The sequence below is a fragment of the Hyla sarda genome, chromosome 10, assembly GCF_029499605.1.
Source record: "Hyla sarda isolate aHylSar1 chromosome 10, aHylSar1.hap1, whole genome shotgun sequence".
NCBI lineage: Eukaryota > Metazoa > Chordata > Amphibia > Anura > Hylidae > Hyla > Hyla sarda.
In genome coordinates this window covers 103359774-103503952 of record NC_079198.1, presented here as the reverse complement: position 1 = coordinate 103503952, position 144179 = coordinate 103359774, and the positions used below count along the sequence as shown (strand labels likewise).

General features: G+C 44.3%; 1 protein-coding gene and 2 long non-coding RNA genes across 3 annotated transcripts; 2 read left to right on the top strand and 1 right to left on the bottom strand.

Annotated features, from left to right (window-relative positions):
• The first annotated feature begins 41330 nt into the window (after positions 1–41330).
• On the top strand, positions 41331–77599 carry LOC130294167 (uncharacterized). Its single transcript, XR_008848410.1, has 4 exons — positions 41331–41436; positions 56023–56179; positions 63635–63718; positions 77100–77599. It is a non-coding gene; the product is annotated as an uncharacterized LOC130294167 (long non-coding RNA).
• Positions 77600–80489: 2890 nt separating this feature from the next.
• Positions 80490–95509, bottom strand: TMEM52 (transmembrane protein 52). The gene is made up of 5 exons (XM_056543665.1): positions 94864–95509; positions 92490–92545; positions 92339–92386; positions 85073–85242; positions 80490–82108 (listed from the first exon to the last, which is right to left on the bottom strand). Exons 1-5 carry the CDS (start codon positions 94918–94920, stop codon positions 81801–81803), a joined length of 639 nt encoding a protein of 212 aa, XP_056399640.1. The 5' UTR covers positions 94921–95509; the 3' UTR covers positions 80490–81800.
• A 234-nt stretch (positions 95510–95743) lies between these two features.
• Positions 95744–138789, top strand: LOC130294165 (uncharacterized). The gene is made up of 4 exons (XR_008848409.1): positions 95744–95987; positions 113260–113358; positions 135942–136055; positions 138510–138789. It is a non-coding gene; the product is annotated as an uncharacterized LOC130294165 (long non-coding RNA).
• The last annotated feature ends 5390 nt before the right edge of the window (positions 138790–144179 follow it).

The following is a 144179-nucleotide window of genomic DNA, read 5'->3' as shown; positions in this document are numbered from 1 at the left end:
CACAAGGGGATAAAGATGGAGGGGGGATAATAACACAAGGGGATAAAGATGGAGGAGGAATAATAACACAAGGGGATAAAGATGGAGGAGGAATAAGAACACAAAGGGATAAAGATGGAGGAGGAATAATAACACAAGGGGATAAAGATGGAGGAGGAATAATAACACAAGGGGATAAAGATGGAGGGGGAATAATAACACAAGGGGATAAAGATGGAGGAGGAATAATAGCACAAGAGGATAAAGATGGAGGAGGAATAATAACACAAGGGGATAAAGATGGAGGGGGAATAATAGCACAAGGGGATTAAGATGGAGGAGGAATAATAACACAAGGGGATAAAGATGGAGGGGGAATAATAATACAAGGGGATAAAGATGGAGGGGGAATAATAACACAAGGGGATAAAGATGGAGGGGGAATAATAACACAAGGGGATAAAGATGGAGGGGGAATAATAACACAAGGAGATAAAGATGGAGGAGGAATAATAACACAAGGGGATAAAGATGGAGGGGGAATAATAACACAAGGAGATAAAGATGGAGGAGGAATAATAACACAAGGGGATAAAGATGGAGGGGGAATAATAACACAAGGGGATAAAGATGGAGGGGGAATAATAGCACAAGGGGATTAAGATGGAGGAGGAATAATAACACAAGGGGATAAAGATGGAGGGGGAATAATAACACAAGGGGATAAAGATGGAGGGGGGGGGATAATCAACCCTCCCCCCTCCATATTAATCCCCTTGTGCCATTATTCCCCCTCCATCTTTATCCCCTTGTGTTATTACAGTATTCCCCCTCCATCTTTATCCCCTTGCGCCATTATTCCCCCCTCCTCTGATCCCCTTTTGCTATATCAGGGGATTTATATGGGGGGGGGGTTGATTATCCCTCTCTCCATCTTAATCCCCTTGTGTCATTATTCCCCCCTCCCTCTGATCCCGTTTGCCATTTCCCCCCTCCATATTAATCCCCTTTTGCCATTATTATCCGATATGGCAAAAGGGGATCATAGGAAGGGGGAATGGCGCAAGGGGATTAAGATGGAAGGGGAGAGGGATAATGGCAGAGGGGGGATGGGAAGAAAAAGCACAAGGCATTACATTTTAATGCCTTGTGCTTTATTACTCCCCCCCCCCGCCATTATCCCTCTCCCCCTCCATCTTAATGCCTTGTGCTCCATCCCATACATCCCCCCTCCGTCCCATACATCCCCCCTCCGTCTCATACAGTCCCCCTCCATCCCATAGAGTTATTTTAAACTTTTTGTTTTTATCCTTTACCTGGCGTCCTGCAGTCCCCTGCGGCCTGTCCTTGGATGCAGCGCGCCCCGTTCGACAGGGCCGCACTGACGTGTGACGTCCTCCTGCGCTGTGCAGCAAGTCCGCACAACATCAGGGGAGGTCACACGTCTCCCCGGCAGCCACGCAGCTCACTCACAGTAGCCGCTGCCGCAGCTCGGGCCGCGACTACTGAACAGTGAGCTGCCGCGGCCGTTCTCCGCTATGCGCTGTCAAATACTGGCCAATGCATGGCCGGTATTTGACAGCGCTTTCGCGTACCCCCTGACAGCCCCTGGCGTACCCCTAGGGGTACACGTACCCCAGGTTGAGAACCCAGGGTATAGGGGACAGGGTCCGCCTTCTACAGGGTCGTCATCACTGGATGACGATGAGGGCAAGCAACATCATTGGTGGCCTCGGTGTTGCAGGCAAGTGCATGGCGTATGCCTCCTCCACCAAAAAGAGCCTTAAGGGCATTTACATTTTATAGTGGGGAAGGGAAGGGTTGTAAATGTGTAAATATGTAGTGTTTTACTTTATTTCACTGTGCATTGTAGTGGTTTTTTACGTTACGGTAAGCTTTTTTTGAGGTGCATGTTTTCCTTCTTTTTTTTGCACCTTTTTTTTTTGCGATCCGTGCCACCATCGACTGTTCTGCACTTTGTGACTGGACTGTACCGCAATATGCAGATTGCCCTGACTGCTGATCGGTAAATAATTACTGATCAGCACATTTTGGTGCTGTTTAGCGCAGTGTAACCGGACTACAAATTTCCCTAAAAAAGAGCAAAAAATAAAAATAAAGGGGTTCTAGGTAGCTTTTTTGACATATTTTTTCCAGTCTGGTCACACAAATATGATGTCCAACTATCAGATCCGTCAACAGCATTTCACAGTTGACTTGAAGGGTCCGCACCCCGAGTTTAGAACGCTGGCTTCGGCTGGCCGTGGACATGACATCACACCATGCCCCCTCTGTTAACGTCTATGGGAGGGAGTGTGACGGCTCATGCCACCTTCAATAGACATGAGTGGAGGGAGCATGACGTCACGACCACAGCCGCCCCAGGTTGGCGTTCTTAACATAAATTTTCAGAATGCCAGGGTGCCAGCCCAGAGATAACGGGGGTCCCCGCGATCAGACATCTTATCCCTATCCTTTGGATAGGAGATGAGATGTCTTGGGGCGGGGTAGCCCTTTAAGCATAGAAACATTTACATTGAAAGAAGGTTTTTAATAAGGCACAGTTGTTCTGAGGAATTCTAATGAAAATAAAAAATGCCACTGACTCTTTGTTTCTTGAAGTTACTTAAGGATAGAAATTCTTTATTTTGTACTTAAAAAACATTGTACTTGAGTAGGTGTGTTAGATAAGAAAACAGTCTGTTGGTGTATGTCACAAAAATCCTGCCAAAAATGCAGAGAAACCAGAACCAGTTGTTGAAATATGGAATTTAGTATTGCCATTATTTCAGTGTTGTATTGTCACTTGTTTAGGCTCTGTTTATATCTATGTTTCAATTTAGTGTTTTTCCATCCATTAAATATAGAAATAGAAATGGAAATGGTCACCTGTTCACACCTGGGTGGGTTTGGTGTGTTAAGTAGTGAGGGCTCACAGACTCACTCATAGATCCATGTACAAAAGAATGAAACGCCACACAACCATTTCAATTGATCCTTAGAAGCTTTAGTATGAATTTCTTGCATATATACAAAAGTTACAAACGTTTCATGAAAAAGTAACGCAAAGAAATCAAAAACAATTCACCTAGGTGCACTTGTTGCGGACACGCTAGACAATCTTCACGCTGACGGAATTTTCAGCCCATGCCAGGGCCACCTTCAGCTGAACAACCTTCCTCTCACGAAGGGGATCAGAGTGGAGTTTGCGTCGATACTACGACGTTTCGGAGGGCACGTCTCCTTTTTCAAGTTCACTGGAAAAAGGAGGCGTGTCCTCCGCAACGTCGTAGTATCGACGCAAGCTCCACTCTGATCCCCTTCGTGAGAGGAAGGTTGTTCAGCTGAAGGTGGCCCTGGCATGGGCTGAAAATTCCGGCAGCGTGAAGATTGTCTAGCGTGAAGATTCCGGCAGCGTGAAGTACAGTGCGGTTTCCATTACAGAGACGATGACACAAGTGTGTACAGAGCCATATCCTTTACATGTTTTGCTGGTTATGCAGTTATTTGTTCTACATTCTTTGTTGGTTTATAAATTACATCACTCATAAAAGTCAAACAAATTTAAAGTAGTGGAAAGAGATAGCTTCAAGGGAGACGCTGGCTCAACATGGCGCTGGACACAGACAGCAAAGGTAGGTAAAAGCAAGGATATTTTATTTTCCCAGAATGCCACACGTTTCACTGCATCAGCAGCTTCATCAGGCATTGATGCCTGATGAAGCTGCTGATGCAGTGAAACACGTTGCATTCTGTGAAAATAAAATATCCTTGCTTTTACCTACCTTTGCTGTCTGTGTCCAGCGCCATGTTGAGCCGGCGTCTCCCTTGAAGCTATCTCTTTCCACTACTGCTATATGCTGGAGGGCTGCCGACACCCAAATACTATACGCTCCCCATTGTTGTGTATGTGGCTACACCACCACACCAGGTGAGCAGCTTATACAGCTTTTAACTATTCAATATTGTCCTCTTTTATTACACCACGGAGCGCTGTCAATTCCTTTTTCAGAAACAAATTTAAACAGCACTTTATAAGCAGTTGGGGGTATTACACACTGTGCACTCTATAAAATGTCTTTCTTCAATGGGTACAGATTAGATGTACCATCTCTTGTCTTCTTTATTTTATTGACATGCTTTGGATTGTACCAGGCTGAAGGTATCTTAGTGACTTTGTTACCTGACCTGCTTTTACAACTGTTTGCTTTTGGTGTTAGATAATGATGTACTTGATGAAAGGTAGAGTGAATGACTTTAATAGGAGAAGACGTCACTTGTGAGTCACTGGATGTTACTGCACCGTAATCACTTACATACACGTAGACTGTATTCACACATTGCAGATAACTGGCAGAACAACAACAATGTACTGTACTGTTCTATACTTGTTCTGCATGTACTTTACCTGTACTACATCTACTCTACCTGTACTACATGTACTATACTGTTATTTACCTGTACTACATGTACTGTGTATCTACCTGTAATACATGTACTATACTGCTCTCTGCCTCTGCTACATAAACTGTACTACTGTTTACCTGCATTACATGTACTGTCTCTACCTGTACTACATGTACTATGCTGCTATCTACCTGTACTACATGTATTGTGCTATCTAACTGTACTACATGTATTGTGCTGTCTACCTGTACTACATGTACTATGCTGCTATCTACCTGTACTACATGTATTGTGCTATCTACCTGTACTATGTGTACTTTACTATTATTATCTGTACTATGTGTATTTTACTGCTGTCTACATGTACTACATTAACTCTACTGTCTCTACCTATACTACTTGTACTGTATTTCTCTCTACCTGTACTGCATAATAAAGTATAATAATAAATGTATTATACTGCTATCCACCTGTACTAAATGTATTATACTGCTATCCACCTGTACTAAATGTATTATACTGCTATCCACCAATACTAAATGTATTATACTGCTATCCACCTGTACTAAATGTATTATACTGCTATCCACCAATACTAAATATATTATACTGCTATCCACCTGTACTAAATGTATTATACTGCTATCCACCTGTACTAAATGTATTATACTGCTATCCACCTGCACTAAATGTATTATACTGCTATCCTCCTGTACTAAATGTATTATACTGCTATCCACCTGTACTAAATGTATTATACTGCTATCCACCTGTACTAAATGTATTATACTGCTATCCACCTGTACTAAATGTATTATACTGCTATCCACCTGTACTAAATGTATTATACTGCTATCCACCTGTACTAAATGTATTATACTGCTATCCACCTGCACTAAATGTATTATACTGCTATCCTCCTGTACTAAATGTATTATACTGCTATCCACCTGTACTAAATGTATTATACTGCTATCCACCTGTACTAAATGTATTATACTGCTATCCACCTGTACTAAATGTATTATACTGCTATCCACCTGTACTAAATGTATTATACTGCTATCCACCTGTACTAAATGTATTATACTGCTATCCACCTGTACTAAATGTATTATACTGCTATCCACCTGTACTAAATGTATTATACTGCTATCCACCTGTACTAAATGTATTATACTGCTATCCACCTGTACTAAATGTATTATACTGCTATCCACCTGTACTAAATGTTCTACTGCTCTCTGCCTCTACTACATACACCGATCTGCTCTCTACCGGTTGTATTCATTGCAGAATATTATTTATAGTGTAAGAAAACATTGGTCGACAACAACTAACTATGAGGAACAGATATTGCTGTGTTTTGTAACTTCCTTCTGAGAAGTTTTCACTTTCATTTTGGTTATTATTGAAGAAGAAATGCCATGACTATGTATGTATTCCAGCACACTGTATATACAGTCTTATATTATTGGTTTACATTAACATCGAGCATACAATGAGTGAGATTAACTATGACAATTCTAATAGCTTTCTGTTTCAGTCCAAGGGTTCTTGTTGCCCACAACAACCAATAAGAGAAAATCTTTCATTTTTTTTAAATTGTATGGGAAAAGTGAGGGTCGTATTTATTTACTACATCTAACATTTCTTTTCTTTTGTCTAGACAGTTCTGATCTCATCAAGATATAGCCCTGGACTTGTTATCTGCAAACAACGTAAGCCGCCAATTTGTTACGTTTAGAGCTACTTTATTTGGGAACTAAAAGTCACAAAACATACACATATCGTATTTTTCGCCGTATAAGACGCACTTTTTCTTCCCCAAAACTGGGGGGGGGGGGGGGGGGGGAAAGTTGGTGCGTCTTATACGGCGAATACACACCTATCGCGGCAGTCCCTGCGGCCATCAACGGCCGGGACCCGCGGCTAATACAGGACATCACCAATCGCGGTGATGCCCTGTATTAACCCTTCAGACGCGGCGATCAAAGCTGACCGCCGCGTCTGAAGGGAAAGTGACACTAACCCGGCTGCTCAGTCAGGCTGTTCGGGACCGCCGCGGTGGGACACCGGTAGGGACCTTACCTGCCTCCTCGGTGTCTGCTCCGTGCCGGGATCCCCTGCATGGCGGCGCTCTCCTTCGACGTCATCGCGTCGTTGCGCACGCCGTCCCGTCATCCAATAGGAGCAGCATGCGTAGCGACGTGATGACGGCGACAGAGAGCGTGGATCCCGGGGAAGAAGACGTCCGGAGCGTCGGGGACAACACGGGGATGCGGCGACAGCGATGGAGCGACATCCAGGGCAGCGGTGACGGGTCCGGAGCGGCGGGGACACGTGAGTATTACCTCCTATACCAGTGGTCTTCAACCTGCGGACCTCCAGATGTTGCAAAACTACAACTCCCAGCATGCCCGGACAGCCGTTGGCTGTCCGGGCATGCTGGGAGTTGTAGTTTTGCTACATCTGGAGGTCCGCAGGTTGAAGATCACTGTTGGGTTCAGAATCTTTTTCTTCTAGATTTTGCACCTTTAAAATTGGGTGCGTCTTATATGCCGGTGCGTCCTATAGGGTGAAAAATATGGTACTTAAAATCCCTGTAGCCATAGCTACCCGCATAATTAATAAACAATTACCAGCTAGGTCCTTTTAATTATGACAACAACACACACCTCACTGTCACTCTCCTATTCTCACAAATGTGGTGCTCCCCCCCCCCTTTTTTTCTAGATTTTTTTTTTTTTAAGTGCTAGGCAATAATTGAGTTAATTTAATGGAAAATCTACTTTTCAAAGCTGTCTATTACTTACAACTGCTAAGGGGGTGTACACATCTGCGCTAGAGCTCCGGTCCCTGAATCTGTTCCAGAGGAAAAGTTGCTGAGTTGCCCCTAGCAACCAATCAGATCGCTTCTTTCATTTCTCAGAGGCCTTTTCAAAAATGAAAGAAGCGATCTGATTGGTTGCTATGGGCAACTCAGCAACATTTCCTCTGGACAGGTTCTGATAAATCCCCCCCAAAGACTTTTAGTAAAGCTGAATACAACCCCAAGGCACGCTGAGCAGTAATGAAGGGGCACAGCCCTCAGCCGAGCATTTCTGCTACCTTGGTGGGGGTCTCATCACCAGGACTTCAGACCAATCAAAATTGCCAGAAGTTGGTCCAAATAATATGCATACTTTAAAGGAAACCTGTCATCACTTTTACGCAGCTTTAATCACGACTTATTAAGAGTCTTAAAACACAATTTATTAAGGTGGTCTCCAAAGGCTTCCCTCCCACCCCCATCAGCCTTGATTGATAGATCTCTCCCTGTTTGGGTACAGGAAGAAATCAGTCAAGTCAGGTGGGGGTGGGCAACATGGTGGGTTCAGGACTGAGCTCATGACATGTCAAAGGTTTTTTTTTATAATGTTGGTCTCTTTAAAGAGAGGGTCAGTGTGGTGAGATGGGCCTATCTGATGCGGTTGTGTTGCACTGCTGCTGACCCTCTTTGGGACATTCCGACATGGGAATATAGCCTTAGGAGTGGAACATCAGCTATACACCTGCTGCACCTTAAAGGGAGTAAGTACTCCGGTGGAAAAAAAAATTGTCAAATCAACTGGTGCCAGATTTGTAAATGACTTCTATAAAAAAAAAAAATCTTAATCCTTCCAGTACTTTTTAGAGGCTGTATACTAAAGAGAAATCCAAAAAAAGAATTGCATTTCCCTGTGATATCATGAACACAGTGCTCTCTGCTGACCTCTGCTGTCCATTTTAGGAACTGTCCAGAGCAGGAGAAAATCCCCATAGCAAACATATGCTGCTCTGGACAGTTCCTAAAATGGACAGCAGAGGTCAGCAGAGAGCACTGTGTTCATGATATCACAGGGAAATGCATTTCTTTTTTGGATTTCTCTTTAGTACACAGTGCTTAAAAAGTACTGGAAGAATTTAAAAAAAAGTAATAGAACTGATTTACAAATCTGTTTAACTTTCTGGCAGCAGTTGATTAAAACAAAAAACCTTTAATACAGCTGCTGTATGCTACAGAGGAAGTTGTGTAGTTCCTTTCAGTCTGACCCCAGTGCTCTCTGCTGATACCTTTGTCTCTCTAGGAACTGTCCAGAGTAGGAGCAAATCCCCATAGCAAATCTATCCTGCTCCGGACAGTTCCTGACATGGACAGAGGTGTCAACAGAGAGCACTGTGGTCAGACAGAAAATAACTTTTTAACTTCCTCTGTAGTATACAGCAGCTGATAACTACTGGAAGGGTTAAGATTTTTTTATGGAAGTGATTTGCAAATCTGTTTTACTTTATGTCACCAGTTGATTTGAAAAAAGTTGTTCTCCACTGGAGTACCCCTTTAAGTATGAATTTGCTGTAAGTCATTCTATGGCTTGGAAAATGATATGCAGACAATTCTAGAGGAGATCCCTGATAGTAGGAGAGCCTCAGACTGACGGGGATCTTCTTGAGAAGTTACACCTGCTTGTCCTTTCCAAAGAGCCAATCAAAAAAAGAGGGTACGCGCCCTGGTGAAGTACGTTAAATAATGGAAAATCTTTGGAAAGTGAAATTGCACTTACCAAGTAGGGTTATACTCAGAGCACAACACCTCAGAAGATATCTAAGGCTGGCTTCACATCACGTTTTATGCAATACGGGACCGCATACAGCTGGGGGGAACTAAAACCGGGCGCTCCCGTATCCCTGCCGTATGCGGCCCATATGTAATGTATTTCAATGAGCCGACCGGAGTGAAGCGCTGACTCTGGTCGGCTCATTTTTGTCCCGTTTGCGGTTTTCCCACCGGACCTAAAACCGTGACCTCGGCCAATCTAATGTTTATATTAATCTAATACAGTGTTTTCCAACCAAGTTGCCTCACTATTGCAAAACTGCAACTCCCAGCATGCCCGGACAGCCTTTGGCTAGGAATGGTAGTTTTGCAACAGTGAGAGGAACCCTGGTTGGGAAACATTGGTCAAATAAATACATATCTATAGTGTCTCGTGACTTTAAATCCATGTAAAATACACTGCTCAAAAAATATAAAGGGAACACTTAAACAACACAATGTAACTCCAAGTCAATCACACTTCTGTGAAATCACCCTGTCCACTCAGGAAGCAACACTGATTGACAATCAATTCACATGCTGATGTGCAAATGGAACAGACAACAGGTGGAAATTATAGGCAATTAGCAAGACACCCCCAATAAAGGAGTGGTTCTGCAGGTGGTGATCACAGACCACTTCTCGGTTCCTATGCTTCCTGGCTGATGTTTTGGTCACTTTTGAATGCTGGCGGTGCTTTCACTCTAGTGGTAGCATGAGACGGAGTCTACAACCCACACAAGTGGTTCAGGTAGGGCAGCTCATCCAGGATGGCACATCAATGCGAGCTGTGGCAAGAAGGTTTGCTGTGTCTGTCAGTGTAGTGTCCAGAGCATGGAGGCGCTACCAGGAGACAGGCCAGTACATCAGGAAATGTGGAGGAGGCCGTAGGAGGGCAACAACCCAGCAGCAGGACTGCTACCTCTGCCAGAGGAGCACTGCCAGAGCCCTGCAAAATGACCTCCAGCAGGCCACAAATATGCATGTGTCCACTCAAACAGTCAGAAACAGACTCAATGAAGGTGATATGAGGGCCCGATGTCCACAGGTGGGGGTTGTGCTTACAGATGAAAGCAGGTTCACTCTGAGCACATGTGACAGACATGACAGAGTCTGGAGATGCTGTGGAGAATGTTCTGCTGCCTGCAACATCCTCCAGCATGACCGGTTTGGCAGTGGGTCAGTAATGGTGTGGGTTGGCATTTCTTTGGGGACCGCACAGCCGTGCATGTGCTTGCCAGAGGTAGCCTGACTGCCAATAGGTACCGAGATGAGATCTTCCGACCCTCTGTAAGACCATATGCTGGTGCGGTTGGCCCTGGGTTCCTCCTAATGCAAGACAATGCTAGACCTCATGTGGCTGGAGTGTGTCAGCAGTTCCTGCAAGAGGAAGGCATTTGTGGTGAGCCACGGGGTGTGATGTGAAGTGTAAGGGCAGATGTTGTTGCCCAGGGATAGATGGTATTAAGGAAGTAGAGCAGGTATCTTTTGACAAAGAGCACATGCACTCGAAACGCGTCAAGATCCCTCAGATGATGTGAAGTGTAACCGCTCCATGCTATTTTAAAGAGAATTTGAAAATAAAGCTGCTGGTTTTCCCAAGTGCTGGATCATTTCTTCTTCTTTCATTGTAGATGGTATTAAACCCTTCCTGTTCGTGACACCAGGGCTTGATTTAACCTTAATCACCCGAAGGTAGCACCGCTAGTCCTAGGTTAGGCAGGAGCAAATAATAGTCCAAGGCCAGGTTAAGGTTAACGGTAGCTTTTACTGAGGTAGACAGATGGTACAGTGACCAGTAACAGGGGGGACCTCGCAGCTTGCTGACTATAGGTGACATACTATAGGTGCAGGCCACAATGACTACAATTGACTTGACTAAAGATGAGGACAGATGATAAAGACGACTTGACTTACTGACTTGTGGCTTCAATTTAGGTTGAGGCCTCCAGATGTGCTGGACACTGACCCTGAGACGTCTGGACTGGACTGAACCTCAGCAGGAAAGAATTACAAGATTGCAGCTCCTCCCTATCTTATAAAGGGGGGCTGTGCGAGGAGCCCATAGGCTACTTGTGGGTTACCTGGTGCTCTCTGGGTAACAAACATATGACTTATCCATGTGACAAACATTATCATGTGACCAACGTCAAAGTTCCTTTACACTTAATATACAACCTATTCATGTTATTGGGGAACACTGCAGGAGAGCCCTGAGGACATACAGGAACTCAATCTGACAGGATTGTAGGAGCATATGCCGTACTGGGACACCACACATTGATGCTATGGATTGGCCCGCCCATTCCCCAGACCTGAATCCGATTGAGCACATCTGGGACATCATGTCTCGCTCCATCCACCACCACGTTGCACCACAGACTGTCCAGGAGTTGGCGGATGCTTTAGTCGAGGTCTGGGAGGACATCCCTCAGGAGACCATCCGCCTCCTCATCAGGAGCATGCCCAGGTGTTGTAGGGAGGTCATATGGGCACGTGGAGGCCACACAGACTACTGAGCCTCATTGTGACTTGTTTTAAGGACATTACATAAAGATGGATCAGCCTGTAGTGTGGTTTTCCATTTTGATTTTGAGTGTGACTCCATATCCAGACCTCCATGGGTTGATATGATTAGTTCATTCATTCAGATCTAGGATGTGTTATCTTAGTGTTCCCTTTATTTTTTTGGGCAAAGTATATATTGAATATTGTCAAAGGTGTACGGAACCTTTCACGTGGCCTCTAATGTCAGTGCGCATAAATGCCATAGCCCCTTTAAAGAGCTAGTCAGCATGGGCGCCGAGTCAGACTTCAGCCAATCTAATGTTTATGTTGATCTAAGGATACATTCACACTGGCGCATTTGCTGCGGAATATCCGCAACGCATTTGCTGGTGAAAATCTGCTGCAGATTTTGCTTACATTGACTTCAATGGGTCCGAAGGAAAATCTGCTAATCTGCATCTATTGCGGATTTTCTGTTGACCCATTGAAGTCATTGGTTGCAAAATTTGTGGATTTTCCGCAGCAAATACAATGTGGAAATTCTGCAGGTAATCCGCCCATGTGAACGTACCCTAAGGGTGTGTTCACACGCTATTACTAGCAGCGGGTTGCCCACTGCAGGAAACCTGCTGCGAGTTACACTACCATTGATTTCAATGGGTCCACAAAATCTGCAATAGTGTCAGATTTGCGGACTAAAAAAAAAAAAAATGAAAATTACAATTTTAGGGACACATCCCCAAGGACTGCCCTAAACTAGAGACTGCTTAACTAAATTATTAAAACTTAACTTTTATTACAACCACTTAATTATAAATTGTGCTTTTGGTACCATAGTGAAAAAATGTTAAAAAGTCCGGTCATCCACTGTGTGACTACAACATAGGTCAAAATTGCCCATATGTCTTGTGATCAGTGTCACAGTGGGAAGGTCTAGTTAAGCCAGACAGTGTCGCCACCGCTGACTAGAGAAACCCCCACCCTGTTCAAATCTTGCTATTGTGTCACTAGGATGCCGATTTATAAAAACATTATAGCCCCTCCTGCTGACGTTTCGCCAGTGTACCCTGGCTTTTTCAAAGAAGTGAGGACTTTTTAACATTTTTTCACTATGGTACCAAAAGCACAATTTATAATTAAGTGGTTGTAATAAAAGTTAAGTTTTAATAATTTAGTTAAGCAGTCTCTAGTTTAGGGCAGTCCTTGGGGACGTGTCCCTAAAATTGTAATTTTTATTGTTTTGCCCTGAGACACTTAGGAGTATTTGCTTGGTTTAGATTTGCGGACTGTCCACGGACCCATTTAAATCAATGGTAGCGTAACTCGCAGCGGGTTTCTCGCAGCGGGAAACTCGCTGCTAGCTACTAGCGTGTGAACGCACCCTTAGGGCACGTTCAGACGAGTGGATCCACCGCGCATTTTATTTCTGCCGCCGAAGGACCGCTACAGGGTGCCTTTAGATGTGCCTGCTCGGAGTGGCAATTCGCCGCTATGAGCAGACACACTGCGATGTGCGAATCACCGCACGCATGCGCAGTAATCCTCGCACATCGCGACTGCTCTCGGCCTAGTTCAGGGAACAGGGGGAGCGGCCGCTATATGTGTGAGTACACCACGCATGCGTGGCAACTCGCACATCGCAGCAGTGTGCGATGTGCACTATGCCGATACAAGCAGGCACATGTAAAGGCACCCTGTAGGGGTCATTATTCGGCGGCGGATACGCCTCGTAAAATACGTTGTGGGTCCGCTCGTCTGAACGTACCCTCATACAGTGTTTTCCAACCAAGGTGCTTCACTATTGCAAAATTGCAATGCCAAAGGCTGTCCGGGCATGCTGGGAGTTGTAGTTTTGCAACAGTGAGAGGAACCTTGGTTGGGAAACACTGGTCAAATAAATACATATCTATAGCGGTGGTCTCCAACCTGCAGACCTCCAGATGTTGCAAAACTACAACTCCCAGCATGCCCGGACAGCCAACGGCTGTCCGGGCATGCTGGGAGTTGTAGTTTTGCAACATCTGGAGGTCCGCAGGTTGGAGACCACTGATCTATAGTGTCTCATGACTTTAAAGTGGTACAATTTTTTGAAAATCAACTGGTGCCTGAAAGTTAAACAAATTAGTAAATGACTTCTATTTTAAAAATCTTAACCCTTCTAGTACTGGAAGGATAAAGATTTAAAAGAAATAATAAAAAATTATTTTAAATAATTAAAAATTATTTTAAATAATTAAAAATAAAAACAAATCTGTTTCACTTTCTGGCACCAGTTATTAAAAAAAAAAAAAAAAAAAAAATTCCACCAGAGTACCCCTTTAAATCCATGTAAAATGCGTATTGAATATTGTCAAAGGCGTATGAAACCTTTGACGTGGCCTCTAATGTCAGTGCGCATAAATGAATTTCCGTTTATACAATGCGTTTAGAGAAGAGCAGGCATCGTAATGTATATAACAACCATTCCATTACTACGGGCTCCTAGACAGAGAACACTGCAATTTCGCATCGTTGTGGTTCTCAAATTGCTCAACATAGATAAAGCTTTGCACAGAATATTCCAGGACATGAAGGTAACCTGCCCGAGTTTACAGCTGCTGAGAGATTAACCCTATTAAGTGTAATGCTCCCTGACGCCAAGCTTCATCAGCAGATTCCAGCCTGAAATGCAGGCCTAAAGGTATTAATGGATTGTCATATATTACCACACAAATCCTAGGATGATATTGAAAATAGACTCTCCTTCCCACAGCTCCTTGCATTTGTTCTACTGGCCCCAAACTTTCCTTGGGGGATCTTATACGGTATATTCCTCATTAGTTAATGGGTTGCCAGTGGTGATAAGTTTGTTTGAGAACTGGTTAGAATAATATTATAGGCCTATCTTAAAGGGGTTCTCCACCAAAAGGTGATTTTTAGAGATGAGCGAACTTACAATAAATTCGATTCGTCACGAACTTCTCGGCTCGGCGGTTGCTGACTTTTCCTGCATAAATTAGTTCAGCTTTCAGGTGCTCCGGTGGGCTGGAAAAGGTGGATACAGTCCTAGGAAAGAGTCTCCTAGGACTGTATCCACCTTTTCCAGCCCACCGGAGCACCTGAAAGCTGAACTCATTTATGCAGGAAAAGCCATCAACTGCCGAGCCGAGAAGTTTGTGACGAATCGAATTTACTGTAAGTTCGCTCATCTCTAGTGATTTTAGTACGTACCTGGCAGGCAGTAATGGACATGCTTAGGAAGGATCTGCGCTTGTCTTGGGGCTAAATGGCTATGTCATGAGATTACCATAACATTGTGGCTAGCTTTTTGTGAACTTGTATTTCCTATTTGACTTTTCTTTTTTTTGACTACAAATCCCACAATTCCATTTTCCTCCCTCCCACACATCAGCCACTACACCCATTGAAACAAAAGACCTGTGGTTTTCAATCAGGGTGCCTACAGCTGTTGCATTAGTTGCAGATTGATCCCTCCACCCATTGAAGAAGACAAGCTCCCTGTCATCAGCTGACTAGTGAGTTAGGTCTCGGCCGCATTGCAAGCTGGGAAAATCTGAGACAGCAGTCATTTTGTATGCTGTTAAAAATAAATATTGGAGTGAAAATCACAGAAGAATTGTGAGAAAACCGTCACACACAGGTACAGACACTATATTATGAACTACACTAACTTTACAGCCCCTGTAGCATAGTCAAATAAAAAAAAATCCTGGAATACCCCTTTAAGTGGACTTGGCTAAATCTAGATCAGATCGGTCTCTGCTTCAGCCAGAATTTTCTGCAATTTTGCAGATTCCATGTGGAATGTGTTAAGAATTTATACTGAATTTCTTGAATTTAAAGGGGTACTCCGGTGGAAATAAAAAAATAAAAATCAACTGGTACCAGAAAGTTAAACAGATTTGTAAAATACTTCAATTGATTAAAAAAAAAATTGTTCCACTGGAGTACCCCTTTAAGGAAAATTCAGCACATCTGCTGTGTGAATTGGTCAGCATAAATTCCATTCACCAAAATGTTAACATGTGTAGCAAACTTTCGGAGCTAAAATGTGTTCCACTGGAGTACCCCTTTAAGAATATTTATGTTAGAAATATTATTGTTTTTGCTCTGTCTCTCCACGTATGTCATCCATTATATTTCCTGATTACCACACAACCCTATCAGCATGAGGCTATGTTCCCATGGCAGAATGTCGGCAAAAAAATTCAGCATGGACATTCCACTGCAGTGCCATTGATTACATCAGCAGATGTTTTTGATGCAGAAATCCTGATTCCGGCCTCCGAAGAATAGTCATGTCTATTCTTTCTGTGGATTCCGCTCGGAAATGCATTCCATCCGTGCTAGGACTGCTCATTAATGTGCTGTGTCCATGAAACGCGTGGATTCCACCGAAAGAATTGACATGTCAGTTCTTTCTGCATAGGCTGGAATTAGAATTTTGGTGTGGAAATTCTGTCCTGTGCACGGTGCAGCAGAATCCCGTTGAAATCAATGGGACTCTGCTGCAACGGAATTTCCAAGCAGAATTTTTCTGCTAGATGCCAGTTGGAAATTCCGCTGTGTGAACGAAAGCCATTTTAGTTGCATGCTGCACGGAAATTTTCACTCCACAGACAGAAGAGCCCCGACATAACATGCCGGCACTAACACAGCTCGGCAATGGGCCATCTCATAGATGGCAATGCATTTCCTTGCAGAATCTGCAGAAAGAATAGACTTTACTATTTTTGTTGCGGATGCCGGAATAAGAATTTCCACGGCAGAAACATTGTCATGTGAACATGGCCTTACTCTTTTGGAACATAATTGGATTTGCAGTGTTTTTTTTTTTTAGCTAATATAGAGCTATTCCTTTGATATTTTTATTAAATTAAGCTGAATTTGGGTTTGTATAATAAAAGGATATTTACTTGCATGTTTGCTTTTTTTTCTAATCATTCCTTGTTGGGCTAAACATGAGGCATCAAAAGCTGCACTGTGTAAACTTGGCCTTAAGGTATTTTCTAGGAAAACATAAATATGGCTAATAATCTAACACAGTACAAAATGTGCCAAATGTCACTGGATGAGACTTATGTAAACATAGATCTTTATGAATGTCTTCATTTATATTCGAAGGAAGATGGTGTTTGTATTTTATTTATCACGAACAAGGTTTATCTCATGGATGTGCATGTTTGATTAGTGTGTAAGACTCGTTTCATACCGAGGAGTCTCCGGCAGGCAATTCCGAGGGCGATCGACGCCAACTGAATCAGTCAGCAATAGGGCAGTGCAGACATTTCCCTCCCCATAGATGGCAATGCATTTCGTGTGGATTCCACCAAAAGAATGAGCAAGATCCTTCTTTCGGCAGAGGAATTTCAGTGGCGAAAGCTCTGCCACTGAAATTCTGTAGTGTGCACAATGCAGCAGAATCCCATTGACAGCAATAGGACTCTGCTGCACTGAAATGTCCTAGTGTAATTCAAACACTGTCCTAAGTGGAATTATGCTTTGAAATTCCTCAGTCTGAACCTAGCCTCAGCTTTAAAGGGGTACTCCGCCCCAAAGGATAGGGGATAAAATGTCTGATCGTGGGGGTCCTTCCGCCGGAACCCCACGTGATCTCCCTGCAGCTGCGGCGCTGGAGGCTCGTGATGTCACGCCCCTGCCCACATCGTGATGTCACTCCATGCCTCCTCAATGCAAGTCTATGGGAGGGGGCGTGGCGGCCTTCACGCCCCCTCCCATAGACTTGCATTGAGAAGGGGCGTGACGTCATGAGCCCAAGGCACCGCATCGCCAGTCATCCGGCATGGAGCAAAGTTCGCTCAGTGCACCGGATTACTGGGGTGCTGCAGCTGAGATTGCGGGGGTCCCAGCCTAACATGGATAGGGGGTAAGATGTCTAGGGGCGGAGTACCCCAGTAAGTCCTATATATGCATATTTTATGTTAGGCTATCTTCTCATGTAAAAGTGGTGAGACAGTGCAAACACAGTTTAAAAAAGCTTCAGTAATTCTCACATTCGAATTACTGAAGCTTTTTTAAAGTGTACCTGTCATATCTTGGACAAAAAAATTAATTGCTTTTATATGTTACTCACTAGATCATGCAGATTCTTTACATGTTATTTACATTTTTTTTATGTGTCTAGCTTCTGTATTAAGCGCACAATTCCCTCTCTTCTGCTGCTCACTCATATTGACATCCACTGCTCAGGAAAGGGCGTGTCCGAGGCAAGCACTGAGCCCGCCCTCATTCACCATGCATTCACTTCCTCCCAGAGTCTGTTGTGCTGTGCCGAGTCTCTTCATCCAATCATTGCAGGCTGTTCTGTAATCCCTTCCTCTCTGTTTTTAGACAGGAGTCTGATAGACAGGACAGGAGTGAGCACAGATGAGTGCTAGTCCTGCCCTCACTTCCAGGACTTTCTTCCTGCTTGTGCTTCAGCTTGTACAAAGATAATGCTGCAGCTGGACTGCATTATGTTCTGGGTGGTATGGGGACCCCTACCTAGTGTTTTTTTTTTTGTTTTTGTTTTATAAGCCATAATTTCTATGGAAAGGAGATAAAAAAACTTATGAAGTATATTTGAATGTTAATGTTTTTCCTAAATGTACAACATATACAGTGATCCCTCAAGTTACAATATTAATTGGTTCCAGGACGACCATTGTATGTTGAAACCATCGTATGTTGAGACCATAACTCTATGGAGACATGGTAATTGGTTCTGAAGCCCCAAAATGTCATCCAAAAATAGGAAAAAGTGAGGATTAAAGAAAACTAAGTAGATAACTAATACAGATAAAGCAAATCCTTACATATAAAAGTAAGAAAGATCTGCTGGGAGCTGTAATCACTGTCTATTTCAGTGTTTCCCAAAGAGGGTGCCTCCAGCTGTTGCAAAACTACAACTCCCAGCATGCCCGGACAGCCTAAGGCTGTCCGGGCATGCTGGGAGTTGTAGTTTTGCAACAGCTGGAGGAGCCCTCTTTGGGAAACACTGCTCTATGTAGAGGACAGAAGCTTCTTCAGGATCCTGTACAGAACACGCAATGTCCTAAAAAAATGGAGCCGCCCCCACCTGGTGTCCAAAGGAGCAGCTAACTCTGACCCAGGTAAAGAGTACAGAACATGTAATACCTCCCTGTACTGTAGGGGGCGCTACAAGACACCAGTCAGTGCATCCACTTAAGGAATACAGGGGTTTTACCAGTGAAATATCCATTCTGAAATATCGGTTCTTCCAGCCATTGACACGTTTTGCAGATTCCATAGCATTGTATGTTGAGTCTGGTTTCAAGTTACAATGGTCCAGAACAGACCATTGTATGTTGAAACTATTGTATGTTGAGGCCATTGTAAGTTGAGGGATCACTGTACAAAGATTTTGCGTGCACTGACGGCCCATTTTTCATAGAATTTTTTTGTGTGCACATTATTAGATTAAAAATACAGCCATATTTTATTTTATTGATGTATTTTTCTATTCATTTTACATTCATTGTGTGAATCTACATTTCACAGATGATGAGTCTCATTTATGAAAACGAATGCAAACAAGAATTATAGGTGAAAACAATCTTATCATTGCTTTCAATATCAGACATGTTTTAAATAAATACATTAGAGCTGAGATCTGTTACAGCCTTTATTTATCATCTTTATTTATTTTCTATTTCTAACTATAAGGCAGCTATATTCAATTTAGATTGTTAGAACAAAGAACCATCCAACTACTGCTCGACTTAATATAATAAAAAATGTATAAGGATCTGTTTACCCCGGCATAAGTAGAGGTCCATTGTGGCCATTAGGTTCCGCACCTCCCTGCAAACACCCCGGGTACTCCTGCTTTGGCAGGGTACCTACCTTTATCGGCTAACGCCAAGGGGGATGCCGGGAGCATTTGTGGTCCCTTATTAGCTTCGGCGAAAAGGGACATCGAACCTGGAACCTCGCAGGTACCTTTTGGTCCGGAGGCGAAGGGTAAGGTTTGTTGGGGGGTCTTTCTCCTTTTGGAGAAGGGCTTGTGATAGACCTCATCCTGTGTGCACGTTTTTATAGTGTAACACGTTTGCACTTTTTCTTGCACTTCGGGTAATTTCGAGATCACGTTCCTCGGCTCTTAGAAAATAAGAAAAAGAAAAAAAAAAGTAGAGGTCCATTGGGGGTTTCATTAAGCTTTCCGGTATTTTTTTTTTTTACAATAAAACAGCATTGTTCTTGCTGTAAAAAAAATAATGGAACTTCGTCCATTGAGGTTTATCAGGAACCGTCAGTTTCCACTTGAAAATGCATCAATCGTACTTGGTATTGGTCTATACAGAAGACAGTGTTAACAGAGTCTTAAATAATATACTTCTATAACTAAACTGCATTGCTTACTAGCTGTAAAATTGTCATTTTATATGAAAAATCTTCAAAGAAGAGAAATGAGATGCACTCACCCAAGCCTATATCTTGCGGCAATCTTTATTTCGTTTTCGTAAAAGTAGCACAGCGGGTAGACGCAGAGGAGCAGCCTCGCAGCGACAGAACTGTTTCTTGCGCTCTAAGTGCACTTCCTCGGGCTGCCAGCAGCCCGAGGAAGTGCACTTATAGCGCAAGAAACAGTTCTGTCGCTGCGATGCTGCTCCTCTGCGTCTACCCGCTGTGCTACTTTTATGAAAACAAAATAAAGATTGCCGCAAGATATAGGCTTGGGTGAGTGCATCTCATTTCTCTTCTTTGAAGATTTTTCGCTGTGGTGTTTCTTGCTGGATTGCACCCCCATCTAGCCACCCAGGTGTTTCCACCAGCACCACTCTCCTATAGACCCTGACATTGGATTGCAGTGCCGGACCCCCTGTGTCTCTCTCTTTTTTGCAGATTTGCCTGTCATTTTATATGAGTTGTCCATTACCCCCCCCCCTCCCCCCCGTATGCTTACCACATTAGGACACTATCAGGGGGAGGACTGTCTCAGACCCCTTTCACTTATAAGGTTTAATGCACACTGACACATAGATGGACAGCTGGGGTAGACATGCACAACTCTGGGCCCCTGTGCATGCGAAACTCCTTCTGCCAACATAACAAATGATAATTATTTCTGCTAAGCAGGAGTATAGTTATATCCCTGGTGGTCCAGGGCAGTGAAGGTGGTTTATGGCTATAGCTCTGGTGGTCTAGGGTGGTAAAGGGGTTAATGACTATATCTTTGGTGGTCTATAGCAGTAAAGGGGTTTTAAAGGGGTTATCCATAAATCGAAAAACAGAGCTTATTTCTTTCAAAAACCACTCCCTGTCTGTCTCCAGGTTTGGTGGGGTATTACAATTTGGCTCCATTCATTTTAATGGAACTGAGTTGCAGAACCACACCTAACCTGGAGACTGACAGGGAGCGTTTTGAAAGAAATAAGCTCAGTTTTTCGATTCCTGGATAATCCCAGGGGTATTCCAGAAATATTTTTTTTTATATCAACTGGCTCCAGAAAGTTAAAAAAAATTGTAAATTACTTCTATTAAAAAATCTTAATCCTTCCAATAATTATCAGCTGCTGAAGTTGAGTTGTTCTTTTCTGTCTGGCAACAGTGCTCTCTGCTGACATCTCTGCTTGGCTCGGGAACTGCACAGAGTAGAAGATGTTTGCTGTGGGGACAGTTCCAGAGACAGGTGTCACCAGAGAGCACTTAGACAGAAAAGAATAACTCAACTTCAACTCATAAGTACTGAAAGGATTAAGATTTTTTAATAGAAGTAATTTAAAAATCTGTTTAAAGGAAAACTGTCACATGTTTTCTCCCGTACTATCCACAGGTACTGATGGATAGTGCAGGAGACGCTGATTCCAATGAGCCCTACCTTGTCCGGATCCGCCTGGCCGTTCGCCCGCAATTGTAGTTTTATTCTATGTGTATATCTTGCTGTAACTGGCATGGGCGGGGCTTCTGCAGCTAACTGGCACTGACGTCAGCGCCGCTTAGGAATATTCATCCCCCCTCCCTCCAGTTAGGAGCGGCGAAGAGAGGGAGAACTGGAGGGAGGGGGGATGAATATTCCTAAGCGGCGCTGATGTCAGTGCAGAAGCCCCGCCCATGCCACTTACAGCAAGATATACACATTGAATAAAACTACGATTGCAGGCAAACGGCTGGGCGGATCCGGGCAAGGTAGGGCTCCTTGGAATCAGCGTCTCCCGCACTATCCATCAGTACCTGTGGACAGTGCAGGAGAAAACATGTGACAGTTTTCCTTTAACTTTCTGGAGCCAGTTGATATATATAAATCATTTTTTTCCTGGAATACCCCTTTAAGGTTACAATTGTGGGGGGTCTATTGCAGTGAGGAGTGAAGGACTTAAAGGCTAAATTCCTAATGGTTTAGGACAAGGAAGGGGTTTATGGATACATTTCTGATGTTCTAAGGCAGTATGGGTACATCCCTAAAGGGCTAGGGGAGTTAATGGGCTTATGTGTACATCTTTGGTAGTTTAGGGCATTGAAGGACTTTAGATGTACATTTTTCATGGTCCAGGACAGTAAAGAGTGTTTTAACAACCTGGTGGACTAGGGGAGTGAAGGGGGTTTATGGGTACATTCCTGGTGGTCTAAAGCAGTGATGGGATTATGGGAACATTCCTGGTAGTTTAGGGTAGTGAAGGGGATTATGGTTACATACCTGGTGGTCTATTGCAGTAAAGGGCTACATCCCTGGTGGTTTAGGTCAATGAAGGGCTTTATGGGTTGTCCAAGGCAGCGAAGCAATGTACGGGTACCTCAACTAAAGGGCCAGGGGAGTAAAAGGTTTTATGGGTACATTCCTAGTGATCTAGGACAGTAAATAGTTTTATGGTCCAGGACAGTAAAGAGTTTTATGGATACATTCCTAGTGGCCTAGGGCAGTTAAGGGTTTTATGGGTATATCCCTGGTGATTTAGGTCAGTAAAGGGGTTTTGGGTTATCTATGGTGTTCCAAGGCAGTGAAGCGACATATGGGCATATCCTTGGTTGTTTAGGGCAGTTAAGGGGTTTATGGGTACATCCCTGGTGATTTAGATCAGTTAATGGTTTTTTTGTTATCTATGGTGTTCCAAGGCAGTGAAGCGACATATGGATACATTCCTAGTGGTCTAGGGCAGTTAAGGAGTTTATGGGTACATCCCTGGTGATTTAGGTCAGTTAAGGGGTTTTTGGTTATCTATGGTGTTCCAAGGCAGTGAAGCAACATATGGGTATATCCTTGGTGGTCTAGGGCAGTTAAGGAGTTTATGGGTACATCCCTGGTGATTTAGGTCAGTTAAGGGTTTTTTGGTTATCTATGGTGTTCCAATGCAGTGAAGCCACATATGGGTATATCCTTGGTGGTCTAGGGCAGTTAAGGGGTTAATGGGTACATCCCTGGTGATTTAGGTCAGTTAAGGGGTTTTTGGTTATCTATGGTGTTCCAAGGCAGTGAAGCAACATATGGGTATATCCTTGGTGGTCTAGGGCAGTTAAGGGGTTTATGGGTACATCCCTGGTGATTTAGGTCAGTTAAGGGTTTTTTGGTTATCTATGGTGTTCCAAGGCAGTGAAGCAACATATGGGTATATCCTTGGTGGTCTAGGGCAGTAAAGGGGTTGATGATAGCTGTTTCAAGCTACAAGTCACATTATGACATCATATCCCACCTCGCTCCTTTCACATTTATTTCTTACCCATAGCTGATAAACTACATCTCCCATGATGCCATAGGAGGTGTGGTGTCAATGCCAGCCTAAGAAGAAAAAGAACAACAACTGTAAAAGGAAGGTAAATTGTATGGGAAAGAAGGACATTGAATGGAGGGAGGAAGGGCAATCTCATCCTGTCATTTTAGCAGATGGTCAGGCAAAGCTGTCGACCTCCCTGGTAACGCACAAGTATTAGAGCAAATGACTCAGCATGCAAGGAGCAATACGCACTACGCTCTCTTCTGTCCTTAGGGATATGTTGTATTATTTCTTATAAGCTGCTAAGCCAGTCTTTTACTATGCACTGCCAAGATGACAACCAATTCATGTTTTATAAGACATCCACTGTTTTATTCACTTTCTTAAAAATGACTGTAGTGCAGCACTTTTTTAATAAGACTTTAAATGCAGGAGAAAGGGAGTTTATGTATGTCCGGCACGGCTGATGTGGGAAGTAGAGATGAGCGAACTTACAGTAAATTCGATTCGGCACGAACTTCTCGGCTCGGCAGTTGATGACTTATCCTGCATAAATTAGTTCAGCTTTCCGGTGCTCCGGTGGGCTGGAAAAGGTGGATACAGTCCTAGGAGACTCTTTCCTAGGACTGTATCCACCTTTTCCAGCCCACCGGAGCACCTGAAGGCTGAACTAATTTATGCAGGATAAGTCATCAACTGCCGAGCCGAGAAGTTCGTGACGAATCAAATTTACTGTAAGTTCGCTCATCTCTAGTGGGAAGCAACAAAGTAGGGTGCTGGGTAGAGGCAATCAATGAATGTACCTGTGGTCTCGCTACAATGTTCCCCAGGTGGTGGTGCGATAGTCCAAAATAGGCAGAAAACCAAATGCAAACTGTATAGAGAGACGAGATGGAAAACACACTCACCAGGAATCTTGCTGGGATGAACAATTTCTTGTTTAATAGTAGCGTGCTGTGCAGGAATTCAACAGGTACACAGGGAGCTGTAGATGGAAACAGGCAGGGGGCGTGCAGGGGGCGGCAACTAGTTTCACGCACATAGGCGCTTCCTTTGGCTCGCACTGACTCCGTCAGTGCGAGCCAGAGGAAGCGCCTATGTGCGTGAAACTAGTTGCCGCCCCCTGCACACCCCTGCCTGTTTCCATCTACAGCTCCCTGTGTACCTGTTGAATTCCTGCACAGCTCGCTACTATAAAAGTACGTTCTGCGGATCCGCTGCTGAAGGACCTCCTATATGCTGCCTTTATATGTGCCCGCTCGGCGCAGCAATACGCCGCTACGAGCAGACACACTGCGATGTGCGAGTCGCCGCGCGCATGCGCAGTATACCCACACATCACGGCAGCTCTCGGCCTAGCTCATGCGTGCGCGCATGCGCTGCAACTCAGACATCGCACATTTAAGGACACCATCCAGAGGTCCTTCAGCGGCGGATCTGCAGCGTAAAATACTCTGAAAATCCCCACGTGTGAACGTACCCTTAAACAAGAAATTGTTCATCCCAGTAAGATTCCTGGTGAGTTTGCGTTTTCCATCTCGTCTCTATACAGTTTAATTAGACTTTGCTATTGAAGTTGGTGCCGGAATAGCTTTAGAGCATTGTAGGGTAGTAGTCCATGATGTATTTCGCTTAGCTGAGAGGTGTTAACCCAACGATCCTCTGTAAACCCCACAATATCCTTTTTTTGCAATGTAAAGCTGTTCCCGCACACAAAGCCCAGGAATGAGATCTCTGAAGCCAGGGTTTAGTGAAACCACTTAAAACTTTACTTAAAGGGGTACTCCGCTGCCTTATTGTTCGATTCATTTTGCTCTGAACGCTTGGAGCGGGCCACGACCACGCCCCCTCAATGCAAGTCTATAGGAGAGGGCGTGCCCGTCACCGCGCCCCCTCCCATAGACTTGCATTGAGGGGGCATGGTGTGACGTCGCGAGGGGGCGTGGTCACAATCCCCGCCAGCATTCTAAATGAACGCTGGGTGCTGCACAGAGATTGCAGGGGTTCCAGCTGCGGGACCCCCACAATCAGACATCATATCCCTATCTTGGATAGGGGATAAAATGTCTAGGGTCGGAGTACCCCTTTAACTCCTAATGCAATCCAGTACAATGGGGGAAATTGATCAAAACCTGTCCAGAGGAAAAGTTGCTGAGTTGCCCATAGCAACCAATCAGATCGCTTCTTTCACTTTCGAGAAGGCCTCTGCAAAATGAAAGAAGCGATCTGATTGGTTGCTATGGGCAGCTCAGCAACTTTTCCTCTGGACAGGTTTTGATAAATCTCCCCCATTATGTACAATATGTGTATACTTGAATGTAGCTTTAAATACCTGCTTGTTGACTGTCTCCAGGTATTTTACATTTGTTAATTACGGTCTGTAGCCAGTTTGAATGAAAAGTTTTACTGTAAGGGTAGGGTCACATGTAACGTATACGCAGAGTATCCCTCGCTGTGCAACATCCACTACGCAGCTGAAAATGCGCTGCATATTCTCCTATAATATAAACCTACAGTACACCAAAGAAAGCGTAACCCTTATGCCCCAATAAAAAATAAATAAAATACAAGTAATCTGTATATAAAAATATATATATAATTTTATTGAATCCAATAAAATTATATATATATATATTTATATACAGATTATTTGTATTTTATTTATTTTCTTATTGGGGCATAAGGGTTACGCTTTCTTTGGCGTACTGTAGGTTTTTATTTGGTCTTTTTTCTTATTAGACCCCCTTTTATCTCTTCTAAGAGCCATTTCATTGGACTCTCTTTTAGGTTGTTATATTCTCCTATAAGCAGACACACAGGGCTACCCGGCGTTATTTTTGCTGTGCAGCAGATTTTGCTCAGCGTGAAATACGCTGCGTATACGCTATGTGTGATGCTACTCTAAAGTTGGGGTATTTAATTGCTATCGCTGAAATTAAAGCCTGGAACAGATAATAAATGGAGGACGCAAATACAATTAATTTAATAACTGCAATTAAAAACCTGAACACTGCCTAAAGTCTACGGGAAAGCCTAGTATAATGGCCAACAGGACCCTAAAGAGTAGTTTATTAGAAATGCCCACAGCTCCTTTATTTTAAAAAGGAACTCCGGAAGAAAAAAAAAACGCTTTCAAATCAACTGGTGCCAGAAAATTATCCAGATTAGTAAAATACTTTCAATCCCACCTCTGCCACCTGTCTGTGTTAGGAACTGTCCAGAGTAGGAGAAAATGCCCTTAGCGAACTTTTCCTGCTCTGGACAGTTCCTGACACGGACAGAGGTGGCAGCAGAGAGCACTGTGGCCAGACTGGAAAGAACTACACAACTTCCTCTGGAGCATACAGCAGCTGATAAGTACTGGACGAATTAATATTTTTAAGTAGAAGTAATTTACAGATCTGTATAATTTTCTGGCACCAGTTTATTTGAAAACATTTTATTTCCTTCAGAGTATCCCTTTAATGATTGTAGGCATTCAGGACATGGACTCCCACCGACAAAACATTTATGATCAATATCAATATGCCGGTGGTGAGAAGCCCCCTTATGCCTTATAATCTATCAGTAATAATTATAAATACTGTACATACTTTGATTACAATAATAACATGATTGTTTATGCTGGTCTGGAAAATGGCTTTTTAATTCCTATCCTGATGGCACATCAGGTTCAGGGGGGTTAAATACCAGTATGAAATTATCCACAGTAATGATCCCTTTAATGTCCATGGCTTTTGGATAGGTCACAGCCAACCTGCTCGTAATGGATGAAAATGACGGTCACATTGTGCTGGTTCAGATGCAGGGCTCAATAGTGATTCATTCTGCGATTATGCAAAATTGTTCTGAACTTGTTTTGTCGCTAATAACAAACATTGAGTTAATGAGGTAAATGAGACCTACATTAGCCCTGTCATATTTCCTTATAGGGTAGCTACATTTTTGACATGTCACAGGGAGACGTCAGAAATGTTGAATATTGGGGGTCAGGGTGATGAGATAATTTAAATCACTAAAACAAGGGGGCAAAGGGGATCTAATGAGCCCTTTCCATGTAGTTTATTTTTCTTTATATTAGTTACCACTACAATAAGTCTATAATATATATATATTTATAGTACAGGGTGGGCCATTGATATGGATACACCTTAATAAAATGGGAATGGTTGGTGATATTAACTTCCTGTTTGTGGCACATTAGTATATGTGAGGGGGGAAACTTTTCAAGATGAGTGGTGACCATAACCGCCATTTTGAATCCAACTTTTGTTTTTTCAATAGGAAGAGGGTCATGTGACACATCAAACTTATTGGGAATTTCACAAGAAAAAACAATGATGTGCTTGGTTTTAACGTAACGTAAGTTTCTGACCACTTATAAAATGTGTTCAATGTGCTGCCCATTGTGTTGGATTGTCAATGTAACCCTCTTCTCCCACTCTTCACACACTGATAGCAACACCGCAGGAGAAATGCTAGCACAGGCTTCCAGTATCCGTATACACTGCTATATACTACTATATACACCGCAGGAGAAATGCTAGCACAGGCTTCCAGTATCCGTATACACTGCTATATACTACTATATACACCGCAGGAGGAATGCTAGCACAGGCTTCCAGTATCCATATACACTGCTATATACTACTATATACACCGCAGGAGAAATGCTAGCACAGGCTTCCAGTATCTGTATACACTGCTATATACTACTATATACACCGCAGGAGAAATGCTAGCACAGGCTTCCAGTATCTGTATACACTGCTATATACTACTATATACACCGCAGGAGAAATGCTAGCACAGGCTTCCAGTATCCGTATACACTGCTATATACTACTATATACACCGCAGGAGAAATGCTAGCACAGGCTTCCAGTATCTGTATACACTGCTATATACTACTATATACACCGCAGGAGAAACGCTAGCACAGGCTTCCAGTATCTGTATACACTGCTATATACTACTATATACACTGCAGGAGAAATGCTAGCACAGGCTTCCAGTATCCGTATACACTACTATATACTACTATATACACCGCAGGAGAAATGCTAGCACAGGCTTCCAGTATCCGTATACACTGCTATATACTACTATATACACCGCAGGAGAAATGCTAGCACAGGCTTCCAGTATCTGTAGTTTCAGGTGCTGCACATCTCGTATCTTCACAGCATAGACAATTACCTTCAGATGACCCCAAAGATAAAAGCCCAAGGGGGTCAGATCGGGAGACCTTGGGGGCCATTCAACTGGCCCATGACGACCAATTCTCTTTCCAGGAAACTGTTCATCTAGGAATGTTCGGACCTGACACCCATAATGTGGTGGTGCATCATCTTGTCAGGCGTCAGGTCCGAGCATTCCTAGATGAACAGTTTCCTGGAAAGAGAATTGGTCGTCATGGGCCAGTTGAATGGCCCCCAAGGTCTCCCGATCTGACCCCCTTAGACTTTTATCTTTGGGGTCATCTGAAGGTAATTGTATATGCTGTGAAGATAGGAGATGTGCAGCACCTGAAACTACGGATACTGGAAGCCTGTGCTAGCATTTCTCCTGCGGTGTTGCTATCAGTGTGTGAAGTTGGATTCAAAATGGCCGACTTCAAAATGGCCGTCATGGTCCCCACCCATCTTGAAAAGTTTCCCCCCTCACATATACTAATGTGCCACAAACAGGAAGTTAATATCACCAACCATAACCATTTTATTAAGGTGTATCCATATAAATGGCCCACCCTGTATATACATGTTGTGGGGCAGTGTTTTCCAAACAGTGTGTCTCCAGCTGTTGCAATGCTGCAACTCTCAGTTTGTAAAACATTGTTATAGGGGTTATGTTAGTGTTTATGTGTTTTGTTTTTCACCTTGTATTCACCTTTTCAAAATTAGTATTATTACTATTTTTTTTATTATCTTGCGTTATTTGTTTATATAGGGACTTTAATTTAACATTATTTATTATTATTTTTATCTTAATTTATTTATATTGGAACTTTTATTTAATATAATTTTGTTGTACTTTATTATTATTGTTATTTTGTTATCTTTATACAGGAACTTTTATTTAATATCATTTTTGTTGTTTATTATTATATTGTTATCTTACTTTATTTGTTTATATAGGAACTTTTATTTAACATCATTTTTTAGTTGACAATTACGACTTCTACCTTGCCCCCTTGTGCAGTGTTGGAATGAGGCTATGTTCCCACAAAGCTGTTTTTTTTTTTGTCATTTTTGAGTCACAGCTGATAAAAAATAGACAGAAATGTTGTTTGTTTTTTTCAGCCCTTTTTTCATTTTGGTCTGTTTTTTTTTTTTTAACTGTAAACAACCGTGTTAGGACTCAAAAAAATAGCCCCAAATACTATGTGTGACTATAGCCTGAGTGCGCGCTGTAAACAAGTGCCAATATCATAGATTTTTATAGGCCTGTTTTTAAAAAATGAATGTAAAATGTCTGAAAACAAAACACCATAAAAGGCTCAAAAAAACTAAACAAAACAAATGTAGGCATAAGCATTTACCTAAAAAACAACAAGGCTCATTTTGCCCAGATTTACTATTGCAAATGCAGCCTTCTTTTTCCATTTGAGTTCAACGGAAAATATCTACTGGTTATGCACATAATTTATTATTTAAAGGGGTAATCTACCCACAGACATCTTATCCTCTATCCAAAAGATATCGTATTTTTCGCCGTATAAGGGTACGTTCCCACACGGTGTATTTTGCTGCGAATTTGCTGCGTATTTGGTGCTGCGTATTTTCCTACTCATTGACTTCAACAGAGAAAATAAAATACGCAGCAGCAAATACGCCGTGTGGGAATGTACCCTTAGACGCACTTTTTCTTCCCCAAAACTGGGGGGAAAAAGTCGGTGCGTCTTATACGGCGAATAAATCCCTATCGCGGCGGTCCCTGCAGCCATCAACGGCCGGGACCAACGACCCCTGTATTAACCCTTCAGACACGGCGATCAAAGCTGACCACAGCGTCTGAAGGGAAAGTGACACTAACCCGGCTGTTCAGTCGGGCTGTTCGGGACGCCGCGATCTCAGCGCGGCGGTCCCGAACCGCCCGACTGAATAGCCGGGTTAGTGCTTACAGGACACCGGGGGGGACCTTACCTGCCTCCTCGGTGTCTTCTCCGTTCAGGGATCCCCTGTTTGGCCGGCGCTCTCCTTCCTCGTCATCACGTCGTCGCGTACGTGCGTCGGCGTGCGTAACGACGTGATGGCGGCGACGGAGAGCGAGGATACCCGGCCGGCAGCAAAGACGTTCCAGAGCGACGGGAACACGGCGACAGCGATGGAGCGACATCCAGGGCAGCGGTGACGGGTCCGGAGCGGCGGGGACACGTGAGTATTACCGCCTATGCAGTGGTCTTCAATCTGCGGACCTCCAGATGTTGCAAAACTACAACTCCCAGCATGCCCGGACAGCCAACGGCTGTCCGGGCATGCTGGGAGTTGTAGTTTTGCAACATCTGGAGGTCCGCAGGTTGAAGACCACTATTGGGTTCAAAATCTTAATTTTTTTAGATTTTGCCCCTAAAAATTGGGTGCGTCTTATACGCCGGTGCGTCCTATAGGACGAAAAATACGGTAGGTGATAGGATGTCTGATCGCAGGGGTCCCGCTGCTGAGACCCCTTCACGATCTCTGTGCAGCACCTGTGCATCACCCGTGCCGCACCCGGCATTCTAAACAGTACATCTAGAACGCTGGGTTTCCGTGGTTGGAGATGTAATGTCATGCCACGCCCCCTCTTGACGTCACACCACGCCCCCTCCATTCATGTCTATGGGAGGGGGTGTGATGGCAATTTTTTTGCGGGACAATTTTATCAAATGGGATATCGGCTGCCATGGAGACCCATACACACTACGGATTATCTTCTTGGAATTATTCCAAGCAGAACCTGCTTGAAGCAGAATCCCATTGATTCTTCTGCTCAGTGCAAACTATGGAAGATCCATAGCAGAACTTTCTATGCGGATCCAGATTCCTTCAAAAGAATTATCATGTTAATTCTTTCAGCGTAATCCACCCGGAAAAGCCATCAGTCTATGGGACATTGATAGGGGTTAATTAACACTATAAATTCTGCATTTAATGAACCATTATTCCCGGTGGGACGGACCCGCTGACGTAATCCAGCAAGGAAATCCCTGGGTACTTATAGGTTGGCATGGAGCTGTAGACAGAAAATAGACTGTATCAGGCACTCTTTGTCATAATGCTATAACGCAGCCAAGTTTTTCTTACCACTGTAAATGGGGAACTCCGGTACATAAGTTCTTATCCCCTATCCACAGGATAGGGGATAATGTCTGGTAGAGGGGAGTCTGACCGCTGGGACCCTGACCGATGGGACCCCCGCGATCTCCTGCCTGGCACCAGGCTCTCCTCATGCACGGAGTGACCTCTGTGTATCTGTGGTGAGAGTGTGATGGAGGGCAGATGTTATTACCCTAGGGGAAGAGGGCATTAACCCCTTGTGTTTGTGACGCCAGGGCGTGGTTTTACCTCTACACCACTGAAGGTATGGCCGCTGGATCCTGGGCTAGGCATGGGGCAAATAATGACTCCAACGCCAAGTTACGGAACAATGGCAGCTTTACTGAGGCAGACAGATGGAATAGTCTATACAGCTCATTTAGGCCCAAGAAGGTGACCAGTGACTTCAGAGACTTTAGGGCTCCCTGGGACTTGTAGTGGATTTTGGAAAATTTTCTGCAGGCCCACGCTGACTTTATGCAGACTGATCTTGACTGACTTGACTAGGACTGACTAGACAGACTTCACCCTATATGTAGCTTACCAGGTTTTGACTTTCACCTGTGGGGCACTTGGTTGGTAGAAGTGTGGCTGCGTGGACGCTCTCTCCAGGTCTTGACTGTTCCTCAGCATGCTCTAAACTGAAACTAGAACTGAACTGACTAGCTAGCTCCTTCCAGGGTTTATATGGGGGAGACTGTGAAGGGATCCTATAGGTTACCCACAATTCACCTGATCACTGGTACCTTCCTTGGTTACAAAACTTGGTAACAACATTTAAAGGTACATAACATCATATATACATTACATTAGATAATATAGGCACTTGTTAACCATTTAAAGGGGCACTACCGTGCTGACAACTTATGCCCTATCTAAAGGATTGGGGATAAGTTGCCTGATTGTGCGGGGTCCTGCCACTGGGGACCCCCGCGATCTCGCACGCAGCACCCCGCTCTCATCAGGCCCCGGAGCGAACATCACGGGGCCTCCTATCCCGACCTCCTATCTTGTCCTCCTATCTCGTCCTCCTATCTCATCCTCCTATCTAGACCTCCTATCACGACCTCCTAAGATGTCCTCCTTTCTCGACCTCCTATCCCGTCCACCTATCCCGACCTCCTATCCCGTCCACCTATCCCGACCTCCTATGCCGTCCTCCTAGCTCGACTTCCTATCCTGACTTCCTATCACGACCTCATATCCCGACCTCCTATCTTGTCCTCCTATCTCGTCCTTCTATCTCGTCCTCCTATCTCGACCTCCTATCACGACCTCCTATGATGGCCTCCTATCTCGAACTCCTTTCTCGTCCTCCTATCCCGACCTCCAATCCCGACCTCCAATCCTGTCCTCCTTTCTCGACCTCCTATCCCGTCCACCTATCCCGTCCACCTATCCCGTCCACCTATCCCGTCCTCCTATCCTGTCCTCCTATCTCGACCTCCTATCCCGTCCTCCTATCCCGACCTCCTCTCCCGACTTCCTATCTTGTCCTCCTATCCCGTCCTCCTATCCCGACCTCCTATCCCGTCCTCCTATCCCGTCCTCCTATTTCGACCTCCTATCCCGTCCTCCTATTTCGACCTCCTATTCTGACCTCCTATCCCGACCTCCTATCCCGTCCTCCTATCCCGACCTCCTATCTCAACCTCCTATCTCGATCTGCTATCCCGAACTCCTATCCCGACCTCCTATCTCGACCTCCTATCCCGTCCTCCTATCTTGACCTTCTATCCCGACCTCCTATCCCGACCTCATATCCCGACCCGTAATATATGTACCAGGTATTGAAATATCTCCAGCCGTTTGGAAGTTATGTGGGAAAAATACATTTCCCATAGATTTGCATGGGACTTTAAACAAAAACCCTGACCCTCACAAATGGGGGTAGTTAAGGGTTAAATTTACCCTCCTATATTTTAAGTGGACATATAAGTAACATGTGACCAAGTATTATCGAAATATCTCCAGCCGTTTGGAAGTTATGCAGTAACATATATTTCCCATAGACTTGTATGGGACTTTAAACATAAACCCCGCCCCTGGCAAATTGGGGTAAGTAAGGGTTAAATTACCTATCCTATGTTTGTTGTTGATATATAAGTAACATGTGTGCCAAATTTCATGTTAATATCTTTAGCCGTTTGGACGTGATGCTGGAACATACACACATATACATACACACACATACATACACACATTGGGGGACATTTATTATTGTTGCTTTGGTAAGTGCGTTCTGTAGGCATTTTTTTCTTGCTTTTGGCTTTGCTTATGTGTGACACATTTATTATACTATCATGGTGGGTTGATAAATTTGGCTTAAATAAGCAAAAACCAATAAATCACTTTTGAATACCATTTTTTTAGCACACATAAGCAAAAAACAATAAATGACTTCAGAACACAAATTTGAAGCTTTGAAAAAAATGTGTGATATATATGTTTTTTTACATTTCTTACCGCTTTTTTCCCCCTAAATGTACTAACTAATTTTTTTTCTTCTCATTTCAGATCTGTGTATCTTGTGGATTACTTTAAATTCAGGGGAGTACAGTGATCAGCATTTTTTTGGTTTAATGTTAATAAAATTGTTAATGAGGACTTTTGGGGAAATGTTTTTTTGGAATAACATTTTTTTTAAACGTGTTTTTTTTATTTACTTGACAGGCTTAGTATTGGAAGCTGTATTATAGACAGAATCCATTACTAAGCCAGGGCTTAGCATTAGCCCCCAAGACAGCTAGCGCTAACCCCCAATTATTACCCCAGTACCCACCACCACAAGGGGGCCGGGAGGAGCCGGTACCAACAGGCGCTCCTGGGCCTAGGCGGTATCAGGCTGGCGTTATTTAGGCTGGGGAGGGCAAGTAACAATGGTCCTCGCCCACCCTGGTAACATCAGGCTGTTGCTGCTTGGTTGGTATTTGGCTAAAAATAGGGGGAATCTTTATTTTAATTTTTTTGCATTAATAATTAATTATTAAAAAAAAACTTATAGGGTCCCCCCTATTTTTATTTTCAGCCAAATACCAACCAAGCAGCAACAGCCTGAAGTTACCAGGGTGGGCGAGGACCATTGTAACTGGCCCTCCCGAGCCAAAATAACGCCAACCTGTTACCGCCTAGGCCCAGGAGTGCCATATTTGATGCTCCGGGCCTGTTGGTACTGGCTCTTCCCGGCACCCCTGTGGCGGTGGGTAACGGGGTAATAATTGGGGGTTAGCGCTAGCTGTTTTTGTGGCTAACGCTAAGCCCTAGCTTACTAATGGACTCCGTCTATAAGACAGCTTCCCCTGCTAAGCCTGTCAAGTAAATAAAAAAAAAAACGCAACACGTTGCAAAAAACATTATTATTCCAAAAAACACTCCCCCACAAGCCCTCGTTAACCATTTTATTAACATTAAACAGATTAAAAAAACGCTGGTCATCAAAGCAGTCCACCGAATCCGAAGTAGTCTACAGGATACACGGATCTGAAATGAGAAATAAAAAAATAGATTAATACATTTATTGTCACCTGCCCATGACTACAACTCCCAGCATGCCCTTACAGTAAGGATATGCTGGGAGTTGTAGTGTGGGGGGAAACAATCTCCCGCACCACATGACTACAACTCCCAGCATATCCCCACTGTAAGGGCATGCTGGGAGTTGTAGGGGGGCGGGTGACAAGCCTGTCACCTGCCCCCTGCTGCACAACTACAACTCCCAGCATGTCCTTACAGTAAGGACATGCTGGGAGTTGTAGGGGGGCGGGTGACAACTACAACTCCCAGCATGCCCTTACAGTAAGGACATGCTGGGAGTTGTGTGTGTGTGTGGGGGGGGGTGACAATCTCCTGCACCATATGACTATAACTCCCAGCATATCCTTACTGTAAGGGCGCCTGCTGGGAGCTGTAGTTGTGCGGCAGGGGGCAGGTGACAAGCACCCGCCCCCACCCCCCCTACAACTCTCCCAGCATGCCCTTACTGTAAGGACATGCTGGGAGTTGTATTCGTGCCAGCCAGGGAAGCGGGTGGTAATGCGCCCCACTCCCTGGCGGCTGCTGAGTTATGTCAGCCCTGGCTCCTTACCAGGCGCTGCTGAGATAATAGTTGATGGAGCCCGGGCAGCTGAAGTGTGGCTAGCCCGGGCTCCTTACCACGGCGCCGCAGGATTTATGAGGAGCCCAGGCGACTGAAGTGTGGCTAGCCCAGGCTCCTTTTAACATCTGGTGGAGCCTCGGTATCCGCGGCTCTGAGGTATGTTAAGAGGAGCTCGGGCTGGCATCACTCTACAGCCGCCCGGACTCCTCTAATTTTATCCCCGCTACCCTAAGATAATGATGGGGATGGGGACACTGCTGTACATACCCCCACCCCCCTTTTCTTCCACCCGCCCGCTACCCGGGTAGTAGCTTTTTCTGCTCCATGTTTGAGCTGGAGTAAATTTAGTCAATTTTTAACCTTGTCTTTGCGCAGTTGCGACTGTCGCAGTTAATAAATACCTGACTACCCGTAGTCCATTTTAAAATTATTACTACGTAGTTAAGTTTTGGAAAACTTGCTTTTCTCGCTTTCCAGTCAAAATGTCGCACGAAAAATCGCGTAGTTGCAGGTGCGACATTTGTGCCTCATTGAGTTTTATATATAAATAAATTATATGCAGTCAGAGCAACTCTATTAATAAGCAATATAAAGATTATAATAAAATAAATAATATAACTTAAAGGGGTAGTCCAGTGGTGAAAAACTGGGGCCCGCTGTGATCTCTCTGTACGGGGGCCAGGCTCTCGGCCAGATAGCGGGTGTCAACCTCCGCACGAAGCGGCGGCTGACACGCCCCCTCAATATATCTCTATGGCAGAGCCGGAGATTGACGAAGGCATCGCTTCGGCTCTGCCATAGAGTTGTATTGAGGGGGCGTGTCGGCCGCCGCTTCGCGCGGAGGTCGACACGCCCCCTACCCGCGGGCTATCGGGGCTCTGTACAGGAGATCGCAGGGGGCCCCAGCGGTCAGACCCCCCGCGATCTCAAACTTATCCCCTATCCTTAGGATAGGGGATAAGTTGTTCACCACTGGGTTCACCACTGGACTACTCCTTTAATATAATCAACAATTCATTTGTTACATTTTTGTATCAACAATATGTAAAGTGTTTCTCAAATCCAAACAGCCTTGTATCTTTGATTTTGTGCAGAGGTGGGCACAATGCCTGTGTGTGTGGGGGGGGGGGCAGTCTACTACCATTCGGGTTCTTGCCAGTAGGGCAGATCTACTATACTGAAGCACACCTTAGAAACAAGAAAATAAGTGGGGGGCGAGGTGTACTTAAAATGAAAAACCTTTGCAATGGTCATAGAGCCATTGGCTAGTGTTATTAGAGATGACCCCTTGATAACCGGATTTGGAGCGGGGAAGAGAGGGGACAAAATGACATTGTATGCAGATGATATTCTGATGTTCTTGGAGGACCCCAAAAGATCTTTATCAAGAGTGATGGAAATAATAAGTAGATATGGTAGTTTCTCTGGTCTAGTGATTAATTGGTCAAAGTCAGTCATTCTACTGCAAGGAGAAGAAGATATAGGACAGACATTTGGAATAAAAGTGTTAAGAAAAGGAGAAAAGTTTAAATATTTGGGGATATACCTGTCAAAAGAGAGAGGGGATTATCATCAGATAAATACCATGAAAATGATCAAGGAAATGGAAAAGAAAGTAAATATATGGAATGTTTTAAATCTATCTAAAGCAGACAGAATAACTCTGATTAAATCAGTAATGTTGCCAAAGATCTTGAATGTATTTGGATCAGCCCCATCTTGGTGTGAGACTAAACTGTTTAGGAAAATTATCTCAATATTTAACTCATTAATTTGGGGCAGGAAAAGAGTAAGAATCAATTTGGAGTACCTATGTCAGATTAAAGGGGTATTCCAGGATTTTTTTTTATTTGACTATGCTACAGGGGCTGTAAAGTTAGTGTAGTTCATAATATAGTGTCTGCACCTGTGTGTGACGTTTTCTCACAATTCTTCTGTGATTTTCACCCCACTATTTATTTTTATCAGCATACAAAATGACTGTTGTCTCGGATTTTTCCCAGCTTGCAATGCGGCCGAGACTTGACTCACTAGTCAGCTGATGACAGGGAGCCTGTCTGCTTCAATGGGTGGAGCGATCGCTTGGTGGGAGAGATCAATCTGCAACTAATGCAACAGCTGTAGGCACCCTGATTGAAAACCACAGGTCTTTTGTTTCAATGGGTGGGGTGACAGATGTGTGAGAGGGAGGAAAATGGCATTGTGGGATTTGTAGTCAAAAAAACATAAGTCAAATAGGAAATACAAGTTCACAAAAAGCTAGCCACAGTATTATGGTAATCTCACAACATAGCCATTTAAACCCAAGACAAGCGCAGATCCTTCCTAAGCATTTCCATTACTATCTGGCAGGTACGTACTAAAATCACCTTAGGGTGGATAACCCCTTTAAGGGTAAGGTTGGAATAGCGCTCTCGGATATATTTAGGTACTTTCTGGTGGGGCAGATTTAATTTTTAATTGAGTGGAAGAAATGGGCCTTTTTTGAATTGTTGATGTCTAATTTTGATGGGGAATTTTGGGATATTTTCCAATTGTTGGAGTCTGGGAAGTTGGAGGAGGAGAAATGGAGGAAAATTATGATGGTTAAAAATCTGGTTAAAACATGGAGGATGTTTAGGAAAGAGATGAATGTAAAAGGGGTATTGGATGTGGCACCGGTGTTGGGTAATAGAAATAATCAGAGATGAATAAATTGGGGAAAAGTAAATTGTTTCAAAATAAAGGTTGTATAAGAATAAAAGATGCAAGAACACAGAACAAGCAGAGGCTGCACTCACCATCCAGGTCTTTATTGCAGTCCGGTGATGCTAGCGGTGGTTACAGGCGGGGGAGCAGGGTGGAGGGCGGGGACCCGGAACAAGCTGTTTCGTGAATAAAAGATGTTTGGGGAAAAAGGTAAATTCAAGGAATGGATAATATTGAAAGAAGAATTCAACTTAAAGGAGGGAAGTTGGTTGCAATATAATAGTATAAGAAGCACCTTCATGGAGTTTATTAGTAAATTTTGAATAAAATTATGAGTAATAATATAACAAAAAAACATATTTCATATGTTTATACAGCCATAGCTAAGTTACATAAGAACAAATTAGTACATAGAAGTACCCAACAAATCCATTCAGGCCTTTTGCAAATGGTTTACAAACGGTTGTGAATGGATCCCATTGATGTCAATGGGATTGTTTTACAATCCTTTGTCATCCTTTTGCATCCAGTTGGTTTCTATTCTGTTTTTTTTTTTTACAGGCAGTATTTTTTTACATGCAGTATTTTTTTCCCCATCAAAAAAACAGGAAGAGAAACGGATATAATAAATGTAACACTGAAGTCTATGGAAAATGGATGAGCTTTTAATGTCATCCTGTAGGGAGGTCAGCCCCTTGAATGACTAAACTCCATTACACTGTACTTCTATTGAGAAAGTCCCACAGACTGTCATGCATCTTTCAGCCACAAGATGTCACTGTTGTTGTAAGTGAGAATAAGACACAGTTGTTGCTTTAAGAGAAGAGATCTTTCTGGAGAGAAGGAGGAGCAGAAAGTCCCTGGGACTGTGTGGTGTTCGGCTCTCTATGGCTGTGCAGAGCTGAGGAAAGGGACTGGATAAAGTGGCCTTGAAATGGCATATAGACTGTGTGATCCAGGGACAGAGCAACAGGATCCTGCCAGAGGAGACAGAGCAGAACTGTGATGCTACAGGCTGCAGCTGAGAACCAGAGAAAGAGAGGAGAACATCCCAGAACATCTCAAGCAAGTTACAGAGCAAGGGACCAGGCTGCAGTGACCTCCAAGTGACAGAACAAGATAAGCAACCTGCAAATAAACCCAGACCAGTGCATAAGAGACTGCAGCTGTAGACAGCAAGGGAGAGATCCAGAGACCTGACTGCAACCACCATCACAGAGACTGAGATAAAGAACCTGTGGCCTACAGAACTATGAGTGTGCACCGGTGCTAACCTGTGATAGGGCATAGAGCAGATTCTCTTAGACAGAACGTTGCAGCAACGTGTCCCGGTTAGCGGGAATCAGATAGGATTATATAACAGAGTAGCCTGTATTTCTCTGTGTGTGCGTTGGCGGGAGCGCCATTTTATGTATCAAGTTACAGTTAACTTTGCTGTAAACCTATGTAAACTGTTATTTCTGTTAACTTCATTATCCGGCCATTATACTCTGTTTGGTTAATAAAACCGGTTTTTGCTTCAGCCTCATTGTCTGCTGTACCGTACTTGAATCCTGCACTGCGGTCCCCTACTCCTCTGACCGCTACAATCCATTTGCATCAGTTTTTTTCCAATCCTGTTTTGATCAGTTATTATTTCTGAGCATGCTCAGAAGAAATGTGAGCAAAAAAAAAAAACTGACACAAACGGGCAATAAAGGATATAAACGGATGCAAAAGGATGCCACATGTCCTTTTTTTAATTTGTTTTAAATAGTCCGTTAAAATAACAGATAAATGGCATCCTGTTACATCAGTTTGCGTCCTTTTACATCCGTTTGTTAGTATGGTCCGTTTAGCAGCAATAACATGAGAATATCAGGACGGGAGACAACGGCCATGTGAACCAAGCCTAAGTTCAGCCCATCTTCTCTCTATCTAGTGGCTGTCAGTCAAGCAGAGTGGACAGATGCTACCAGGCCATGGATCAGTGAGAAAGAGGACATGGGCTGGAGTTACCTTGGGCTTTTACCGTTCTAGGGAACACCCTCTGTGCACTTGAGGTTAATTTGCAAAATAACAAAAAGTATTTCTCGGCACTGAAGAGGGCTATCGTGATTGAAAAAAAAAAAAAAAAAAAGATATTTCCGGAATAATGACGATTAGTCCAATCTAGCCATATGCTTATTTACACACATGTTTTATACTCACTTAACTTTTTTCCCCAGCATATTTTCTGTTTTTACCATGATTTTTCTGAAATTGAACAAACCACTGAAGGCTTCAAATCTCCATAAAAAATCTCAATTGTCATTATTTGTCATATCACTTTTTCCTCATGGCATGCATGCCACATTTGCTAAACCAGGTAAGCACACACACACGAACTTCTACATTATGCCCTGTGTGCTGCACTACAGTAGCAAAAAAACTTTAAAAAATAAACTTGGAGTGCTTGGAATAAGCATATAACAGTACATTCAGTGACTTATAACTTTTCTCTCCAGAACGATGATGAAGAGTGCTGAGTGTGAAATGTTGCAAATACCCCGTGATCCGCTGCTATCTGCTACTTGTCAGCACTAGCTATTATTTTAAGCCCCTGGTTGGTGACAGAAACCTTGTCCTCTGTGTGATCTGTCAGTTCGGTGAGAGACGTATTTCTAGGTTAAATATGTGTTTTCAGTGCTCACATATGAAAAAAGTTGTTGTGGCAGTGAAAGGGTTTCCATACCATTTTATTAAAGCTTTTATTTCCCAGCATTGGTGTGACGTCGCTTCAGACACTTAAGCTGCGTGGGGAATTGGGAAGGAAGTGTTGCAAGAAGACCATCAGGCAAAAACAAACAGGACAGCAGCTTCAGGCAGCCTGACATACAACAGCTTCTCTGCACTGTCCAAGCTTCTTTTAGCACTTGTAAAAAAAACAAAAAAAAAACTTTATTTTACCTTGTGTTTTTTATATGGGTTTTAGTGATGTGAGATGCATTTTTAATAAAGAAGCCTTTGCAAAAAATTGAAAAAAGGCCATACCCCACATGGGGGGAATTGATCACTTCTTCTCTGCTTCCTTTTTAGTGGATGCAAAGAATGGACAGCTTCAAAGAAGACAGAGGGGGTGACAGGCGCTAAAGGGTTCAGGCCAGGATAAGATGAACAAGGAGATCTTTATTGGACCAGTATGCAACACGTTTCCCGGTTCGTAGGCCGCTTCATCAAGGCAGTTTGTATGTACTGCAATACTTTCTAACAGCTTAATATCGCCACCTGTAGGTCAAACTTGATCATGCATATACAGTACAGACCAAAAGTTTGGACACACCTTCTCATTCAAAGAGTTTTCTTTATTTTCATGACTATGAAAATTGTAGATTCACACTGAAGGCATCAAAACTATGAATTAACACATGTGGAATTATAGACATAACAAAAAAGTGTAAAACAACTGAAAATATGTCATATTCTAGGTTCTTCAAAGTAACAATTAAAATATAAAAAATTGAGCTCTCCTGGGCGCTGGTCTACGGTAAGGCAGTAGGACATGTTTCCAGGTCCAAAATGTATTTTATTGCACTAAAAACATGTTTCTGGTCCGAAAAGGACCCTTCCTCAGGTAAGGCACCTTACCAGAGGAAGGGTCCTTTTCGGACCAGAAACATGTTGTTTTTAGTGCAATAAAATACATTTTGGACCTGGAAACGTTTCCTACTGCCTTACCGGAGACCAGCACCCAGGAGAGCTCAATTTTTTATATTTTAATTGTTCCTTTACCGGATCAGCGAAGCTATATCCGGACGAGCTTAGGCTGCAGGCTCCAATTACTATATTGATGTCATCTCAGGTGTTGTGCTCTTAGAGCAACATCTTCTGGTAACTGAGTTTTCACCTACCTTTTGCCAGCCATTTCATACATACTTCTCCAGGGGCGCATATAGCTCTTTTTTCTTAGGTTCTTCAAAGTAGCCACCTTTTGCTTTGATTACTGCTTTGCACACTCTTGGCATTCTCTTGATGAGCTTCAAGATGTAGTCACCTGAAATGGTCTTCCAACAGTCTTGAAGGAGTTCCCAGAGATGCTTAGCACTTGTTGGCCCTTTTGCCTTCATTGGGTTCAGGTCTGGTGACTGTGGAGGCCAGGTCATCTGGCGCAGCACCCCATCACTCTCCTTCTTGGTCAAATAGCCCTTACACAGCCTGGAGGTGTTTGGGGTCATTGTCCGGTTGAAAAATAAATGATGGTCCAACTAAACGAAAACCGGATGGAATAGCATGCCGCTGCAAGATGCTGTGGTAGCCATGCTGGTTCAGTATGCCTTCAATTTTGAATAAATCCCCAACAGTGTCACCAGCAAAGCACCCCCACACCATCACACCTCCTTCTCCATGCTTCACGGTGGGAACCAGGCATGTAGAGTCCATCCGTTCACCGTTTCTGCATCACACAAAGACACGGTGGTTGGAACCATAGATCTCAAATTTGGACTCATCAGACCAAAGCAGAGATTTCCACTGGTCTAATGTCCATTCTTTGTGTTCTTTAGCCCAAACAAGTCTCTTCTGCTTGTTGCCTGTCCTTAGCAGTGGTTTCCTAGCAGATATTCTACCATGAAGGCCTCACACAATCTCCTCTTAACAGTTGTTCTAGAGATGTGTCTGCTGCTAGAACTCTGTGTGGCATTGACCTGGTCTGTAATCTGAGCTGCTGTTAACCTGCGATTTCTGAGGCTGGTGACTCGGATGAACTTATCCTCCGCAGCAGAGGTGACTCTTGGTCTTCCTTTCCTGGGGCGGTCCGCATGTCAGCCAGTTTCTTTGTAGCTCTTGATGGTTTTTGTGACTGCACTTGGGGGACACTTTCCACCTAGAATATGACCTATTTTCAGTTGTTTCACACTTTTTTCCACATGTGTTAATTAATAGTTTTGATGCCTTCAGTGTGAATCTACAATATTCATAGTCATGAAAATAAAGAAAACTCTTTGAATGAGAAGGTGTGTCCAAACTTTTGGTCTGTACTGTACATAAATATTTCAAGGTGGCTCCAGTTGGCTTAGGAAACATAAAAATAGGATAAAAAGACTCCTGCTCCATTTAGTCTGTCCTTACTTTTTACAGTGAAACCTCCAAGATCATCCAAAATTGCTGAAAAAAGTGGACTCAAATTAGTAACAGGAATTCTCTCTGGATAAGCGGGTGGTCTTCTTTAAAAGGTGGTCTTTTGAAGAGGTTTCACTGTACTTTCTTTTATTTTTATGTGAGGATAGAAATGTCTTTATCCCAGGCAGGTTCACATTAACTAACTTAAAGGGGTACTCCGCCCCTAGACATCTTATCCCCTATCCAATGAGGGCAGTGCTGGAGGCTCGTGACGTCATGGTCACGCCCTGCTCGTGACATCATGGCCACACCCCTCAATGCTAGTCTATGGGAGGGGCGTGACGGGTGTCACACCCCGTCCCATAAACTTGCATTGAGGGTGTGTGGCCGTGACATCATGAGCGGGGTGCCTCCGGCACTGCACCCGACGCTCTAAACGAACACAGAGTGCAGCAAGGAGAAAGGCCGCAGGGGACCCCCACGATCAGACTTCTTATCCCCTATCCTTTGGGTAGGGGATAAGATGTCTAGGGGCGGAGTACCCCTTTAAGGTCTCTCAATCATATCCCCCCCCCCCTTTCCCTTCTTTTTTCCAGGATATACAGATTGATGCTGAAGGTCATATCTTTATCTACCTTTAAAATCATCACCATTAGATTTATGATATTGTGGCAAATCAAAACTGACATTTGCTAACCTGCTTGGACATTGCAGCATGCGATACAGAATGCTCACACTTTATGATTATTGTACGACAAAGTTCATTGTGAGATTAGAAGTCGTAGGTAGAACTGCGGACAAGCGGAATTTCACATGAGTTATGCATTCCAACACTTGATAAGGGTATCAATATGTGCACTGTTCCTTCAAAGACATTAAATGTCTGCACTATGGGGGAGATTTATCAAAACCTCTCCAGAGGAAAGTTGCCCAGTTGTCCATAGCAACCAATCAGATCGCTTCTTTCATTTTTAACAAGACTTCTGCAAAATGAAAGAAGCGATCTGATTGGTTGCTATGGGCAACTGGACAACTTTTCCTTTGCACAGGTTTTGATAAATCTCCCCCTATATCTCTCACACTACACTATATAATTCAGCGCACACAAATCCATATGATCTTTATACCAGTACCCTAAAGCCCCATTCACACGGCAGAATTCAATAATTTGCTCATGTGAGGATGACATGATCACCTCCCAGATCTGTATACTGCTGCTATTTCTATGAGATCAGGCTAAATAGTAGCTATACACCTCCCCTGAGGGTGTGCTCACACACTGCATTTTTTACTGGATTTATTTTCAGTTTTTTTGCCGTGATTTTCCAAACATTGTGGCAAAAATGGTGATATTTTACTGCAGTTATGCAAATTACGGTAAAAATTTGTCATGAATTTACCATGAATTTGGAAAATTGCAGCAAAAGCATGCAGCAACAATGTGTAAAAAAATGCAGTAAGAATTCAATGAGTGAACAGAGCCTAAAGACTTCAAATCTTGATAAAAGAGCTTAAAGGGGTTCTCCAGTGGAACACTTTTTTTTTTTTTTTTTAAATCCACTGATGCCAGAAAGTTAAACAGATTTGTAAATTACTTCTATTAAAACATCTTAATCCTTCCAGTACTTATTGGCTGCTGAATACTACAGAGGAAATTATTTTCTTTTTGGAACACAGAGCTCTCTGCTGACATCATGAGCACAGTGCTCTCTGCTGAAATTTTAAGGAACTGCACAGAGCAGCATATGTTTGCTATGGGGATTTTCTCCTACTCTGGACAATTCTTAAAATGGACAGAGATGTCAGAGCTCTGTGTTCCAAAAAGATAAGAATTTCCTCTGTAGTATTTAGCAGCTAATAAGTACTGGAAGGATTAAGATTTTTTAATAGAAGTAATTTACAGATCTGTTTAACTTTCTGGCACCAGTTGATAAAAAAAAAAATGTTTTACACCGGAGTACCCCTTTAATTGTGATTATAGGTCAAATCCCTTTCTCTTTCATTGCAGCCAAGGGCCTGCCTAGGGCCCATACTTAGATGTAAGCCTATTAGGCCTTGCCAAAAGCATGACCTAATAGATCAGTGTTTTCTAAACAGTGTGTCTCCAGCTGTAATTGTGAGCTGCAGATGGGTTGCTGGGGAAGAACAGGGACTTACCTGTCCTTCTTAATACTCCATGGATTAGCGATTGCTTAAGGCTGGGTCCACACTACGTTTTGTCCCATACGGGAGCGCATACGGCAGGAGGGAGCTAAAACCTCGCGCTCCCGTATGTGACCGTATGCGCTCCCGTATGCCATTCACTTCAATGAGCCGACCGGAGTGAAACGTTCGGTCCGGTCGGCTCATTTTTGCGCCGTATGCGCTTTTACAACCGGACCTAAAACTGTGGTCAACCACGGTTTTAGGTCCGGTTGTAAAAGCGCATACGGCGCAAAAATGAGCCGACCGGACCGAACGTTTCACTCCGGTCGGCTCATTGAAGCGAATGGCATACGGGAGCGCATACGGTCACATACGGGAGCGCGAGGTTTTAGCTCCCTCCTGCCGTATGCGCTCCCGTATGGGACAAAACGTAGTGTGGACCCAGCCTAAGGCTGCCTTATAACTTGTACATGGTATTTTCTAGCAGATTTATGCTTTGCACCTTTCAGCTCTAATTTTCAGTTCTCCCAGAGCTGCCAGGCTGAGCTTCCTCCTCTCTCCTCCATAGACTTTTATTGCTTATCTTGCAGACACAGGACAAAGCTGAGCTCGTTTTCAGAGTGGAAGACAGTGTCACGGGATAGGTGGGGGAAGGAAAACGTTAGATAACAGAAAAAAGAAGCATTTTTGTCTAGTTTCTTATATTCGCTTGTAATGTTCACCTGACACAGTGTCTATTTAATCACTGCTCCTAACACCTCCTTACAGCTTACTGTGCAGTCACCAACAGTCTATGCCCCGCGGCCACCACGTCTATGCCCTGGGACCACTGTTTGACTGACACACTGGTCCCACTACTCCCCTTATCATTTTTACATGTGCACCGACGTGAATTCTTGCTCGCTCGTCCTCCTGGCACCTCCGTGTGCCACCTCAATGAGCCTGCTAGAGGCGCCAACGTGAATTCTGGTTTGCTCTCCCGGCACCTCCGTGCGCCCATGCAAGTGGCAGACATTGGGAGCGATCGCTTGCTCTGAAAACTCACATCGGCGCCTCTAGCAGTGCATGGGCGCACAGAAGTTCCAGGACAGCGAGCCAGGATTCACGTCAGCGCCTCTAGCAGGTGCACAGAGGTACCAGGAGAGCAAGTGAGAATTCACATCGGTGCTCACCTAAAGATGATAAGTGGAGTATGCGCAGGGACCGGTGTGTCAATCACACAGCGGTCCCAGCACTGACATGCAGGGGATAGGCGTGGCGGCCGCAGGGCATAGCGAACCCCTGGCCACGCCTATACGACTCTTGGTGACTGTACAGTAAAGCGTTTTTTGGGGGTAATAAAAGCTGCAATAAAAAAAAGATAAAAGTAATGGTGAATACATAGTAAACAAACAATACACACGGTGTTGTTAGGTTATATGCCCCGAAGTTCGTGATAGTTGCGCTTTAACATGTTACTGAAATGGCAGCATGAACGTCATAAGACAATTGCAGAATTGCATTTATTTCCATTTACCCACACACAAAAATATTAACAAAAGCTAATAAACAAATAATATGAACTCCAAAAAAAAACTACAACTCATCCTTCAAAAACAAAAAAATACAATCCAAGCCAACAACTTGAAGCTCCTGGTGGTGTAGAGCATAACCATGCCCTGGCATCACGAATACCAAGGGTTAATAACGTCTGCCCTAAGGGTTACAACATCTGCCCTTCCATCACCCCCCTCACCACACAGCAATGATGTGGGGATTTAAGTAGTCGGTACCGACACAATGGCAGCAAATGTCTAACTTGTAGCTTATGGGTCCCAATAACAGGGTCCTCCCCTATTATGCACCATTTATGTTTCTGGTGTCCCTAAATGAAGGCGATTTATTTGCAAGGAGCAGGAGAGGATCCAGAGTCGAGTCTCGGGAGGGGCACTATTAGAGTATTTTGTGTTGGCGGACAGAAAATAAGGTGTTGCTTAAGGAACTTACAATATTATTAAATGTATCATACAGTCCTAACCTTGTTTAAGACTCCTAGGCCATGTTCACACAACAGAATTTCCAATGCGGAATTCGTCACGGAAATTCCGCTGAAGCAGAGTCCCGTTGAATTCAGCAGGGTTCTGCTGCTCTACAGAATATCCATGCCTGATGTTTCCAGCAGGGAAATTCTGTTTTCTTTATCCGCAGAAAGAATGAACACGTTCATTCTTTCTGCAGACACTGTGCAGACATTCCGTAGTGTGAACATGGCCTTACATTACAACATGATAGGATATGTTTAAACAAATATTTGACAGATTTTGTCCAAGGCAAAGGAAAGGGTTTTTTACACCAAGAACAATAAGGATGTGGAATCCTCTGCCTGCAGATGCGGTTTTATGAGAGTCTGTACAGACGTTTAAACAGCAACTGGATGAATACTTGTAAAAACATAACATTAAGGGATATACTGTAGGCCCTGATTTTTTAGCATGTGATGCCCGTGCTGTAGCATGTTGTGATGCCTGCGCTGTAGCATGTTGTGATGCCTGCGCTGTAGCATGTTGTGATGCCCGTGCTGTAGCATGTTGTGATGCCCGTGCTGTAGCATGTTGTGATGCCCGTGCTGTAGCATGTTGTGATGCCCGTGCTGTAGCATGTTGTGATGCCTGCGCTGTAGCATGTTGTGATGCCTGCGCTGTAGCATGTTGTGATGCCTGGGCTGTAGCATGTTGTGATGCCTGCGCTGTAGCATGTTGTGATGCCCGTGCTGTAGCATGTTGTGATGCCTGCGCTGTAGCATGTTGTGATGCCTGCGCTGTAGCATGTTGTGATGCCTGCGCTGTAGCATGTTGTGATGCCCGTGCTGTAGCATGTTGTGATGCCCGTGCTGTAGCATGTTGTGATGCCTGCGCTGTAGCATGTTGTGATGCCTGCGCTGTAGCATGTTGTGATGCCCGTGCTGTAGCATGTTGTGATGCCCGTGCTGTAGCATGTTGTGATGCCTGCGCTGTAGCATGTTGTGATGCCTGCGCTGTAGCATGTTGTGATGCCCGTGCTGTAGCATGTTGTGATGCCCGTGCTGTAGCATGTTGTGATGCCTGCGTTGTAGCATGTTGTGATGCCCGTGCTGTAGCATGTTGTGATGCCTGCGCTGTAGCATGTTGTGATGCCCGTGCTGTAGCATGTTGTGATGCCTGCGCTGTAGCATGTTGTGATGCCTGCGCTGTAGCATGTTGTGATGCCTGCGCTGTAGCATGTTGTGATGCCTGCGCTGTAGCATGTTGTGATGCCCGTGCTGTAGCATGTTGTGATGCCTGCGCTGTAGCATGTTGTGATGCCTGGGCTGTAGCATGTTGTGATGCCTGCGCTGTAGCATGTTGTGATGCCCGTGCTGTAGCATGTTGTGATGCCTGCGCTGTAGCATGTTGTGATGCCTGCGCTGTAGCATGTTGTGATGCCCGCGCTGTAGCATGTTGTGATGCCTGCACTGTAGCATGTTGTGATGCCCGTGCTGTAGCATGTTGTGATGCCCGTGCTGTAGCATGTTGTGATGCCTGCGTTGTAGCATGTTGTGATGCCCGCGTTGTAGCATGTTGTGATGCCCGTGCTGTAGCATGTTGTGATGCCTGCGTTGTAGCATGTTGTGATGCCCGTGCTGTAGCATGTTGTGATGCCTGCGCTGTAGCATGTTGTGATGCCTGGGCTGTAGCATGTTGTGATGCCTGCGCTGTAGCATGTTGTGATGCCTGCGCTGTAGCATGTTGTGATGCCTGCGCTGTAGCATGTTGTGATGCCCGTGCTGTAGCATGTTGTGATGCCTGCGCTGTAGCATGTTGCAGAAAATTATTTCCAGTATAATAATCAAAAATACCAATTGCCACAGAATGGGAAAGTGCTAAACAAGTTTTAACCTTTTAAAACTACAGCTCCCAGTGTGACCTTAAAGGGGTACTCCGCCCCTAGACATCTTATCCCCTATCCAAAGGATAGGGGATAAGATGTCAGATCGCCGCGGTCCCGCTGCTGGGTAGCCCAGGGATCCCTGCTGCGGCACCGCGCTATCATTACAGCACAGAGCGAGTTCGCTCTGTGCGTAATGATGGGCAATACAGGGGCCGGAGCATCGTTACGTCACAGCTCCGCCCCTCGTGACGTCACGGCCTGCCCCTTTCAATACAAGTCTATGGGAGGGGGCGTGGCGGTCGTCACGCCCCCTCCCATAGACTTGCATTAACCCCTTCCCGCTATTGGACGTATGCATACGTCCAGGCGAATTACACGTTCGCGCAAATGGACGTATGCATACGTCCAAGCGATCTCCTGCTCTGCCGCGGGCAGCGCAGGAGATCGCGGGTGGGACTCAGCTGTCAATCACAGCCGGAGTCCCACCGCAGCTGCCGGGGCCGCGATCGCGCCGGTCCCGGCAGCATTAACCCCATAGATGCCGTGATCAGTTCTGATCACGGCATCTACGGTGTTTGCAGGGGGAGCGCTCTCCCCCTGCCCATCAATCGCGGCGCCGCGATAAAATAAGAGGGGATCGAGGGTGTCCAAGACACCCTCGATCCCCCTTGAAGAGATAGGAGTGAGGTGGCAGGGTTGCCCACCCTCCTATCCCTGCTATTGATCGGCGGAGCGGCCGACCAATAGCAGACTGGGGGCGGGGGGGTTAAAGTTCGGTTCCCCCCCGCTATGCCCACCCATCGGTGTCCGGGCACAGCGGGGGGAACCGTGTAATAGCGGCGGCAGCGGCGGTCACTTACCCAGCGGCGGCGGCTGTGATTACGGCGGCGGTGGAGGTAAGTATGACGCCGCGTGTCCAGAGTCTGTTGCCTAGCAACATCTGCAGGGCGACAGTTTAGAGAGTGGTCTCTAAACTGTCGCCCTCCAGATGTTGCAAAACTACAACTCCCACCATGCCTTGACAGCTGTTTGCTGTGTTGGCATGCTGGGAGTTGTAGTTTTGCAAGATTTAGAGGGGTTCAGGCTGGAGATCACTGACAGTGGTCTCTAAACTGTAGCCCTCCAGATATTACAAAACTACAACTCCCAGCATGCCCAGACAGCAGTTTGCTGTCTTAGCATGCTGAGATTTGTAGTTTTGCAACATCTGGAGGGCCACAGTTTAGAGATCACTGTCAGTGATCTCCAGCCTGAACACCTCTAAATCTTGCAAAACTACAACTCCCAGCATTCAGGAACAGCAAATGGCTGTCTCGGCATGCTGGGAGTTGTACTTGCGTGCCTCCAGCTGTTGCATAACTACATCTCCCAGCATTCCCTTTGGCAATCAGTACATGCTGAGAGTTGTAGTTCTGCAACAGCTGGAGGCACACTGGTTGGGAAATACCGAGTTAGGTAATAGGTTCTATTACCTAACTCAGTATTTTCCAACCAGTGTGCCTCCAGCTGTTGCAAAACTACAACTCCCAGCATGCACGTTCTGTCAGTGCATGCTGGGAGTTGTAGTTCTGCCCCCCCCTCCCATGTGAATGTACAGGTTACATTCACACTGGCGACGGATTACAGTGAGTTCCCTGCTTCAAGTTTGAGCTGCAGCCGCAGCTCAAACTCCTAGCGGGAGACTCAGTGTAATCCGCCGTCAGTGTGAATGTAACCTAAAAACACTACACTACACTAACATAAAATAAAGAGTAAAACACTACATATACACACGTACACTGCCCCCCCACCACCACCCCTTCCCCCCCCAATAAAAATGAAAAACGTATCCTACAGCAGTGTTTCCAAAATGGAGCCTCCAGCTGTTGCAAAACAAAAACTCCCAGCATTTCCGGACAGCCATTGACTGTCCAAGCATGCTGGGAGTTTAGCAACAGCTGGAGGCACCCTGTTTGAGAATCACTGGTGTAGAATACCCCTATGTCCACCCCTATGCAAATCCCTAATTTAGGCCTCAAATGCACATGGCGCTCTCTCACTTCGGAGCCCTGGCGTATTTCAAGGCAACAGTTTAGGGCCACATATGGGGTATTTCCGTACTCGGGAGAAATTGCCTAACAAATTTTGGGGGGCTTTTTCTCCTTTTACCCCTTATGAAAAGGTAAAGTTGGGGTCTACACCAGCATGTTAGTGTAAAAAAAAAACATTTTTGTACACTAACATACTGGTGTTGCCCCATACTTTAAAATTTCACAAGCGGTAAAAGTAAAAAAGCCTCCAAAATTTGTAACGCAATTTCTCCTGAGGACGGAGATACCCCATATGTGGGCGCAAAGTGTTCTGGGGGCGCACAACAAGGCTCAGAAGGGAGAGTGCACCATGTAAATTTGAGGTCTAAATTGGTGATTTGCACAGGGGTGGCTGATTTTACAGCGGTTCTGACATAAGTGCAAAACAATAAATACCCACATGTGACCCCATTTTGGAAACTACACCCCTCACGGAATGTAACAAGGGGTACAGTGAGCATTTACACCCCACAGGTGTCTGACAGATCTTTGAAACAGGGGTCTGTGAAAATGAAAAATAAAATTTTTAATTTGCACAGCCCACTGTTCCAAAGATCCGTCAAATGCCAGTGGGGTGTAAATTCTCCCTGCACCCCTTATTACCTTCCGTGAGGGGTGTAGTTTTAAAAATGGGGTCACATGTGGGGGGGTCCACTGTTCTGGCACCACGGGGGGCTTTGGAAATGCACATGGCCAAATTCTCTCTCCAAAAGCTCAATGATGCTCCTTCTCTTCTGAGCATTGTAGTTCGCCCCCAGTGCACTTCACGTCCACTTATTCGGTATTTCCATACTCAGAAGAGATGGGGTTACAAATTTTGGGGGGTATTTTCTGCTATTATCCCTTGTAAAAATGTAAAATTTGGGGGAAAACAAGCATTTTAGTGTAAAAAAAATTTTTTTTTTTACATATGCAAAAGTCGTGAAACACCTGTGGGGTATTAAGGTTCACTTTACCCCTTGTTACGTTCCCCAAGGGGTCTAGTTTCCAAAATGGTATGCCATGTGGTTTTTTTTTTTCTGTCCTGGCACCATAGGTGCTTCCTAAATGCGGCATGCCCCCAGAGCAAAATTTGCTACCAAAAAGCCAAATGTGACTCCTTCTCTTCTGAGACCTGTAGTGCGCCAGCAGAGCACTTTTCATCCCCATATTGGGTGTTTTCTGAATCGGGAGAAATTGGGCTTCAAATTTTGGGGGGTATTCTCTGCTATTACCTTTTTTAAAAATGTAAAATTTTTGCTAAACCAAGCATTTTTGGTAAAAAAAAAATTTTTTTTTTTACATATGCAAAAGTCGTGAAACACCTGTGGGGTATTAAGGTTCACTTTATCCCTTGTTACGTTCCTCAAGGAGTCTAGTTTCCAAAATGGTATGCCATGTCATTTTTTTTTTGCTGTCCTGGCACCATAGGGGCTTCCTAAATGCGACATGCCCCCCGAGCAAAATTTGCTCTCAAAAAGCCAAATATGACTCCTCTTCTGAGCATTGTAGTTCGCCCGTAATGCACTTCAGGTCAACTTATGGGGTACCTCCATACTCAGAAAAGATGGGGTTACAAATTTTGGGGGGTATTTTCTGCTATTAACCCTTGCAAAAATTTGAAATTTGGGGGGAAACACACATTTTAGTGAAAATTTTTTATTTATTTTTTTTACATATGCAAAAGTCATGAAACACCTGTGGGGTATTAAGGCTCACTTAATTCCTTGTTACGTTCCTCAAGGGGTCTAGTTTCCAAAATGGTATGCCATGTTTTTTTTTTTGCTGTTTTGGCACCTAAATGCAACATGCCCCCAAAAAACCATTTCAGAAAAACGTACTCTCCAAAATCCCCTTGTCGCTCCTTCGCTTCTGAGCCCTCTACTGCGCCCGCCGAACAATTTACATAGACATATGAGGTATGTGCTTACTCGAGAGAAATTGCGCTACAAATTCAAGTATAAATTTTATCCTTTTACCCCTTGTAAAAATTCAAAAATTGGGTCTACAAGAACATGCAAGTGTAAAAAATGAAGATTTTGAATTTTCTCCTTCACTTTGCTGCTTTTCCTGTGAAACACCTAAAGGGTTAAAACGCTTACTGAATGTCATTTTGAATACTTTGGGGGGTGTAGTTTTTATAATGGGGTCTTTTATGGGGTATTTCTATTATGAAGACCCTTCAAATCCACTTCAAACCTGAACTGGTCCATGAAAAATAGCGAGTTTGAAAATTTTGTGAAAAATTGTAAAATTGCTGCTGAACTTTGAAGCCCTCTGGTGTCTTCCAAAAGTAAAAACTCATAAATTTTATGATGAAAATATAAAGTAGACATATTGTATATGTGAATCCAAAAAAAAAAATATTTGGAATATCCATTTTCCTTACAAACAGAAAGCTTCAAAGTTAGAAAAATGCAAAATTTTCAATTTTTTCATCAAATTTTGGGATTTTTCACCAAGAAAGGATGCCAAAAATTTACCACTATGTTAAAGTAGAATATGTCACGAAAAAACAATCTCGGAATCAGATTGATAAGTAAAAGCATTCCAGAGTTATTAATGTTTAAAGTGACAGTGGTCAGATGTGCAAAAAAGGGCTGCGTCCTAGAGGTGAAAATGGGCTGTGTCCTTAAGGGGTTAAGGGGACGGGCAATGATGTCACAAAGGGTGGAGCCATGATGTCACGCTGCTCCGTCCCCTGTATCGCCCGTCATTACGCACAGAGCGAACTCGCTCTGTGCTGTAATGATAGCGCGGTGCCGCAGCAGGGATCCCGGGGATGCCCAGCAGCGGGACCGCAGCGATCTGACTTCTTATCCCCTATCCTTTCGATAGGGGATAAGATGTCTAGGGGCGAAGTACCCCTTTAAGTATGTGGTTGTTGTTGTTGGGAGTTGTTGTTTCACACATCATTAATATAATGAATATCATTCTGACACACTGTACACACTCTGAAAATACTACAACACACTGTAGCCTCTGAATATAAAACCAACACACACCGTACCCTCTGAATATAATACTACTACACACTGAACCCTCTGAATATATCCTTATAATATACACTATACCTCTGGAATGCAAAACACTCTGTGCCCCTCATATATAATAATAATTCCCCCTCCTGTGCCCCCCACTTATAATAATTATGTCCCATTATGTCCCCCCACATAATAATAATGCCCTCTGTCCTGTGCCCCTAGCATATAATGCCCCAGTCATGTTCCCCTCCCATATAATGCCCCCTGTCCTGCCCCCTCAGGGGGCATTATATGTGAGGGGCACACGACATGGGGCATTTTATGTGAGGGGCACAGGACATGGGGCATTTTATGTGAGGGGCACAGCACAGGGGGCATTATATGTAAGGGGTACAGGACATGGGCATTATATGTGAGGGGCACAGGACAGGGTGCATTATATGTGAGGGGCACAGGACATGGGGCATTTTATGTGAGGGGCACAGGACATGGGGCATTTTATGTGAGGGGCACAGCACAGGGGGCATTATATGTAGGGGGTACAGGACATGGGGCATTATATGTGAGGGGCACAGGACATATAATGCCCTGTTATTGGACAAATAATGCCTGTTATTATGTTATATGTGAGGGGAACATGATAGGGGGGCATTATAAGTGAGGGGCAAATGTCAGGGGGCATTACATGTGTGGGGCACATGGCAGGGGACTTATAATGTGCCCTTTTCTGTGCATCGCCTGACCCCCCCCCCCCCCCCCCACACCGAGTTTTATTTTTAATTTTAGTTTTAACAATTACCCTGTACCATCCAGTGCCCGAGCAGCTCTCTCTAGCTGTCACCCTTCTCACACACGGCTCCATTCTTGCAGAGTGGGAACCACAGGAACGTGATCTCTGGGCGCCGGCGTGATGATGTGACATCATCGCGCCGGCCTGCAGTGGATGGCGGCCCCGCATCTCACATGCTACAAAAATGGAGCAGCGTGTGAGAAAGGTGAGGGGATGGTGGAGCTCCCGTGCTATAGAACGGGAGGGGCAGCAATCTTGGGGGGGGGGGGGGGGCAATTGCCGCGTTGTTCCCCCCACCTAGATCCGCCACTGCCCAGGAGGTATTCATGGTCACCTCACGGTCAGTCTACAAAGGAACTCTGAGAAATGGAGTCTAATTAGTTGCTAGCAGCGTCTTTTCCACTTTTGGTTAGCACTATGACGCACATATTGGGGGAGAAGAAAAGTTTACCAGTTACCCATAGCAACCAATCAGATTGCTTCATTTATTTTAAAAATGAAAGAAGCGATCTGATCCTCTGCACAAGCACTCTGATCCTCGACTTTTCCTCTGCACAAGTTTTGATGAATCTCCCTCATTGGGTCCATAGAAACTATGTACAAAGAAAACAAAAAAGCTAAACTCTGATTGGTTGCTAAGGGCAACAAGGACAGTTGCCACGGAGTAGTTTTTTTTCTTTTTAAAGTTGGTTGCTGGTTTTGGGAGTTGTAGTTTTGCAACAGCTGGAGGCACGCTGGTTGGAATCACAGCTATAGACAGATGCTTTATGAGTGTTTTTTTGTATTTAGTTCCAAGTCACTTTTATCTATTGGTAAAAAAAAATTATTCCTATAGGACATTTTTGGAGCGATTGGCAATTCATCTATTATATCAAGCTATATATTCCATTTTACTTCCTGCCTGCATCAATGCTGTATTCCTGAGAGCACATTTATGTAACAGTACCATACGTTTTCAGCAGATGGCGCTGGAAATACAATAATTTATCCAGGTTTGTTGTCCTTGAAGAGAGATTTAACCAATTATATATATAGTTTGTATACTGCATATTATATGTATATACACATGTGTAAATAGATTTTTTTTTTAATATGGCAATTATTCTGCACTCAGTTTTTACTTTTATTTTAAAAATGCATAAAGATATTTATGTCATAGTAAATGAAAATCTTAAAGAATACCACTAGAAATGAGCGAATTTTTTAAAAATTTCATTCGCCTGATTAGCCGAATTTTCACCAAAAATTTGGATCAATCCGAATTTATTCGTGGTGAATCGCTATTAAAAACAACTATTTTCGGGCTACAGAGAGCCTTAATAGGGGTGTAAAACACTTTGCATTGCCGTAACACACATAGGGGGTGTGCTGGGTTAGGGAAATAATACTGTTGTTCAGTATGACATGCAGATTACAGGCATCGCTATTAGAATTACTGCCACAGAGAGTCTGGATGTGGCAGCAGCAGTGCCGCCATCAGGGGGGTACAAGCCATACATATGGGGCCCAGAGCTTCAGGGGGGCCCAGACGTCCCTGGACCACTGTCACTCACTGACCACTGGGTACCCCCAGGACTATGACCGGGCCTCATAGTCCGGGGGGCCCGCACATTTCAATAAAATTACCTTTTTTTGGGGGTGCAGGCCCCTTAAGAAACAAAGCAGGGCTGGACAGGTCAGGGGCTGATGGGAGTAGAGATGTCACGTGCCCCGTGCAGGCACGCACGTCTACTCCAATCACCTGACCTGTCCCTGCTTACATCCCCACGCGAACCTCCAACATCCTCCCCAGTGCAGTGACAGGGCTCGGCAGGGTAAGTAAACTGGCGCGGGGGCCCGGGGGGGGGGGGGGGTTACAGGGGGACTACAATGGTGATGAGAGGGGTGTGTGTGTGGGGGGGGGGGGGTGATGAGAGGTGCAGGGGTGTTATGGGGGTGATAAAAGGTGCAGGGGGGTGTTATGGGGGTGATAAGAGGTGCAGGGGGGTGTTATGGGGGTGATAAGAGGTGCAGGGGGGTGTTATGGGGGTGATAAGAGGTGCAGGGGGGTGTTATGGGGGTGATAAGTGGTACAGGGGGGTGTTATGGGGTGATAAGAGGTACAGGGGGTGTTATGGGGGTGATAAGAGGTGCAGGGGGGTTTTATGGGGGTGATAAGAGGTACAGGGGGGTGTTATGGGGGTGATAAGAGGTGCAGGGGGGTGTTATGGGGGTGATAAGAGGTGCAGGGGGGTGTTATGGGGGTGATGAGAGGTGCAGGGGGGTTACGGGGGTGATGAGAGGTGCAGTGGGGTTACGGGGGTGATGAGGAGAGGTGCAGGGGGGTGGGGTGATGAGAGGTGCAGGTGGTTATGGGGGTGATGAGAGGTGCAGGTGGGGTGATGAGAGGTGCAGGGGGGTTATGGGGATGATGAGAGGTGCAGGGGGGTTATGGGGGTCATAAAAGGTGCAGGGGGGTGTTATGGGGGTGATGAGAGGTGCTGTGAGTGGGGGTGATGAGAGGTGCCGTGGGGTGGTGGTGATGAGAGGTGCAGGGGGGGTTATGGGGTGATGAGAGGTGCAGGGGGTTATGGGGGTGATGAGAGGTGCAGGGGGGTTATGGGGGTGATGAGAGGTGCAGGGGGGGGTTATGGGGGTGATGAGAGAGGCAGGGGGGTTATGGGGGTGATGAGAGGGGCAGGGGGTAATGGGGGTGATGAGAGGGGCAGGGGGTTATGGGGGTGATGAGAGGGGCAGGGGGGTAATGGGGGTGATGAGAGGGGCAGGGGTTATGGGGGTGATGAGAGGTGCAGGGGGGTTATGGGGGTGATGAAAGGTGCAGGGGGTTATGGGGGTGATGAGAGGTGCAGGGGGTTATGGGGGTGATGAGAGGTGCAGGGGGGGTGATGAGGAGAGGTGCCCTCCCACACCTCTCCTCATCACCCCCCCCCCCCATAACCCCCCCTGGTTATAGTAGTGATGAGGAGAGGTGCGGGGGGGGGGGAGTTATAGTAATGATGAGGAGAGGTTTGGCGGGGGGTTATGGGGGTGATGAGGACACAGAGGATAAGAGGGGGTGTATATGTATATATGATGTGTATGCATGTGTGGCAGTATTATTTTCAGTGGATACAGTGTGGAGCAGCATTATATTCAGGGTACAGTGTGTGGCAGGATTATATTTAGTGGGTACAGTGTATGGCAGTATTATATTCAGTGGATACAGTGTGGGGCAGTATTCAGGGTACAGTGTATGGCAGTATTATATTTAGTGGGTACAGTGTATGGCAGTATTATATTTAGTGGGTACAGTGTGTGGCAGTATTATATTTAGTGGGTACAGTGTGTGGTAGTATTATATTCAGGTTACAGTATGTGGCAGGATTATATTCAGGGTACAATGTGTGGCAGGATTATATTTAGTGGGTACAGTGTGTGGCAGTATTATATTTAGTGGGTACAGTGTGTGGCAGTATTATATTCAGTGGATACAGTGCGGGGCAGTATTCAGGGTGCAGTGTATGGCAGTATTATATTTAGTGGGTACAGTGTGTGACAGTATTATATTTAGTGGGTACAGTGTGTGGTAGTATTATTTTCAGGTTACAGTGTGTGGCAGGATTATATTTAGTGGGTACAGTGTATAGCAGTATTATATTCAGGGTACAGTGTATGGCAGTATTATATTTAGTGGGTACAGTGTGTGGCAGTATTATATTCAGGTTACAGTGTGTGGCAGGATTATATTTAGTGGGTACAGTGTGTGGCAGTATTATATTCAGGTTACAGTATGTGGCAGGATTATATTCAGGGTACAGTGTGTGGCAGGATTATATTTAGTGGGTACAGTGTGTGGCAGTATTCTATTTAGTGGGTACAGTGTGTGGCAGTATTATATTCAGGGTACAGTGTGTGGCAGTATTGTATTCAAGGTACAGTGTGGGGCAGTATTTTATTTTGGGTACACTTTCTGGCAAGGTTATAATGATTACTGTCTTCATGCAGAGGATGAGGATCTGCTGACAAAGTGAGGAGCGAATTATGTCTGGATGTCAGACTCTGCAGAGAAGATGGAGCTGGAGGAAGACCTGGTCTCTGGACCCGATGAAGAAGAAAAGATAACAGAGAAGATATCACTCAAGTCAGAAGACTTCACTCAGGTCACTGATATAATTGTGTATTCTCCTGACTGTCCCATCAGAGCTGTAGTCACTTGTAAGTTCTGCAGTAATGATGGGTAAAACTGTGTCCAATCTGTGTCTCTCCAGCTGTTACAAAACTACAACTCCCATAATGCCTGAGGCTCTCCAGACATGATGGGAGTTTTAGCTTTCCAACAGCTGGAGAACCACTTCAACCGAGGTGATTGGTGGGGGTCTCAGCAGTCAGACCCCCACCAAAAAAATGGCCCTGGGGGGGGCCTGGACAGAGGGTATGGGTAGGGAGCCCCGAGGAAATTTTTTGCATCAGGCCCTGTGGTTTCTAGCTACACCTATGGGGGAAACTATTAACAGAGGGGCCTACCACAACTATGGGGGCAACTATTAACAGAGGGGCCTACCCAAACTATATGGAGCCCCTATATAGTTTGGGTAGGCCCCTCTGTTAATAGTTGCTTCCATATAGTTTGGGTAGGCCCCTCTGTTAAAGTTGTAGTCTGGTGAAAAATAACTTATCCCCTATCCAAGGATATGGGATAAGTTATCGATCGCAGGGGGGTGCAAGTGCTGAGACCCCCCCTTGCGGGGCCCTGGCAGTCTTCTGGAAGCTGACGTCTGTACCCCGCAGGAAGCCGCGGCCAGCACACCCCCTCCATGTATCTCTATGGGGTACATGGAGGGGCGTGTCGACCGGCGCTCCGTGCGGGGTACAGCATGCCCCCCTTCCAGCTGTGCAGGAGATAGCGGGGGCCCAATGCTCGGACCCCCGCTATCTATAACTTATCCCCTATTCAAGGTAAAAAAAAGTAATTTTTTACCAGACAACTCCTTTAATAGCACAGTATTATTCAACACCGCACTCTGCTCTAATCTAATTAGAAATATATACTAAGAAAAGAAAATAATATTGGGGGCAGGCCAGGGGGGGGCAGGCATTTAGCTGTGTGAGGGGCCCCGAAATTTCTGATGGCAGCCTTGGGCAGACCGCATGACCACATGGCGTCACAATTGAAGAGATTAAAGAGATTTTTGAGATGTCAATTGAAGAGTTTAAAGAGATTAGCAAGTTAAAATGCCACCAGCAGCATGAGATCATATGGCGGCACAATGACACAGTCTGAAGGTGGCGGCAGTTTATGTAGGCTGCAGAGCAGCATAATGACAAAGCCTGGAGGTGGCATCAGCATGAGGAGACCATAAAGCAGCAGAATGACAGAGCCTGGAGGTGGCGGCAGAATGAGGAGACCAAATGGCGGCTGAATGACACAGCCTGGAGGTTGCGGCAGCATGAGGAGACCAAATGGCGGTCCAATGACACAGCTTGGGGGTGGCGACTGCATGAGGACACCAAATGGCAGCAGAATGACACAGCCTGGAGGTGGCGGCAGCCTATGTAGACCGCAGAACGGCAGAATAAAAGAGGCTGGGGGTGGCATCAGTATGAGGAAACCATATGGCGGTAGAATGACACAGCCTGGAGGTGGCGGCAGCAAGAGGAGAACATATGGTGGCAGAATGACACAACCTTGAGTTGGCAGCAGCATGAGGAGACCATATAGTGGCAGAATGATATAGCCTGAAGGTGGCATCAGCATGAGAAGACCATATAGTGGCAGAATGACACAGCTTAGAGGTGGCATCAGCATAAGGAGACCATATAGTGGGAGAATGACACAGCCTGGAGGTGGCATCAGCATGAGGAGACCATATAGTGGTAGAATGATACAGCCTGGAGGTGGCATCGGCATGAGGAAATCATATAGTGGCGGAATGACAGCCTGAAAGGTGGCATCAGCATGAGGAGACCATATAGTGGTAGATTGACACAGCCTGGAGGTGGCAGCAGCATGAGGAGACCATATAGTGGCAAAATGACACAGCCTGGAGGTGGCATCAGCATGAGGAGACCATATAGTGGCAGAATGACATAGCCTGAAGGTGGCGGCAGCATGAGGAGAACATATAGTGGCAGAATGACACAGCCTGGAGGTGACATCAGCATGAGGAGAACATATGGTGGCAGCATGACAAAGCCTGGAGGTGGCATCAGCAGTATCAGGAGTCCTGAAAGTGAGTGGGGCGGTGGATGGCAATACCAGTAACCACTGATGAAGGTGGGTGAAAGAAGGAGCACTTGGCATCAGATGTGTGGCATCAGGCGGGTGGCAGGATCAGAATAGTAGCTGAGGCAGGTAGGCAGAAGAAAACAGTCTCTTTTGTCAAAGTTTTAGTGAGCACAAGTAAGTAATGAGGATATGCATTACATAAAACGTAACTTTGAATATTATTCTTAGGATAAAATATATGGACCCAAACCTTTTTTGAAATCAAGCAAAAGAAAAGGTGTGCAATAAACACCATTGGCCACTTACACCAACAAGTATTAATGTGATGCAAAAACCTCTAAAAGGTGGAAGAGAACAGCGTATGGTCCATTGAAACAGGTGGGGGTAAATACTTCCCCTGCAAGGCCCTACTCTCGCACTATTAATTCCCTTCTTGGCAAGTGTTACTTGCCCTAAAAAGGGCAGCCCCACACAGGAAGCTCTCCCTATTTCCACCTAAAAACCCTGCCATTTCCCAGGGATTTTAGGTTGAAATAGGGAGAGCTTCCTGTGTGGGGCTGCCCTTTTTAGGGCGAGTAACACTTGCCAAGATAGGGTGAGAGTAGGGCCTTACAGGGGAAGTTTTTTTCCCCCATCTATTACAATGGACCATACATTGTGTCCTTCCACCTTTTAGAGGTCTTATCACATCAATACTTGGTGGTGTAGGTGGCACATGATGTTTTTTGCACACCTTTGCTTTTGTTAGTGTGATAGCCTGGGGGAGTAGGGTATATGGGAGTGTAGCTGTGTGGTTACGAAGGGTTCTTGCTTAACCCTTTCTATTCATGATGACAGGGTGAGGGCTATTCTCTGTATGCTTGTCCTACCGCTACCCTTCCCAAAAGCGATAGGGAGATAGGAAATAATTGATTGTCCACAACCGGAGATTTGCAGAAACTTGTCGGAACTTTTACTGAAAATTTTAGGCAATAATGAACAGGAACAGTCCATATAACAGAGTCTATTAGAGATTGACAAGTGGTTGGGACCTCGTGAGTCTACTGAGCTTAGGAAGATAATTGTTGCCGTGATCCACTGGATTTAGGGGTTTAGATTCGGTCCAGTAATCACGCTAGCTTTAGCGGGGATTGAGATTTTAACTCACGGTGTAGGTTATGCTGAGGCCGGCAGGCTTCTGGCCTAGCTTGTCTTTGAAAGTTGCGCAGATCCGTCCTGCTAGTCCGGCATCCACGAGAGCAGCAACCCAAGAGAGAGATAATTGGCTACAGCTCCCTTATATGGGCAGGGGCTGGACTTAAGCTCACTGGTCCATACAACTGTCAATCTTCTGTACAGAGAGTTATGGGTAACATGTGACCCAAGGACCTCCAAAGGTCCTCCAACATACCATAGAGGAATTAACATGGTCACATGACCGAAGGTCCTGCGATGCTAACAAGGTAAGTAGACTAATATACGTTATATTAAATATACACATTATTAAATATATACATAATAGCATTATGAAATTAGAGAAGGAGGAGGCGACTAGGGGCTGTCCCACCTGGGGGACCCTACCTGAACGTAGTAACTCTGCGTTTTATTGTGGATTTGTTTGCAGATTTGATTTAGATTTGCTACAATTTTTTGGTGGATTTTGACATCCCTAGTAGAGTTAATTGGGAGAATCTGCAACAAATCTGTAGAATACTGTAAGGGCTTGTCCACACTGCAGATATTCCCCTTGCAGTAAAGTCCAGGGGTCAAAATAAAGCGTGGGAACTCACGCATGATTTTCACTCAAGGGCTGGTCCCGCAGGACTCCTGCTAATGGGAATGGTGTTCCTGTTGTGGAAGATGTGCAGGAACTCAGTTTCCACGTGACTTGACCCCTGGTAGAGTCCCATTGTTTTCAATTGGATTTTGCGGCTTTGTTTAGACTGCCGAATGGTCGCAGCGGAATGTTCATTCTTTGGGCGGAATTCTGCCAGGACTGCATTGCCATCTATGAAGGCAGCAATGTCCGCACAGTCCTACCGTTGAAGCACCTGGCGGTGTCTGCAGAAATCTGTTGGCTGAATGTCCATACATGGTCTGGACTCTAAAGGTAGGGTCACACAGAACGGACGAGCAGGCACAGCTGGGGTTCATCATCGGCGGATCCGCAGCGTAAAATACGCTGCTGATTCATTCTGGGTGGCCCTACCCTAAGACTAGGTTCACACAGGCATGTTAACACATTTTTGCATCCATCTTACAGACCCAAGCACCGGCCTGACTGCAGATTTAATGACTCGGACTGACACCTGCGAGTTTGTTCAAATCAACATGCCTGCAATCAAAGGTAAAAATAAGCAATTTTGTATGTTTTCCTATTTCCATTACATTATGTTTATTTATGCTGTATGCAAAAGAAAGTATAAGTTCCGTTTTATTATAATATAAGTCAATAGGTAATGCATTGTTATCAGCCATGAATAAGACCAGGTGTTGTGGTTGAAACGCGTTGGTTCACCTGTGCACAAGATTATCATATAACCTTTCTTTCAATATCATTCCAATAAAGATTCTTACTCTACACTGAAACCTGGTTGGACTACATTCTTCTTTCCTGCATAGCATGCAGCAGCATCCGTTAACTTATACATTAAACAGACAACAATAAGGCAATGTGAACACATCCTCATGTGTAAAAAAATAAAATAAAGTGCATGTAATATGCTAATATGAAACCAGTCTGAGGGTGCATGCACACCACGTTTTGTGCATCTTGCAGCCAGATATAGCAGGAGAATTTCAAAACTGCCTGCTACCGTATCCCAGCCGGATATGTACTGTACCCTATTCATTTCAATGAGCTGAACGGAGTCAGCTAGTGACTCTGGTCAGCTTATTTTCCGACTGTATTTGGCTTTTGACCCAGATTGAAAACTGCAGCAGACCACGGTTTTCAGTCCAGGTAAAAAAATCGCATGCAGTCAAAAGATTAGCCGACCGGAATCACTAGCTGACTCCATTCGGCTCATTGAAATGAATAGGGTATGGCACACATGCGGCTGCAGGATGCACAAAATATGGTGTGCATGCACCCTAATGCGTATTTTATATTTTTGTTTAATTCATCCCCTTAATAACTTGGATACTTTCTGCATGTTGCTGCAGGGGTCCCCTGATCACCGTTTTTGGGTATTTTTTCTTATTTCTAGCCTCTCTTGTTGGGCTTGATTCTTATGCTGTTACCATTGTGGTGGCCCAGTACGGGATGGTGTGTCCCTGTACGTTTCTCCTGCCCTGTCAGGCAGAATCCCTCCATGTCCCCAGGGCACTAGTAATACAAACATATATACAATAGGAACAACTAAACAAAGCTGAAGATGGCACTTATGTGGTCTAGGACCTAGAATAACATGTTAGGTAACTGCTCATGGGGCGCTGATCACTGTCATCTGTCACTGCGGGAAACCAGGGTCCTTGTGTCTGCGAGTCCGGGGGTGCTGGGAACCAGAAAGCCCACAGACATATTCAAAGTATACACACACTGCCGACAAAGTTTCGTGCTGATTGCGCTTCTTCCGGCCTCATGTGAGGCCGGAAGAAGCGCAATCAGTGCGAAACTTTGCCGGCAGTCGCCTCTGAGTGCTCTGCAAAAAGCCACACACCGGATCGTCCGTCGAAGCCGTAGGAGTCGAGTCACAGCAACCTTGCGGTGAGTGCGAGTACCTGTTTTCTTCTGTGTGTATACTTTGAATAATTACAACAGGGGTTACTATTGTATATATATAGGAAGAGATCACTTGAAAAAATCCATAGTGGAAAAACTCCAGCACTTACAGAGTGGATAAAAAAGTACAGAATTTATTCAATCTCCGTGGAGGTAAAAAACATGCATAGAAGGCAGGAAAATACGATAAAAACTGACGCGTTTCGTTTGCCTTTGTCAAGGTATGAACTCTTTAGCCTTAAGACACGAATAAATAGTAAATCTTACAAAGATCTGCCCCCTTCATTAGGTAGACACCTGTGGAGCTGCAAGTGAAACAATTTAACCCCAAAGTTTCCAGTAAGAAAAAAACATAGTCATTATATCTAGCTTGTTATGTAGTATACATTTCTTAAAATCGACACATAACATTGTATGTAAAATCAATTTGTGCCGCAAACGTATAACAAGTATCCAACACCAAAAAATATATATATGTGAATATACACTTATTTTAGTGAGATAAGCATAGTGAGAAGCAGTGAAAGATCGTATTATGCTTGTATAAAAAAAATACAAGTATAATACAATTGTGCACCGCTTCTCACCATGCAGACTCATTTGGTGTAGACTTGTATCATTTTCATTATCAAGTTATTTCACATTGAGACATGTTCACACTGTGTGGTCCCCCCCCCCTTTTTTTTTTATACAAGCATAATACTATCTTTCACTGCTTCTCACTCTGCTTTTATTCATAAGAAGCGGATTGTATGTGATTTTCCCCTTACAAATTACATGAATACTATCTAGTAAAAATAAGTGTATATTCACACACACACACACACATATATATATATATATATATATATATATATATATATATATATATTTATTTTTTTTGGTGTTGGATACATGTTATACATTTGCGGCTCAAATTGATTTTACATACAATGTTATGTGTCGATTTTAAGAAATGTATACTACATAACAAGCTAGATATAATGACTGTTTTTTTCTTACTGGAAACTTTGGGGTTAAATTGTTTCACTTGCAGCTCCACAGGTATCTACCTAATGAAGGGGGCAGATCTTTGTAAGATTTACTATTCATTCGTGTCTTAAGGCTAAAGATTTCATACCTTGACAAAGGCTAACGAAACGCGTTGGTTTTTATCGTATTTTCCTGCCTTCTATGCATGTTTTTTACCTCCACGGAGATTGAATAAATTCTATACTTTTTTATCCACTCTGGAAGTGCTGGAGTTTTTCACTATGGATTTTTTCAAGTGATCTCTTCCTGTATTGTTGCCTCGTGGAGCGGCCACGTTTCCCGTGCATCCAGACTGGATGATCAGCAGAGACCGAATTTTTCAGTTTCTCTATTGTATGTATGTATATATATATATTTGTATTACTAGTGTACTGTTGCTTTAAATATTATACCATGTGCTTGTTACCCAGGAGGCACTGGTGACCAGGTGACCCCCCCCCCCCCAAGTGACCTATGGGATCCTTGCTAAGCTCACTTATAAAAACCAGAGGAGGGCCTGCAATCTCTCTCTCTTGGAGCTCTTAGATCTTGTTCCTGAGGTCCAGTTCAGTCAAGTCGTCTCGGTGTGTGTGTCCGGAGCATTGGAGGCCTCAAGCCTAAAGTCTGCAGCCACAACGTCAGCTCAAGTAAGCTCAAAGTCATCTTCATGTCAATTGTCAAGTCTTCTATGTAGTCACCGTGGCCTGTAAGTCCCAGCAAGCCTGTGAGGTCCCCCTGTGTCACTAGTCACCTCCTTGGGATATTGGCTGTACTGCATAGACTGTATCATCTGTCTACCCTCAGGAAAGCTACCGTTGTCCATAACTTGGCGTTGGTGTCTTCATTGCCCCCGTGCCTAGCCCAGGACCAGCGGTATTACCTTTGGGTAGTTAAGGTTAAACCACGCCCTGGCATCCCGACAAGAAGGAGTTAATAACATCTGCCCCCAGGGTAACAACATCTGCCCTGCATTGCACCCCGCTATACCACAGCATAATATTCAGACAGGACCCACGGTATGCAAGCTCCTCCTCCTGGTTTTTCCTATAGACTATCACCGGATCATTGACTACTGAGAAAGAACCAAATACTGATGCAAAGACCATCAGCCTGTAAACATGTTGGGGGAGATTTATCACAACCTGTGGAGAGGCAAAGTTGCCCATAGTAACCAATCAGAACACTTATTTCATTTTCATGGCCTTGTTAAGAATGAAAGAAGCTATCTAATTGGTTGCTATGGGCAACTTTGCCTCTCCACAGGTTTTGATAAATCTCCTCAGTTGGCTTCACCAAGGAGAGATGATGTCAGGACATAGACCAAAATGGCCCAGTGTGTCTCAAAAGGTTACCTGTGTAAGGTCTGTAAGGAGCCAAAGGGCCACAGGACTAAATTAGCATGAAGGTAAATATCGTAAATGCCTTCAAACTCCATGTCACAGTTTAGCCCGCAACAATCCTTACATGGCATTGAGAGAAAAACACACACATCGACAGCACTAATATTAATACATTCAGGTGGTTGGACTTTATTCCTCATATTATAGAGTAAATTTTTTTTTTTTTATAACAATACTTTTATAGAGTAAATTGATAACACAAGAACTAACAGTAGATACTGTAAACATACACTATCAACATAAAAATAACGTCTGATAAAAATGACAGTATTAGGGTACTCCACAAGATGGCGCTAAAGAACACATAGAAAGCTTTATCTTTCTACGATGCAAAAAGCAAAATCATCTGTAGTTGCAGTATCTTGTAATACCTTTTTTATGATTTAGCTTTTTGCATCACTGGACTAATACAGCGGCTACTCCTAACTACTCTTTCTACGATGTAAACTTATAGCAAGAAATCTGTGCAGATAAATAAAAGAGTTTCATATTATACACTGTGACTTAAATCACCATTAATACAGGGTAGACTGTGATAAACAAACTTAACATACGTAAGACAAAAACAAGAATGGTAAACAAAAATGAAACAAATAACAAAATCGTGCAGAGGCAGAGAAGACCCTGCCTAAACTGCTTAGAGAGTACCTTATAATTCACTGCCTCCATCATGATAAACCACCCCTGCCTTTATTTTTACTATTTTTTAGTTTTCCACCTTGATATTGCTCTGTATTTTCTGCTCATTAAAGGGGTAGTCCAGTGGTGAAAAACTTATCCTCTATCCTAAGGATAGGGGATAAGTTTGAGATCGCGGGGGGTCCGACCGCTGGGGCCCCCTGCGATCTCTCTGTACGGGGCCCCCCTCTCCGCCCAGATAGCGGGTGTCGACCCCCGCACGAGGCGGTGGCCGACACGCCCCCTCAATACATCTCTATGGCAGAGCCGGAGATTGCCGAAGGCAGCGCTTCGGCTCTGCCATAGAGTTGTATTGAGGGGGCGTGCGGAGGTCGACACGCCCCCTTCCCGCGGGCTGTCGGGGCTCCGTACAGGAGATCGCAGGGGGCCCCAGTGGTCGGACCCCCCGCGATCTGCAACTTATCCCCTATCCTTAGGATAGGGGATAAGTTGCTCACCACTGAGTCACCACTGGACTACTCCTTTAAGATTCACAGACTGGGAAGGAGTGTTCCTCAGCAGGTGTGACATCATCTGAAGCCATACAGGGGAGAACTTCCTCACTCACTCTGCTACACGAACAGCGCAGAGCAGTTCAGTGTGAGATGAGCTATGATTAGCTAAGGCTGCACCCCCCCCCCCCCCCCTCAGCACTCCAGACTGCATTTCCTGATTTTGGTCTTCCGCCAGGTCAGCAGGAGTCCAAAGTCTGTGCAAGAGATGGGGGGAAATGTGCTCTGGACAAGTAGGGAGACACCTAGTGGCAGCTTTTTTAAAAGCAAACAAAACATAGAAAACGTTATTTTATTAAACAAATTACATTAGAAAGATGTACTTTCTAATAGCAAAAATTTGTTATCATGACAGTGCCCATTTATAAGGGAACAACTTCTATAGGATAGAAGATAAGTGTCAAATCGCGGAGGTTCCTACCACTGGGACCCCCCACGATCTCCCATATGGCACCCCGGCTCTTCATGAATGGGGCGTGTCGACCACTGCATGAACCTGCGGCAGTCACGTAGCTCTATGGGAGTGCTAGAGCGCTGCACTCGGCTATGTCCGGCTCTACCATAGAGCTGCATGAAGGTAGCTTGTCGGCTGCAGCTTCATGCTGTGGTCGAAACGGCTGCTTTCATGCAGAGAGCCAGTTCGCTAGGTGGTAGATCACAGGGGTCCCAGCAGTTGGACCCCCGCATCTGACATGTATCCTCTATCCTTTGTTACATCCCGGAGTTCTCCTTTAACCCCTTAAGGACCGGGGGGTTTCCGTTTTTGCATTTTCGTTTTTTGCTCCTTGCCTTTAAAAAATCATAACTCTTTCAATTTTGCACCTAAAAATCCATATGATTGCTTATTTTTTGTGCCACCAATTCTACTTTGTAATGACGTCAGTCATTTTTCCCAAAAATCTACGGTGAAACGGCAAAAAAAATCATTGTGCGATAAAATTGAAAAAAAAACAACGCAGTTCTGTAAATTTGGGGGCTTCCGTTTCTACGTAGTAAATTTTTCGGTAAAAATGATACCTTATCTTTATTCTGTAGGTCCATACGATTAAAATGATACCCTATTTATATAATTTTGTTTGATTTTGTCGGACTTCTGGAAAAAATCATAACTACATGCAGGAAAATTAATACGTTTAAAATTGTCATCTTCTGACCCCTATAACTTTTTTATTTTTCCGTGTATGGGGCGGTATGAGGGCTCATTTTTTGTGCCGTGATCTGAGGTTTTTAACGGTACCATTTTTGCATTGATAGGACTTATTGATCGCTTTTTATTCATTTTTAAATGATATAAAAAGTGACCAAAAATGCACTATTTTGGACTTTGGAATTTTTTTGCGCGCACGCCATTGACCGAGAGGATTAATTAATGATATATTTTTATAATTCGGACATTTCCGCACACGGTGATACCATATATGTTTATTTTTATTTACACTGTGTTTTTTTTATGGGAAAAGGGGGGTGATTCAAACTTTTAATAGGGGAGGGGTTAAATGATATTCATTCACTTTTTTTTTTGCAGTGTTATAGCTCCCATAGGGACCTATAACACTGCACACACTGATCTTTTACATTGATCAATAGTTTCTCATAGGAAACCAGTGATCGATGATTCTGCCGCATGACTGCTCATGCCCGGATCTCAGGCACTGAGCAGTCATTCGGCGATCGGACAGCGAGGAGACAGGTAGGGGCCCTCTCGCTGTCCTGTAAGCTGTTCGGGATGCCGCGATTTCGCCGCGGCTATCCCGAACAGCCCACTGAGTTAACCGGCATGGTTTCACTTTCGCTTTTAGCCGCGCGGCTCAGCTCTGAGCGCGAAGCTAAAGGGTTAATAGCGCGCGGTGCCGCGATCGGCGCTGCGCGCTATTAGCGGCGGGTCCCGGCTTCACTATGACGTCGGGCCCGCCGTGATATGATGCGGGGTTACCACGGAAGGGGTTAAATGGGTACTCCCGTGGAAAAAAAAAATGTAATCAACTGATGCCAGAAAGTTAAACAGATTTGTAAAGTAAAGAAAGCAGGTAGATGCCAGCAATTAAGAAACTTCACCTTTATTAAATCCACGTTAAAATCATCGACATGGAGAGACTTCAATAAGACAAACGATTAAAATCCCAGGAGTGCTTTGCCTCCCCTCTCCACTGCCGATTCCCGTTCATGGATTAAATTAAATGGATTTTTCAAATGCGGTTTACCCAGATGTGTCGTGTGTGCACATGCTGCCAAGACCTCCACGATTTCAGTTCCCGATTCGAATTCTGTGCCGATTAAACAATTTATTAATTGTGAATCTACTCATGTAATATATAAAATAGATTGCAATAGCTGTAATGTATCATACATTGGCAGCACTAAAAGAACTCTGAAAAAACGCATCCTGGAACATCTTAGAGCTATGGGCAGCAGTTCATACACTAACGCATCAAATGTCTCTAAACACTTTAAAAATGTTCACGATGGTAGTGTAGCCCATTTTTCATTCTCAGGTATTGAGATTGTTTGTTCACACGATAGAGGTGGCAACCGCATCAAATCATTACGCAATAGGGAAATCTTTTGGATTTACTCTTTGCGCACTTTCCAACCATATGGGTTAAATCTAAAGTCGGACATCATTCTACATTATTAATAAACTTTAGGCTACCACTAGTGCTTGAGTTATATTACTTTTTGTAGTTTTATTAACAACTACCAGTGGTTTGGCAACCTTTTTCCTCTAGATATACATTTTGTGTCTCTTTAAAACATGCAGGTCTCATACACATTGTTTGTACTTATGTTGTAACTATGGTTATATTCGTTTAATGATTTATGACTTTGTACCTGTAATGTTTAGCAGACGGGAGCCTCTATTTTTGGAGCATATAGGGTTAATCCCTGGTTCGTAACTTTTACTCACCTGCTCCATCAGGAGGCTGGGATATATTCCCTCTCCCCTCTGCTTCCCACCATGGATCTGATGAAAGGTCACATGACCTGAAACGCGTCATGCTTGGTGCTGATTCCTGGGATTTTAATCGTTTGTCTTATTGAAGTCTCTCCATGTCGATGATTTTAACGTGGATTTAATAAAGGTGAAGTTTCTTAATCGCTGGCATCTACCTGCTTTTTTCATATCCTTGGAGGACTATTTTGCCGTGCGGTGGCCGGGTGAGCTGACTATCTTCCATTTTGCAGATTTGTAAAGTACTTTCATTTAAAAATCTTAATCCTTCCAATACAATCAGCTGCTGTATTCTCTAGAGGAAGTTCTTTTCTTTTTTAATTTCTTTTCTGTCTGACCACAGTGCTCTCTGCTGACACCTCTGTCCATGTCTGGAACTGTCCAGAGCAGGAGCAAATCCCCATAGCAAACCTCTCCTGCTCTGGACAGTTCCTGACATGGACAGAGGTGTCAGCAGAGAGCACTTTGGTCAGACAAAAGAAATTAAAAAAGAAAATAACTTCTTGTGCAGCATATAGCAGCTGATAAGTACTGGAAGGATTAGATTTTTAAATAGAAGTAATTTACAAATCTGTTTACATTTCTTGCACACGTTGATTGTAAAAAAATGTTTCCCACTTTGTTGTACCCCTTTAAGATCTACAAGGGAAGGGAGACAAAAGGTAAGGGAAGCAGCTAGTCACATAGCAGTGCCATGACAGCAGGTTTATTGTAGGATTTTCTGGAGTTGCTTTTAAAGGTTGTGATGGTGGATGAGGGTCTGATTTATCATGTTAAGTGAGCGTGGAAGAAATCTTGGAGACTGTTGTTGAGTGGCGGAAAGGAGTAGGGCACAGAGACAGGTCTTGTGATGATCTAAGATTAAATGAGAGGAGATAGCCGAAGGGCATGGACCACTTTCAAACTATTGCACAACAAAAAAAGTGACATACATGCCAAAGGGTGCATGCACACCACGTTTTCAGGCTACGATTGCCGGATCTGGCTGGGGGAGGGGAAAACCGTGCGCTCCCGTAGGACCAGCGCTGAAATCCATTGACTTTAATGAGTTGACTGGAGTCACCGTTCGACTCCGGTCAGCTCATTTCTGCCCGGTATCCGGTTTTGTGACTACAATTTTAAGTTTGGTCAGAAAACCGGATACGGGTCAAAAATGAGCCGCCCGGATCAAACGGTGACTCCGGTCAACTCATTAAAGTCAATAGATTTCAACGATGGTCCGGCTGGGGTATGGGAGCGCACGGTTTTCCCCTCGCCCAGCCGGATCCGGCAGCCTGAAAACGTGGTGTGTCTGCACCCTAATTAAGACCCCCCTATAGTGTATTACCCACACCATATAAACAAGATAAAGGCCCAGGTTTGAATACATTTGCCTAAAAACCCAAATTGTCGACCTTTGGCCAGAGCAGCCAATCACAGATAACTTTCATATCTTAACAAGCTCTGTTAAAATGAAAGCTGAGCTGTGATTGGTTTTCAGCAGATTGATAAATATGGGCCACAGTGCAGCTTGCTGCGTAACCTTATACTGGTCTGAGTCCCCTTGCTTACATGGCACATATGTCATTAGTGGATCATGTAAGAAAGTGATCTGGTCTGAATATGGGCCTTTAGATGGAAAACTGAAAAGATGGAATTATGATCTACCAATAATTTGGTTTTCTTGAATCATCACAACAGCACCACATGAGATTGCCCCCATTCATACCATAGGAACAGGAAGCACAGAAGAGGTTAAAAAGGCCCCTCCCCGGATTACCTCTCAGTGTTTATAAATAACTTAAAGGGGTATTCCAATGCCCCAGCGTCTGAAACGTTTAGTTCAGAACGCTGGGTGCGGGGGTCGTGACGTCATGGCCACGCCCCTTGTGAGGTCACACGCCCTCAATGCAAGTCTATGGGAGGGGGCGTGACATCCGTCACGCCCCCTCCCATAGACTTGCATTGAGGGGGGGGTGGTGTGACGTCACGACCCCCGCAGCCCATACCCAGCGTTCGGAACTAAATGTTCCAGACACTGGGGCAGTGGAGTACCCCTTTAAGAAGCATAGCTAAAACCATATTCAACTTAAGGGAGGGATTAAAGGGTGCTGTTGTGATGATTCAATTAAACCGAATTATCAGTAAGTCCATTGTTTCTAATCATCATCCCAACAGCACCACATGAGACATACCAGATAAATGATGTCTAGGGAGGGACAACAGCTTGCAGCACTTTATGTCCGAAGGCCAATTCTTGAAACGAAGCCACATTAAGCTTGTAATGTTTGAAGAAAGTATGAGGAGTGGACCAGGTCGCTGCTCTACATAACTGCTCTAAGGATGAAGATGATTTCTCAACCCAGGAGATACCGCCATGACTCTCGTAGAATGAGCCCAAAGATGATTTGGAACCGGTTTACCTGCTGTCCTGTACGCCTCAGAGATTGCTGACTTGACCCATCTTGAAATAGTGCATTTAGTAGCTTTTATTTGGGCCCTGAAACTGAACAAAAATGGTTAAAGCCTTTTCTCCATTCTCTAGTGACCTGAAGATAGTGAAGAATAGTCCTTCTCACATCTAAGTTATGAAAATGTTTTTCTTTTTCATTTTTTGGAGATTGACAAAAGGTAGGAAGAATAATGTCCAGTGATCTATGAAAAATTGTTACCACTTTGGGTAAAAAAGAGGGGTCCAGTGTGAGGATGATTCTGTCATCCAAAATTGTCAGGTAAGGTTCGCTTACTGATAAATCTTGAAGTTCACTTACACGCCCGGCTGTAGTTATGGCCACTAAGAACACCGCCTTCCAGGTAAGTAGTTTGATAGAGGTACTTTGAAGAGGTTCAAATGATTATTTAGTTAATTCTGACAATACTAAATTCAAATTCCATGGTAATCCCATTGGTAATCCTAGGTCTAATTCTGAAAATTGCAGAGAAAAAAACGCTTGATCCATTTTTTTTATGAAATCTTTATTAAAATTTTCAGCGTATAACAAAGCGTGTGATAGCGCTCACATACAGTCTCAATAAACATTAGCCATAGACAAACAAGAAGTCAATGGGTATTCTGTACAGTGAGCACCATCTGATGGTGGGTGGGACAGTGGGGTGCACAGAGACAGGACATAAAAGGGGAGGGGTTGACGTAAGGAGTATACGAGTGGAGGGGGAGGGGAGGCAGAGTAGCAGAGTAACAGGAAACGGAACTATTTCAAAGGAGGGGTGTGGTGCATTTCCATGCCAGCGGGGTGGAGTGGAGCTATTTAGGAGGGGGGGGGGGGGGGAGGGGAGGGGCAATAATTCTGCAGGTAGAGCCTCCATGGACACCAGATTGTTAGAAAGCGGTCTTGAGTATGGGTGCTCCAGTTAGACAGTTCCTCCATTCTACATAGTTGCGAGAATTTACCTATCCACTCCTGTATGGAAGGGCGATCCACTTGCCTCCAGTGGAGGGGGATAAGAGCCTTTGCTGCAGCTAGGAGGTGGGGAAGCAATAGGGTGAAATTCCGTGGACATGTCTGACTTGGGAGGCCAAAAATTTTTGTGCTGGGGTCAAGAGAACCTCCCGACCCGTCAGATCTCGCAATGTTGCAGCCAGAGTGTTCCAAAAAGGAGCAATAGCAGGGCAATGCCACCAGAGGTGTGAGAGAGTCCCAATAGCAGAATGACAGCGCCAGCACGAAGTGTCAGGAGATAAGCCCCAGGAGTGGAGCAGCTCTGGGGTGCAATACCACCTGGACAGCAATTTGTAGTGGCCCTCCTGCAGTCGCATGCACCTCGACAGTCCATGTGAATGTGAGAGAATCCGACGTGCCTCGTCCGGTGTGAGTGTTATCCCCAGTTCTCGTTCCCAGGATGTGAGACGCAAATGGAGTCCTCAAGATATTGAGAACGAAATTTAGCTAATTTGATCCGGGGTCCAGTGGGAGCACTTGCTAAAGCCAATTTTTCCAGCCAGTTGAGGTCACCACCTATGCCATACACCTTCAGAAAGGAAGCACAAGCCCTCCTAATTAGTGTTGCTCGCGAATATTCGCAATTCGAATATTATTCGCGAATATCGCATATTCGCGAATTCGCGAATTTCGCGAATATAGCGCTATATATTCGTAATTACGAATATTCGTTTTTTTTTTGTTTTTTTCTTCACAGTACACATCACAGTGATCATCCCTCTCTGCTTCCAGCTTGTGTGGTGTAAAGAAGGCTGTAAAACTACTGTGTGAGACTGTCGTGCGAAAGTTCGCATATGCGAAAATTAGCATATGCTAATTTTCGCATATGATAATTTTCGCATATGCGAATTGTCGCGGGTGCTAATTTTGTATGTGCAAATTTTCACATACGTTAATTTTCGCGTATGCGAAAATAAAACGAGGATATAACGAATATGCGAATATTCGCGAATATATGACGAATATTCGTCCATATATTCGCGAATATTCGCGAATTCGAATATGGCCTATGCCGCTCAACACTACTCCTAATTATATATACTTGAAAAAAGTTAAGAGAAACAGAAGGTAAGACAGACTGCAGTGTAGTTGGTGTCAGGGGCTGTACGTCTGGGCATAACTCAGCTAGAGGCACATTACGAAGCAGCGACCAGGTCCCATCTACATCACGTGCGTCGGGAAAGTGTGTGTGGGATCAGTGAGCTGGGCATAACCGGGGAAACGCTCGATCCATTTAGGATTAGAAGTGCAGGTATAAAAAAAAAAAAAACAAAAAAAAACACATCCCAATGCCAATGTCTATTTTAAGGTACTAAGAGATAGACCCTTATTGAAACCTTCCTGCAAAATTTTTTTTATTTGAGCAATATTTGGCTTGAAAGTGTCTGGAGAGGATGAGCCACACCAGGCTACAAACTTTCTCCAGCACTTCCAATAAATTGTTGAAGTGGAAGATTTTTTACTCATTAGCAAAGTGTCTATGACTTCTTGAGAGAGTCCTTTTTGGCTTTGAATTGACCATTCAAAAACCACGCCGTCAGTTGTAGATTCTGTAATCCCTTGTAAAGAAGAGGGCCCTGGAAAAGAAGATCTTCTCTTAGCGGGAGTGGAAAGGGATGGTCTATTGAAAGTTGCTGAAGAAGTGTGAACCACACTCTTTTTGGCCAATTTGGACAAACAAAATTATCCTTTACTTCCCTTGACGGATTTTTTGCAGCACCACTATTAGTGGGAATGAAGGGAAGGCATATGCTATCTTGAATGTCCATTGTTGTTGCAAGGCATCTACCTAGTCTGGAAAATCCTTCGGGCGAAGGTAAAAGAAACGACTCCCTTTCCGATTTTTTCTGCTGGTAAATAGATCTGGACAACCCCATTGGATACCAGAAGATTTGAGAATTTAATTCCCATTCTTCTGGATCCATCCAGTGTCTGCTTAGATAGTCTGCTTGAATGTTCTTGGTTCCTTTTAAGTGAACAGCAGTAATAGACAATATCTTGTCCTCCTCCCAGGTAAACAACTTCTTTGCTAGGTCTTGCAAAGGTTTGTGTCTTGTCCTCCTTGATGATTCACGAAGGCTACTGTGGTGTTGTCCGAATAAATTTTCGTGTGTTGCCTTTGAACAAGGGTTTCTGCCGCCTTCAATGCCATAAGAACTGCTTTTCTCACCAGATCCCCTGGAACGAGTGACTGCTCACCTGGGCACCCCAGCCTTTCAGACTGGCATCTATAGTGATGGAGATCATTGGGGTAGGAATCCAAGAGACCACTTTTGTCAGATTCTCTGATTACAACCACAACAGAAGAGACTTCTTTGCTAGGTGAGAGCATCATCTTTTCTATAGAGAAATGACAGCAATCCCATACTTTCAAGATTTCATTTTGAAGAATACAGGTATGATTTTGGCTCCATGGTACTGTCGGAATACAAAAACTTCATGGAACCCAAAAGGGACATTGCTTCCCTTATGGTGAAAACCTTCTTTTGATGAATTGATGAGACCTTGTCTATAGGGAGAAACATCATCTGACTGTTTGAATCCAAGATCATTCCCAAGAATTTCTTCCTCTTCGCCGGATTGTCTAGATAAGGAATAATGGTAATATCTTTTTTCCTTAGATACGCCACCACCTCCCCCATAACTGGTGAAAATTCTTGGAGCTGAAAATACTTGGCAATGCTGTGAATTGAAAGTGGAATGATTGGTTATTTAGAAATATCAAAAATCGCAGGTATTTTTGATGAGGAGGGACTATAGCGAGATGAAAGTAGGCATCCTTTAAGTCTATTGTCACCATCCAGGCATTGTGTGGGATTAATGGAATGGCTGTTTTCAATGGTGTCCATTTAGAAGCGTTTGTACACACTGAAATGATTGAGAATTGTTCTGAATGTCCCATTTGGTTTAGGAACGAGAAAAAGGCAGGAGTAATGGCCCCGTTCTTGTTCCTCCACCGAAACTGAAGCCACAGCTCCTAGTCTGCACCTCTGATTTCCGATCTGTTCTATGTTTCAGTGGTATTTATCCATTAAAGTAAGGTTTTCCCCTAACAGTAGGCTGAAGCAGTTGCAAGACTACAACTCCCAGACCGCAGTTGGCTCAATACACTATGTTGGGAATGTATTATAGCATGTATGCCACTTTTCTGGTGTGCAAAATTATGAAAAAATAGATAAATTGGCTTCAAAAATTTGAGCCTTCGTGGTCACCTTTTTTCTATAGCCTTCTTTCTGCAATTTGCTCTACGGTATCTTTGTATTGGGATTGGACTAGACAGGCTAGTACTTTAAATGTCCATTGCCAGTTCACAAGTGTCTGTCCATGGTCCACTTTTGTTTGGTACAAACTACTGATTACTATGAAGAATCCACATTGGCCATTTTTGGAGATCCTCTGGCCCAGTTATCTAACCTTCACATTTAAATCCTTTTAAAAGTCGCTCAGATCCTCACACATGCCTCGTTCATTCTGTTTTTAACTATTCACTTGCTGCCTCAGATATCACTCCTTGACAGGTAGCATTGTCCCAAGAGAATCATTGTTATTCAGTTCACTTGTCAGTGGTTGTGAAGGTTATGACTGGATGATGTATAATCCTACCGATAGAACAAGTTTTCCTTGGTAGACAATTATTGTTTTGTCACCATAGACACTGCTTATTGCTGCCCTTGACAGGATAGACTTAGTGAAAATGATGTGTAAAAAGTTATGTAAAAAATGCTACATTATCCATAGAGATGAGCAAACTTACAGTAAATTCGATTCGTCACGAACTTCTCGGCTCGGCAGTTGATGACTTATTCTGCGTAAATTAGTTCAGCCTTCAGGTGCTCCGGTGGGCTGGAAAAGGTGGATACATTCCTAGGAAAGAGTCTCCTAGGACTGTATCCACCTTTTCCAGCCCACCGGAGCACCTGAAGACTGAACTAATTTACGCAGAATAAGTCATCAACTGCCGAGCCGAGAAGTCCGTGACGAATCAAATTTACTGTAAGTTCGCTCATCTCTAATTATACATTTATCAGAAAAGGAAAATCCTTGCGTTTATGATCAGTTTGAGTTTTATTGGCATTTAATACTAAACATTGGTTAATAAAAAAAAAAGTTAAACGTTACATAGATATTTCAAGTTATACTTTAAAACATACCATAAATCTACATTATACACATCAAAAAGAAAAAAAATAATATAATGTACTGCGAGTTCTTCATAACAGAATGATTTGGATATTTACAGGAGTAAATTCCGTTACGTAGTAACAAGTTTTCATGCCAGCAATTTGCTAGATAAAATGGATCCTTCTGCAAGAAGGAGGACGAAGATTCATAGGAACCTCAATCCCGAGATAACACGTGGAATGTTCAGGAGAGTTGGCACAAACTGGTGAAGAGGTATTCATGCTACATGTGCTGTGCATAGTTACTCCTTTATCTGGGACATCCAGCAAAAGTAGAGTCAGTTTAACACAGTGTTTCCCAACCAATGTGCCTCCAGCTGTTGCAAAACTACAACTCCCAGCATGCCCGGACAGCCTTTGGCTGTCCGGGCATGCTGGGAGATGTAGTTTTGCAACAGCTGGAGGCACACTGGTTGGGAAACACTTAACACTACAGAGACTACAAACTTATAAACTACACAAGGACACAGAACTGAAGCACGATTGATTGAGTTATACACACACACAATACTTATTAAAAACTTACAGGGGCAGGCACAGTCAGTATTTCCAAGCTAAAACTAAAGTTCTTCCTAAAATCTACCTTAAATGCAAGTCCTTAATATGAAACTGTACCAAGCTGGCAGGATGGAAAAAAAAAACCAGACTGGTTTGAAACGCGTTGCATGTGTACATAGCTTCAATAAATTTATGAAAATACTTTGGATTCACCTTCCATTCTCGACAGCGCGATCACCAGCTTCCACTTCCTGCCTTGCCGCTCACCTCCAAGCTGGCAGGATGGAACTTAGAGGGAACCTGTCACTTTTAAAAGGGGTACTCCAGTGGAAAACATTTTTTTTAATCAACTGGTGCCAGAAAGTTAAACAGATTTGTAAATTACTTCTATTAAAAAAATCTTAATCCTTCCAGTACTTAGCTGCTGAATACTACACAGGAAATTATTTTCTTTTTGAAACAGTGCTCTCTGAATCACAAGCACAGTGCTCTCGGTCGACATCGGTCCATTTTGAGGAACTGTCCAGAGTTAGAGAAAATCCCCATAGCAAACATATGCTGCTCTGGTCAGTTCTTAAAATGGAACAGAGATGTCAGCAGAGAGCACTGTGGTCAGACAGAAAAATTCAAAAAGAAAAAACTTCCTGTGGAGCATATAGCAGCTGATAAGTACTGGAAGGATTAAGATTTTTTAATAGAAGTAATTTACAAATCTGTTTAACTTTCTGGCACCAGTTGATTTAAAAAAAAAAAAAAAAAAAGTTTGCCACTGGAGTACCCCTTTAAGCTGCCTGAATTATAGAGTCATTGGGCAGTCCCTGACTCCTTCACCCCACCAGCCATGATTTATAGATCTCTCCCTGTTCGGGTATAGGGAAAGATCTCTCCAAGGCTGGTGGAGCAGGGACAAACAGCAGTGGGGCACCACTTACTTATAGTTCAGGCAGCATTAAAAAGGTGGACAGGTTTCACAACCATTACAGCCCCTCCCTGGGGTCTCCACCAACATTTCCCAGAGCCTGTAAGGGCAAATCTGCCTTATACAGTGATGCATCTCAAATCCAGTATCGCTGCAAAACATCTTGACAAGGCAGCTCCAAAATGTCTATTTGAGACTTAAAGTGGTACTCTGGTGGAAAACCGTTTCTTTTAAGACAAGTTAAAACAGATTTGTAAATTACTTCTATTAAAAAATATTAATCCTTCCAGTAGTTAGCTGCTGTATAATACAGAGGAAGTTCTTTTCTTTTTGAACTTCCTTTCTGCTTGACCACAGTGCTCTCTGCTGACACCTCTATCCATGTCAAGAACTGTCCAGAGCAGGAGAGGTTTGCTATGGGGAATTGTTCCTGCTCTGGACACTTCCTGACATGGACAGAGGTGTCAGCAGAGAGCACTGTAGTCAGACAAAAGAAATTCAAAAAGAAAATAACTTCCTCTATTATACAGCAGCTGATAAGTACTGGAAGGATTAAGATTTTTAAAATAGAAGTAATTTACAAAACTAACTTTTTGGCACCAGTTGATTTAAAAACTTAAAAAAGAAAATGTTTTCCACTGGAGTACCCCTTTAAAGCAGGCAATACCATCTTGATTTGGAACCTAGCACGGCGTTATGGCTGCTCCAGAAGGGTTTCCTTGCATACCTGAACACCACTTATCTGCTTTCCTACATTTCCTTCTTAACATATAGGGTAAGGGTACAGAATTATAGTATTGACTGTAGCCCAAATTCCAGCTGTTACACCAGTCCTGATTCTGCAGAACAGTCTGTACAAAATTCCATCTGTAGAGAGGAGACATCGGGTATTTTCGGGACAGACAGCGGGTATTAATATCCTGTTCACATGATACGAGTGTGCAGAGGACCTGAAGGCTTCATGTAGAAAGTTCAAGCCTTATATGTAGGTCACAACACTGCAAACAGAATCTGGGGAGGGGGAATTTTATCCCCTGGCAACTGTAGCAGAACATGATCCTTTAAGATTCCAAGCCAAGGTGCGGGATGAGAGGGTTCCTGATCTATAGTTAGTCCTCACTGGACATGACTCGGAGTAATTTCAGTCTCTTCATACTGAGGCGGGGAGTCAGTGACATTGGATACAGCTTGCTGCCCTAGTTGTTGATCTGGCTCCTCTTCAGGTCCCTCATGCTCAGTGATGTCCTCTAATTTTGGGCCAGCGGCAGAGGTGCCAACCTCATTACTGGGCTTCGCCATCTTGATGGCTTCTTCATAGGCTGGTGGGAGTTCTAGAGCATAAAGACTATAAGCTGGGGGCGAGAGGGCACTTCTGTCAGGGTCGCCAAATGCAAACATGTGAGGATACTGCACAGAGCTGTAGGCTGCAAAAAGATGGAAAGGAAAGTGTTAAATTACAGATCATCTTATGAGAAGTAAATAACATTCAATAGGGTCCATCACCAACATGCAGAATTTTGTATATCAGAAACTGCAGTGATATAAAATGCCATTTCACAAAAACAAGATCTGCTGCTAAGAGTGAGAACTCCTCCGATCAGTCTGAAGGGGTCGTAGTGCTTGTGCTGCAGCCTCTTCATTGTTAGCAGAGTATACACAGCAATTCCTTTACTCACAGAATATAGTATTCTCATTGAGGGGCATTTATGAAAGTTTGCTTAGGTATGCTAGTTTTAGTTTTTTGTTTTTTCACTTCCATTCTGCTTACGTGCGACAAATTTACTATATTGTTACACGGTGTTAATACATTTTTCGGCAGGTAAGCAAAAGCGGGAGTTTTTTCTCACCTAAGCGAAAACAATAGTCTGTTCGTTAAGCCAAGGTTCGGCTGTAGAGATGAGCGAACTTACAGTAAATTCGATTCGTCACGAACTTCTCGGCTCGGCAGTTGATGACTTTTCCTGCGTGAATTAGTTCAGCTTTCAGGTGCTCCGGTGGGCTGGAAAAGGTGGATACAGTCCTAGGAGACTCTTTCCTAGGACTGTATCCACCTTTTCCAGCCCACCGGAGCACCTGAAGGCTGAACTAATTTATGCAGGATAAGTCATCAACTGCCGAGCCGAGAAGTTCGTGACGAATCGAATTTACTGTAAATTCGCTTATCTCTATTTGGCAAGTTTTTAAAGCCTTAATGACTTTTTTGCGAATGTCGCGGTTGATAAATTTCTGACTATGGCAAGTCAAAATTGTAAAAACGCTTATGTACGCATAAGCTCTCCCCTCCTTCCTATATATACCTGCTTAGGGGTACTCAGGTGGAATCGACTGGTGCCAGAAAGTTAAAATCTTTACCCTTCCAGTAATTTTTAGCAGCTGTATGCTACAGATGAAATTCTTTTTTAAATTTATTTTTCGTCTTGTCCACAGTGCTCTCTGCTGACACCCGATACCCGTATCAGGAACTTTCCAGAGTGGGAGAAAATCCCCATAGCAAACCTATGCTGCTCTGGACAGTTCCTGATACGGCTATCGGGTGTCAGCAGAGAGCACTGTGGACAAAACAGTAAAAAAAAAAAAAAAAAAAAAAAGAATTTCCTCTGTAGCATACAGCTGCTAAAAAGTACTGGAAGGGTAAAGATTTTAACTTTCTGGCACCAGTTGACAGAGGTGTCAGCAGAGATCATTGTGGAAAAGACAAAAAAAATAAAATTCAAAAATAAAATAAATTTCCTCTGTAGCATAAAGCTGTTAATAAGTACTGGAAGGATTACGATTTTTTTTAAATATAAGTCATTAACAAATCTGTTTAACTTTCTGGCACCAGTTGATTTTAAAAAATATATATATAAATAAATAAAGTTTTCCCTCGCAGTTCCCCCTTTAACTGCAGTTCACAACAGGCCACAACAGTAAGACTTTTAAAAGCAGCTATCTAGGACAGTCTTTCCCAAACAGTGTGCCTCCAGCTGTTGCAAAACTACAATTCCCAGCATGCCCGGACAGCCTTCGGCTGTCCGGGCATGCTGGGAGTTGGAGTTTTGCAACAGCTGGAGGCACACTGTTTGGGAAAGACTGGTCTAGGAAGAAGCCTACACCCTGCTCTCCAGTATCTTTTCATCCGGTACCCGCTCTTTAGTATCAGAGATGGTCAGTCTGGGCAGCATGAAGGAGTCAGAATAGTTTAAGATGTCTGGGGCTCTGACTAATGCAGTAAAATGGGAAAAAACGCTCTTTCCAGGCAAAACTGCAGGAATGTCTACATCCCAGATGTATCAACCTGAATAGAACAAGAATGTCTTTGCCACCATCATCCACCCACAGCTCAGCTTTCTGGTTTATCAGAGCGATTTGAGAAGGGAAAACCGAGCTGTAATTGGTTTCTATGGGAAAAGTAGACTTTTATGCCTCATGCAGATTCATAAGTCTGGGTCATAGTCTTATCTAGAGATGAGCGAACTTACAGTAAATTCGATTCGCCACAAACTTCTCGGCTCAGCGGTTGCTGACTTTTCCTGCATAAATTAGTTCAGCTTTCAGGTGCTCCCGTGGGCTGGAAAAGGTGAATACAGTCCTAGGAGACTCTTTCCAAGGACTGTATCCACCTTTTCCAGCCCACCAGAGAACCGGAAAGCTGAACTAATTCATGCAGGAAAAGTCATCAACTGCCGAGCTGAGAAGTTCGTGACGAATCTAATTTACTGTAAGTTCGCTCATTTCTAGTCTTATCCTACTTTGGATCTGCCATTGGTAGATGTTTTTCCATACTACTAAAATTAAATGGCAAAATCATCAACTAATTCAATTAGCCACCCAGCCCTAGCTGGTACTGTCCGTGATCAGCTGTTTCAGGCAAGCAAACCTGGTTGCTAGTTTAAAGGGTTATTGTCACTTTAAAACACTTTTCACATGTCACACTGATCGGTCGGAGTGATCACTGGACAGAGCCAGGGGAAGCACAAGGCTGCGCGCTTCACTCCACCAGTTGCTGCTCTGCCTGACTGGTTGCATAAGACTGACTCCATTTTAAGTCTATGGAGCCTTTCTTATACAAGAAGCAAACTGGGGAGTGAACCCTCAGCTGTTCTGGCTCCATCTAGAAACCAGTTGGGGTCTAAACACCCAGACCCCAACTGTTAAAAATGAAAAATAAATTTGAAGTGACAAACTTTTATAGAAACTGTACACTGTGCCTATTGAAATCAATTGGAAGTCCACACAGTGTTCTGATGGGCTAATTCAACTTTTTTTGTCTCTGATCTCCACTCCAGCCCATTGGTAAAGGTTCTGCACATAAGACGCTCGTTGCGTCTACACTAGGGAAGTCCACCAAAGACTTTTATAAACCCAGCTTGGCTCCATACTACTCGCTTTGCTCTGCTCATACTTACAGGTGACAGTGCTGTGGATGGTGCTGTCATTATCGATGGCGATCACGGTCACTTCATAGGGTTGGTTTGGCAGGGTCTGCACGGGCGGTTTCTTCTTTTTACAACAGAACTTGATGCAGCTGGCTGTGGTCCCGCAAAGCAAGAGCAGAAATATGGTGACCAGGATCAGCCTGGGGAGGAAAAAAAGAAAAGAGTCTTGAGTCTATATAAACAGACAGAAAAAAAAAAATGCTTTACTCTGGCAGAGCTTTTAAAGCGAGGATTTGTAACTGGGCTCAGATACGACAGCATAATGGAAAGTCAGCCGACCGGTCCTAATTTATAGTTGGCACCAAGCTAGTGCATGGGCTCTCACAAAACAGCACATTAAAAGATCAGTGTTTACCAACCAGGGAGCCTTTAGTGGTTGCAAAACTACAACTCCCAGCATGCCCGGACAGCCGTTGGCTGTCCGGGCATGCTGGGAGTTGTATTTTTGCAGCCAAATCTAAAGGAGTCTGCTGCACCGCCACGTCTAATCTGTGGTTCTCCGATACATTCAGGCTGGAGTAAAGGCTAACAGAACTGGAGATACACAACAGATCGAGACTCTAGTCTAAAACATCAGGTAGCGTTTCGTTTTATGAGCGCTTTGAGGAGTTTTATAGGGCAATGATCATTACAGTCACTTATGATACAGACGTTCCTACCGGTACTTCAGCACAAGAGCACGCAGTTTATAGCTTCTTCACCGCTACACATGACCTTATAGGGTAAACAAAGTAGTCGCCTGACATCCGGAAGCTTCAAGTGATCACTCTTCCTATAATGCATACACTGTAAACGGACTACCTTGGAGTTTATAGACCCTTTGTAACACAAATACTGTATAGGGTGTATCTCAAGTGACATTTTGCAATTGTGAGCTGATGCCTTGGTAAGGGACTGAACTGTGCCCCACAGCCGTTTTAGACAAGTTCGCATCAGTGCTGTTCTGGAGCTCAGTCCGAGTCTGTTCCAGACACTTATAATGCCACTAGAGGGTCCGGTTACACAAACGCCACAGGGTCCCGATGGCCTTGGATGGAGTCAGTCGGATGTCCGTCAAGTGTTTGTACTTTTGTAGAAATGCAGCATATTTCTTATTTGCTCCGGTTGTATTTGATCAGATTCAGAAAAGGGAGCATCAATGCTGATCTGAACGAGACCTTAAAAGGAGATGTCCGGTGCAGACTTTTCCTATTCCATCCTGCCCGGGATGCAAACAAAAAAAAAGAAAAAAGTCTGAAGCGCCGAGTGACGTAACGGGATAAGGGAAGTAGACAGCCCAGCTGACCGATCAGCTGTTGCGGAGCTCCGGGGGAACGTAGGAAAGTAAGTGAAAGTTTGTTTTCTCTTTTTTTGCAGCCCGGGCAGGATGGAATAGGAAAAGTCTGCACCGGCCATCTCCTTTAAGGCCTTTTCACACTATGGTATCTCCGCTCGGAGATATGCCATCTGAATCGGTCAGTGCCAAGACCACTCTGCAATGTGTTTCCAAGCGGATTCTGCGAAAGGAGTCTAGTATCAAGTACAGTGATCCCTCAACATTCGTTCCAAATGAACCATTGTTACTTGAATCTTTTGTATGTTAATGGATTCGTGCAATAATAAGAGAAAGTTATACTCATGTGTCCCCGCCGCTCCGGACCATCACCACCACCCTGGATCGTCGCACTCCATCGCCGTCTTCACATCACCCCATTTGAATGACAGGATGGCGTGTGCGGTGACATGATTATGATGAGTGATGGCCATGCAGAGGAGCATGAAGGACGGTCTGGAGCGGAGGGGACAGATAAGTGACACTCACAGAGGCACATTAAACAGCTATCCGGTGGCAGCTGAAGCAGTCTGCGCTGCCGGATAGCCGTTTTTGCGATGGCCCCGACATACAAAAACTTCGTATGTTGATGCTGCCTCTAAGAGGACACCGTATGTTGAAATGATCGTATGTCGGGGCCATCGTAAGTCAGGGGAGGGTCACTGTATATCTATGGTGGAACATCCGATTTGGAAGTTCCGCACAGTGAATGGTGCAGCAGAATCCCACTGAAAACAAAAGGAAAGCTGCTGCACTGAAAATTCCCGAGCCAAATTACGCTTGGAAAATAGTTATAGTGCGAATAGTTGTTGTAGGGACCAATTATACTTTAGGACATCTAGTAGTCCATATTGATCAGGTCAGATCTCAAATGAGAAATACTTGTGGTTTTGTATTTCCTCTGATTCTGTGCGAAGATTTTCCAACATGTCGGAAACTTTTACATATCTTATTTCCATCTGGCCATATACGGCTTTCTAGAGGATCCATCATGGGACAAGGACTGTTACATACAGTATTATTCTCCATTATTCACCAGCTGTCAATTCTCTTCTGAATTTTATTACCACTGGGTAAGCATATGAGTAACTCATGGTAGTAAAGGTTGGCAGCCGGTCACTGGTATCAGACATTGAGAAGTCTGGGGCTGCATGTACATCTTAGCATCCAGCTTGTTTTATTACCCCCATATGTATGTACGTTTGGTAGCAGAGATGAACCAGATTGACTGCAGGATCAGACTAGACAGGGGCTGTTAGTGTCCCTAAAGCAGTGTTCACCAACCTGTATCTTTACAGCAGTTACAAAAACTACAACCCCCAGCATGCCCTGACAACCTTTGCTGCATCCTATTCTCCAACCAGCAGCTCTCCAGTTGTTGCAAAACTACAACTCCAGTGGTTCAGTCACTATAACTCATCATGCCTCAAAAGGGGTACTCCGGTGGAAAACAACTTTAAAATCAACTGGTGCCAGAAAGTTCAACAGATTTGTAAATTACTTCTATTTAAAAATCTTAATCCTTCCAGTACTTCGCTGCTGTAAAACACAGAGGAAGTTAATTTATTTTTGAATTTTTCTGTCTGACCACAGAGCTCTCTGCTGACACCTCTGTCCATGTCAGGAACTGTCCAGAGCAGAATAGGTTTGCTATGGGGATTTGCTCCTACTCTGGACAGTTCCTGACATGAACAGAGGTGTCAGCAGACAGAAAAGAAATTCAAAAAGAAAATTACTTCCTCTGTACTATACTGCCGCTGATAAGTACAGTGACCCCTCGACCTCTCAGAGACCATCGCATGTTGAAGGCAGCATCAACATACGATGCTTTTGTATGTCGGGGCCATCGCATAAACGGCTATCCGGCAGCGCAGACTGCTTCAGCTGCCACCGGATAGCCGTTTACGGTGCCCCGTGTGGTCCGCTGACGATCACTTACCTGTCCTCGGGGCTTCGGAGCTTCCTCTTCGGGATCCCCTGCATCGTCGGCGCTCTCCATGGTAGTCATCACGTCGCTGCGCACGCCGTCTCGTCATCCAATAGGAGCGGCGTGCGTGGTGACGTGATGGTGGCGGCGAAAAGCAAGGATGCTGGGGAAGCAGAGGCCTTACCGGAGCGTCGGGGACGCGGCGGCAGCGATGGACAGCAACATCCCGGGCAGTGGTGCCGAGCGGTTTCGGTCCGGAGTGGCGAGGACAGGCGAGTACAACTTTCTCTAACAGTGGTCTTCAACCTATGGACCTCCAGATGTTGCAAAACTACAACTCACAGCATGCCCGGAAAGCCGTTGGCTGTCCGGGCATGCTGGGTGTTGTAGTTTTGCAACATCTGGAGGTCCGCAGGTTGAAGACCACTGTCCTATACTTGACATTGCACGGATCCCTCAACATGCGATGGTTTCAACAAACGATGGTCCATTTGGAACGGATTACCATCGTATGTTTAGGGACCACTGTACTTGAAGGATTAAAATGTAATAGAAATTTACAAATCTGTAATTTTCTGGCACCAGTTGATTTAAAAAAAAAAAAAAAAATATATATATATATATATATATATATATATATATATATATATATATATATATATATATATATATATATATATATATATATATATATGTTTTCCACCGGAGTACTCCTTTAACATCCTTCAGTGCATCCTATTCCCCTAAACAATGGCTTTCTAGTAGTTACAGGAGGTCTACTTCCACCATGCCCCGACAGTTCTTGTGAGTAGGACATTATAGCCCAGTCACGTGCAGTGAATCCATAGCATCGAGCGAGGTTCCCATCCTTTCCTTCCTATATACCACTACAATAAATTAGCGGTTTCATGACCCAGGCAGTACAGATTTCCTATAGCGGATTTCTGCCGGCACCAGAACAAAGCGCACTGACAACCTCAGGCAGCCTGGTCAGAGTTCAGCATCCAGATGGATAATTTCCTCACTGAGGTCACTACAAGAACGTTGACCCCCATAGCTTTAATCTTCTCAGTATCCTAAAATAGAAAGGCACAGTCATCTTTTTGTTTTCTTTAGGCCAATAACCAGCAACAGCTGCAAACAGAGAGCCCACAGTCATTTTTGCTGGTTCTCAGAGATTTGGCCTGTAACGTCTAGGAAAGCGTTTTCCAACCAGGGTGCCTCCAGCTGTTGCAAAACTACAACTCCCAGCATGCCCAGACAGCCTGTCGGCTGTCTGGGCATGCTGGGAGTTGTAGTTTTGCAACAGCTGGAGGCACCCTGGTTGAAAAAACGATGATCTAGGACAATATTTAAACTCCGGTACAGTGATATGGATTAATATTTCCCTATGGAAGAAACGTTGCAGCCTTCTTACCAAAGTTTTATATTTTCTAGTCTGTCCAATAGATTAAAACATATGGGAACAAGCAGATCCTTATTTAAAGAAGCACTCCTGAACCGGCTAATACAAGCTAAAGGATCTTGTGTATGCCTGGTGCTTACCCATTTTAGCTGATGTAGCATGCAAGGGTTTACAGCCATACTGATTCCATTTCCAACACATTTTCTAATGCTGCCTACCATTTCCCATGAATTTGCTGACTCCAGAAACTAAGATTAACGTTGGTTGGGGTCGGTTGACAGATTTTCCAAAACTGGTGTATATTTGGTGCAATTGCAGTAAAAAAAGTTTCAGGAAAACAGCAAAAAAAAAAAAAAAAAAAAAAAAAAAAACATATGAACACAGTGGAAGGGGAATATATTCTATATATCCTGATCCCATAGCAGCAGCAGTATACAGATCTGGAAGTGGAGGGATCTGTGAGCTGCCAGGAAGGATCTGGTAAGCGATTAGGTCATCTTCTGACACATTCAACACTGTTTTTATGTAGGAAAGGCTGGTAATCACATGACCCAGTTACAGTAATGAATGTTATTGATGCAACTGTGCTGCAATAAAACAGACGGTGCCGTAAGGATAGTGATTATGCATTATATGGCCAAAAATAAACAAACCCCGGAGTGCTACTTTAGTCAATAGATTGGACATTTACACTAGCATTCAATTATTTTCTGATAAGCAATTCTAGATGTATCTATAGAATTCTTATCTTCCCGACAACCATAGGGGTTTACATGCATGATCCACCAAGCAATGTGGGTATTTTAATGTTAGTCTATGGTGGCCTTTACAATTACATATTTGGCTACCTTTAGGATAGCCACAGATAAGATGCCATGAACAGATGCTGATGGTTGATCAGATATATCCTATGTGTTCTATTCACTTATGACAACCTATCCACAAGTTTTTGAGGTGCATAGAGATACTGGCAAAGCGATATTCGACGACATTCTGTAGGTGCTCATTGACTTTAATAGTTGTATATCTACAAGTTTGGGATGTAGTTGTAAGGCTAGGTTCACACTGCGGAATCTCCGGGCAGAAAGTTTCCGCCTGGAGATTCCGAGTGGGGCTAGGACCGCGCAGACACTGCAGTCTCCAATAGACTGCAATGTGTTCCGCAAGTAATTCCGCCTGAAGAATGAGCAACGCCATTCTTCAGGCGGAAATTTCAAAGCGGATTTTCCGTTCACAGATACCGCTTTGCATATTCCGAAGTGTGAATTTGTGAACGGAAACCCATTCACTACACTATACATTTCAGCAAGCGGAATTTCGTACTGTGAACCTAGCCTAAGATTTTTTTTTTTTGGGCTGTCTGGGCATTCTTTGTGTTGTAGTTTTACAACAGCTGACTGTACATTGGTTGGGAAACACTGTCCTAGGTACATGCTTTGGCTATCTTCAACTTATGGCACTGCATCTTCCAGCATGTCCCGACCGCCTGTAACTGCCAGTGCATGCTGGGAGATTTAGTTTTGCAACAGCTGGAGAGCCACAGGTATATGATCCCTGCCCGACGCGATACCGCCACTGTTCCACGTAGTCCTTTATACAGGCGCAGTACCTTGGGGTACCCTTTTATAAATTCTCTAAGCAGAGTGGAGGGTCTGACAACATTCAGAAACCCTGAACAATGACGTAAATAAAAAAACAAACCGGTTTTATTACAACGGTCTCCAGCCAAAAATGGCAGTGTCCAATCACATGATGAAAACCGGGGTCAGTATTCTCACATGATACCCTGTCACGGCTTTCAGGACACATGCTGGCGTCTATTTTTGGAGCAGCTTTTAATGCCAGGGCGGTCGGGAAACAAACAAACAGCCTCAATTTCACAGCTGCGCAGAGGAGAAGCTGCTTTCAGCAACTAAACAGATGGCAGAAAAAGTGCAAATACTATGGGTAAAAGCTGCTAAGCAAACAGCGTGGCTTTTATCAAAATTAACTTCGCCATTTAATCTGTACGGAGGAGGGGAAAGCACAGCGACACACAAAATACAGCCTATGCCAGCGTTTCCAGCTGCTGCAAAACTACAACTCCCAGAATGCCTTTAGCTGTCTGGGCATGCTGGGAGTTTTAGTTTTACGACCGCTGAAGGCAACCTGGTTGGGAAAGACTGGCCTATGCCTTTTACATTTGCTCCATAGAAGAATTTTAAGCCATCGTTCCCAGTTATCAATCACTCAAGGTAGGTAGAAAGAGCAAAGATGCCTGAAATAAAGTCCAGCGATTCCTACTTTAGCTAATTTATCTCCAGTTCTGAGAACCACCTTATTGATCTCCAAGCTTCGGACCTCCAGATGTCGCAAAACTACAACTCCCAGCATGCCCGGACAGCCGTTGGCTGTCCGGGCATGCTGGGAGTTGTAGTTTTGCGACATCTGGAAGTCCAAAGCTTGGAGATCAATGCTCTAAATGGGAGTCACTTCTTGTACTCAAGGGCTATGCATAAGTGGCCACTATGCACAAGAAATCCCACTATATAAAAACCCCCATTTTTGTTTTACAAGGGAATAAAACAGATCATAAAAAGGGCCGATACTCACCACACATACCACAGGTTCATCCAGTTGGTGCCGTGAGAACAACCGCTGCTGCAAACCAAAGAAGAAATAAATAAATAAATAAAAAATTTTCCTTTACATACGGTATATACTAAACAAAAATAAATAGATAAAAACTACAAAAGACACCTACCCGACTTCACAATCACGGTCTTGTTCATGATCATCATCTGCCGTACACAAGGTAACCTGCAATATAAATAAAAAAAGTTTTAAGTTTACAGAAGGAGAGCGTCAGAGTTCTTCGATGTTCTTGTAATCCTGTAAAAATAAACACATCCTGGAGACATAGCTGGCCCATGACATAATGCAGCGCTGCCAGGAAATCATTATTCACATAGGCACCTAGACGGCTGCAGACACCAGATCCCATGAGATTACACACAATATACAGAGAAACCTCTCCAATAGGACCGACACCCCCCCCCCCCCCCCAAAACCAGGCCCCACACTACATTTTGCATGGCAGAATCTCAGTCCACCATACTTTAAGAATAAATATGAGTAGTAGCAATTATGCCATGAGGAGACCACCCTCAAAGACGACCACTCTGGTCTCCACAAAGGGGTTTATCTATATATAATCTTTTTTATTATAGACAGCTAAACCTCTTTGTGGAGACCAAAGAGATATACATATATACATACATACACCGTATATACATACACACACACACACACACACATATATACATACACACACACACATATATATACACACACACACACACACACATATACACACACACACACATATACACACACACACACACATATACACACACACACACATATATACACACACACACACACATATATACACACACACATATATATACACACACACACACACATATACACACACACACACATATACACACACACACACACATACACACACACACACATATACACACACACACACACACACATACACACACACACACATATACACACACACACACACACACATATATACACACACACACACACACATATATACACACACACACACACACATATATACACACACACACACACACACACATATATACACACACATATATACACACACACATATACACACACACACATATATACACACACACACATATATACACACACACACATATATGTATATATGTGTGTGTATATATGTGTATATATGTATATATTTGTCTGTATATACGTGTATATGTATATATAAGTGTGTGTACACACACACACATATATATATACATATATATATACATATATACATATATACATACACATATACACATATACACATATACATGTGTGTACACACACACACACACACACGTATAGTCATAAAGAATTTGTACAGATCCCTGGTAAGAGTCCCGGATATTGAAATGGACTTCTAATCCTAATAAACAGGTTTTAAATTTAAATTACAACTAATCCATATAAAAAAAAAAAAGTTTATATAAATTTATATATATATATATATATATATATATATATATATATATATATATGTGTGTAAAATCCCAATTTCTTGTATATTAACCTGTAATCTAGAACAATTCGGAATAGACAATCTAGATGAGCATTTAGGTCTGTAGCAGCGGCATAACCACAACTCCCAGCATGTAGTTTTACAATAGCTGGAGGGCCACAGGTTGATCTAGATCAGAGGTTTCCGAACTGCTGCCCTCCGGCTGTTGCAGAACTACAACTCCCAGAATGCCCAGATCGCCAACAGCTGTTCAGCAATGCTGGGGAGTTGTAGTTTTAAACTAGCTGGAGGTCCTCAGTTTGGAGACCACTGATCTTGGTCAACAGTGCTTCTAAACCTGTGTCAGAACCACAACTCCCAGCATGCTGGGGAGGTATAGCTAGGGAACAACTGCAGATCCACATGTTAGTAAAGACATTCTAGATCAGTGTTCATTAACGGTTGCAAAACTACAACTCCCAGCATGCCGGGGGGGGGGGGGGGGGGGGGGGGTTGTAGTTTTGCAACACCTGAAGGTCCACATTATGGGCACCACTGATCTAGAGTAATGTAGAATACATCTAATCTAAACTTGAACACAAACCACAATATAACCATAGTCCTGTGTTCCTCCAGCTGTTGCAAAACTACAACTCCCAGCATGCCCGGACAGCCAAAGGCTGTCCGGGCATGCTGGAAGTTGTAGTTTTACAACAGCTGGAGGCACCCTGGTTGGGGAACACTGCGATAGTCACTAGGTAATCTAGAATGCAGTATAGGTGGGAAGCAGGAGAAAGAGGCCCCAGAAGGGAGAGGGGGATGGCCTGGAAGGAACTTGAGTAAAAACGCAATAAAACGCATCATAACGAAGGAATCAAGAGTGCAAACTGCTGCAGAACCTCTTGCAGACAGGAGCTGCCGATCAATCCCTTGCTCTGGGATATGGGAGCTGCGGACGTGAGGAGGAGGTGGGGGAGGTGCACATGGTGCTGGGTCCCCCATGTCCAGAGAACAAAGAAGCCCCGGAGAAGGGGGAAGATCTTACCGCAATGTGCAGGCAGCAGAGCCGCAGCAGTAACGTGTAATGTCCGCACACACTCATGGCTTCCACGTCCGGCCACGCTGCTAGGTTCTTGTACACAGGGAAAGCCGCACAGCCCGCCGCTCACATACAATGACAAGCGTTATACACGGTGTGGAGCGGAGCCGCTGACATCACCGAGGTTTATAGCCGCACACACCCGCCCCTCCATCCTCCGAGCCCTGCCCAGCCGCCCAGCCGCCTCCTCCCGACCTCCACGACTACGTGTGACGGAGAGAACCGCAGCGGACACCCCGACAGCCAATCACAGGGCGGCTTTCATTATTTACTAAAGATGAGTTCAAAGTGTAAAGTCAAATTTGATTGGTTGCTAGGAGGTAACTGCTCTGGGGCAACTGGTTGCTAGGGACAACTGTTCTGATGGAATTGGTTTCTAGGGAAAGCTGCTCTCATGTAATTAGTTGCTAAGGACAACTTCTTTGCTGCTCTGACGTAATTGGGTCCTAGAGACAACTGCTGTGATGTCATTGGTTACTAGGAACAGTTGCTCTGATGTAATGAGTTGCTAGAGACAGCTGCTCTAATGTAATTGGTTGCTAGGGACAGCTGCTCTAATGTAATTGGTTGCTAGGGACAGCTGCTCTAATGTAATTGGTTGCTAGGGACAGCTGCTATAATGTAATTGGTTGCTAGAGACAGCTGCTCTAATGTAATTGGTTGCTAGGGACAGTTGCTCTGATGTAATGAGTTGCTAGGGACAGTTGCTCTGATGTAATTGGTTGATAGGGGCATCTGCTCTAATGTAATTGGTTGCTAGGGACAGTTGCTCTAATGTAATTGGTTGCTAGGGACAGTTGCTCTAATGTAATTGGTTGCTAGGGACAGTTGCTCTAATGTAATTGGTTGCTAGGGACAGTTGCTCTGATGTAATTGGTTGCTAGGGACAGTTGCTCTAATGTAATAAGTTGCTAGTGAGTTTCTGTCTTCTTTATGAACTATTTATCTCTTAGCTTTATATCAGTATTCCCCAGCCCGTGTCTCTCAGTATTGCTGCTGTAATATTCGGTGAATAGAGCCTGGGACCTCTGAACTCTGTATGTAAAACTTTGACTGTGACTGTGTCTCTGGTAGGTCTCCTAACCTGGACCCTTTTACCACCAATACATAGAAACATAGAATGTGTCGGCAGATAAGAACCATTTGGCCCATCTAGTCTGCCCAATAATCTGAATCCTATCAATAGTACCTGGCCCTATCTTATATGAAGGATAGCCTTATGCTTATCCCATGCATGCTTAAAGGACATCTGCAGCGTGATTAACACTTATCCCCTATCCACAGTATAGGGGATAAGTGTTTGATCGCGGGGGGTCCGACCGCTGGGACCTCCTGTGATCTCCTGTACGGGGCCGCGGCTGTCCCGTGCAGGGGGCGTGCCGGCCTCAGCATGACGTTGCATCCGGCACGCCTCCTCCATACATCTCTATGGGAGAGGCGGGGAGGCAGCGTTCGTGCCTCCCCGTCTCCCCCATAGAACTGTATGGGGATGGGGAGGAGACGGGGCGTCACCGTCAACCTCTGGGTCGACACTACGCGCCTTAGCGCTCACCATGAGCGCTAATGGAGGCGCCCCCTTATGGAGATCGCGGGGGGGTCCCAGCTGTCGGACCCCCCGCAATCAAACACTTATCCCTTATCCTGTGGATAGGGGATAAGTGTTATACCGCTGCAGTTGTCCTTTAAACTCCTTCACTGTATTTCCAGCGACCACTTCTAAAGGAAGGCTATTCCATGCATCCACTACTCTCTCAGTAAAGTAACTGCTACTTTATAATTATACCATTTATTTTACATGCTCTGCCTCATTCACAAGACCATTACAATGAATGGAACCTCCCTAAAATGCAGAACGTTAGTTACATTAGAAGTGTTAGGCTTCGTTCACACTGCCGTTAGGACATGGCAGTGTGACGGACGTCAGGGGAGCCTGGGAGAATAGCAGGAGAAAAATGATTGCATGTGCCGTCCTCTACTCCCGCTACAAAATAACGGTGCCCGACAGAGACCCCATTATAGTATCGGCTTTATGGTCACGACAGGATGTTAGTACTAAGTCTGACTTCCTGTGGACTACAGGATGACATCATCTACCAGATCCCCCCAAAAATGGAGACTAAAACTGTATTTATATGTAACTATATTTAAACAATGATCAATCTTTATTTATACAAAAAGTACTTAAAATACATAAAAAGAGATGGGTAAACAGGTTACACTTGCAGAAAAATGGAGGTAGGGATGGTAATATAATTAAAGGGGTATTCCGGCCCCAAGACATCTTATCCCCTATCCAAAGGATAAGATGTCTGATCGCGGGGATCCCGCCGCTGGGGACCCCTCGCAATCTAGAATGCAGCACCCACCTGTAAGCACTGCAGGAAACACTGGAGGCTCTCAATGTTATGCCTCCCGACCAAGGGGATGGAGTATCGTGACGTCACGACTCTGCCTTCCCCGTGTGACGTCACGCCCCGCCCCCTCAATGCATAGACTTGCATTGAGGGGGCGCGGGCGTGATGTCACACAGGGGCGGAGTCGCGATCAGACATCTTATCCCCTATCCTTTGGATAGGGCAGTGGTCTTCAACCTGCGGACCTCCAGATGTTGTAAAACTACAACTCCCAGCATGCCCGGACAGCCGTTGGCTGTCCGGGCATGCTGGGAGTTGTAGTTTTACAACATCTGGAGGTCCGCAGGTTGAAGACCACTCGGATAGGGAATAAGATGTCTTGGGGCCTTGTACACTAATCTCTTATTGGTACATGTACTTATCATTGTTGATACCCTAGAGGGCCTGAGTATTCTGTTGTTATTATTTGTTGTACATTTTACCATATGAATAGATTTACTCATACTCATATCTCTATTGCACACCCGCATCGTATGTTAATTAGTGATGAGCGGCGGGGGCCATATTCGAATTCGCAATATTTCGCAAATATATGGACGAATATTCGTCCTATGTTCGCAAAATTAGCATATTCGCTATGTTCGTTCCCTTTTTTTTCCATTTGAAAATTCATAAAAATTGCATAGTGCGCATGTGCGATTATATCTTTCAACTAAAAGAAGGGAGGGATCAGTGTCCTCTGGAAGTGCCGATATTTGCGAATATTTTCATATTCACATATATACGAAATATTTGCGCTCCACAGTGACTCACACAGAAAATAATATTGGTGCCTTCTTTAGACCACAAACTGGAAGCAGGGAGGGATGATCATTTTTACACAGTACAAATCATTGTTGTGATGTGTAAAGTGAAAAAAAAAAAAAAAAGAATATTAGTCTTTACGAATATATATTGCTATATTGTAAATATTCACAAAATCGTGAAGTGTCTATTCTCGGAAAAAATTAGCATTTTGAATATTCGCGCTTAACACTAATGTTAATTATTTTACCATCTTTACCTCAATTTTTCTGCAAGTGTAACCTGTTTACCCATCTCTCTTTTTATGTATTTTAACCACTTAAGGACCAAGGGCATAGAGGTATGCCCTGACGTCCTGGTACTTAAGGACGCCCGTGGGAATTCCAGTTCCCGCTGCTCACCAGGTGGGGACTGGACCGGGATGCCTGCTGAAATCATTAAGCAGGCACCCCTTGCAAACCCCTGGGGGGGGTCCTGAGACCCCTCCCCCCCCCCCCCCCCCATGTCAGCGATCGCCGCAAATGTGGCGATTCCGGGTCAATCGGGTCACCAGTGACCGGGTGATCCGGAAATAAAGGGTGATTGGTGCAGTCCGAGTTGGTCACTGGTGCCACCTCACGATCGGCATGATCAGTCGGCCAGACTAGCCGACCAATCACCCGTCCTGCTGGGCGACACCAGCAGGTGATTGACGGTGGAGGGAGGGGGTAATCGGCAGTGGGGAGTGTGGGGAGGCTCACCCGATGTCTGGTGTGGTGGCGGCCCTGAGCGGCGGCGGTCCCAAGCGGCGGCGGTGGTCTCCTGAGGAGGTGGTCTCGGTGTTCTGTGGTAGAGGGATCCAACAGCAGGAGGTAAGTGCTGTTTGCCTCCTGCTGCTGCTTAGCAACAACTCCCAGCATGCACAGACAAAGGGCATGCTGGGAGTTTTGCAACAGTTGGAGGCACAACTGCAACTCTCAGCTTGCCCTTTGGCTGTCTGGACATGCTGGGAGTTGTAGTTATGTAGTTATGAAAAAGTGTGCCTCCAGCTGTTGCATAACTTCAACTCCCACCATGCACGGACAGCCAAAGGGCATGCTGGAAGTTGTAGTAGTATGCCTCCAGCTTTTGCATAACTACAAATCCCAGCATGCCCTTCTGCTGTCACTGCATGCTGAGAGTTGTAGTTTTTGCAACAGCTGAAGGCACACTGGTTGCAAAACACTGAGTTAAGTAACAAACTCTCAGTGTTTTGCACCCAGTGTGCCTCCAGCTGTTGCATAACTGCAACCCCCAGCATGCAGGAACAGCCAAAGGGCATGCTGGTAGTTTACACGTGACATTTACACGGCAGAGATTTACAGCGAGTTTCTCGCTGCAAGTTTGGGATACAGCAAATTTTCCGCTGCATCTCAAACTCCCAGCGGAAAACTCGCTGTGAACCCCGCCTGTGTGAATGTACCCTAAAAACACTACACTACACAAAATAAAAAGTAAAACACTACATATACATATACCCTTACACAATTACCTACCCCAATAAAATGAAAAACGTCTGGTATGGCAATGTTTCCAAAATGGAGCCTTCAGCTGTTGCAAAACAACAACTCCCAGTATTGCTGGACAGCCATTGACTGTCCAGAAATGCTGGGAGTTTTGCAACAGCTGGAGGCACCCTGTTTGGGAAACACTGCTGTAGGGTAATTTTGGTATCAGAGGCAAGTGTAATTCTTGCATCTGGGTCCGTCCCATGTAAATCCCTAATTTAGGCCTCAAAGGCACTCTCTCACTTCAGAACCCTGTTGTATTTCAAGGCAACAGTCTAGGGCCACATATCGGGTATTTCCGTACTCGGGAGAAATTGGCTAACAAATTTTGGGGGGCTTTTTCTCCTTTTACCCCTTATGAAAAAGTAAAGTTGGGGTCTACTCCTAAGAATTTTTATTTTTTACATTAACATGCTGGTGTTGCCCCATACTTTTCATTTTCACAAGAGGTAAAAGGATAAAAAGACCCCCAAAATTTGTAATGCAATTTCTTTTGAGTACGGAAATACCCCATATGTGGACGTAAAATGCTCTGCGGGCGCACAACAAGGCTCAGGAGTGAGAGAGTGCCATGTACATTTGAGGTGATTTGCACAGGGGTGGCTGACGTAAACGCAAAAAAAAAAAAAAAAAACATAAGAGGTATAGTGAGCCTTAACACCCCACAGATGTTTGAAGAATTTTTATTAAAGTTGGACGTGAAAATGAAAAAATTAAATTTTTTCACTAAAATGCTGTTGTTCTGCCAAATTTTTTATTTTCACAAGGGGTAATAGGAAAAAAAAAAATTGTAACACCATTTCTTCTGAGTATATAAATACCTCATGTGTGGATGTAAAGTGCTCTACAGACGCACTACAGGGCTCCGAAGAGAAGGAGCCCCATTGGGCTTTTGGAGAGAGAATTTGTCTAGCATTGAAGGCCATGTGCGTTTACAAAGCCCCCATGGTGACAGAACAGTGGACCCGCCCGCCCCCCCACATGTGACCCCATTTTGGAAACTACACCACTCAAGGAATGTAATAAGGGGTGCAGTGAGCATTTACACCCCACAGGTGTCTGACAGATTTTTTGAACAGTGATCCATGAAAATGAAAAATTGGGGCATTTGCATACAAATTTTGGGAGCATTTTCTCCTATAACCTCTTGTAGAGCTGGCCGGTATGACCAAAAAATGTGTATTACGGTATTTTTGTTAATTATGGCGGTTCCACGGTATATAACGGTATTTCTCCCCCCCAAATCATGTGACCTGCGAGCGCTGTTCTGCTCCCCCCCCCAATTAATTATCAGCGCTGCGCTGTCCCCATCGGGAACTAATCACATGTCACCCGCAAGTGCTGCCTTCCTCGTCCTCCTGTTTGTTGTGGGCCGCCGGCGCTGGAACTCTGTACTGTATGCTGTATCCCTATGCCCGGGCTGCAAAAGATAAACAAAATAAACTTTAACTCACCTCCCGTTGCTCCGGTCCCAGCCTCACTTGCTTCCTGGGGACGGGAACATCGGAGAGCCGTCAGCCTATCACCGGCCGCAGGGATGTTCCGCCGTTGAAGCCGGCTCCCTACATGACAGTGCGCTCAACCTATCACCGGCCGAGGCGGAGCATCGCTGCGGCCGGTGATAGGCTGATTGCTCTCCAATGGGGGAAAGTGAGTTAAAGTTTATTTTGTTTATCTTTTGCAGCCCGGGCATAGGGATACAGCGTACAGTACAGAGCTCCATCGCCGGCGGCCCGCAACAAACAGGAGGACGATGAAGGCAGCGCTTGCCGGTGACATGTGATTAGTTCCCCGATGGGGACAGCGCAGTGCTGGGCTGATAATTCATTGGGGGGGGGGGGGGGGAGGGTTTGAAGCAGAACAGCGCTCGCGGGTCACAATTGATAATTCATTCATTCCCGAGGGGGAGAGGCCCAACCGGTATTGTGGTATGGGAAAAATTCATATCATGCAGGACAAAAATTTCGGTATTCGGTATGAACCGGTATACCGCCCAGCACTAACCTCTTTTAAAAATTGTAAATTTGGGAAAAAAAATGCATTTTAGTGAAAAAAAACATTTAATTTACACATCCGACTTTAATGAAAAGTCATTAAACACCTGTGGGGTGTTAAGGCTCACTGTACCCCTTGTTATGTTTCTTGAGGGGTGTAGTTTCCAAAATAGTATGCCATGTGTTTTTCTTTTTTTTGTTGCTGTTATGGCACCATAGGGGATTCCTAAATGCGACATGCCCCCCAAAAACCATTTCAGCAAAATTCACTCTCCAAAATCCCATTGTCACTCCTTCGCTTCTGAGCCCTCTAGTGCACCCACAGAGCACTTTACATCCACATATGAGGTATTTCCTTACTCGAGAGAAATTGGGTTACACATTTTTGGGGGCATTTTCTCCTTTTACCCCTTGTAAAAATTTAAAAACCTGGGTCTACAAAGACATGTTAGTGTAAAAAAATGGAGAAAAAAATTGAGACTCCTTCAATTCGCTGCTATTTCTGTGAAACACTTAAAGGGTTAACAAACTTTCTGAATGTCATTTTGTATACTTTGAGGGGTGCAGTTTTTATAATGGGGTAATCTATGTAGTATTTCTGATATGAAGGCCCTTCAAATCCACTTCAAAACTGAACTGGTCCCTGTGGAAAATTGGAAAATTGCTGCTGAACTTTGAAGCCCTCTGGTGTCTTCCAAAAGTAAAAACACGTCAATTTTATGATGCAAATATAAAGAAGACATATTGTATATGTGAATCAATATATAATTCATTTGGTATATCTATTTTACTTACAAGCAGAGAGTTTTAAAGTTAGAAAAATGCAAAATTTTCAAATTTTTCATGAAATGTTTGCATTTTTCACCAATAAATTATGCAAGTATCAATGAAAATGTACCACTATGTTAAAGTAGAATATGTCACAAAAAAAAAAACAATCTTGGAATCAAATTCATAAGTAAAAGCACCTCGGAGTTATTAATGCTTAAAATGAGAGTGGTCAGATGTGCAAAAATGCTCTGGTTCTTAAAGCGTACCTGTCAGATCCAACAAAAAATTTTTTTTTAAATATATCACTCAGTACCTAATCCTGACCATGTACATCTAATTTTTATGTGTCTAGCACCTTTATTTATTTATTTTTATTACACTTTTAAGTTAGCTCACTAGTCTGAATTCCTCTGAAAGGGAGGGGGCGTGGCCTCACTGTGCAGGTCTCCGCCCCCTCCCTCAGTATGCTGTCTACTCACATCTCCCCTAGCATTAACAAAACTACAACTCCCAGCTTGTCCTCACTGACAGTAGCCGGACACAAGCTGACAGTGGGAGGATTTTTCCTCCAGCTGCGAGCCCTGCGCTCACTGCTGTCAATCAAGGAAGTGTGTCCATGACATAGGTGATGACTCATGGACACAGCATGACTAGTATGTGTCCAAGCAGGCAGGGGGGGGGGGGCAGTTGTTTGACTGGCTTTTTCAATATGAAATACTGAAAATGTTCTAATGAAAGCAATTGCAAAACCTATTGGTTATACATGCTTTACAACATATCAAAAGTTTTTGTATCTGACAGTGCCCATTTAAGGTCATAATGGGCTTGGTCCTAAAAGGGGTTAAGTATTTTTGTATAAATAAAGATTGATCATTGTTTAAATATAGTACATCAGTTTTGGTCTCCATTTTGGGGTAGATATGTGATTGTGACCAATGGTGAGTAGCTCTCAGATAGCCGTACAGTTTGGTAATGATCTACCAGATTCCACCTACCAGCTCTCAGACCCCTCCCTTCCCAGCTCTATCTGTTAAGCCTATGAATATATAGTAGTTATGCACCTCCCCTGAGCATGTGCTGACACTATGGCTATGTTTACATTGCAGAATTTCCGTGTGGAATTCTGCATCTGGCGCGGAAATTCAAGTTCTGGTATCCGCAGAAAGAATAGAAATGTCTATTCATTCTGTGGATAACGAACGCAATACATTGCTGTCTATGAGATGGCGCATTCCCGAGCTGTCCTAGCAATGTCTTAGCGGACATTGCCGTGTGAACATTGCCGCTGCTACTTTTCTGTTTTTGCTGTAATTTTTCTTAAATCTTGGCAAAAAGAGCCATTAGAGATATATCAATTGTGCAAAATATTGTAAAAACTTGTAATTTTTTTTACAAAATTTTTGGAAAATCGCTGCAAAGAAAAAAAAAGCTAAATATGTAAAAATTTTACAAATGAACACAGCCTAAAGGCGTCAAATCTTCATAAAACTCCTCAGTGATTATAGGTCAGATCTCTTTAGCCTCATGGCAATATAAAAAAAAAAAAAACAACTAACTTTGATTAAGAAAACACATGAAAACTGCACAGTGTGAACTGACACCAACCCATTTATGAGTCCAACCTGATCACCTGAGTGATCTCCAGCACTAGCAGCCTGATGAGATGACCAGGTAAAATGATCAAACACCCCAGCTAAAGCCAAAAGATTCATGGGAAATGTAGGCTGCATTACACATCATTGTGCATTTGTAAACCAAGATGGAGCATATTCATGCATGCCACATCACCAAAAAGAAGTAAGCAAAAGGCATATACAAAGTAATTTACATAATTATCTAATAATAGCATATGCTGCACTATAAAAGCAAAAAAAAAGGACCAACTTCTTTATCCTGAGCATCTGTGAGATTATGAAAGCCCTGACTTCATCTGGAATCCCCCTTTAAAGCAAAAAGTACCTACAGAATTTTTTTTTGTTGTTGAGGTCTTTACTATAAGGAGCTGCTGCATTAGAGTGCACTATGTTGTTTCTGAGTAAGCAAAATGATCTCCATAGGCTGGTAGACATTGCATACCTATGTGCCGGACTCCAAGTGTATGGGATAAAAAGGGTCTTCTTATGAAGATAACCCAAGTCCAAATGAACATTATAGGTTTAGAGCTAGATCACAGAACTGCCTTAGATTACAGTCATTTATAAAAAAAAATATTTTATATATATATATATATATATATATATATATATATATATATATATTACATGTAGTGGCTGCAAATCCATCTCCTAGAGAAAAAGTGAGGATAGTCTCCACCTCCCATGGGTCCAAGAATTGGTAGATGTCTTACTACTTCTTGGTAAAAATTTGCCCTAACCGTCCCAAGACACACAATTGAGTCAAGCTGTATATATACTTTAGACCTTTAGTAGTTTATATTATTTCTAAAATCAATTCAATTGATAGACCAGTGTTTCCCAGCAAGGGTGCCTTCAGCTGTTGCAAAACTACTGTCACGATGCCGGCTGGCAGGTAGTGGACCCTCTGTGCCAGAGAGGGATTGGCGTGGACCGTGCTAGTGGACCGGTTCTAAGCCACTACTGGTTTTCACCAGAGCCCGCCGCAAAGCGGGATGGTCTTGCTGCGGCGGTAGTGACCAGGTCGTATCCACTAGCAACGGCTCACCTCTCTGGCTGCTGAAGATAGGCGCGGTACAAGGGAGTAGGCAGAAGCAAGGTCGGACGTAGCAGAAGGTCGGGGCAGGCAGCAAGGATCGTAGTCAGGGGCAACGGCAGAAGGTCTGGAAACACTGGCAAGGGACACACAAGGAACGCTTTCACTGGCACTAAGGCAACAAGATCCGGCAAGGGAGTGCAAGGGAAGTGAGGTAATATAGGGAGTGCACAGGTGATAACTCTAATTGGAACCACTGCGCCAATCAGCGGCGCAGTGGCCCTTTAAATCGCAGAGACCCGGCGCGCGCGCGCCCTAGGGAGCGGGGCCGCGCGCGCCGGGACAGAACAGACGGGGAGCGAGTCAGGTAGGAGAGCCGGGGTGCGCATCGCGAGCGGGCGCTACCCGCATCGCGAATCGCATCCCGGCTAGCAGCAGGATCGCAGCGCCCCGGGTCAGAGGACGTGACCGGGGCGCTGCAGCGGAGGAGGTGAAGCGAGCGCTCCGGGGAGGAGCGGGAACCCGGAGCGCTCGGCGTAACAGTACCCCCCCCCTTGGGTCTCCCCCTCTTCTTGGAGCCTGAGAACCTGAGGAGCAGACTTTTGTCAAGGATGTTGTCCTCAGGTTCCCAGGATCTCTCTTCAGGACCACAACCCTCCCAGTCTACTAAAAAAAAATTTTTTCCTCTGACCTTTTTGGCAGCCAAAATCTCCTTGACCGAGAAGACGTCCGAGGAGCCGGAAACAGGAGTGGGAGGAACAGATTTGGGAGAAAAACGGTTGAGGATGAGTGGTTTGAGAAGAGAGACGTGAAAGGCATTAGGGATACGAAGAGAAGGAGGAAGAAGAAGTTTATAAGAGACAGGATTAATTTGACACAGAATTTTGAAAGGACCAAGATAGCGTGGTCCCAACTTGTAGCTAGGGACACGGAAGCGGACATATTTAGCGGAGAGCCATACCTTGTCTCCAGGGGAAAAAACGGGGGGAGCTCTTCTTTTCTTATCCGCGAACCTCTTCATGCGTGAAGAAGCCTGTAAGAGAGAATTTTGGGTCTCTCTCCATATAATGGAAAGGTCACGAGAAATTTCATCCACAGCGGGCAGACCAGAGGGCAAGGGGGTAGGGAGGGGGGGAAGAGGGTGACGGCCGTACACCACGAAAAATGGGGATTTGGAGGAAGATTCAGAGACCCTGAAGTTATACGAGAATTCGGCCCATGGAAGGAGATCTGCCCAGTCATCCTGGCGGGAGGAAACAAAATGTCGCAAATAATCACCCAGGATCTGGTTAATTCTTTCTACTTGTCCATTGGACTGGGGATGATATGCAGAGGAAAAATTTAATTTAATCTTGAGTTGTTTACAGAGAGCTCTCCAGAATTTAGACACGAATTGGACCCCTCTATCCGAGACAATCTGCGTAGGCAACCCGTGAAGACGAAAAATGTGTACAAAAAATTGTTTAGCCAACTGAGGCGCAGAAGGAAGACCAGGAAGAGGAATGAAATGTGCCATTTTGGAGAATCGATCAACGACCACCCAAATAACGGTGTTGCCACGGGAAGGGGGTAAATCAGTAATAAAATCCATACCAATCAGAGACCAAGGCTGTTCGGGGACAGGCAGAGGATGAAGAAAACCAGCGGGCTTCTGGCGAGGAGTCTTATCCCGGGCACAGATAGTGCAGGCTCGCACAAAGTCCCCAACATCCGTCTCCAGAGTTGGCCACCAATAGAAGCGGGAGATGAGTTGCACAGATTTCTTGATGCCCGCATGACCTGCGAGATGGGAGGAGTGACCCCATTTGAGGATTCCGAGGCGTTGGCGTGGAGAAACAAAGGTCTTTCCTGGAGGAGTCTGTCTGATGGAGGCAGGAGAAGTGGAGATCAGGCAGTCAGGTGGAATGATGTGTTGCGGAGGGAGATCAACTTCTGAGGCATCCGAGGAACGAGAGAGAGCATCGGCTCTAATGTTCTTATCGGCAGGACGAAAGTGAATCTCAAAATTAAATCGGGCAAAGAACAGAGACCACCGGGCCTGGCGAGGATTCAGCCGTTGGGCCGACTGGAGGTAGGAGAGGTTCTTGTGGTCGGTGTAGATAATAACAGGAAATCTTGATCCCTCCAGCAGATGCCTCCATTCCTCAAGTGCTAATTTAATGGCTAGAAGTTCTCGATCCCCGATGGAGTAGTTCCTCTCCGCTGGAGAGAAGGTCCTAGAGAAAAAACCACAAGTGACAGCATGCCCGGAAGGATTTTTTTGTAGAAGAACAGCTCCAGCTCCTACTGAGGAGGCATCAACCTCCAATAGGAAGGGTTTGGAAGGGTCAGGTCTGGAGAGCACGGGAGCCGAAGAAAAGGCAGACTTGAGTTGTTTAAAGGAGTCTTCTGCTTGAGGAGGCCAGGACTTGGGATCAGCATTTTTCTTGGTTAAAGCCACGATAGGAGCCACAATGGTAGAAAAATGTGGAATAAATTGCCTGTAATAATTGGCGAACCCCAAAAAGCGTTGGATAGCACGGAGTCCGGAGGGGCGTGGCCAATTTAAGACGGCAGAGAGTTTGTCTGGATCCATCTGTAGTCCCTGGCCAGAGACCAAATATCCTAGAAAAGGAAGAGATTGGCATTCAAACAGACATTTCTCAATTTTGGCATAGAGTTGGTTGTCACGAAGTCTCTGAAGAACCATACGGACATGCCGGCGGTGTTCCTCTAGATTGGCAGAAAAAATTAGGATATCGTCCAGATATACCACAACACAGGAGTATAATAGATCACGAAAAATTTCATTGACAAAGTCTTGGAAGACGGCAGGGGCATTGCACAGTCCAAAGGGCATGACCAGATACTCAAAGTGTCCATCTCTGGTGTTAAATGCCGTTTTCCACTCGTCCCCCTCTCTGATGCGGATGAGGTTATAGGCGCCTCTTAAGTCCAATTTAGTGAAGATGTGGGCACCTTGGAGGCGATCAAAGAGTTCAGAGATGAGGGGTAAGGGGTAGCGGTTCTTAACCGTGATTTTATTAAGACCGCGGTAGTCAATGCAAGGACGTAGGGAGCCATCTTTTTTGGAGACAAAGAAAAATCCGGCTCCGGCAGGAGAGGAGGATTTACGGATAAAGCCCCTTTTTAGATTCTCCTGGACGTATTCGGACATGGCAAGAGTCTCTGGGGCAGAGAGAGGATAAATTCTGCCCCGGGGTGGAGTAGTACCCGGGAGGAGGTCGATAGGGCAATCATAAGGTCTGTGAGGAGGTAGAGTCTCAGCTTGTTTTTTGCAGAAAACATCCGCGAAGTCCATATAGGCCTTGGGGAGACCGGTTACTGGAGGAACCACAGAGTTACGGCAAGGGTTACTGGGAAGCGGTTTTAGACAGTTCTTGGAACAAGAGGACCCCCAACTCTTGATCTCCCCAGTGGACCAATCCAGGGTTGGGGAATGAAGTTGAAGCCAGGGAAGTCCAAGGAGAATCTCCGAGGTGCAATTGGGGAGGACCAAAAGTTCAATCCTCTCATGATGAGATCCGATGCTCATAAGAAGGGGCTCCGTGCGGAAACGTATGGTACAGTCCAATCTTTCATTATTTACACAATTGATGTAGAGGGGTCTGGCGAGACTGGTCACTGGGATGTTGAACTTGTTGACGAGAGAGGCCAAAATAAAATTTCCTGCAGAACCAGAGTCCAAGAAGGCCACTGTAGAGAAGGAGAAGGCAGAAGCAGACATCCGCACAGGCACAGTAAGACGTGGAGAAGCAGAGTAGACATCAAGGACTGTCTCACCTTTGTGCGGAGTCAGCGTACGTCTTTCCAGGCGGGGAGGACGGATAGGACAATCCCTCAGGAAGTGTTCGGTACTAGCACAGTACAGGCAGAGGTTCTCCATACGGCGTCGTGTCCTCTCTTGAGGTGTCAGGCGAGACCGGTCGACCTGCATAGCCTCCACGGCGGGAGGCACAGGAACAGATTGCAGGGGACCAGAGGAGAGAGGAGCCGAGGAGACGAAACGCCTCGTGCGAACAGAGTCCATATCTTGGCGGAGTTCCTGACGCCTTTCAGAAAAACGCATGTCAATGCGAGTGGCTAGGTGAATAAGTTCATGTAGATTAGCAGGAATTTCTCGTGCGGCCAGAACATCTTTAATGTTGCTGGATAGGCCTTTTTTGAAGGTCGCGCAGAGGGCCTCATTATTCCAGGACAATTCTGAAGCAAGTGTACGGAATTGTACGGCATACTCGCCAACGGAAGAATTACCCTGGACCAGGTTCAACAGGGCAGTCTCAGCAGAAGAGGCTCGGGCAGGTTCCTCAAAGACACTTCGGATTTCCGAGAAGAAGGAGTGTACTGAGGCAGTGACGGGGTCATTGCGGTCCCAGAGCGGTGTGGCCCATGACAGGGCTTTTCCGGACAGAAGACTGACTACGAAAGCCACCTTAGACCTTTCAGTGGGAAACAGGTCCGACATCATCTCCAGATGCAGGGAACATTGGGAAAGGAAGCCACGGCAAAACTTAGAGTCCCCATCAAACTTATCCGGCAAGGATAAGCGTATCCCAGGAGCGGCCACTCGCTGCGGAGGAGGTGCAGGAGCTGGCGGAGGAGATGACTGCTGAAGCTGTGGTAGCAACTGTTGTAGCATAACGGTCAGTTGAGACAGCTGTTGGCCTTGTTGCGCAATCTGTTGTGACTGCTGGGCGACCACCGTGGTGAGGTCAGCGACAACTGGCAGAGGAACTTCAGCGGGATCCATGGCCGGATCTACTGTCACGATGCCGGCTGGCAGGTAGTGGACCCTCTGTGCCAGAGAGGGATTGGCGTGGACCGTGCTAGTGGACCGGTTCTAAGCCACTACTGGTTTTCACCAGAGCCCGCCGCAAAGCGGGATGGTCTTGCTGCGGCGGTAGTGACCAGGTCGTATCCACTAGCAACGGCTCACCTCTCTGGCTGCTGAAGATAGGCGCGGTACAAGGGAGTAGGCAGAAGCAAGGTCGGACGTAGCAGAAGGTCGGGGCAGGCAGCAAGGATCGTAGTCAGGGGCAACGGCAGAAGGTCTGGAAACACTGGCAAGGGACACACAAGGAACGCTTTCACTGGCACTAAGGCAACAAGATCCGGCAAGGGAGTGCAAGGGAAGTGAGGTAATATAGGGAGTGCACAGGTGATAACTCTAATTGGAACCACTGCGCCAATCAGCGGCGCAGTGGCCCTTTAAATCGCAGAGACCCGGCGCGCGCGCGCCCTAGGGAGCGGGGCCGCGCGCGCCGGGACAGAACAGACGGGGAGCGAGTCAGGTAGGAGAGCCGGGGTGCGCATCGCGAGCGGGCGCTACCCGCATCGCGAATCGCATCCCGGCTAGCAGCAGGATCGCAGCGCCCCGGGTCAGAGGACGTGACCGGGGCGCTGCAGCGGAGGAGGTGAAGCGAGCGCTCCGGGGAGGAGCGGGAACCCGGAGCGCTCGGCGTAACAACTACAGGGTGGGCCATTAAATGGATACACCTTAATAAAATGGGAATGGTTGGTGATATTAACTTCTTGTTTGTGGCACATTAGTATATGTGAGGGAGGAAACTTTTCAAGATGGGTGGTGACCATGGCGGCCATTTTGAAGTCGGCCATTTTGAATTCAACTTTTGTTTTTTCAATAGGAAGAGGGTCATGTGACACATCAAACTTATTGGGAATTTCACAAGAAAAACAATGATGTGCTTGGTTTTAACGTAACTTTATTCTTTCATGAGTTATTTACAAGTTTCTGACCACTTATAAAATGTGTTCAATGTGCTGCCCATTGTGTTGGATTGACAATGCAACCCTCTTCTCCCACTCTTCACACACTGATAGCAACACCGCAGGAGAAATGCTAGCACAGGCTTCCAGTATCCGTAGCTTCAGGTGCTGCACATCTCGTATCTTCACAGCATAGACAATTGCCTTCAGATGACCCCAAAGATAGAAGTCTACGGGGGTCAGATCGGGAGACCTTGGGTGCCATTCAACTGGCCCATGATGACCAATCCACTTTCCAGGAAACTGTTCATCTAGGAATGCTTGGACCTGACACCCATAATGTGGTGGTCACCATCTTGCTGGAAAAACTCAGGGAACGTGCCAGCTTCAGTGCATAAAGAGGGAAACACATCATCATGTAGCAATTTCACATATCCAGTGGCCTTGAGGTTTCCATTGATGACAAATGGCCCCACTATCTTTGTACCCCATATACCACACCATAACATACATTTTTGTGTTCCAACAGTCTTGGAGGGATCTATCCAATGAGGGTTAGTGTCAGACCAATAGCGGTGGTTTTGTTTGTTAACTTCACCATTCACATAAAAGTTCCCTCATCACTGAACAAAATCTTCAGCATAAACTGAGGGTCCTGTTCCAATTTTTGTTTTGCCCATTCTGCAAATTCAGTGCACCGATCTGGGTCATCCTCGTTGTGATGCTGCAGTAGCTGGAGTTTGTACTGGTGCCATTTGTGAGTAGCTAATATCCGCCGAAGGGATGTTGGACTAATGCCACTCTCCAGTGAGATGCGGCGAGTGCTACGCTGTGGGCTCCTGCTGAATGAAGCAAGGACAGCCACTGATGATTCTTCATTGGTGACAGATTTCATGTTTCCACATTTTGGCAAATCCAACACTGAACCAGTTTCACGAAACTTAGCGAGCAGTTTGCTAACTGTAGCATGGGAGATGGGTGGTCTCGTAGGGTGTCTTGCATTGAAATCTGCTGAAATGACCCGGTTAATGTGTTCACCCGACATCAACACAATTTCTATCCATTCCTCACGTTTTAACCTTGGTGACATGTCAATGGCTGTAAACAAAGAGAAACTTGTAAATAACTCATGAAAGAATAAAGTTATGTTAAAACCAAGCACATTATTGCTTTTCTTGTGAAATTCCCAATAGGTTTGATGTGTCACATAACCCTGTTCCTATTGAAAAAACAAAAGTTGGATTCAAAATGGCCAACTTCAAAATGGCTGCCATGGTCACCACCCATCTTTAAAAGTTTCCCCCCTCACATATACAAATGTGCCACAAACGGGAAGTTAATATCACCAACCATTCCTATTTTATTAAGGTGTATCCATATTAATGGCCCACCCTGTGCAACTCCCAGCATGCTGTAAGTTGTAGTTTTGCAACAGCTGGAGGCACCCTGGTTGTCAAACACTGATGTATACAGTATGTAGCAAATTTAAAGTCTACCCGTCATATCACAGAAAAATAACGCTTATGTATGTTACTTGCTTGGTCATGCAGATGCTGTTTTTTTAATGTGTCTAGCCTCTAAATTTGGCTTACAAATCCCTCTGTTCTGCTGCTTACTCATTCTGACATCTACTGCTCAGGAAGGGGCGTTTCCCAGGAAAGTACTGATCCCACCCTTACTCATCATGCATTCACTTCCTCCCTGAGTCTGCTGTACTGGGTCTTTTCATCCAATCGCTGCTCTGTAACCCCCTCCCCTCTGTTTCCATGCAGCAGACTCATAGACAGGACAGGAGTGAGCACAGAGAAGTACTAGTCCCGCCCTCACTTCCTGGACTTTGCCCCAGCCTCTGCTTCAACTGCGACAAAGACAATGCTGCAGCCGGACAGGATTATGTCCTGGATGTTAAAGGGACCCCTAGTGGTCTTTTTATAAGCCTTGATTTATTTTAAAAGAAAGTTATATTAGAAAGGTTATGGTTGCCAAAATGTACAACATATAAAAATTCTACAGACATGAATGGCACTGGGAAACAAAAGAAATTATTTTTTTCCTAATCCCGGACATTATTTTATTTTTTTTTACCTTGGACCCAGGTTGACACGTATAGTATAAGATAATGCTTCCTTGTTATTGAAAACCATGCAGACTATTATAATTCTTGTGAAACAGAGCGCACACTGGAAGCCTTTTATGCAGTTATTAGTAAAGATGGGTGCAATGTTTATGGCAAGCACTGGATACTTCATCTCCAAATATTTTGTACTGTACAATAACTTTCCATACAATCCTAGGGATTCTTCATTGAAATCCTCATCAGATTCACTAACAATTTGCTTCTAATAAATGTAAATGAGAGACAAAAATGCATGGATTTATGTCCAGGCTGCAAAGGCACCAACATGTGTAAACATAATCTGAAGATAATCAGATAGATTGTTATAACAAATCTGTTACAATGTTCCTTATGTACTATATTATGTTGTAATTTTACAGTTACATGTGATGCCTAGGACAAGAATGCTGCAAATGTTGCTGTATCTACCCATGAAAGTAAGGAAGCTACCCACCACAAATTGACCTACATACTTGATGGTAATATAGAGATTTTATAGCATATCTTCCCTGCCGGTTAGTTGTGTATTTGTTTGTATATACCAAGCCTTAGTCCCGATTGATGTGGCATTTACATCTAAGATTTTTATGTCTGGTGCATAAAACACACATCTCATGGAAAGCCACTGCAGATCCTCATCTTGCACCACAAAAAGGTCACGTTTGCCTTGGTTAATGTATCCCATGGAGAACATCTGGTCCTACAAGTGAAATAATATGCAAACCACATATTGAACTTAATATTGATTTGTGATTCTGCTGGTGAAGATTTACTGATGTATTCTAGAAGGAAGTCAAGACTGCTGCTCCGAAAATGAAGTGCTTTCACAGTACAGCGTGCTAAAAGAAATAGCCCCGTATTATGACTTCCCCAAAGAATTCACAGGAAAGGACATATATAGATATATATATATATATATATATATATATATATATATATATATGTAAGGCTCAAGTCCTGCAGGAAGCATGGGAACGGAGTTCCTGCAGTTTTTCCACAGCAGGAACATAACTCCAATTAGCAGGAGTCCTGCAGGACAAGCCTTTGAGTGGAAATCTTGGATACGTTCCCACATGTTTTTTCAAGGGACTTGACCCTGCATATGTATGTGTATATATGGTGGCGGGGTGTGTGGTGCAGGGCAGATGTTGTTACCCTAGGGGCAAATGGCATTAACCCCTTGTATTCATGACGCCAGGGTGGGGTTTAGCCTATAACCACCCGAAGGTATACTGCTGGATCCTGGGCTAGGCCCGGGGGCAATAAAGACTCCAACACCAAGTTACGGACAGCGGTAGCTTTACTGAGGGTAGACAGTTGGTAAAGTCTATACAGTTCAGCCAGGGCCCATGGAGGTGACCAGTGAAGCAGAGACCTTAAAGGGATACACTGGTGGAAAAAATGTTTTTTTATTTAAAATCAACTGGTGCCAGAAAGTTATACAGATTTGTAAATGATTTCTATTAAATTCTTAACCTTTCCAGTAATTAGCTGCTGTATACTACAGAGGAAATTCTGTTCTTTTTGGATTTCTTTTCTGTCCTGACCACAGTGCCCTCTGCTGACACCTTTGTCCATGTCAGGAACTGTCTAGAGCAGCATATGTTTGCTATGGGGATTTTCTCCTTCTCTGGACAGTTCCTGACATGGACAGAGGTGTCAGCAGAGAGCACTGTGGTCGTGACAGAAAAGAAATCCAAAAAGAAAATAATTTTCTCTGTAGTATACAGCCACAAAGAAGTACTGGGAGGATTAAGATTTTTTAATAGAAGTAATGTACAAATCTGTTTAACTTTCTGGCATCAGTTTATTTAAAAAACAAACAAACAAGGGCTTGCTGGGACTGGACAATTGAATGCAGACCACGCTGACTTGACAGATGACAGGGACTGACTTCACTTGACTTATAAAGCTGTGACTTTATCTTACTTGAATTGATGGTGGCTGCAGGATTGGACTTTGAGGTCTCCAACACTCTGGACACACACACTAGGCGACTGCACTGGACCTCAGCTTAGCAGAAAAGCAGAGCTCAAAGAGAGAGAAGCTCCACCCAGGTCTTATATGGGGGAGACTAGCAGGGAGCACATAGGCCACTCTTGGGATCACCTGGTCACTGGTATCTCCTGGGTAACAATCACATGACATATCACATTGTATAACTCTTAAAGCAACATTACATTTTATAACACTGTACATTGTAAAACATATTTACAATGGGAAAACAAGTGCAGGGGGCCTTGGTGAAGGAGGCAGCCTGACAGGACAGCAGGAGCACGGACTAACACCTCCCATTCTGGGCTATGGGCTATACATATATGGATATATATGTATATATTAAGCAATCAGCTGGTAAAATGGTGAATGAGAAGTATGTATCAGTTAGGCTTCTTGCCTCAATGACTCAAGATTGAAGATTCTGACGTGAAGGGGGAGATTTATCAAAAACTGTGCAGAGGAGGAGTGGTGTAGTTGCCCATACGAACCAATCAGCTTGCTTCTTTCATTTTCAAAGAGACCTGTGAAAAATAAAAGAAGCAATCTGGTTGCTATGGGCAACTGCACCACTCTTCCTCCCTTTTGATAAATCTTCCCCTTTGTCACTCCCGTACTCCAGTTTGTGTGTGTGTGTTGGAGTCCTGAACCTGATCTCACAGGTGTGTGACCACTGCCAGACAGCAGCAGAGATGAGTTAGGCTTATGTTCACACAGAGAACTGTGCGGACATTCCACAGACAGTGGAGTGCTGGCAGAACATGCCGGTGCTAGGAACACTCGGAAAAGCTCATAGACGGCAATGAATCTCCGAGCCGAATCCGCAAAAACCCCGAAAAATAGGCTGGGGGGTTTCAGTAACAATGGTCCTCGCCCACACTGGTAACATCAGGCTGTTGCTGCTTAATTGGTATCATGTTGAGAATGAAAATATGGGGAACCCCACATGGTTTTTTTCATAAATATTTTCAGCATGATACCAACCAAGCAGCAACAGCCTGACGTTACCAGGGTGGGCGAACACCATTGTTACTGACCCTCCCGAGCCTAAATAACACCAGCCTGTTACCGCTTAAGTCCAAGAGCACCATTTTTGATGCTCTCAGCCTGTTGGTACAGCTCTTCCTGGCATCCCTGTGGCAGTGGGTACCAGGGTAATAATTGGTGTTTAGAGCTAACTGTTTTTGGTGCTAACGCTAAGCCCTGGTTTAGTAATGGATTCCGTCTGTAAGACGGCTTCCACTACTAAGCTTGTTAAGTAAATAAAAAAATTTAAAAAAAACACAACATGTTTAAAAACTTTTATTCCAAAAAACACTCCCCCACAAGCCCTTTGTTAACCATTTTATCAATAATAAACAAAAAACAAAACAATGAACGCTGGTCATTGACGCAATCCACTGAATACGAAGAAGTCCTTTGCATACATGGATCTGAAATGATAAAAAACAAAAACACGGAAATTGGTTAGTACATTTATGGCGCCCTCCCTTAGGGAAAACGTCCATAAACCAGAGTTTCCAAATAGCGAGCCTCCAGCTGTTGCTAAACTACAACCCCCATCATTTGTAATTTAGCTACAGCTGGAGTCTTGCAGTTTCTAAACTACAACTCCCATGATCAGAGTTGTAGTTTAGCAACACCTGGAGGCACCCTGTAGCTAAACTACAATTACCGTGATGGGAGTTGTAGTTTGGCAACAGCTGGAGGCACCCCGTTTGCGGTGCTTTGGAGGCAGTTGCAACTTTTTGTGCGCCTTTCGCACTTGTAAATCCCTGACCAATGCAAAGTGAAAACTGATATTTACTTTAGTAAGCTCTTCTGTTGCTTTTTGCTTACAGCCAAAAGTCGCACAAAAATTAGCTTAAATGGGCACTGTCATCAAAAAATTTTTTATATGTTGTATTACATATGTACTACAACATATCTCTAATATATTTTCATTATTTTTTTTTTTATTAAAACGTTTTAATTTACGTTTGAAAACCGGCCACTAGGGGTCTCCCTCCTAGTGGCCGGCTGCAGGCTGGCGTGACATCACGCCTGAATTTGAACCGATGCCGGCCGGGCAATCGGTCCGAATTCATTCAGCCTGCGCTAGCTCCCTGCCTGTCAATCAGACAGGCGGGAGCGAGCGCATTGGCTCCCTGGCCACTGCCGGGAGGCCACTCCTCCCGCACATGTCGCCACTGCTGCTGCCCCAGCAGCACGCTGCAGCTGCAGGACTCTGCGGCATGTAAGTATGTTTAGGGGGATCAGGGTTTTAACAAGGGGGTTGTGGGAGAGTGGGGTTTTAACACGGGGGGGGGGGGCGGGGGGGGGGGGAGCGTGGCGCAATGCCCATGGCCCTGACTTATTGTTTTCAACACAGGGTGCCTCCAGCTGTTTCACTACTAAAACTCCCAGCATGCCCTGACAGCCAATAGATGTCAGGGAAAGCTGGGAGTTGTAGTGGTGAAACAGCTGGAGGCACACCCTGTGTAGATGAACTAAGGGCGGAAGTGTCGGCCCCAGGAGGCATCAGTGACGTCGTGCCTGCTGGGGAAGTCTGCAAGGTAGTGAGCACACTACCAGGCAGAGAAAAAAGCATTTTTAATATAGTAAAAAAAAAAAAAAAAAAGCAGGGAGCGGGTTAGGGAGAGATGGGCAATAGGCAGGGACAGAAAAGAAAAAAGGATGGTGGGAGCTACACTTTAAGCGCACGTGCAACATTTTGTGCAATTTTTGTAAGAAAAAAAAACTGCTCTAAATCTCTTGATAAATCTCCCCCATTGACTTTTGGGACCTTACCTGCCAAGTTTTCAGTAAAAAACTCATAAGTTCATGTAGAGAACCTGATATGAATTACATTTAAGTCTCTGTTATACTGCATGCCGCAGGTGGAACTTTCTGCTGTATGTTAATTACTACTGAACTCTGATACACATGACTTCTTGGGTCTATTTGCTTGCTGACATGACTATTTGAAGGGTCCTGTTCTACATATGGTGAAGGATGGGGACAATTTTTGCTAGGGGAAAAAGCGTAGAAATTAATTTTGTTTTGAAGTTTCCAAACGGCTAAGTTTGTAAATGTGGTAAATGAGGTAAATGTGCAGAAAACAGTGCAAACCGCATTGCAGACAATGACTAAGGAGGATATTGTTGAAGCCCAGTTAATTGTCTTTGAATGAATGGCACATAGACATAAATTGCGTTTAGACCATTGGGCTGCAGTGCTGGCTCCCTACTTGACTGATGAGATGCAAGAAGCCTATTACGACCTCACTTGGCAGGACTCTAAAGAGTACAGCCAGTTAAAAGGGTATTCCAGGATTTTTTTTTTTATTATGCTACAGGGGCTTTAAAGTTAGTGTAGTTTGAAATATAGTGTCTGTACCTGTGATTGATGGTGGTCTCGCAATTCTTCTGTAATTTTCGCCCCAATATTTATTTTTAACAGCATACAAAATTACTGTTGTTTCATGTTTTCCCAGGTTGCAGTGTAGCCGAGACATTTCATAACTAGTCAGGTGATGACAGGAAGCCTGTCTTCTTGAATTGGTGGAGCAACCGCTGGGTGGGAGAGAAATCACTCTGCAACTAATTTTATTTTTGCAACAGCTGTAGGTACCCTGGTTAGAAAACATTGGTCTTTTGAATGGAATTCTGCGCATTTGTATTTCAATGGGTGGGGTGGCTGACGTGTGGGAAGAAGGGAAGGAAAACGACCTCAAACTTACAAACAAGGAACAATGTGATTTGTAGTTGGAGAAGGAAACTCCAACAGGAAATAGCCAGTTCACAAAAATATAGCCACAGTGTTATGATAATGTCACAACATAGCCATTTAGTCTCACGACAAACACAGATCCTTCCTAAGCATGTCTATTACTGTCTGGCAGGTATGTACTAAAGTCATCTTATGGTGGATAACCCCTTTAAAGACTCTTGCTCACTTGATGGATCAGTCTAGCAGTAAAGGCTAGCAAATGCATTTTGTGCAAAATTAAACTATGAAGGAGCTCCATGCCGGATTATGGGCGACTAAAGCCATCACACCTCCTCCATTCATGTCTATGGGAGGGAGCATAACTGCTGTATTTTAGCGACATGCCCCTCCCCATTGACATAAATGGAGCGGGCGTGTCGTGACGTCACAACCACGGTTGCCTGAAGCTGGCGTTCTGAACTGAACGTTCAGAACACTGGGGTAACGGCCCAGAGATCGCTGGGGTCCCAGCATCCAGACCCCCCCTGTGATCAGACATCTTATCTCCTATGTTTTAGATAGGGGATAAGATGTAAAGGGACAGAGTACCCCTTTAAGCCAAGGAGAGATAGAAACAAATACCTGTGGACAAGAAAAAAAAATGGAGCTGGGAACCAGTTCAAAACTTCAAGCCAGTCAAGTATTGTGTTGGGGATGTAATCGTAGGCACAAAGCAGCACACTGTCCTATGGTGGCAGAGCCCATGTGACTAGACGATGCTCCTTGTTTGGCCACACTGTCTGCAGTACAGAAACTGGGGGGACCTCACTTTTGCCCGGTGACTGTTAATTGCAACATGGTGACTGCACTCCTCGACTCAGGAAGCCTGGTAACTCAGGAAGCCTGTTTAGATAAAATGTTTCTTAGATGTTGATTCCTAGACAAGGCATGGGGGTGATGTGGGTTCATGGCGATGTAAAAGACTATCCTGTTGCTAGAGTTACCATAGACACTAAATGTGGTCATGTATCTCACAGAGTGGGCACAGTCAAAGGCTTAATGCATGCAATTATAATAGAACATGGTTTTTTTGTTTGTTTTGAGAGCTTTTGGGTAAAGTCACCTCTCCCAGTGGTAAGGTTATCAAAGCCAAGGATGAGTCTTCTGTGTATGAACCTATAAATCATGGTCTGCCCACTGAGGTGGTAGGGGAAATCACTGGTGCTTGATAATTTTCCCAAAGCCGTTTTGGCAGGAGACAAGGCTGAGACCACAGAGTCTGATCCAACCTTTGTCTGTTCTGGAGGTGTCTCAGGCTTATTTTGATACTGCTCAGTTACAAGACCCCACAATAAAAGTGCCTTGGAAAATGTGACTGTTCTTAAGGATATTCCCCACAGTCAGTCAAGGTTACCGAAGCCAACAATAAACTAATGGGACAGTAAGTGGTCCCAGGGCTCTTTAAAAAAATGGTGCTAGATATAGTCATTCTCATGTGTTGGGGGTGGGGTGGCATCTAGCTACATATAAGACCAGGGAGCATATCTTTTAGAGGTTCTATTGGCCAAGTTGATATTAAGAAATTGAAAACGATTTTAAATTATTAGGAATTAGTAATAGGAATACATAGGGGAGTACTACTGATGCTAGGGGATTTCAATATGGCTCAATGGCCATCCATGGATTCTACAACTTACAAACAATCGGTAGAACCAACACCATACGTCAAGACCCTAGCTACATAACGACTGTATGACCCCTGGAGAGTTCAACATGCAGGGGAAAGAGACTATACCTATTACTCACCCTGCCATAAAATGTATTCTAGGATAGATTATTTTTTATTAGAACAATTATGCTTACAATTGGTGGAATCAACTACCATAGGAGACATAACCTGGTCTGACCATAGTCCTATAATACTATTACTTAAAGAGCAGGTATAACGTACAAATGACTCGATTTGGCGTCTCAACGAAAAAGTGTTGCACCACTCAGAGTATCTGTCCGACACGATCCATATATTACATGATTATTTTAGTATTAACGACAATGGGGAAGTGCCGGACAGTACTCTTTGGTGTGCTCATAAGGCCTACTTACGGGGTCATTTTATTAAGCAAGCTTCACATTTTAAAAAAAGCACCATTCAGGAAGTTTTGGAGGCATAGCAGAAACTAACAGTATTATATATATTAAACAAAACTTCATTTAATTTATCAAGAGCTAAAGAAATATCTGAAATTACAAGCAAACTACACTCTTTACAAAGCTATAAATACGAAATGGCCCTAAAAAACTAAAATTAACACATTATTGGCACGGAAATAATCCCGGTGTGCTCTTAACAAAACAAGTAAAAGCTCAGCAGATAAAAAAACTGCATCCATTATATTTACAATGATAAGGGGGACAAGATTACAGACCCTAAAGGCATCACCGATACCCTATCTGAGTACTATAGTTCCTTATATAATCTTAAAAATGAACCCACTGAAGTACAACCAAAGCCTAGTACAATTTTGAGCTTTTTAGAACACCTGGAGCTCCCCCAAGCGACGCAAGATCAACTAGCTTCTTTATCCGCCCCAGTGACACCAGTTGAAGTATTGTGGGTTATTAACACCTTAAAACCAAACAAATATCCAGGACCAGGTGGGCTATCTAATGCATACTATAAAATGCACGGTTCCATTCTTGCGCCTTATTTGACCCGACTATATAATAGTATAATTCTACAAGGTAAATTTCCCGCTGAGATGCTTAAAGCCCTAGTAATTACCCTCCCTAAGCCTGGTAAAGCGTCAGATGTACCTAAAAACTTTAGACCAATCGCCCTACTAAATAATGACTTAAAAGTATACGCTTCTATATTAGCTAGTAGGTTGAAACCAATCTTACCATCTTTGATAACAAACGGACAAGTGGGATTTATCAGCGGCCGCCAGATTTCTGACGGAACTCACAGAATTTTGGATATTATCTCAGTGTTAGAGCAACGGCGAACGCCTTCTCGGCTCCTTACTTTGGATGCAGAGAAGGTGTTCGATCAGGTGCACTGGGGATATTTGATACAAGTACTTACTAAGTTTGGATTGGGGGGAAGTTTTGGGGAGGCAGTTAAGGCCCTCTATACCTTTCCCTCAGCAAATGTTTACACAGCAGGAGTGTTATCCAAAGGGTTTCAAATTACAAATGGTACGAGACAGGGGTGCCCCCTATGTCCTTTGATATTTGCATTAATTATGGAACCTTTGGCTCAATGCATCCGATTATCGAAGGAGATTTCGGGGGTAATAATTGGGGCTAAGGAACACCGAATTGGGCTCTATGCCGATGACATTATTCTATCTCTTACAGCCCCTCAAAAATCACTGGCGAGCATCTCTAAAATTATTCAGAAATTTGGGGAATTGAGCTATTATAAAATGAATACCTCAAAATATCTTATGCTAGGTATGGGAATTTCATCCAGCCTTAAGTGCAAACTTCAAAATATGTATGCATTTGAATGGTCGGACGATCAAATCCCATACTTAGGAATAGCACTCACCCCCAATATATTTAGAATGGTCCATGTTAATTACTCTGTATTAGTTACTGCATTGTCTCGAGACATATCTAATTACTCTAAACTTCCGAATTCATGGATTGATTGTATTGCAATCACAAAAATGATGTTGCTCCCCAAGGTAATCTACCCGTCCCAGTTCCTAAAGATAAGATGCAAATACTACAGCGCCTGCTTACACAATTTATATGGAAAAAAACTAAAAGTTAGGGTATCTCCTAAATTAATGTGTTTACCGTTCAGTAAAGGGGGACTGAGCTGCCCGGACTTATTCCGTTATTATCAAGCTAACCTGTTGGGTCAACTAAGACCATGGTGGACTAATGATAGATCTAAATTATGGGTCGATATAGAGACATCATTCATACCCTTAGAATCCCTTCCTATAGCACTGTGGGAAGCACGTATATCGAACAAAATACCATTAAAGCTTTGTCCTACAATGAAAGCTGGATTTCAAATTTGGTCCCACCCAAAAGTTTGGAACTTCTTGGTGACTTTAAGTTTGGGGGACATGCCGTTAGATGCCCTTCGGGCTTATATCCCTGATACCAATTTTTTAAAGTGGATAGCACAGAGAGCTGTAACATACTCAGATATAGCGGATGAAAAGGGGCTGCTAACATTAACATTTGGGCAAATTGCGCAGAAATTTTCTCTTCCTCACACAGAATTTTATAAATATTTACAATTGAGACATTTTATTTCATCTCTTCAGTTGCCTAACTTTAAAACAAAATCCATTTATAATAAACATTTTTGCAACCCCGATTTACCAACTGGGGGTCTTTCTAGGGCCTATCACTCCCTTTTGATGGAATAGACACTTCCTGACTGTTGTAAGAGATGGGAACGGGATTTGGGTAGGAGTTTCTCAAGAGATCAATGGAATTATACCTTTACAATAACAGCTAAAGTATCACACAATGCTTCTCACCTAGAAACTGCTAGGAAAGTCCTAGATATCAATGGTATCTAACTCCATATAGACTTTAGAAAATTTCCCCACTAAATTCTGTCAGGTGCTGGCGCTGCAATAAACAGGTAGGCAATATGCTCCATGTATGGTGGAAGTGTGAAGGGATATTGCCCTTATGGCAAAAAATGTATCTAACGTTATGTATAGTAATGGGCTACTCTTTGCCATGGGGTCCAGAAGTGGCACTATTACACTTAGGCTTGGATGATGTTCTGACTATAGATGTTGGAGTGGTAATACATTTTTTCCAATTCATAGGTTTTTTATTAAGTATGCAACATATAAAAAAAAATACAGAGAGCATATAATAAAAGACAATGAAGATACAGAGGTGACCTCGCAGGTCTAGGTATCGTAGACAATGCTCAAACCATAAAGAACATATAAAATAATGCCATTTTTATGTAAAAGGGAAGGTCTGGAGTGAGAAAGCAAGTGAGAAAAACAAAGAAGCAAGAAGGAGAACAGGGTAAAGAGAGCAGGAGAGGAGAAGTATGAACACGGAAGAAGCAGCCCATCAGGGCAGGCAAGAAAAGAAAAGTAAGAATCGAAAGGAGAAGGACCCAGAGCGAAAGGCATCCGAAGAACAGAAACTAGTCCAGGACAGCCATGTGGATGTGTAATGAGACATGTCAGGGGGGGGACACGGCCAGCAGTTCCTCCTTAGAGGCTACTTCAGCAACCCATTCTTCGACAGTAGGGGCTTCTTGAGAGCGCCAATGTCTCGGAATTACCGTTTTGGCTGCCTGTAGAAGATGTCGTAGGAGTGAACGTTTATATTTGGAGGCAGACATGGGTAACATGAACAACAGGACCGCTTCAGGTTCGTGAGGGACAGAGACACCAGTCACCGTATGCAGGATGGACAACACTGATTGCCAGAAAGAGGACAGGGTGGGGCAGCTGCACCAGATGTGAGTCATCGTGCCCTCGACAGTTCCGCACCTCCAACAGGATGCAAGGACCGATGGATACCAGCGGTGAAGCACCGAAGTTACTCGGTACTAACGGGAGAGAATTTTGAAACTGGTCTCCTGGGCCTTGATGGCCATCACCAACTTATGAGTCAAAGAAAAACAATGAGACCATTGCTCTGTGGAAAATTGACGTCCCAGTTCGGCCTCCCAAGCCGCACAATATGACGAGAGGGTCTGTGATCTAGGCAAGAGTAGAAGTGCATACAGGTGGGAAACGGAATGCTGAGGGCAGGAGGAGGCCATACAGAGTTGCTCGAAAGGGGATAAGCGAACGAGCACCAGGGAGAGCATCATGGAGAGTAGAGTAAAAGTGCTTCAGTTGCAGATATGCGAACACAGCACGTCGGGAGGTAATACATTTTTTAACGGCATCTAAATCGGCAATAGCATCTAAGTGGAAAAATAGGGAAGTGCCTGAGATACAGCAAATAAATAATATAACTTACCATAACTATATAATGGAACATTCCATTGCACGTGCTTCGAATCAATTATTTCAATTTAATAGATCCTGGGCGAAATGGCTAGAATTTATGGCCTTGTAAGATTAAATTTCACCCTACTCATCCCCTCTCCTTTGCAATCACTGTGATGTTTGTGATGTTTCTATAATGTTTTTGATTTTGTTTTTGTCTTGTTTTTTTGTTTTGTTTTGTGATTTTTTTGTAAATATGTATGTAAGATGGGAAAATGGAAAACATTGAAGAAATAAAAAGTTAAAAAATAAATAAAAATACTTTAAATCTTGTCCTTCCTGCCAGTTAAATACTCTAGTGTCTCATTTAAGGAGCCATTTGGTGCCCCTCACTTTCATTGAAATGCCATTTGACAAGATTGCCATGGATATAGTTTGGTCGTTAGCCACGTCTTCTAGTGGACATCAGTATATTTTGGTAGTTCTCAATAATGCTACCAGATACCCAGAGGTGATTAAGTAACACGTTTTCCAGGTGCATTGCTCATGAGTTGTTTCATATGTGCACTAGAGAAGGTTTTCCCAAAGAAATGTTGAAAGACCAAGGTACCCCATTTATGTCCAAGGTGATGAAAGAACTATGTAAAATAATAAAAATTAAACAGTTAAGAACTTCCTCATGTCCAAAAGTATACAAGTGCTGGCATCTTCACCGGGTATCCTGTGCTGTTCTGCTGGAGTTATTTACCAGCACAGGATACCCAGGACACCAGTACTTGTATACTGGTCAGGACAACAGTACTTGTATACTTTTGGACCTAAGGGAGCAAGTAAGTGCCAAAATGCGTTGTCCATTGTTTACGAATAAACCTTTATGTCCTGTGCTACTGTGGTGACTTCCTGTGCAAACTCAGTAGCAGCGTTCATATTAGACCCTTATTTTTCTCCTGTTTGCCACTTCCATTATTTATCCCCACCTTAGGGTATGCGGATAGGGTCCTTAAGTTGCATACTGCGATTACATTTCAACACCTTAGGTTGTCTCCACTCATACAGCTCAGACCGCTAAGGTCTGCATAGCACCAGTGGTGTGGTGGCGGGTCAAGAGCCCCCAGTGTTTTTTTTTATTTTTTTCTTTCTTATAAGCGTATTGGAAAATACCTTATAAAATACCTATAACAAGAGGCTTGGGTAGAAACCGCTTTTTGTACTATAGATGGATATTTTCAGTATGTCAGGATGCCCTTTGGGTTAAAAGGAGCCCCTGCCACACTTCAAAGGGCAATGGATTAGATTCTGATTCCCCAGCAGCCAACTTAAATGACATTTTCATCTTTAGCCTAGATTGGGGAAGACATTTGAGTAGGGTTCAGTTGGTTATAGACTTGTTTGGAGAAGCTGAGTTTACTGCTAACCCAGAAAAGTGAGCCATAATGATGAAAAAAGCTAAATACATATGCAACAATATGGGGAAAAAATTAATAAGCTTCAAGTCAATAAAGTAGAAGCAATACAAACCTGTCCTCATACAAAACAACAAACAAACAAACAGGTCAGAGCTTTCTTGGGCATTGCTTGTTACCTGACTGATCTTACAAAAGGAAAAAAGTCAATAAAGATACAATGGTCTGAGGCATTCAATGAAGCATTTTTCAAAGGAGTTTATAGTTCAAACAGATGCCTCAGAGGTTGGACTAAGGGCATTACTGTCTCAGGAAGTTAATGGGGAAGAACATCCAGTTATGTACCTGAGCAGAAAACTCAGTTCATGTGAGAAAAACTATTCTATGGTAGAGGGAGAGTGTCTCACAATAAAGTGGGCATTAAATTCTTTCAGGTTTTCCTGCTTGGTAGAAACTTTAGTCTTGTCTCAGCCCGTGTGTCATTAAAGGGGTATTCCGAGCAAAAACATATTATCCCCTATCCAAAGGATAGGGGATAAGATGTCTGATCGCGGGAGGCCCGCCGCTGCGACCCCCCGCGATCTCCCTTCAGCACCCGCATTCTATGTGGCAGCTGTGTCTCCAGTTTCGGAAACCTCCGTGCTTCCGGGACTGGGTACGTGACGCCACGCCCCCTCCATTCATGTCTATGGGAGGGGGCGTGACGGCACGTCCCCAGTACCGGAAACCCAGAGGTTTCCGAAACTGGAGAAGCAGCTGCCGCATAGAATGCGGGTGCTGCAGGGAGGTCACGGGAGGTCCCAGCGGCGGGCCCCCTGCGATCAGACATCTTATCCCCTATCCTTTGGATAGGGGATAAAATGTTTTTGCACGGAATACCCCTTTAAAATTGATAAGTCAAAATGCTGATGCCCTGTCAAGAGTCCACTGTACTGGCCGGGGTGGGTGCTAATCCCCTTGGGGATAAAATGGTGAATATGAGGTGTGTATCACTGAGGCTTCTTGCCCCAGCGACATAAGTGACAGAGTTGTTCTGAAACAAGATCAGTTTGTCTCTGGTATGTTAGATACTGATACACGGCAGCAAAAAGATTTAATTTTGGGACTTGGGTGAGAAGCTCAGAAATTCATGTTTATGTAAAGAACCCGATGTGAAGGACGTTTGATTTTCTGTTATACTGCATGCTGCAAGCTGAATATTATATAATTATTTGGAAATAAATTCTGAATAACTTGAGATTAATTGATCTAAATCCTTGCTCATCTGGGTTTAGGAGTACAGTGGGGAGAACAAGTATTTGATACACTGCTGATTTTGCAGGTTTTCCTACTTATAAAGCATGTAGAGGTCTGTAATTTTTATCATAGGTACACTTCAACTGTGAGAGATGGAAACTAAAAATCCAGAAAATCACATTGTATCATTTAAAAAATAAAATTAATTTGCATTTTATTGCATGACATAAGTATTTGATCACCTACCAACCAGTAAGAATTCCGACTCTCACAGACCGGTTATTTTTTCTTTAAGAAGCCTTCTTGTTCTCCACTCATTACCTGTATTAGCTGCACCTGTTTGAACTTGTTACCTGTAGAATAGACACCTGTTCACACACTCAATCAAACAGTCTCCAACCTCTCCACAATGGCCAAGACCAGAGAGCTGTGTAAGGACATCAGGGATAAAATTGAAAACCTACACAAAGTTGGGATGGGTTACAGGATAATAGGCGAGAAACTTGGTGAGAAGGCAACAATTGTTGGTTCAATTAGTAGAAAATGGAAGTTCAAGATGGTGGTCAATCTCCCTTGGTCTGGGGCTTCATGCAAGATCTCACCTTGTAGGGCATCAATGGTCCTGAGGAAGGTGAGGGATCAACCCAGAACTACATGGCAGGACCTGTCAATGACCTGAAGAGAGCCGGGACTACATTTTCTAAGAAAACCATTAGTAACACACTACGCCGTCATGACTTAAAATCCTACAGCACTCGCAAAGTCCCCCTGCTCAAGCCAGTGCATGTCCAGGCCCATCTGAAGTTTGCTAATGACCATCTGGATGGACGAGAGGAGGAATGGTAGAAGGTCATGTGGTCTGATGAGACAAAAAGTTAGCTTTTTGGCCTAAACTCCACTCGCCGTGTTTGAAGGAAGAAGAAAGATGGGTACAACCCCAAGAACACCATCCCAACCGTGAAGCATGGAGGGGGAAACATCATTCTTTGGGGCTTCTTTTCTGCAAAAGGGACAGGACAACTGCACCGTATTGAAGGGAGGATGGATGGAGCCATGAGAGCTTGGCCAACGAGTCACAAGATCTTGGCCAACAACCTCCTTCCCTCAGTAAGAACATTGAAGATGGGTCGTGGCTGGGTCTTCCAGCATGACAACGACCCGAAACATACAGCCAGGGCAACTAAGTAGTGGCTCTGTAAGAAGCATCTCAAGGTCCTGGAGTGGCCCCAATAGAACCTAATAAAAATGTTCTGGACCAGAACGCAATAGAACCCAATAAAAATGTTTGAAGGGAGCTGAAAGTCCATATTGCCTAGCGACAGCCACAAAACCTGAAGGATCTGGAGGAGTGGGGCAAAATCCCTGCGGCAGTGTGTGCAAACCTGGTTAAGAACTACAGGAAGCGTTTGATCTCTGTAATTGCAAACAAAGATTTCTGTACCAAATATAAAGTTATACTTTTCTGATGTATCAAATACTTATGTCATGCAATAAAATGCAAATACATTTTTAAAAGATCATACAATGTGATTTTCTGGATTTTTGTTTTAGATTCCGTCTCTCACAGTTGAAGGGTACCTATGATAAAAATTACAGACCTCTACATGCTTTGTAAGTAGGAAAACCTGCAAAATCGGCAGTGTATCAAATACTTGTTCTCCCCACTGTATGTAGGTATGCCTGACGCTCCCCCAGACAATGAATCGAGTGCATCCTGGGTCTCACTTGGTTTGACTGACTTTCATCTAATTGCTTTGGCAGCTTTGGTAGCTGAATTACCAACAGATACCACTGTTAAAATCTGTTTAACAGGTGGCAGATGTGTTGCAGAAATGCCTGCATCCCACATATCTAAAAAAGGGTTGTTCCTGCAACACATGCATGTACTTTTACCGACACCCTTCAGAAGTATAAATGAGGTGCAAAAATGTCCCTTAGGGAAATAATGATATCACTGGTTAAATTGATTGAGAAGGATTGGTTTGGCACTTAGGAGAGCTGTTATAAATATAAGACAAAGTCTGGCACATACAGCATTGGCAAAAACCTAGTTTGGCTCATAACAATTCAGAAAGAAAGTGGTTTAAAGTAGAAAGTTGTTAAAGGCATAGTCTGAAACATAAGGGATCCGAGGAAAGAGTGAACAGCTATACACTGAGCAGCGGTCTGGTGCATAGTAGAGCTGAACTGAAATAACTCATCAGGCTCATCCCACTGACAATCCGCTCCAAGCAATCCATACTTCCTCCAATGTCCAAGAATGGAAAAATAGCCAAATAGGAAAATGAAATTAGTAGAGCTCAAGGTTAACTGGACATTAGAAATTAATAAAAAATTTAATATTGTTTATTAAAAAGATTACATCAGTCAAAATATCATTAGACGCCACATCCCACAGGGCCCTTGTGGGTGTGGCCTTTATTTATAGTCTGTTATAAAAAACAATAAAATTGTGGATATACTATATACATATAACTGCCTATGGTACCATAAAATGTCCACAAATATTACTAATGCAGCAATAAGTATATTATTGTAAATCACCAGCTGATATTGTATACTGCAACAAAATCACAGTTCTCAATTGTAATATGATAATGCCGTGTATTATAAAGTAAAAACTTCTGCCCAGTATTAGTACAATAATCTGCTTAACCCCTTAAGGACTCAGGGTTTTTCAGTTTTTGCACTTTCGTTTTTTCCTCCTTACCTTTTAAAAATCATAACCCTTTCAATTTTCCACCTAAAAATCCATATTATGACTTATTTTTTGGGTCGCCAATTCTACTTTGCAGTGACATTAGTCATTTTACCCAAAAATGCACGGCGATACGGAAAAAAAAATCATTGTGCGACAAAATCGGAAAAAAACGCCATTTTGTAACTTTTGGGGGCTTCCGTTTCTACGCAGTGCATATTTCGGTAAAAATGACACCTTATCATTATTCTGTAGGCCCATATGGTTAAAATGATACCCTACTTATATAGGTTTGATTTTGTCGCACTTCTGGAAAAAATCATAACTACATGCAGGAAAATTTATTAGGGAAGGGGTTAAATGACCTTTATTAACACTTTTTTTTAACATTTTTTTTGCAGTGTTATAGGTCCCATAGGGACCTATAACACTGCACACACTGATCTCCTATGCTGATCACTGGCGTGTATTAACACGCCTGTGATCAGCATTATCAGTGCTTGACTGCTCCTGCCTGGATCTCAGGCACGGAGCAGTCATTCGCAGATCGGACACCGAGGAGGCAGGTAAGGGCCCTCCCGGTGTCCGGTCAGCTGTTCGGGACGCCGCGATTTCACCGCGGCGGTCCCGAACAGCCCGACTGAGCAGCCGGGACACTTTCAGTTTCACTTTAGAAGCGGCGGTCAGCTTTGACCGCCGCTTCTAAAGGGTTAATACCACACATCGCCGCGATCAGCGATGTGTGGTATTAGCCGCGGGTCCCGGCCATTGATGAGCGCCGGGACCGACGCGATATGATGCAGGATCGCGGCGCGATCCCGCTTTATATCGCGGGAGCCGGCGCAGGACGTAAATATAAGTCCTGCGCCGTTAAGGTGTTACAGGGGTACTCCGGCGCATAGACATCTTATCCCCTATCCAAAGGATAGGGAATAAGATGCCTGATTGCGGGGTCCCGCCGCTGGGGACCCCCGTGATCTTGCACGCAGTACCCCAGTTAAAATCAGTCCCCGGAGCGTGTTCGCTCCGGGTCTGATTACGGGGCAGGCGGCGCGTGATGTCATGCCTCCACCCCCGTGTGACATCACGCTTCGCCCCTCAATGCAAGCCTATGAGAGGGGGCGTTAGATGTCTAAGAGGGGGATAAGATGTCTTAGCGCCGGAGTACCCCTTTAATACTACCTAGCTAAAAAAGTCAGTATTAACAGAAATAGATATAGCGAGCCTATCCCAGAAGAACTATGAGTGTCAGTCTTCAATTGTATATATCCCTCAAGAGTAGAGGGGGGTAAATAGTAGTGATACAAATCCAAAAATTCTGAAGAAGAAAATAATGCAAATAAAAAGATGAGCATATAAATGCAATTACACAAAATAAAATATACATAAAAAAATAGAGATGAGCGAAGATACAGTGATTCGATTTGTCGAACTTCTCGGCTCGGCAGTTGATGACTTTTCCTGCATAAATTAGTTCAGCTTTCAGGTGCTCCGGTGGGCTGGAAAAGGTGGGTACAGTCCTAGGAGACTCTCTCCTAGGACTGTATCCACCTTTTCCAGCCCACCAGAGCATGTGAAAGCTGAACTAATTTATGCAGGCTAAAGTCAGCAACTGCCGAGCTGAGAAGTTTGAGACGAATCGAATCACTGTATCTTCGCTCATCCCTACTAAAAAACATACAAATAGAAATAGAAAATAAAATGAAGTAAAATAAGATGAAAAAATGAAAAAAATTATAAATAAAAAACAATCAAATAAAAAAAATAAAAAATACATGCAGGACAAAATATAACCAGTATGAAGAATTAAATGTAGAATACAGTAGGCATACAAATCAACAACACACAGATGAAATGTCTGTAGAGCTGTATAAGGCATAGTCTGGCATATATCAGAGTTGGCACATAAGTAATCTGGCACAGCATTGTTGAGAGGGGGTAGTCTGGCACTCACTTAGTTGTTACTAGCGTTTGACAAGAAGCGTGGCATGCATAGAAAAGATACGAGGTGCCATAATACTAACAACATATTGGTATTTGCTTCACACCAAAAGGCCAGAGATGGGAGGGAGCTCTGCTAGTACCTCATATCTCATGCCTGTAAAATAAATGTCTATAGATTGGCCTCAGGACTGGATTCTATGGTGATACTTGAGAATTCCTCTCCTAATGCCGATTATTAACCTTATAAATAATCCCTTTGTACCCCTGTATACTTTTCAAAGGTTGTTTGCAGGTTTTTGCTTACTGCAAAAAGTTGCCAAAAAACTATTTCAAGCGCCAGTGTTGTAAAAAAAAAAAAAAAGCTCTAAAGACAATGATAAATCTCTCTCATGGTTTACTGAGCAAAAGGGAAGATATAATATGTAGTACCAGCACTTCCAGGTTAGAGACAAGAATATTGTATCTTTTAGAAGCCTTAGAACATGACTGGGGATTTAAGGCTGGGTTACATATATCAGTTGTGCACTGGAGGGAAATTGATGCTAGAACTAATCCCATTGATTTCAATGGGACAGTTCACAATCATCCAGCGTCTCAATTTTGACGCCGGATGGCAGGACACGCTGGAGAGCACCATACAGAGGAATAGATATACAGATGTAGACAGTTGTTTTGGGGTTGTGGGCCCTCATCAGTGTACAGCAGAAGATACTGCATAACCCTTTCCCCAGTAGGTTGACTATCTACCTTGTAAATAAACCAAAAAGACCAAGAAAGCAAAAGGCACAAATGTTTCAAAGGGCCAAAACTTGACAAATGAGAACAAGCAACATTTTGCCTCCATACTGAGCCTTTCTCAAGCAAACAAAATGCCACATAGAAATAGTAAACTGATAAAATCATATCAAATTCATCAATAAATGACAGTACTATATAAATTGCATATAATAGTTTATCAGTTTACCCAACGCATATTAAAGTGACTAATACTTAAAGTGTACCTGTCATGTTTTTTATGCTACCTGAACCACCATCATTGGGGTGGTCCCTACCGCACCAGCCCGTACCAAACAGGTAGAGATTTATCAATCAATGCTGGTGGGTTGGGAAAAAGCTGCCTTGATGACTTGAGGTTCAGGCAGCATGAAAGGGATGGCATGTTGTCTTTAAAAGTGTTATTCGGGTTTCAAAAACTGATGGCCAATTTTAGGATAAGCCATTAATATTAGATTGACATTAGGGGCGTAGCATACGGGGGAACATGGGCAGTTACCTCAAGTGCAAAGTTTTTAGTGGCGCAAGAAGTGATGGGTACAGTAAATGCGTCACCACTCAATACTGTACAGGAGCAGAAAGTCCAGCGATAAAATTGATTATTGTAGTGTAAACTCTGCATTAGGTGCCTAAGGTAAAGTATTTACTCCACCGAAAATAAATTATTTTCTTTTGTGCTGATTGTTCACTTCTGATTTATACCTGACATCTTAGCATATAGAAATAGTAAATCTGTAATTACCAGTAAATCTGTATTATCAGTTATTAATGAGTAATTATAAAGACAGATCAATGGCGGTGTAGAAATAATAACAAGTGCAGATTAATTGTCATCACTTTATTGCTTCATTGATCACCGGAGTTGCGCAGATAGGATTTTGATTTATTGGAAAATACATTACTTAGTAAAAATATAAAGAAAAACAAGTGAAAATAATGTAGCTTAAAAGCCATGAGATATAGCACTGCCTGAATATGCCATGATACAGTAATGGATCTAAAACCTGTGAAAGTACGTCACCCCTAAGTAACGGTTGTGGATTTATGCTTAATTATTTTTACGACAATATAGTCATAGCGAGCTGGAACTCAGGGGGGGGGGGGGGGGGGAAGTTATATTTGACCTGCTGGATACTTGGATTCCAATTGCTCATATTTCCTGAAATAACAAAAATAACAGGACAACGTGGTGCAGACACAGAAATACAGATGATTTAATATGAAGTGGAGAAAAGGTCATTATGACTGCTACATGATGTTATTCTAACCCAGTCACTGTCTTCAGATAGAGATGGAATACAGCTTTTCCCATAGAAAGCAGGAAGGGTGAGGATGCTGCATACAGAGCATTTTCTGTGTGTATAGTGTTGCTATTCTGCCTTTTCAAGGTAGCCAAGACAACAGACCTGTCATCTATCATCCAGTCCTTCTATAATAATAATGAAATGACTCTGCCGACCAGGTCACAGTCCATACAGTAAAGCTGACAGTGAGTTATATTTAACAGAAAATATTAGCCTGCTGTGTGGACTCCAGTGACCAGTACGCAAAAATAATTCAAATATTATTTAAACCAGGCAGCTAGTAGTTATGCTTTTCTAAAATTACCCTTTTAAAGGACAACTGCAGCCATAACAACTTATCCCCTATCCACAGGATAGGGGACAAGTGTTTGATCGCAGGGGGTCTGACCGCTGGGACCCCCTGCGATCTCCTAAACTGGCCCGATATTGCTGCTCTCTGAAAGTGGCTAATGCGCGTAGCGTCAAACTCAGTGAGGTCGACGGTATGCCCCCTACCCATACAACTCTATGGGAGAGGCAGGGATGCAGAACTACATGGAGGAGGCGTGTCGGTTGCAGTGCCATGCTGCGTCTGACACGCCTCCTGCATGGGAGAGCTGCGGCAGAGCCGTGGCACCGTGCAGGGGATTGCGGGGGGCCCCAGCATTCGGACCCCCCGCAATCAGACACTTATCCCCTATCCTGTGGATAGGGGATAAGTTGTTATGGCTGCATATTTCCTTTAAGAAAAAAACAGATAATAAGCAGGGGTCCCTAGTCACGCCATCCTCTGGAGTACTCCTCACAGCTGACAGGATTTACCAGTGAGTCCTTTACATCCCAGCATGGTCAAGATTTGTACAATAGGTGTACAATTCCTAAACTACACTGCTCACAAAAATAAAGGGAACACTAAGATAACACATCCTAGATCTGAATGAATGAACTAATCGTATGAAATACTTTCGTCTTTACATAGTTGAATGTGCTGGCAACAAAATCACACAAAAATTATCAATGGAAATCAAATTTATCAACCCATGGAGGTCTGGATATGGAGTCACACTCAAAATCAAAGTGGAAAACCACACTACAGGCTTATCCAACTTTATGTAATGTCCTTAAAACAAGTCACAATTAGTGTTGCTCGTGAATATTCGCAATTCGAATTTTATTTGCGAATATCGCATATTCGCGAATTCGCGAATATTCGCGAATATAGCGCTATATATTCGTAATTACGAATATTCGTATTTTTTTTATTTTTATTTTTTTTCACAGTACACATCAGAGTGATCACCCCTCTCTGCTTCCAGCTTATGTGGTGTAAGAAGGCTCTAATACTACTGTGTGAGACCGGTGTGCGAATTTTCGCAAATGCGAAAATTTGCATATGCTAATTTTCGCATACGCGACTTTTTGCTTATGCTAATTTGTGTATATGCAAATTTTCGCATATGTTAATTTTCACACACGCGAATATTCGCATATGCGAAAATAAAACGAGAATATTACGAATATGACGAATATTCGCGAATATGACGAATATTCGTCCATATATTCGCGAATATTCGCGAATTCGAATATGGCCTATGCCGCTCAACACTAGTCACAATGAGGCTCAGTAGTGTGTGTGGCCTCCACATGCCCGTATGACCTCCCTACAACACCTGGGTATGCTCCTGATGAGGTGGCGGATGGTCTCCTGAGGGATGTCCTCCCAGACCTGGACTAAAGCATCCGCCAACTCCTGGACAGTCTGTGGAGCAATGTGGATTTGGTGGATGAAGACAGACATGATGTCCCAGATGTGCTCAATCGGATTCATGGGAACGGGCGGGCCAGTCCATAGCATCAATGAATTCCTCTTGTAGGAACTGCTGACACAATTTCAGTTTTCAGTTTGGCAGCCAGACATACGTATTAGTATGTTACTGTCTTCACCGCTAATAGGCAAAACAGTGGCCATGATCAGACACAATGATAAAAATAATTAAAAAACAGTAATATTTTAGCATGTCAAATAATGTTATATAATAGTTACATGATTTAGTTATGCCTCCTGCAGATTTAATGCACATATTTTTTTTCATGCAGATCTGCAACAAACACACAGGAAAAAACTGCACATGTGGATTTTGGCGCAGATTCAAGGTGGATCTTACCCCTATGCACAGAAAATTTTGAAATCAATCACAAATCCACACTATAGTAAGCGTGCTGCCACTGAAAATCAGGTTAAAATGCTGATAAAATTTATGTTTTTTTGGATCATACACTGCTCAAAAAAATAAAGGGAACACTTAAACAACACAGTGTAACTCCAAGTCAATCACACTTCTGTGCAGCACTGATTGACAATCAATTTCACATGCTGTTGTGCAAATGGAACAGACAACAGGTGGAAATTATAGGCAATTAGCAAAACACCCCCAATAAAGGAGTGGTTCTGCAAGTGGTGACCACAGACCACTTCTTAGTTTCCTGGCTGATATTTTGGTCACTTTTGAATGCTGGTGGTGCTTTCACTCTAGTGGTAGCATGAGACGGAGTCTACAACCCTCACAAGTGGCACAGGTGTAGTGCAGCTCATCCAGGATGGCACATCAATGCGAGCTGTGGCAAGAAGGTTTGCTGTGTCTGTCAGCGTAGTGTCCAGAGCATGGAGGCGCTACCAGGAGACAGGCTAGTACATCAGGAGATGTGGAGGAGGCCGTAGGAGGGCAACAACCCAGCATCAGGACTGCTACCTCCACCTTTGTGCAAGAAGGAGCACTGCCAGAACCCTCCAAAATGACCTCCAGCAGGCCACAAATGTGCATGTGTCCACTCAAACGGTCAGAAACAGACTCCATGAGGGTGGTATGAGGGTCCGACGTCCACAGGTGGGGGTTGTGCTTACAGCCCAACACCGTGCAGGACCTTTGGCATTTGCCAGAGAACACCGAAATTGGCAAATTCGCCACTGGCACCCTGTGCTCTTCACAGATGAAAGCAGATTAACACTGAGCACATGTGACAGACGTGACAGAGTCTAGAGACGCAGTGGAGAACGTTCTGCTGCCTGCAACATCCTCCAGCATGACCGGTTTGGCGGTGGGTCAGTAATGGTGTGGGGTGGCATTTCTTTGGGGGGCTGCACAACCCTCCATATGCTTGCCAAAGGTAGCCTGACTGCCATTAGGTACCGAGATGAGATCCTCAGACCCCTTGTGAGACCATATGCTGGTGCGGTTGGCCCTGGGTTCCTACTAATGCAATACAATGCTAGACTTCATGTGGCTGGAGTGTTTCAGCAGTTCCTGCAAGAGGAAGGCATTGATGCTATGGACTGGCCCACCCATTTCCCAGACATAAATCATGTCTCGCTCCATCCACCAACGCCACGTTGCACCACAGACTGTCCAGAATATGGAGGATGCTTTAGTCCAGGTCTGGGAGGACATCCCTCAGGAGACAATCCGCCACCTCATCAGGAGTATGCCCAGGCGTTGTAGGGAGGTCATATGGGTACATGGAGGCCACACACACTACTGAACCTCATTGTGACTTGTTTTAAGGACATTACATAAAGTTGGATCAGCCTGTAGTGTGGTTTTCCACTTTTTTTGAGTGTGACTCCATATCCAGACCTCCATGGGTTGATAAATTTGATTTCCATTGATAATTTGTGTGTGATTTTGTTGTCAGCACATTCAACTATGTTAAGACAAAAGTATTTCATACAATTTGTTCATTTATTAAGATCTAGGATGAGTTATCTTAGTGTTCCCTTTATATTTTTGAGCAGTGTATAATATTTTCCTAAGGAAAAGGATAGGTGGGTGTAAATCAAGCAACTCTCACTTTGGACATTGTTCTTTTTGTGAAGACTAGTCTGTCACTTTCAATTGTTGTTTTGCAGAGGTACTACCAGGGGATATTGTTGTGCTCTGACTATTCACATTTATTATTGTTTGATGTTATGCTGCACTCTTTATGTGTTTTGCTTAGTTTTATTTATAAGTGCTGTAAGGAGGTGGATTGTAGAACCTAGTGGCACTGCCATGTTGGATTGTGGTGGCTGGCAACAGAGCTGAAGGTCTCTTGAGCTAACTGAAAGTCGTCTAAGGATATAGAGGTACAGGCATAAGCTGCGCTTAAGACATGTGTGGCATGAGCCCAATGCTATCATGCAGAGGGTCAAGGGCCCTGCAAAGTGGTAAAAAGGCAGTACACTTGACCCCAAGGGGAGTGTGTGAGAAGACAGGCTTGGAATGGGCAGAGTTAGTGTTTTTGGTCCATAGGCATAGTAGGCCTGGGTCTCTGTATTAGAACTTGCTCTGCAGCAGAGACAGGGGAAATGGATGCTTAGGGTAAGCTCACAAGTGCATAATGTGCAGTTCTGTGCCTCTGCTTTCTCTGAGCCACGGTCAGCCTGGGGAAGGCCTGCCTGAAGCTTTAGGGCCTGCAGAGAAAGAAGTGAGAAACACCCTTGTGAAGTGCCATAGCTTTCACTGAGCCACAAGCGGTACAAAGGCTTGACAAGGGCTACTGCTGCCGAAACGTTGCATTTGTTTGTGGGTAAATAAAAGACTCCAGATTTTACACAAGATCCTGAACCTGCTTGGTGCTGTGATTTTTGGACTTTGCTGTTTATATAACATATATCTTTTATTTCCTAAGGTGGATCTGTTAGCAGGAAAACATTGATGTAAATAAGCTCATGACTCAGAATTGCAGGCATACATTTCATATGTCAATAGTCCTCTGCAGTGCTGAGATTTTGTGATTTTGTGTCAGCCTTTGTGTTTTTATGCAAATGCAACCCATGGAACACTATAAAAAAAAAAACAAAATGCTGTGTATGAATCCAGTCTACAATGTTCACCATCAATCACTGTTTTGCCTACCACGATATTGTTGACATGTTGGGATCCATTGATGTCATTTATAACACCCTCTGTCCCAGCCCCATTATCATTGGCTCTAACAGAGCTGGACCTCTGTGGTAGTGTTGCTCGCGAATATTCGCAATTCGAATTTTATTCGCGAATATCGCATATTCGCGAATTCGCGAATATTTGCGAATATAGCGCTATATATTCGTAATTACGAATATTCGTGTATTTTTTTTTTTTCATTTTTTTTTTTTTCACAGTACACATCACAGTGATCATCCCTCTCTGCTTCCAGCTTGTGTGGTGTAAAGAAGGCTGTAATACTACTGTGTGAGACCGGTGCGCGAATTTTCGCATATGCGAAAATTTGTGTATGCTAATGTTCGCATATGCGAACTTTCGCCTATGACAATTTTTGTATATGCAAATTTTCGCACACGCGAAAATTCGCGTGTGCGAAAATAAAACGAGAATATTACGAATATTCGCGAATATTCGCGAATATGACGAATATTCGTCCACATATTCGCGAATATTCGCGAATTCGAATATGGCCTATGCTGCTCAACACTACTCTGTGGTGGTGATGTAAAGGAGGCCAAAGAATGTGACAATTTTACAGTTCAGCTGTGTTCACACATAGTTCTTTTTTTGCCTGCATTTCAAATCACAAAACGGGGTGAATATGCATATGCCATACATGTGTCAACAGCCTAGCACAGCAATATAGGAGAGGAAAGGTCTCTCTGGTTTCCATAGTATCTTTATAGACACACTAGCTGAGTACCCGGTATTTCCTTCCTAATCGTTGTTGGGGAGGAAGCTTTTGACTTTATATCCCGTCCTCATATACTGTTGTCATATCCCAACCCCATATCCCGACCTCCTATCCCGATCTCCTATCCTGACCTCCTATCCCGACCTATCCCGTCCTCCTATCCCGTCCTCCTATCTCGACCTCCTATCCCGACCTCCTATCCCGACCTCCTATCCCGTCCTCCTATCTTGATCTCCTATCCTGACCTATCCCGTCCTCCTATCCCATCCTCCTATCCTGACCTCCTATCCCGACCTCCTATCTCGACCTCCTATCCCGACCTACTATCCCAACCCCATATCCCGACCTCCTATCCCGACCTCCTATCCTGACCTATCCCGTCCTCCTATCCCATCCTCCTATCCCAACCTCCTATCCCGTCCTCCTATCTCGACCTCCTATCCCAACCTCCTATCCTGTTCTCCTATCTCGACCTCCTATCTCGGACTCCTATCTCGTCTTCATATCCAGTCCTCCTATCCCGTCCTCCTATTGCGACCTCCTATCTCGACCTCCTATCCTGACCTCCTATCCCAACCTCCTATCCCGTTCTCCTATCTCGACCTCCTATCTCGACCTCCTATCCCGTCCTCCTTTCCCGTCCTCCTATCCCGACCTCCTATCCCGACCTCCTATCCCGTCCTCATATCCCATCCTCCTATCCAGTCCTCCTATCGCGATCTCCTATCTCGACCTCCTATCCTGACCTCCTATCCCGACCTCCTATCCCGTCCTCCTTTCCTGTCCTCCTTTCCCGTTCTTTCTCGACCTCCTATCTCGACCTCCTATCCCGACCTCCTATCCCGTCCTCATATCCTTTTTTCCTATCTCGACCTCCTATCTTGACCTCCTATCCCGACCTCATATCCCGACCCGTAATATGTGTACCAGGTATTGAAATATCTCCAGCCGTACAGACGTTATGTGGGAACATACATTTCCCATTGATTTGCATGGGATTTTAAACAAAAAACCCGACACTCACAAATGTGGGTAGTTAAGGGTGAAATTAACTATCCTATACTGTTACGCCGAGCGCTCCGGGTCCCCGCTCCTCCCCGGAGCGCTCGCTTCACTCTCCCCGCTGCAGCGCCCCGGTCACATCCTCTGACCCGGGGCGCTGCGATCCCGCTGCGAGCCGGGATGCGATTCGCGATGCGGGTAGCGCCCGCTCGCGATGCGCACCCCGGCTCCCGTACCTGACTCGCTCTCCGTCTGTCCTGTCCCGGCGCGCGCGGCCCCGCTCCCTAGGGCGCGCGCGCGCCGGGTCTCTGCGATTTAAAGGGCCACTGCGCCGCTGATTGGCGCAGTGGTTCCAATTAGTGTGTTCACCTGTGCACTTCCTATATCACCTCACTTCCCCTGCACTCCCTTGCCGGATCTTGTTGCCATTGTGCCAGTGAAAGCGTTCCTTGTGTGTTCCTAGCCTGTGTTTCCAGACCTGCCGTTGCCCCTGACTACGATCCTTGCTGCCTGCCCCGACCTTCTGCTACGTCCGACCTTGCTTCTGCCTACTCCCTTGTACCGCGCCTATCTTCAGCAGCCAGAGAGGTGAGCCGTTGCTAGTGGATACGACCTGGTCACTACCGCCGCAGCAAGACCATCCCGCTTTGCGGCGGGCTCTGGTGAAAACCAGTAGTGGCTTAGAACCGGTCCACTAGCACGGTCCACGCCAATCCCTCTCTGGCACAGAGGATCCACTACCTGCCAGCCGGCATCGTGACAGTAGATCCGGCCATGGATCCCGCTGAAGTTCCTCTGCCAGTTGTCGCTGACCTCACCACGGTGGTCGCCCAGCAGTCACAACAGATAGCGCAACAAGGCCAACAGCTGTCTCAACTGACCGTTATGCTACAACAGTTACTACCACAGCTTCAGCAGTCATCTCCTCCGCCAGCTCCTGCACCTCCTCCGCAGCGAGTGGCCGCTCCTGGGCTACGCCTATCCTTGCCGGATAAATTTGATGGGGACTCTAAGTTTTGCCGTGGTTTTCTTTCCCAATGTTCCCTGCATCTGGAGATGATGTCGGACCTGTTTCCCACTGAAAGGTCTAAGGTGGCTTTCGTAGTCAGCCTTCTGTCCGGAAAAGCCCTGTCATGGGCCACACCGCTCTGGGACCGCAATGACCCCGTCACTGCCTCTGTACACTCCTTCTTCTCGGAAATCCGAAGTGTCTTTGAGGAACCTGCCCGAGCCTCTTCTGCTGAGACTGCCCTGTTGAACCTGGTCCAGGGTAATTCTTCCGTTGGCGAGTATGCCGTACAATTCCGTACTCTTGCTTCAGAATTGTCCTGGAATAATGAGGCCCTCTGCGCGACCTTCAAAAAAGGCCTATCCAGCAACATTAAAGATGTTCTGGCCGCACGAGAAATTCCTGCTAATCTACATGAACTTATTCACCTAGCCACTCGCATTGACATGCGTTTTTCCGAAAGGCGTCAGGAATTCCGCCAAGATATGGACTCTGTTCGCACGAGGCGTTTCTTCTCCTCGGCTCCTCTCTCCTCTGGTCCCCTGCAATCTGTTCCTGTGCCTTCCGCCGTGGAGGCTATGCAGGTCGACCGGTCTCGCCTGACACCTCAAGAGAGGACACGACGCCGTATGGAGAACCTCTGCCTGTACTGTGCTAGTACCGAACACTTCCTGAGGGATTGTCCTATCCGTCCTCCCCGCCTGGAAAGACGTACGCTGACTCCGCACAAAGGTGAGACAGTCCTCGATGTCTACTCTGCTTCTCCACGTCTTACTGTGCCTGTGCGGATGTCTGCCTCTGCCTTCTCCTTCTCTACTGTGGCCTTCTTGGACTCTGGATCTGCAGGAAATTTTATTTTGGCCTCTCTCGTCAACAGGTTCAACATCCCGGTGACCAGTCTCGCCAGACCCCTCTACATCAATTGTGTAAATAATGAAAGATTGGACTGTACCATACGTTTCCGCACGGAGCCCCTTCTTATGAGCATCGGATCTCATCACGAGAGGATTGAACTTTTGGTCCTCCCCAATTGCACCTCGGAAATTCTCCTTGGACTTCCCTGGCTTCAACTTCATTCCCCAACCCTGGATTGGTCCACTGGGGAGATCAAGAGTTGGGGGTCCTCTTGTTCCAAGAACTGTCTAAAACCGGTTCCCAGTAACCCTTGCCGTAACTCTGTGGTTCCTCCAGTAACCGGTCTTCCTAAGGCCTATATGGACTTCGCGGATGTTTTCTGCAAAAAACAAGCTGAGACTCTACCTCCTCACAGGCCTTATGATTGTCCTATCGACCTCCTCCCGGGCACTACTCCACCCCGGGGCAGAATTTATCCTCTCTCTGCCCCAGAGACTCTTGCCATGTCTGAATACATCCAGGAGAATCTAAAAAAGGGCTTTATCCGTAAATCCTCCTCTCCTGCCGGAGCCGGATTTTTCTTTGTGTCCAAAAAAGATGGCTCCCTACGTCCTTGCATTGACTACCGCGGTCTTAATAAAATCACGGTTAAGAACCGCTACCCCTTACCCCTCATCTCTGAACTCTTTGATCGCCTCCAAGGTGCCCACATCTTTACTAAATTGGACTTAAGAGGCGCCTATAACCTCATCCGCATCAGAGAGGGGGATGAGTGGAAAACGGCATTTAACACCAGAGATGGACACTTTGAGTATCTGGTCATGCCCTTTGGCCTGTGCAACGCCCCTGCCGTCTTCCAAGACTTTGTCAATGAAATTTTTCGTGATCTGCTATACTCCTGTGTTGTTGTATATCTGGACGATATCCTAATTTTTTCTGCCAATCTAGAAGAACACCGCCAGCATGTCCGTATGGTTCTTCAGAGACTTCGTGACAATCAACTCTATGCCAAAATTGAGAAATGTCTGTTTGAATGCCAATCTCTTCCTTTTCTAGGATATTTGGTCTCTGGCCAGGGACTACAGATGGATCCAGACAAACTCTCTGCCGTCTTAGATTGGCCACGCCCCTCCGGACTCCGTGCTATCCAACGCTTTTTGGGGTTCGCCAATTATTACAGGCAATTTATTCCACATTTTTCTACCATTGTGGCTCCTATCGTGGCCTTAACCAAAAAAAATGCTGATCCCAAGTCCTGGCCTCCTCAAGCAGAAGACGCCTTTAAACGACTCAAGTCTGCCTTTTCTTCAGCTCCCGTCCTCTCTAGACCTGACCCTTCCAAACCCTTCCTATTGGAGGTTGATGCCTCCTCAGTGGGAGCTGGAGCTGTTCTTCTACAAAAAAATTCTTCCGGGCATGCTGTCACTTGTGGTTTTTTCTCTAGGACCTTCTCTCCAGCGGAGAGGAACTACTCCATCGGGGATCGAGAGCTTCTAGCCATTAAATTAGCACTTGAGGAATGGAGGCATCTGCTGGAGGGATCAAGTTTTCCTGTTATTATCTACACCGACCACAAGAACCTCTCCTACCTCCAGTCTGCCCAACGGCTGAATCCTCGCCAGGCCCGGTGGTCTCTGTTCTTTGCCCGATTTAATTTTGAGATTCACTTTCGTCCTGCCGATAAGAACATTAGGGCCGATGCTCTCTCTCGTTCCTCGGATGCCTCAGAAGTTGAACTCTCTCCGCAACACATCATTCCTCCTGACTGCCTGATCTCCACTTCTCCTGCCTCCATCAGGCAGACTCCTCCT

Excerpts from the sequence above, each read along its gene's own strand:
- TMEM52 (XM_056543665.1), bottom strand. The coding sequence starts at position 94,920 with ATGAGTGTGTGCGGACATTACACGTTACTGCTGCGGCTCTGCTGCCTG. Across the intron at positions 92,387-92,489 it reads GACCGTGATTGTGAAGTCGG|CAGCGGTTGTTCTCACGGCA; the intron begins GTAGGTGTCTTT and ends TTTGGTTTGCAG. Across the intron at positions 82,109-85,072 it reads CATCCACAGCACTGTCACCT|CCTACAGCTCTGTGCAGTAT; the intron begins GTAAGTATGAGC and ends ATCTTTTTGCAG.